Source organism: Castor canadensis, chromosome 1 (assembly GCF_047511655.1).
Source record: "Castor canadensis chromosome 1, mCasCan1.hap1v2, whole genome shotgun sequence".
In the NCBI taxonomy this organism is placed as follows: domain Eukaryota; kingdom Metazoa; phylum Chordata; class Mammalia; order Rodentia; family Castoridae; genus Castor; species Castor canadensis.
The window spans coordinates 74,709,991-74,842,500 of NC_133386.1; the positions used below are offsets into that span (position 1 = coordinate 74,709,991).

General features: G+C 37.5%; 1 protein-coding gene across 2 annotated transcripts; it reads right to left on the bottom strand.

Annotated features, from left to right (window-relative positions):
* Positions 1–27,614: 27,614 nt before the first annotated feature.
* On the bottom strand, positions 27,615–115,424 carry Htr1e (5-hydroxytryptamine receptor 1E). 2 transcript variants are annotated; one of them, XM_074065602.1, is made up of 3 exons: positions 114,895–115,424; positions 33,253–33,406; positions 27,615–30,024 (listed from the first exon to the last, which is right to left on the bottom strand). In XM_074065602.1, exon 3 carries the CDS (start codon positions 29,836–29,838, stop codon positions 28,741–28,743), a length of 1,098 nt encoding a protein of 365 aa, XP_073921703.1. In that variant the 5' UTR covers positions 29,839–30,024; positions 33,253–33,406; positions 114,895–115,424; the 3' UTR covers positions 27,615–28,740. The 2 variants fall into 2 exon arrangements, with proteins under 2 accessions (XP_073921703.1, XP_073921711.1); XM_074065610.1 differs by having other exon boundaries at positions 33,237–33,406.
* Between the last annotated feature and the right edge of the window lie 17,086 nt (positions 115,425–132,510).

The following is a 132,510-nucleotide window of genomic DNA, read 5'->3' on the forward strand; positions in this document are numbered from 1 at the left end:
ACAAAAAAAACAAAGAATCAATGAAACAAAAAACTGGTTCTTGAAAAAAAAAAAAAGATTGATAAGCCCCTGGCCAATCTGACTAAAATGAGGAGTGAAAGACCCAAATTAGTAAAATCAGTAATAAAAAGGGGGAGATTACACAAAACCACAAAGGAAATCCAGGGAATCATCAGAGACGACTTTGAGAACCTATATTTGAATAAACTTGAACATCGTGAAGAAATGGACAAATTTCTAGATACTTATGACCATCCAAACTTGAACCAAGAGGATATTAACCACCTGAACAGATGTATAACATGTAATGAAACTGAAGCAGCAATAAAGAGTCTCCCAAAAAAGAAAAGTCCAGGACCTGATGGATTCCCTGCTGAGTTCTATTAGACCTTTAAAGAAGAACTAATACCAACCCTCCTTAAACTTTTCCATGAAATAGAAAGGGAAAGCACACTGCCTAACTTATTCTATGAAGCCAATTGCACTCATCCCAAAACTGGAAGGCCAATCTTCTTCATGAACATTGATGCAAAAATCCTCAATAAAATAATGGTAAACCGAATCTAACAACATATCAGAAAGATCATTCACCATGACCAAGTTGGCTTCATCTCAGGGATGTAGGGATGGTTCAAAACACACAAATCAATTAAATGTAATACAGCACATTAATAGACACAAAGACAAAACACTTGATCATCTCAATAGATGAGGAAAAAGCCTTTGACAAGATTTAACACTATTTCATGATAAAAGCTCTAAGAAAACTAAGAATACAAGCAATGTGCCTCAACATTATAAATGCTACATATGACAAACTTATAGCCAACATCATACTTAATGGGGAAAATCTGAAACCATTTTCCCTATAGTCAGGAATGAAACAAGGATGCCCACTCTCCCCATTCCTATTCAATATAGTCCTGTAATTCCTAGACAGAGCAATAAGGCAGGAAGAAGAAATAAAAGGAATACAAATATGTAAAGAAATAGTCAAGGAACCCTATTTGCAGACAACATGATCCTGTCTCTCAAAGACCAAAAAAACTCCACCCCAAAACTCCTAGACACTATAACCAGCTTCAGCAATGTAGCAGGATATAAAAATCAACTTACAAAAGTCAGTAGCCTTTCTATATACCAACAATGAACAAATTGAGAAAAAAAAATGTGAAAACAATTCCATTCACAACAGCCTCAAAAAAAAAAATCAAATACCTGGTAATAAACTTAACAAAGGATGTGAATGACCTCTACAAGGAGAACTACAAACCACTGAAGAAAGTGACTGAGGAAGATTACAGAAGGTGGAAAGATCTCCCATGCTCATTTATTGGCAGAATCAATATAGTAAAAATGGCTATACTACCAAAAGTAATCTATATGTTCAACACAATTCCCATCAAAATCCCAATGACATTCATCACAGAGATTGAAAAATCTACCCTAAAGTTCATCTGGAAACAAAAGATCAAGAATAGCAAAGGCAATACTGAGCAAGAAGAGTAATGCTGGAGGTGTCATAATACCTGAGTTCAAACTGCACTACATAGCTGTAGCAATAAAAACAGCATGGTACTGGCACAAAAACAGATATGAAGACCAGTGGAATAGAATAGAGGACCCAGATATGAATCCATGCAGTTACACCCACCTTATTTTTGACAAAGGTGCCTATAATATGATGGAGAAAAGACAGGCTCTTTAAGAAATACTGCTGGGAAAAGTGTTTATCTGCCTGCAGAAAACTGAAACTATATCCATGCCTATCACCCTGTACTAGTATCAACTCAAAGTGGATTAAGGACCATAATATCAGACCTGAAACCTTGCGGTTAGTACAGGAAAGAGCAGGGAATACTCTGGAACCAATATGTATAGGCAAGGACTTCCTCAGTAGAACTGCAGCAGCCTGTGACTAAGATAATGGATGGACAAATGGGACTATGTGAAATTTAAAAAGCTTCTGCACAAAACAAATGGTCTCTAAACTGAAGAGACCACACACAGAGTGGGAGAAAATATTTGCTAGCTATACATTCGGCAAAGGACTGATAACAAGAATATACAGTGAGCTCAAAAAACTAAACTTCCCAAGAATCAATGAACCAATAAAGAAATGGGCAATTGAACTACACAGAACTTTTTCAAAGGAAGAAGTCCAAATGCCCAAAAAACACATGAAAAAATGCTCACCATCCCTGGCCACAAAGGAAATGCAAATCAAAACCATGCTTAGATTCCACCTCACTCCTCTTAGAATAGCTAGCATCAAGAACACCACCACCAACAAATGCTGGCAAGGATGCAGGGAAAAGGAACCCTCATACACTGCTGGTGGGATGTAAGCTCTTACAATCACTTTAGAAAACAGTATGGAGGCTTCTTAAAAAACTAAGCATAGATCTGCCATATGATCCAGCAATACCACTCCTAGGGATATACCTGAAGAAATGTGACTCAGGTTATTACAAAGGCACCTACCTGTGCACCCATGTTTACTGCAGCACTATTTATAATAGTCAAGCTATGGAAACAGCCAAGATGCCCCACACCAATGAATGGACTAAGAAAATGTCATATTTATACACAATAGAATTTTATTCAGCCACAAAGAAGAATGAAATTTTGATTCACAAGTAAATGGATGGAACAGGAGAACATCATCATAAGTGAAATTAGACAGGCTCAGAAGGCCATAAATTGCATGTCTCCCTCGTATGTGGATTACAGACCTAAAAAAATACAGTAATATATTGGACATGGGTCATACACTGAGGGGAGTATGTGCATGGGAGGAATAGGGAAAGGGAAGGAAACCTAAAACTTTAATGTGGTTGATGTGGCCACTGTTGGCGAACGAATAAAGTAACCTTAACTTGGCAGAGGCCACTATGGGAAGGGAACCAGGAAGTAGTAAAGAGGTCTGGTAGAGATGAACCAATGTGCGTTGTGATACATAAGTGCATGGAAGTAACTCTAGGAATCTCTCTGTATAGCTATCTTTATCTCAAACTAGCAAAAATGCTGTCTTTCTTATTTCTCTTATGTTTTCTCTTCAACAAAATTGGAGAACAAGAGGGTGGAACACATTGTGCCCAGAAGTGGGGTTGAGGGTGGTGAGGTGGCTCAAACAATATATACACATGTGAGTAAATGCAAAAATGACAGAATAAAAAAGTATCTAGATGACAGTTGGATATGATTGCTATAACTTCCCTGTTTTTAGGAGACTGGGACAAGGGTAGGAGTTGGAGGTAACAAGAGAAATAAAAATTGGATGGGTGATGTGAAAGACCTCTACAAGGAAAACTACACACTTCTGAAGAAAGAGATTGAGGAAGACTATAGAAAGTGGAGAGATCTCCCATGCTCATGGATTGGTAGAATCAACATAGTAAAAATGTCGATACTCCCCAAAGTAATCTACATGTTTAATGCAATTCCCATCAAAATTCCAATGACATTCATTAAAGAGATTGAAAAATCTACTGTGAAATTTATATGGAAACACAAGAGGCCACGAATAGCCAAGGCAATACTCAGTCAAAAGAACAATGCAGGAGGTATCACAATACCTGACTTCAAACTATATTACAAAGCAATAACAATAAAAGCAGCATGGTACTGGCACAAAAACAGACATGAAGACCAGTGGAACAGAATAGAGGATCCAGATATGAAGCCACACAACTATGAGCAACTTATCTTTGACAAAGGAGCTAAAAATATACAATGGAGAAATAGCAGCCTCTTCAACAAAAACTGCTGGGAAAACTGGTTAGCAGTCTGCAAAAAACTGAAACTAGATCCATGTATATCACCTTATACCAAGATTAACTCAAAATGGATCAAGGATCTTAATATCAGACCCCAAACTCTTAAGTTGATACAAGAAAGAGTAGGAAATACTCTGGAGTTAGTAGGTATAGGTAAGAACTTTCTCAATGAAACCCCAGCAGCACAGCAACTAAGAGATAGCATAGATAAATGGGATCTCATAAAACTAAAAAGCTTCTGTTCATCAAAAGAAATGGTCTCTAAACTGAAGAGAACACCCACAGAGTGGGAGAAAATATTTGCCAACTATACATCAGACAAAGGACTGATAACCAGAATATACAGGGAACTTAAAAAACTAAATTCTCCCAAAACTAATGAACCAATAAAGAAATGGGCAAGTGAACTAAACAGAACTTTCTCAAAAGAAGAAATTCAAATGGCCAGAAAACACATGAAAAAATGCTCACCATCCCTAGCAATAAAGGAAATGCAAATTAAAACCACGCTAAGATTCCACCTCACCCCTGTTAGAATAGCCATCATCAGCAACACCACCACCAACAGGTGTTGGCGAGGATGCGGGGAAAAAGGAACCCTCTTACACTGTTGGTGGGAATGTAGACTAGTACAACCACTCTGGAAAAAAATTTGGAGGCTACTTAAAAAGCTGGACATCAATCTACCATTTGATCCAGCAATACCACTCTTGGGGATATACCCAAAAGACTGTTACTCCAGAGACACCTGCACATCCATGTTTATTGCGGCACTATTCACAATAGCCAAGTTATGGAAACAGCCAAGATGCCCCAGCACTGACAAATGGATTAAGAAAATGTGGTATCTATACACAATGGAATTTTATGCAGCCATGAAGAAGAATGAAATGTTATCATTCGCTGGTAAATGGATGGAATTGGAGAACATCATTCTGAGTGAGGTTAGCCTGGCCCAAAAAACCAAAAATCGTATGTTCTCCCTCATATGTGGACATTAGATCAAGGGCAAACACAACAGTGGGATTGGTCTATGAGCACATGATAAAAGCGAGAGCACACAAGGGAGGGGTGAGGATAGGTAAGACACCTAAAAAACTAGCTAGCATTTGTTGCCCTTAACGCAGAGAAACTAAAGCAGATACCTTAAAGCAACTGAGGCCAATAAGAAAAGGGGAACAGGTACTAGAGAAAAGGTTAGATCAAAAAGAATTAACCTAGAAGGTAACACCCACGCACAGGAAATCAATGTGAGTCAATGCCCTGTATAGCTATCCTTATCTCAACCAGCAAAAACCCTTGTTCCTTCCTATTATTGCTTATACTCTCTCTACAACAAAATTAGAAATAAGGGCACAATAGTTTCTGCTAGGTATTGAGGGGGGGAGAGGGAGGGGGCGGAGTGGGTGGTAAGGGAGGGGGTGGGGGCAGGGGGGAGAAATGAAGCAAGCCTTGTATGCACATATGAATAATAAAAGAAAAATGAAAAAAAAATTGGATGGGTGATGTTCTGGTTAGCATTGCTGCATATGAAATTACATAAAAATTTACTGGTTCATGACAGTCATTGTTTTCCTTGCAAGTTTGTGGGCAAACATTTCAAGAAGAATTTTGGAAGGTAGATTTTGCCTGGATGTCTCACACACTTGCTTTCTCAAGTCATGTAGGCCTGCAGTCAGTCGAAGGCTCGATTTGACTGGACTCATGGCTGTTGATGCTGGCCGTCATCTTGGAGCTCATCTGGGGCTGTCCATCAGAGCACTTACATTTGTGCTCTCAGCATGGTAGTCAGGGTGGGAGGACCTCTTACATGGTAATGGCTTTATCCACAGCAAGCATTCTAAGAAACTCTTCCTAGGTAAAAAACTGGTGGTCTTTTCTGATTCAGCCTCAGAAGTCAGAGCATAGTTTTTTCCTATTCCGTCAGTCTAGGCACTCACAAACCTTTTTAGACTCAAAGAAAAAGGACATAGACCTCACCTCTATATGGGGTAATATCATGAAGTTTGGAGACTGAGTTTTTAAGACTGACAGCAATAAAGTGCTTAATATTCTTTAACTTCTTTTTTTTTTTGAAGACAGGGTCTTGCTAGGTAGTGCAGGCTATCCTCAAATTTGCAATCTTTGTGCCTTAGCCTACCAAGTGCTGGAATTATTGGTGAGCCTCACCATGACTGGCTAAAAATCATATATATATATATGTATCTTTTTATGTAAGCGTGTCTTCCTAGTAGTAGAATTTTGCTTTTAAATGTCATAGAACATTTTTCACTGTCCCATCTCTTTGAAGCATGAGTTAATGTTTAAGGTTGAGTCCTAAGAAAGACAAGGCAGCAGATGTCTTGGGGGTGTGCACAAAGCGTAGCAGTGCACAAAGCATGGCAGTGCACGGTGATGGCGAAGAGCACAGGTTTTGGTGTTAGAAGCTCTGAGTCCCCAATATGCTGCTTACTGGCTACATGTCCAAGAGACTGTTACTTAATTTTTATAAGTCTGCATCTTCTCATGTGTAAAATGAAGACAATAATAACACTCATTTGTTAATGTACTCATACAACTATTGAGCATCTATCACTAAATTTACAGAATTACAGTGAAAATTGTGCATGAGAAAAGTTTGCCACAGTTATCATTTACATAGTGGTAGTATTTTGTCAACATGCTGCAGGTGAAGAGGTGGAAGAACCTGTGATTCAAACTGAGCCTCACCCAGTGGAACAGAGGAATGGTTGGTATGAACTGTGGGCAAGTTCCTAAGGCTGATAAAATTCTGTGCTCAGGGAAGGAGAAATCTGGGGTACAGCCAAGCAATTAGCTTTTCTAGGAAGACAATAGTGGCTCCAAGCTATAGACAGAGCATGGGATCCTCAATCATCACATGGGAATGAGCTCATATGCCATGAGGCCTCTGTATTATGCATCTATTGGTGGTATGTATTGAATTGTATTTCTTCAAAATTCATATTTTGAAGCCATGACCCCCCCAGTACTGCATTTGGGGATAAAGCATTTAAAGTTAAAATGAGAAAGATAAATTGGGCTTTAATCCTAATTCAATCTGACTGGTGTCCTTTCTGAAAGAGGAAATTTGACATGGGAGTGTGTGTACATACAGAAAGATCGTGGGAGGATACAGTGAGAAGGCAGATATCTGCAAGCCAAGGAGGGAGATTTCAGGAGAAACCAAACCTGCTGACACTTTGATCTGGGACTTCTGGCCTCCAGGACTGTAAGTGAATAAATTTCTATTGTTTAAGTAAACCAGTCTGTGGTATTTTGTTATGGCAGCACTAGCAAGCTAATACAGATATTGCGCTGGTATAAAAGAAATAGGTAGAATGGGAGGGGGGGCAGGAATTAAAAGAGAAGTCTGGGACTAAGAGCTGGGATCCACAGGGACCAGAAGAGAAGTGATGCAGGGAGTATAAGTTCCCAGGTCTGACTGGTGGCAAGGCTGACCAAGAGAGTAGCACAGCTCCCTTCAGGGTATTGAATATGAACCTCAAAATTGTCACTTGGGTCAGGTGTGGTGGTGCCCATCTGTAATTTCTGCTACTCAGGAGTCAGGGGTAAGAAGATCATGGTCTGAGACTGGTTGGGTAAAAAGCACAAGACCCTGTATGAAAAATAAACTCAAGCAAAAAGGGCTGGAGGCATGGCTTAAGTGGTAGAATGCTTTGCTTATCAAGTGTAAGGCCCTGAGTTCAAATCTCAGTACAACCAAAAAAAAAAAAAGGTAATATATCAACAGGCTTACCTCTGAGGTTCTGTGAAAGCAGAAGTCCCAGAAATGGTGTGTTGGTGTTGGGAGTGGGCCATGGAGGATTATCAATGATTTAATTGGTTAAGGCTTTAGGGTAATCATAATTTGGTTTATTTTGGGGGTTTTGATTTTTCTTTGGGTCAAAAGTGTGATTTTAAGCTGTGGTGTGCATGTGTATTTATAAAATTTCCTGCAAGCTAGGAATATATTTTTGTTAAGTCTATTTTAGTCATAATGTTATTGAGTGGTAAATGCATCTAATCATGGTTTTATGTTGTCTGCCCTTTTCAAGAAAACATCCTTATGGAATCTGTGTAGTTGGACAATGTTAAATTAGAGAAAAAAATTACGGCATAGTTACTATATCTTCTAGGTCAAATATTAGGTGAAACTTGTTAATGTCACAATTGTTTAACATTAGAGAATTTAGCCAGTAATGATTTGTTTTGGATTTATTTCACTTTTAAAGGTTTTTGATGAGTTCTTGTATGTTCCTTTATTCTTTTATTTACTCACTTTATCCTCCAAGACGACCTTCTTAGTGTTTAGGTAGATTATAAAATAGATTCGAAGGATATGCAGAAATAATTCTTAATTCACATAGAATCATAACGTCATGGCCAGTAGAGGGCATCAAGGAATTGTCACAAGTACAGATTTTGATAAAACAAAAAATTGGTGTTTTAATTGCAGAACAATTTCAGCCAAAGCAGCTGTACTAAAGTAATCCTACAATGTGAATGTGTTTAACACGTCGTGTTTACATTGCTTACACATAATTTTGGGTCTCAATAAATATAGACATGAATTGACTATACATTTTAAATCAGAGATGAAATTATTTATATCAAAATGCTGATAGATTTTGACACTTTGGGAAAAATATACAGTGCTAATTTAAGAAGTAAATAGTATTATTTCTGAAATATTTATATACAACTTTTGATGCTGCATTTTCCTCATTTTTTCAATGTGATCTTTTCTAGTCATAACATGACAGTAATTCTTTACTCTTTTTTCTTCAGGGATACCACTAAAAATTCTCTATTGACTTCTGGGAAGCCCCCTCTATCAAATCAGAACTTGGATTAAAAATGCCAGGCAGTTTGTGGATAGATATTGCAAGTCTGATTTTTTGATAAACAGCATTTTACTTTGCTGTTTATAGAATAGAATACTTTGAATATCATTGCCTGATCTTAGACAGTTTTAGACATTTTCTAATTTTACTTCCCATCCCTCTCAATCTCTTCCTCCAGCTCTCTGTCTCTATTTCTCTCCTACATTTCCTCTATCTTTGAAGTTCACCAAAGCAAACAGTATTATTTTTAAATAATTTCCCAAAAATCTGCAAAGTCAATATTTTACCCTTATTTTTATAGATGAAGAAACTGAGGCTCTGAGGGGTTAAACAGGCTTCTCATTGTCACTCAGCTATTGTTGTTTTTCTGAGACAGGGACTCATAATATAGCTCAGGTTGGTCTTTAATTTGCAATCCTCCTGCCCTGCCACCTCAGTGTTGGTTTCATATGCATGTGCCACCTATGCCTGGCTCAGCTAATAATTTTGGAATGAAGATTTTTGTCTTAGTCTATGTTCAGTATTCTTTTTAGTCTGCCAGAGTAAGTTCCAACCTAATTACAAATATGTTACTTGAGAGAAGTAATTTACTAATCTATAGTAACTCACAGATATATTTTTGAGAATCCTAAAATTTTAGAGGTGGTAGGAATTAGCTGTTCTAAATCCTCATAAAAACTCTCATTTTGTCTTCTGCCTCTGTGTTGGTTTTAATTAGCTTAAGCACCTTCAAGTAGCACAGAGTGTGGCCATTGTTAATAAATTCCTGTTTACTGCGCTTAATCCCAGTGAAAGACTTTAACTGGCCAGGACTTGGCCACATGCCCACTCTTTGCTAGGGGTGAGAATCCATGGTTTAAAGCCTCTGGGAGCTACATGCTGCATGGAATGGGGACAGGGGAAATTTCTAAGCTTTGGAGGGAGCTCATTCCAGAGGAACACAGAAAGAGCATGGGCTGTTGGCTCAGACTGAGTGCTATAGGGAAGGTCTGTGGGCAGTTGGGAGGAACAGGAGGTGTCTGATGGTTATTAAAGGAGTGAAGAGAATCCCAAGATGGAGGCTAGAGGTAGGAAGCAGAAAGCGACCCTCCTATAGTGAAATCTTGGAGAGACGCTGGAGACACACTTTGCAGGCATAATCACCGAGAAAAGGCATAACTTTGACCCCTCCACATCTCCAGCCGGCGTAGAGAATCTCCACTTCACGTTAAACGGAGAAATGAGGAGGGCCCCCGGGGCCGCCAGTGGCCGGCGCCCATATGGCTTGGGAAGACGCAGACCAGGTGAGTTTCACGGTACCGCAGTACCTTCTCAGACAAGCCTGGGCCAGAGGAGCATAGCCCCCTGGACAGACTGACCCCCACCCGGGAAAAAAAGAGAAACTGAGTAATAAGCAATAAGAACAGTTAAGACACGCTGGAAAGAGGGTGGGGCGCCCTGAGTGCTGAAGATTGGGGGAAGGGAATCCTTCCCGGGACTGTAAATAAACAAGCCAGGCTGGCCGGAGAGGCTCTGGCGGGAGCGGGGCGCGCACCCAGCAACCAGGAACAGTAAAGCTGGTGAGAGTGGAGGAGGGAGGAAAACTCCACAGGAGAGGAGAACACCCACTTTCCACATGAACTGTAAATAAACACGCAGGCCTGACAACGTGGGGGCAGTGTCACCTTTCCCAGTGCTTGGAAAGGGGAAAGCTTGTAGCAGAGGCTCCCGCACAGGAGAACTCTGAGCAAACAAAGCCTGTGGGACCAGGTGAGTGCTAGCTCACCCCAGAGATCTGCATAAATAACGCCGCCAGCTACAGGCTGACAGCAGCAGGCAGGCAAGCCACAGTTGCAGATACCACTCTCAGAACTGTCTCCAGATGCTTTTTTTTCTTTTTCTCCCTACCTTTGATGAGAGAACAACCGAATTACACCTGCAAGCCGAAAAACTTACTGAAACTGTATTGCATTTGAACTGGGGACACTTGGTGGGGCTTTTTTTTTTTTTTGTGTGTGTGAGTGTGTAGTTTTGTTCTACTTTATGCAGATGAGATGAGACAACTCATCTTTGATGAGACAACTACAGAACAACATCTGAGGCACCAACTCCAGGACTAGAGATTGAGACGGACATCCAAATTATTAAGACTGAAACTGCATTGCATATAAACTTGGAAGTTTTTTGGTTTTTTTTTTAATTTTCTATTTTCCATTTTATTTTAATTCATTTTTATATATAGATATTACTTTCATATACTTATTTTTTATTTTTTTATCTTTGATTTTCAATCCTCTCTCTGTCTCTCTATTGTCTGTTCAGCTTACTGTCAATTAGTACACTAACACTCCCTGTTTATACCTTTGAAACTCTCTTGTCTGATACCTTGTTCTGCTTTCTCCCTCTTGTCTGTATATTTGTTTTCCCCTTTTCTTTAACTTCTTGCTTTCCATCTCAGCTCACTCTTCCATTCTCAATATTACTATTGTTATTATTACAAGCTAGAAAATACTTAATTACACACAGTACAGGGACAGTAACAACACCAAGGACAACGACGGGAAGACAGAAAAAACAGGGAAACCAGTTTCCCCACAGCAAAAAATTAGTACAGGAACCAGAGGGGAATGAAGAGAACAGAAACTCAGATCCAGACTCCAACAAAATGAAGATAAACTATGCCAAAGGACCCAATGAAGCCCACAAGAATAATTTAAAAGAAGACATACTACAAGTACTCAATGAGAATTTTATAGAGATGATACTGGATAGGGTCAACCAAAATGTACAGGAGACACTCAAGAAATTCCAAGACAATAAAAATAGAGAATTTGAAAAAGCAAAAGAAGAAATAAAGGAAACCATAGAAGCACTGTATAAACACCAAAGTGAAAGAGAGAACACAATGAATAAATGGATAAATGAACTCAGGACAAAAATAGACAACAATAAAGAAGAAAACTGCCAGGATACGGAAAACCTCAGAAAAAAGAACGAAACAGAACTGCAAAACAAAACGGAAGGCCAATCCAGCAGAATAGAACAAACAGAAGACAGAATCTCAGAACTTGAAGATGAAATGGTAATTAAAGGAAAAACCAAAGAACTATTAAACAACTCAAGACCTGTGAAAAGAAAATGCAAGAACTCACTGACTCCATCAAAAGACCAAACTTGAGAATCATGGGCATCGAAGAAGGAGAAGAGGTGCAAGCAAAGGGAATGCGTAATATATTCAACAAAATAATAACAGAAAATTTCCCAAATCTAGAGAAAGATATTACCATACAGATGCAAGAGGCCTCCAGGACACCAATCAGACCAGATCAAAATAGAACTACTCCACGACATATCATCATTAAAACAACAAGTTCAGAAACTAAGGAAAGAATATTGAAGACTGTAAGAGAGAAAAAACAAGTAACATACAAAGGTAAACCCATCAAAATCACAGCAGACTTCTCAACAGAAACATTAAAAGCAAGAAGAGCGTGGGGTGAGATCTTCTGGGCACTGAATGAAAATAACTTCAACCCCAGGATACTCTACCCAGCAAAGATATCATTCAAAATAGATGGAGCAATAAAAGTCTTCCATGATAAGCAGAAACTAAAACAATATGTGACCACAAAGCCACCATTACAAAAGATTCTGCAAGGGATCCTGCACACAGAAAGTGACACCCAACTTAACCATGAAAAGGCAGGCAGCACCAAACCACAGGATAAGAAAAAGCAAGACAGTAGAGAGTAACCTCAACTTAGGTACACACAATCAAACCTTCAAACAACTAAGACAAATAAATGGCAGGAATCACCACATACCTATCAGTACTAACGCTTAATGTTAATGGACTTAATTCACCCATCAAAAGACACCGTTTGACAAAATGGATTAAAAAAGAAGATCCAACAATTTGTTGCTTACAGGAGACTCATCTCACAGACAGAAATAAGCATATGCTTAGGATGAAAGGCTGGAAGAAGATTTACCAAGCCAATGGCCCCCGAAAACAAGCAAGAGTAGCAATACTTATCTCTGACAAAGTAGACTTCAAACCTGCATTGATCAAACGAGATAAAGAAGGACATTCCATACTAATAAAAGGGGAAATAGACCAAAAGGAAATAATAATCATCAATCTGTATGCACCCAATGTCAACGGACCCAATTTCATCAAACATACCCTGAAAGACCTAAAAGCATATATAAACGCCAACACAGAGGTTGTGGGAGACTTTAATAACCCATTATCATCAATAGACAGGTCATCCAAACAAAACTCAATAAAGAAATCCAAGATCTAAAATATGCAATAGATCAAGTGGACCTAGTAGATGTCTACAGAACATTTCATCCAACCTCTACACAATATACATTCTTCTCAGCAGCCCATGGAACCTTCTCCAAAATAGATCATATCCTAGGGCACAAAGCAAGCCTCAGCAAATATAAGAAAATAGAAATAATACCATGCATACTATCTGACCACAATGCAGTAAAAGTAGAACTCAACAACAAAAGTAAGGACAAAAAACATGCAAACAGCTGGAAACTAAATAACTCATTACTTAATGAAGAATGGATCATCAATGCAATAAAAGAGGAAATTAAAAAGTTCCTGGAAGTCAACGAAAATGAAAACACAACCTACCGGAACCTATGGGACACAGCTAAGGCAGTCTTGAGAGGAAAGTTTATAGCCATGAGTGCATATATTAAAACGATTGAAAGATCCCAAATCAATGACCTAATGATACATCTCAAACTCCTAGAAAAACAAGAACAAGCAAATCCCAAAACAAATAGAAGGAGAGAAATAATAAAAATAAGAGCTGAAATCAATGAAATAGAAACCAAAAAAACCATACAAAGAATTAATGAAACAAAAAGTTGGTTCTTTGAAAAAATAAACAAGAATGATAGACCCCTGGCAAACCTGACTAAAATGAGGAGAGAAAAAACCCAAATTAGTAGAATTAGGAATGCAAAAGGGGAGATAACAACAAACACCATGGAAGTCCAGGAAATCATCAGAGACTACTTTGAGAACCTATATTCAAATAAATTTGAAAATCTAAAAGAAATGGACAGATTTCTAGATACATATGATCATCCAAAACTGAACCAAGAGGAAATTAGTCACCTGAATAGACCTATAACACAAAATGAAATTGAAGCAGCAATCAAGAGTCTCCCCAAAAAGAAAAGTCCAGGACCTGATGGATTCTCTGCTGAATTCTATCAGACCTTTAAAGAAGAACTGATACCAACCCTCCTTAAACTGTTCCACGAAATAGAAAGGGAAGGAAAACTGCCAAACACATTTTATGAAGCCAGTATTACACTTATCCCAAAACCAGGCAAATACACCTCCAAAAAGGAGAACTATAGGCTAATCTCCTTAAATGAACATTGATGCAAAAATCCTCAACAAAATAATGGCAAACCGAATTCAGCAACACATCAAAAAGATTATTCACCACGACCAAGTAGGCTTCATCCCAGGGATGCAGGGGTGGTTCAACATACGAAAATCAATAAACGTAATAAACCACATTAACAGAAGCAAAGACAAAAACCACTTGATCATCTCAATAGATGCAGAAAAAGCCTTTGATAAGATCCAACATCATTTCATGATAAAAGCTCTAAGAAAACTAGGAATAGAAGGAAAGTTCCTCAACATTATAAAAGCTATATATGACAAACCTACAGCCAGCATTATACTTAATGGAGAAAAACTAAAACCATTCCCTCTAAAATCAGGAACCAGACAAGGATGCCCACTATCTCCACTCCTATTCAACATAGTACTGGAATTCCTAGCCAGAGCAATTAGGCAAGAAGAAGAAATAAAAGGAATACAAATAGGTAAAGAAACTGTCAAAATATCCCTATTTGCAGATGACATGATCCTATATCTTAAAGACCCAAAAACCTCTACTCAGAAGCTTCTAGACATCATCAATAGCTATAGCAAGGTAGCAGGATATAAAATCAACATAGAAAAATCATTAGCATTTCTATACACTAACAATGAGCAAACGGAAAAAGAATGTATGAAAACAATTCCATTTACAATAGCCTCAAAAAAAATCAAATACCTAGGTGTAAACCTAACAAAAGATGTGAAAGACCTCTACAAGGAAAACTATACACTTCTGAAGAAAGAGATTGAGGAAGACTATAGAAAGTGGAGAGATCTCCCATGCTCATGGATTGGTAGAATCAACATAGTAAAAATGTCAATACTCCCCAAAGTAATCTACATGTTTAATGCAATTCCCATCAAAATTCCAATGACATTCATTAAAGAGATTGAAAAATCTACTGTGAAATTTATATGGAAACACAAGAGGCCACGAATAGCCAAGGCAATACTCAGTCAAAAGAACAATGCAGGAGGTATCACAATACCTGACTTCAAACTATATTACAAAGCAATAACAATAAAAGCAGCATGGTACTGGCACAAAAACAGACATGAAGACCAGTGGAACAGAATAGAGGATCCAGATATGAAGCCACACAACTATGAGCAACTTATCTTTGACAAAGGAGCTAAAAATATACAATGGAGAAATAGCAGCCTCTTCAACAAAAACTGCTGGGAAAACTGGTTAGCAGTCTGCAAAAAACTGAAACTAGATCCATGTATATCACCTTATACCAAGATTAACTCAAAATGGATCAAGGATCTTAATATCAGACCCCAAACTCTTAAGTTGATACAAGAAAGAGTAGGAAATACTCTGGAGTTAGTAGGTATAGGTAAGAACTTTCTCAATGAAACCCCAGCAGCACAGCAACTAAGAGATAGCATAGATAAATGGGACCTCATAAAACTAAAAAGCTTCTGTTCATCAAAAGAAATGGTCTCTAAACTGAAGAGAACACCCACAGAGTGGGAGAAAATATTTGCCAACTATACATCAGACAAAGGACTGATAAGCAGAATATACAGGGAACTTAAAAAACTAAATTCTCCCAAAACTAATGAACCAATAAAGAAATGGGCATGTGAACTAAACAGAACTTTCTCAAAAGAAGAAATTCAAATGGCCAGAAAACACATGAAAAAATGCTCACCATCTCTAGCAATAAAGGAAATGCAAATTAAAACCACGCTAAGATTCCACCTCACCCCTGTTAGAATAGCCATCATCAGCAACACCACCAACAACAGGTGTTGGTGAGGATGCAGGGAAAAAGGAACCCTCTTACACTGTTGGTGGGAATGTAGACTAGTACAACCACTCTGGAAAAAAATTTGGAGGCTACTTAATAAGCTGGACATCGATCTACCATTTGACCCAGCAATACCACTCTTGGGGATATACCCAAAAGACTGTTACTCCAGAGGCACCTGCACATCCATGTTTATTGCGGCACTATTCACAATAGCCAAGTTATGGAAACAGCCAAGATGCCCCAGCACTGACGAATGGATTAAGAAAATGTGGTATCTATACAGAATGGAATTTTATGCAGCCATGAAGAAGAACGAAATGTTATCATTCACTGGTAAATGGATGGAATTGGAGAACATCATTCTGAGTGAGGTTAGCCTGGCCCAAAAGACCAAAAATCGTATGTTCTCCCTCATATGTGGACATTAGATCAAGGGCAAACACAACAGTGGGATTGGACTTTGAGCACATGATAAAAGTGAGAGCACACAAGGGAGGGGTGAGGATAGGTAAGACACCTAAAAAACTAGCTAGCATTTGTTGCCCTTAACGCAGAGAAACTAAAGCAGATACCTTAAAGCAACTGAGGCCAATAGGAAAAGGGGAACAGGTACTAGAGAAAAGGTTAGATCAAAAAGAATTAACCTAGAAGGTAACACCCACGCATAGGAAATCAATGTGAGTCAATGCCCTGTATAGCTATCCTTATCTCAACCAGCAAAACCCCTTGTTCCTTCCTATTATTGCTTATACTCTCTCTACAACAAAATTAGAGATAAGGGCAAAATAGTTTCTGCTGGGTATTGAGGGGGGGGGAGAGGGAGGGGGCGGAGTGGGTGGTAAGGGAGGGGGTGGGGGCAGGGGGGAGAAATGAACCAAGCCTTGTATGCACATATGAATAATGAAAAAAAATGATAAAAAAAAAAGGAGTGAAGAGCACAGAAAACTCTTTTCACTATCTAACTCCTTTCTTGAGTAAGCCCTGGCTTAATTAAATCAAGAACAAGTGTTGGAAAGTTCCAAAGGGTGACGTGGTGTTAAGGGTTGACTTTCAGAAATGCAGTGTAAGACACTTTTGTTACTACTATAACAAAAGTGAAGCAATACCACATGCCAAACTATGATTTGTGACTTTTCTTGATAGTGTGGGACCCATCTTCCAAATGAGGTGGTATGAAGCGTTTCCTCATCTGTATTGAGGCGTTTGCCAAGACACACAGGACTGAGAATTAGAGTGTTGGAGGCAATAAGCTGTAACGCGCACAGAGTCTGGGAACTCTAGCAGTCACTAAGCCATTTTTCAGATGTAGATTTACGTGCACATTTAAGCATCTTCTGGTCATGATAGAGGCAACAGCTTGGAACCTCAGCGCGTATTTTAGATTCTTAGAGCATTTCCTTGGGAAACGGTGTGTAACTGATGTTTCTGCATTGCCTGTTTTCTGTTTCTGTGACTTGCTATTGCATCTGGGTTTGCAGTGTCCAACACAGTCAGGTCTGAAAGAAAATAACTTACTAAACATGAGCAACTTCCTCTCTCTCTCATTCCTTCTACATTTCTCTTGGCCTTTTTATTTCCTATAAAAAAACAAATTTCATGGTCTCTCAAGATCCTAGTCAGTTAAGTTTTTCTAGCTTTTTATTCTTGCCTGAAGAAGATCTTGAAGTGCCAGGGATTTTTATTAGGACAATATTTTGAGAAGATATGAACCTGTGGGACAAGACACATTTATGTATAGAATAGCTAATATAAACTAAATAGACATAACAAATGATTTTTAAAGTACCAGTTTAATGTAATCTTGGGTTAGATATTAAACACTTACTGCTCTATATTGGGCTGTGGGCAAAATTACAGATGAGATGAGTGCTCTGTTCTGGACCTTGTTCCCTGCTTTCATGGTTTTTTGTTCCACATTTCTCCTTGAGGTCCCAAGGGGAGACACTCTCATTCACACTTTTCCCCCCTAAATTGCTCAAAGGTCACTACAGAATTTCTGTTTCAGTTCCATCAGAGTTATGCAAATGTACTTCATTGTACTTATTTTTTTTCTCCTTTCCTTCATTGTTATTGCTCAAAACATGAAATGTGAAAAATGCAGGGGATTTTATTTTCCAGTCAATTTTTTTCAAATTATTTTTGAAAGAGAGGCCCTGGACTGGGTTACATGAACATATGCTAGCATCACTAGGGAATTTCTTAGAAATGCACGGTCTTAGGTTGTATTCCAGACCTACAGAGTCAGAAATATGAGAGCATTTTCCTTTAGTGAACTTTAACACATTGTATTGAAAACACTACTTAAATGATCTTTCTTTCCATTGGACTGAAAGCTTAGGAAAAGAATCTGTATTGTCTAGTTCACCAATGGATACCTAGGATATAATTCCAAAAATTTTGTGCATAATTTCATGAACATAGTATGTGCTTAGGAAGCGTTTGTTGAATGATAAATGGACGGGTATCTGCTATAGTGAAGGTTGTTTGCTTAAGCAAGTTAAGTAAACAGTGCATTTAGAAGGACTCAATGAAAGAAATGCTAACAGTAGAGACAAATGAGGCGTGCAATTAGTACCTCTGATCTTATTGTTATTTCCTATAAGAGACTTTCTGCCTAATTAAACAAGGGAAGACAATCTTCAAAGTGGGACAAAGATTGGTTGATTTGGCAATGGTCACTTGTCCTATTCTATTGTATCTTCAAATTGTGAGATTTATGTTCTGCTGCTGAAATTACTACATGGTTTCTTTCACAGTCTAAAATTTTGTTCTCTTTTCATTAAAAAAGATCATCTTTAAGTTAAATCTACTTATATGTCTATCCTCCAATTTTATTTCTGAAATCTCTCTAGCATCTTCCCACTCCTTTCTTTCTCTCACTTTCCTCCTTTTTTAGTATAGTCTCCCCCTTACCTCTCTCTGAATTTTTTTAACACCAGTCTTCCTGGTCTTTATTCTTTCACCCTTTGTTCCATTCAAGGATGTTGTCAAAGCTACAAGACTGATCATGCTCTTCTTTACCTAAAAACCTTGGGTGATTTTCTGCTGCTTGTAGGATAAGATCCAATGCCTTAGCATTTGTGGCTCCTTACAGGCATGCGTGCTTGGCAAGCCTTTTTTTTTTTTTTTTTTGTGATATTGGGATTTTGAACTCAGGGCCTTATACTTGCCAGGCAGGTGCTCTACCACTTGAGCCACACCCTCAGTCCTATATTTTTATAATAGTTTTTTATTAGCATATATTAAATTGTACAGAGTGAGGAGTTTCATTGTGATCTTTTCATACATGCATATCATGTACTTTGATCATATCCACCCCTCTGTTACTTTTTCTTATTCCTCTCTCCCTTTCTCTTCTTCTTATATCTTCTTAGTAGTCTCCCTTTTAACTTTTATGATGTTTTTCCACTTATCTTCCACAAATGAGAGAAAACAGGCAATAAGTTTTTTTTTTTCAGGGCTGGCTTATTTCACTTAACATTATGATCTATAGTTTCATCCATTTTCCAGCAACTGACATAATTAATTTCATTCTTCTTTATGGCTGAGTAAAACTCCATTGTGTACATATGCTACATTTTCTTTCTTTTTTTTTTTTTTTGTTATACTGGGGATTGAACTCAGGGCCTTATGCTTTCTAGGCAGGCACTCTACTGCTTGATCCACTCTGCTAGCCTCTGTCACATTTTCTTTTTCTGTTCATCCGTTGATGAACACCTGGGCTGGTTCCATAATTTGGCTACTAGTACACCACTATGTAAGTCAGCATGGAGGGCTTCTCAAAAAACTAAAAACAGCACTTCCATGTGATCCAGTCATCCCACTTCTGGGACTATACACCAGAAGATTCAAAGTGAGCTTACTACAGAGTTACCTGTATATCCATATTTACCTGGACAGCCTCTTCTTCCTCCATTCCCCTCCCTACCTCATGCTCTGGACACTGCAGTTCACTTCTTATTCTCTGGAGACCATTTGTACCTGTTTTCATGCTGTTTGTCTGGATAGATTGTCAGCCTAGTGAACTTTTATATCATGTTCCAGTTCAAAATGTGAATACTTCTGGCTCTCTTCTCTATCTCCCACAGAACTGTTTATTTCTTCTGCCCTCATATGGCAAGCTGTGTGTATTTCTTTTATGAAATATATCACACTCTATTGGAATGACTTATTTATTTATTTGGCTTTCTTCTTCAATGGACCTTATTTTCCTTAAGGACTAGGGCTGTGTCCTTCTTGCACCACAATGTGCTGCATAACCTGGAAACAGATGTTGATAAATGTTTGCTGATTAAATGAACTTTATCTTCAAGTTACTTTTTAGTAGATTACATCTTCCTGTGCTCCACCTTACTAAACTTAAGTAATTTTTCTTGGTTATTTTTATTAGAAAAGAGCTTCTCTCACTAGAAATATGCCCATTTTAATGCTAGAGCATATTCAGAGCTATAATAATTTTTTAAATAAGATTGAGGGAAGTGATTCTCCCCTCTAGGATAGTTGTGACTGAACTAAGCCATTGTGAGCAGATGGTGGTTGTTAATGTTATGACCACCTCCCTGTCTCCAAACCCCTTGAAAAATCCAGCGAGGATGCAAATGGAACAGGGGAATCTGCCACAAACCCTTTACAGATGCCTGTTAGTACTTTCAACTCCCTGCCTTTGGCACCTCCCATCCTGCCCTTCACTAGTCTTCCCACTCCTAAGCCAATACTTAAGGAAAATCAAAATCAGTTGCTCCTGTGGTTCCTTAACCAAGGAGCCAAAACTACCACCACCAACAATAAATCCCATGACAAATATAATTGAAATACATGTAATAAAAGCTAAATGGAAAAATTTAGTTTCTCTGTGAACTGAAAGGTACCAGGCAGTAGCAGAAACCATACACATTTCCACAATGGAGAAGTCAATGGAAATGACCTCATACATTCTTGAACTTGGCTAATCTACACATATTGTTCAAATGGAGCCAGTGTACTTGCTCTAGTATGTCATGGCTCAAAGACCTCAAAGTTCTGTGTGTCAGAGCTGCTTTGATTGGAAAAATGAGAACAATTCAGATTATCCCAAATAGCTGTGGTTTATTGTAATGGTAACTGCTGAAATAAAAAAAAAAAAAGTCTCTGGAATATTCTTACAGCCAAACCTCAAGGACTTAGAGCACAGTTTGAGAACAGAAAGGCTGTTTGGCGTTGGAAGAAGCATCTCTAGTGAACAAGTGAAATTGTTGTTTTCTCAGCAGCAGAAATTGATTGGTCTTCCTTCTTGAGCTGTGCCTTAGATGTGAGTCAACTGCTTTGTTTTATTTCAGTATCTTCTTCCCTTTCTCCTTTGCTTCCAAGGATAAAGAAGTTTAAATTCTTGAGAGAGTAAGAGTGTAATCATTGCAATTAATCACTTTGTGTTCGTGGGGCGCTTCAATGCCAGACCACCTCATAGCATGTGACTAGCCTGTAGATCCTTGGGACAGGTACCTAGTTCCTTCCTGTGGGCAGGGTAGCTGGGCAGTCACATGGTGCCATATGGTGGCTTCTACTTAAGGTGCCACCTAGAGTCTCTTTTCATCAGAGATTGTGCCTCTTAACCCATTTGGAAGGAGTTTGTGGGCAGGACAGCATTCTAAGGCAAGATCTTTTCAATATAGGTATGTTTTGGAAACATAATGATTTCCTCTCAGCATTACCAAGGAGGCTGAGAACGTTATATTCTCCTATTCTAGTTTGTATAGTATCTACAATCATATGTGAAAAAACATGCACATGCATAGTATATCTGATGTTGTTCTATTTTCTAATTGGCCTCTCCTAACCATTTAGTCAATGACACCTGCCAATATCACACTTATCTTTGAGGATTGTGTGGATGCATATGTACGTTTGTGTGTATGTGTGTATTAGGTCTTAGTTTTTTATTAGTAAAAAAATGATAAATAAGAGGTAATCAGGGATGGGAATATAGCTCAGTAGTAGAATGTTTGCTTAATATGCACAAGGTTCTGAGTTTGCTTCTGGCACTGGAAAAAGAAAGTGACCAGGTAAAGTTGTTAGCTTAAAAAGCTGCAGGTTGCCTCAATGTTTTTATACTATTTGTTCATGCCATTTGCATTTTGGTTCTTATTGTTTCTACTAAATGCCTCCCGTATCTGCCAAAGTACAGAAAGAAAGGGTAGCAAGAAGTTTAACTTGCAGACCCAACTTTTCTTGTGACTACTTCTTACCTTAGAATGAAAACTTTATTAGCATCTTTCTTGCTAATATACATAAATATTTTTGCTATGTTACCAAGTTATTTTCCTTTATCATCCAAATTCTAACTCAGGCTTGATTGTTTAACAGAGTAGTTGATTTACTCATTTGCCAATCCCTTATTGAATACTTAACTATGAATCAGAAACACTTGGGGTTTCTGGTCTGCTTATTATTAGACTGGCAGTAGTATAAATTTTCCTTTCGAGGTCTGTTTCTAACATCTTTCCTTTGGGCATTTAATAAATTAACTTTTATCAAATCATCCCTTGAGATATGATTGTTGGATACTGTATAAACTGGAGAACATGATAGTCCATATGACCTTATTTCTTGTGTTCAACAATATAAAAATATGCATTCTTGTTTATACATTTTCTTCCATTCTCTAGAACTTTTGGTATCACCTTCATTTCTTTAAGATTCAGATGTGTACACTGCTCTCCTATGCATCCTTTCTTCCAACCCCAAAGTCAAGGAAATGTTTTTAATTCTGTATAAAATGCTGTTTTTAATCCAAATAAAAGAATTACAGTAGGCTTTCTAAAAATCTGTTCTTAAGATATGAGTCTCATAGGTTTAAATCTGGGTTATTTGCCATTGTTTCCCCATTTACAGAGATCCTAGTGCCTAGTATGATGTCAAACTCCTGGCAGATATTCAGGTAACGTTTGTGGACCACAAAGTAGATCCATGTTATTTTCCAACCTCTGCTCTTTCCATTGCCATGTTCTTGCTTTCCTCATATTGTTGCCTTTATATCCCTTTTTATTTTTTAATTAAAAATTTCATAATGTACTTAAGATTAAAACAGATGCTCAATATATGTTGATTACCTAAAATCTGCTGTTAAGATCTCCCAAACAGCCAAGATGCCCCACTACAGATGAATGGATTAAGAAAATGTGGTACTTATAACACAACGGAGTTTTACTTAGCCACAAAGAAGAATGAAATCTTATCATTTGTAAATAAATGGATGGAACTGGAGAACATCATCCCGAGTGAGATTAGCCAGGCTCAGAAGACCAAAAATTGTATGTTCTTCCTCATATGCAGACTTTAGATCTAGGGCAAATACAGCAATGTGGTTGGACCTGGGTCACATGACAAGGGGAGAGCACATACAGGAGGTATGGGAATAGCTAGGAAACCCAAAACATGAAAGTGTCTGAGGTCCCAACTGCAGAGGAGCTAATACAGAAACCTTAAAGTGACAGAGGTCAATATGGGAAGGGGATCAGGAACTAGTGAAAAGGTCTGTTAGAGATGAATCAACTTGGGATGTAACACATTTGTACATGGAAGCAATGCTAGGAATCTCTCTGTGCAGCTATTCTTATCTCAACTAGCAAAAACACTTTGTCTCTCTTATTATTGCCTATGTCTTCTCTTCAACAAAATTGGAGAAAAGGGCAGAAGATTCTGCCTGGAAGTGAAAAGGGGGTGGGGGGAGAGGGTGTGGTTGGGGGGCAGGGGGAAGAAATGGCCCAAACAATGTATGCACATGTGAATAATGAATAAAAACTTTTTAAAAACTCAATGTCAATTTGCTTACTGGTTAAAATTCTAAATCCATGACTTCATTTTGGAACATGCATGATTACTTTTGGAAAAATGCTCCTTGAACTAAGAAACTGTCTTTACTATTTTGCTATTTATCTTGTAAGCCCAACATATTTCTTTTATTAAACTTCTAAGGTACATATGTGTAAAAAAAAAAAAAGATCTCCCAACTCCTCCCATTGCTAATTTTTTTGGATCATTATTTTTTATCAGATGCCTCCCTTTCCTTTAAAAAATTAAATATTTGACAACTCTGCTTCTATATGAGAAGGTACCCTCCTTATCTATTGCATAGTTCTGTTTGTAAATTTCTTGTAGTCTATAGTCAATGTGTCCATTTCAATTAAATTTAACAAACATACATATTATATCAATTGAATGCCACTATGCAACATGCCTCCAGGGGGCAAATAGATTACTTTCCTAAATGATTTTCCTCTCAGAGTGATTCCCATTATTCTGAAGGAACTAATTTGAATCCACTTTTTCTTTTTGTGGTGGGACTGGGGTTTGAACTCAGGGCTTTGAGCTTACAAAGTAGGCCCTCTACCATTTGAGCCACACTTGTAGTCCAGAATCCACTTTTAAGTAAGGCTGAAACCTGTTGTGCATTCTACAGGATGTGGTTTTTGGGAAAAGAGGGGGCCTTCTGATAAATTTAAGGGCCACAGAAAACATCTCCTGTTTCTCTTCCTGTCATTTGAGATGTTTTCTCTTTTTGTTAGGCATCTGATTAAGATTACATCTTACAAATTCATTACTTGAGGACACATTGAAGTAGGTAAAATTCTTGCTTCTCTAATTTAGGAAAAGTTCTCCAATTTACCTACTAATAAAGATGTCCTTAATTCCTTTTAATTCTAAGTTTGAGGTGACTTAAGTGAGCACTGTGAGTTGCCCATATGCTTTCTAGACAAAATAGACATGATGGGTACTGTATTAAAAATTAAGCATATGCTTAATCTCAGCTAAATCACCTATAATTGAAATGTCAGCATCCCATACATAGATCATCACTAGTTGGGCTGCCACATGACTTGCTCAGTAATATTTGAGCTATTCATGTAGAAATCAATATCCCTCATGTAGGAGACTTCTCACTGTTCACTCATTTCCATTCTCTTTTTCCTCTTTTTATTCTAAGGTCCCATCCCTTATTAGTAGCAAGGCACATGACTGCCCAGATACAGAACTACTTTCCTTGCCTCTCTTATGACCAGGTATAATCACATGACCAAGTTGTCACCAATGGAATATAAGTAGAAATGATGTGCAAAATTTCCACATGACTTTCAGAAAAAGAAACTGTTCACTCTCCATGTCTTTCCTTTCCTTCCTATGGATGGAACATGGATGTGTTGGCCTGTCATCTTAACCATGGAGATAGGACCAACTCCATTGGGAAGACAGAAACACTACATGGAAAGAACCTGAGTCCCTAAAACCTTGTGAAGCTGAGTTTCCTGCTCACTCTGGGCTTCCCTTCTACCTCTTAACTGTCAAGTGTGAGAGGAAGACACTTCATTTTTTTAAGCCTTTATATTTGAGAATCTCTTTTTTGAGAGCAGCTTAGCTGTAAACCTAACTCATAAAGGATATTCATTTATATTCAGTGAGAAATCCATTTTATTTCCATGTAGAAGTTACCTTCAGTCTTTTTTTTTTTTTTTGAACAAAGCTGCAACAACAAAATTTTGGAATAAAAAGGAGGTTAGTGTTGTACCATGGGAATTTACAAGTTAAATTTCCTTCAGTGAAAGAATATAGTACATTTATATTTTCTCTTAAAGGGACTTGATTCCATTCACATTAGCAGACATTTATTGAACACCTATTGTGGGTCAAACACTGTAGGAATTGTTAGGGATACAGAGAGGAAGCATATGTAGTCCCTGCTCTCCAGGAACTCACAATCTATTGAGGAAGACAGTACATATACACAAACAGTGCATAGAAGACAGGAGGCATCTAATAATAAAAGCACAAGGTAGGCTCTATGGAGCATAGAACTGTGAGAGAGGACTTAATAGGGATGGGAGGAAGGAAGATCTCAGGAAGACTTTACAGAAGAGATTGCATTTGAGCTATTTGTTGATGGGTTGATGGAAGAAAGATGAGGAATTGTGGAGCTCAGTTTTCTAAAGCAGTGGGAACAAATGGTTAGGGAAGCTTAAGAAGCACAAGTAATATTCAGAATTTTCTGAAGTACAAGGTGGGTGGGAAGAAGTGGTGAGCTATTACTCTAGAAAGGTAGTTTGAGTATTGCAATATAAAATCACTTACAGTACACTCTAAGACAGTGACTCAAACTTTATTATATATCACAATCTCCTGGAGGGCTTGTTAAAACAGAGATGGATGATTCTACTCTCAGAATTTCTGATTCAGTAGATTTTGAGTTAGGCTCTTGCTCTTTTTGCATTGTTAACAAGTTTCCAGGTGATGCTAATGCTAAGGGTGTGGATATACCATTCTGAGAACCTTACATTTGTGCAGGAAGATATTTCCGGCAAGTGTATGGGGAAAGAATCGCAGGTGGATGAGTGTAGAGGCAGGTGGATTCAATAAGATGAAATTATTGGAGAAGAAGGTGGCATGTGCAAATATTTCTGTAGTGGTAAATGGAAAGACTTCAGGACTATGTGGATGTGGGAGACATGCATGTGACAAAGACAGAGACTCACATTTACCTAGTATGAATTACAAAAACCATAGTGATTCTGTTATCTGAGACTGAGAGGGTAGAAGGAGGAGAAAGCTTGTATGTGGGAAAATGATCACGAGTTAGTTTAGAATGGTTGTATTTGAGGTACTGGCGGAATATTCACAGAGAAGTACTTTCCAAACATAATTCATGGGTCTGGAGTTTGAGAGAGGTATCAGAATAAAAGTAACAAATTTAAGAGCCACAGGCATGGCTCTTAAATGGTAGCGGTCAGATTGGAATATGGAGATACAGGAAGTTATTGCTGAGGACAAAGCCCCAGGATAAAGAATGAGGAGGTAAGGAAATGGAAGATCAGGAAAGGAAAATGTCCTGGAAGGCATGGTCTTAAATAAGAAAGGGATGATCAGCTGTCTTAATTGATGAGACGATGATAAAGACCAAGAGAAGGTCATTGGATTTGACAATTGGCAAGTCACCAGTGACCTTTGGGAGATCATATTGGGAAGAAATGGGAGGGTATACTCATTTGTAAGGCAAAGGATAGAAAAGTCAGTGGAAGGTGAGAAGTAGGAGCAGAATAAGTGGATTCATGATTGAAGAAGCTCAGGCAGGAAGTTAGAAGAAAGATGAAGCAGTAGCTTGATGTTATAGGGACCAGAAAAAGTTGATATTAGTGTCCAAAACACTTGAACAAAGTAATGGGTGAGAGTAAAGAAGAATGGGGAGAAAAGTGGTGGGGTGGAGGGAAGGAAGAGAAAGAAAAAGAGGGTAAGAAAGAGAGAGGGAGGGGAGAAGGGAGTTATGGAAGGAGGGAAGGAGCAAGGTTATAGGGAAGTTGAGAGGGGAATTGATTTAAGAGATAAAACATGGAGGTGAAGAGGAGGCCAACCAATGTCCACTCAGTAAACAAGAGTGAGGAGATGGGGGAAAGTTCTGGATGAGAAGTCAGGAGCAGAGGCTTGGAACAGTCACTTATTTAGGAGTACACTAGAATTTATGCAATTTCAGTCCTTCTGCCATCACTCTTAGCTTAGTAGTAGTGAGCTCTTCCATTTGACTACAGCAATCACTCCAGGTCAGGGGAGGCTGAGTCAGGCCACTCTCTATGGCCTCTGGTTCTAGCTGCAGCCTCCTGGCCTCAGAGTGTGGTCTGGCATGGAAGTCACAGTGATTCCAGGAGGCACAATTTCATACTCATTTCTTGATGGGTGGCTTTTGCTGTAAACATAGAGTTTCAACATTTTATTTATTTCCCAGGACAAAACAATGAGTAATTCAATGAGTAACAAGTAATTACCCCAGGTAATTCAATGAGTAATCTCAGGTAATCTCCAACAAAATTCAGTTTGATCACTATATCCCACTAAACTTCTTAAAAGTTCCTCAAACTTGACAAGTACTTCCACCTGAATCCTGCTGGATGAAGTGTATATGACAGGCTTAGCTGGGAGACTTTTTCAGAACCTGAGGAAGTTCAAGGTGTCGTCAGCATCACATTCACCAAAGTGGATTTGGATGATTTATTTGCTATGTTTCATATCCATAGTAAAAGACTTAGGAATATGCCAGTACTTTCATTGCAAGTTCCTTTTTAGAGAATGAGGAAGTTTATTTAATCATAAACTACAAAGAACATGTCAGCTGTACTGTTTTGCCTGTAAAAAGTAGGGTGTGTGTGTGTGTGTGTGTGTGTGTGTGAGACTTGTGGGAGGGGGAAGGGTAAATGAAAGAGATTAAGATGAGGGCATATGGTTGATGAACTTCAGAACAAAGAAATCTCTTGCAAATGCTTTAAGTGGGGCAGGGAGAGTAAAGAGGGGGAGAGATGGTGGGGTTGATTTAACCAATGTACAGAATAAGTGTATTTGGAATTGTCACAATGAATTCCCCAGTACAACGAATATATACTAATTTTAAAAAGTAGGTTATATAGTCACAGTGCTACAGCAAATGACTTTAGCTCAGATGTGCAAGCAGAGATGACAGAGCACCACTTTCCTTTTGCTCTTTATGTAGTCCTGCAATTCCCACTGGAACATGGATGCACCTAGAGTCATAACTTCAGATTGAATGCCACATAAGTGCAAATGATCAGATACTTGATTTTAAATGATAAGAAATTCTGAAAATAAAAATTTTGGGGAGTATTCTTTAATTGCAGGATTAACTGAAATGGCAAGAAAGAACATGAATAGTATTTACTATTTCACTTTATTATTATTTCTATGTGATTTCCTTTTTTGTATAACCACGCTTATTTGAAATTATGTACCACAGATAAGACCAGAGGTAGAAAAAAAGCACATCAAATAACAAGCCTCAAACAAACAAAGAAAAGAACAAAATAAACAAACACACATACTTACAAACTTTCCTGAACCAAGTACGTTTAAGAATTAATAAGTTGCACCCCTTACTCATGAGGCTCTGGTAAAAGTCGTGCCTTTTGATTTTTCACAACCTAAGTATGCTCTCGGCACCTAATGAGCTTTTTAAAAGCCAGCTTAAAGTCTTCATTGAAACTTGTGTACAGCAGAGGGTTGATTAGAGAATTAACATAACCAAGCCATGTCAAAAAATCAGCCACTTCTGAGGACACAGTGTAAATGCTTAGACCTACGATCAACTCTTTAATGAAAAATGGCAGCCAAGACAAAATGAATGCACCCAGAATCAGTCCCAGAATGCGTGCTGCCTTGCGTTCCCTGGTACTGGAGATTTGCTGCCGTTCTCCAGGGTGATCTAGATCACCGTCGAAGGGAGGGATCCTGAGGGAGGTGTGGATCTTTTCAAACTCTGTGGTAGGGTCTGAGGTGGAGAAGTCAGACACACAGAAAGTCTGTGTAAGTTTACAACTTGCAAAAGAATTCTGGCTGTCTGTGCTTCTGTTGCTTAAATGCCGGCTCGATCCTCTCTTTTGGTAAAGACTCTTGGCTGCATGGTAAATGCGGTAATAGAGAATCAGGATCAAAGTCAAGGGGATATAAAATGCCCCGAGTGTGGAGTATATGGTGTAGATGACATGGTCATGTTGGATGGCGCACTGACTGAGAGGTGGGCTGAGTTGCCGGTGGCTCCTCCAGAACAGAGGGGGCATGGAGATGAAAATGGAGATGGTCCAGACGGTGAGGATCATCAGCCCCGCCCTCTTGGCCGTCCTCTTCCTGGCATACTCAATAGCATTGGTGATGGCCCAGTATCTGTCCAGGGCAATCACACAGAGGTGGAGGATGGAGCAAGTGCAACAGGTCATGTCCACGCTCAGCCACACCTCACAGATGAAGTATCCAAGCTTCCAGCGGTCCATGACAATGTACATGATGCTCAGGGGCATGACGAGTACAGCCACCAGGAGGTCTGTCACAGCCAGAGAGCAGATCAGGTAGTTTGCAGGCTGGTGGAGCTTCTTGGTGGTGCAGATGGCTATGATCACAGCTGAGTTCAGCAGCATGGTCAACGTGGTGATGATCACCAGAGTCATGCAAATGAGCATCTTCTCAGTGACAGTCTTGGGTCTCACAGCCATGCTGGCTTCTGTGGTACAGTTAGTGAGGTTCATGTTTCCCTGGTTTCAGTCTATACTGTGGAGAAGCTGTTGGTTATTTTTCTCCAGTTGGAAACTATGTGGCCTTGAATGTCTCTCATTTGTAAGGAAACTATAATTTTGTTAGCTGCACAGTCTCTTGTGTTCCATTTTTTGTCAGCAAAGAAAAGGGCCACAGAATTTCTTCTGAGTGGAGAATTCCTGTAAAATATTATGTTACTGGTTAATAAGTGAAAAAGCTACAGTTTTCCAGGAAAGCAAAATGTTTTGGTATTCATAAAATACCACACATTTAAGATATGCATTTTTTTTCTCTCTGCGATTTGAGTTAATCTTCACATTATTCCTTAAAGGATACTTCTTTTTGAGTTAAATTCCCAAACTATTTCTGATAAACACATTACCAAATTTTAAGACCATCTTACCATCTTCTTATTTATATTCTTTTATATATATTTGTATTTAAAGAGGCTCTTTACATTTGAAAAGACATATTTACATTATATAAGACTTTAAAAATTGTGGGATCATTAAATTACAGAAAAATGATGTTTATAGTGAGTCAGATTTTAAACTTTCACAGCAAATATTCAATTCCAAAGGCATATTAAGTGTCACATAGGGATTGTACAGTTTTGTCTAATTACTTCTGACATTTTACATATCCCACTGTGCATTTCTTTGGAGAAAAGAGAGAAAACATGTAAATTACTTGATGCTTGTGGTAAATTGTTCTCAGGGTAATACAATAAATCAACTGTTGAACAACACTACCACCAAACTCAGCTATTGGGGCTAGGGGTGTAGCTCAGTGGAAGACCACTTGCCTAGCATGCACAAGGCCCTGAGTTCAAACCTCAGCATCATACATACACACACATACACACATAACCTCCTCCCAAACCAAAAGCCCCAAACTAAACAAATCCTGAATTCATTATGGGGAAGGAGGATGGGTAAAGGGAGATCAAATAAGATCAATGCATGCTGTATGTATGTAGAGAAAAAGCACTAATACACACAATTAATGTGTTATTATTAAGATTAGTAATTGTAATAAATAAAACAAATGATGAAAAATTTGAAGATATGTTTAGTTTTATTTGATATGTGTGTTCTGCATATGTATGTCTATATCTATTTATCTCTCAGAGAGCTATGATTATGCTGGTCAGTTAATGATAAAGAGACCTTTTTTTTTTTTAGTATAGGAGATACATAAACCAGTAACATAGTCATTTATTATCATAATCAAGTAAGTCAATGACATTTTTAAAGAAAGATAAAGTCAAACAGATTCACAGGAACTGCGCAATCAAAAATCTGCATGGGAATAGTCACAGCTAATGGCTGCTGGATAGAAGGCTGATTCAATTCTCTGATTTGACTCCATGAGATTCAGTCCAAGAAGACTTCAAAGAAAAATGGGTATTTCAGCAGTTTTAAGAAGAAACATAGATTGCTGTGCTTCAGGTTTAGCAGACACAATGATTTTAACAAAGATGTGTGAAATAGGGAGTGAGTATGAGTGGGAGTTTTTGGGTAGATTTGGGACTAGAAGTCAAGAAGCAGGGGTAAAATTCTCCAGTCCTTGGGTGAGATTTAGTCCTGGATTTCTCCTGTTCACAGAGAAGAACACCAAGAAGAGAGGGAAGTAGGTACCAATTGTCCTTCAGATAGAGAAAAAAAAAGAAAATAATGATTTCACTAAAGACTACAAAAGTGACAATTGTTTTAAGGCCGTGTGGGTCATTCTGAAGTTGAATGACACTTTCTGCCTTCTTTTGCATTATCTTTCACAGTGCTTCTGTAGATTTCCTACTTTTTTGGATTTCTTCTGTGTTTTTCTGGTCGTTCCATAGGGCTTACTCTACCAATAATTCCCTCTTTCATGCAGACTGAATGGTTTCTTCAACACTGGTGTCTGTCCCTCCTTTTCTAATTGGTTTTGTATCTGAAACAATCTATAGAATTGGAAGAGGATGAGCTTTGGAATCAGACAGATCTGGCCGCAGATGCAGCTGGGTCAACCTTTCGGCATTTCCTTATGTGTTCCAAGTATTTATGCCTCCATTTTGACCTCTATCTGTTTCTTATAATTTTATTAGCATAAAATAGTTGTACAGGGGGATATATTGTGATATTTATTGTGTTTAAAATGTATCTTAGTTGGATTTACCCCCTCCATCATTCTCCCTCTTCTCCCCTCCCCACCTTCCTAGCAGAATTTCAATAGGTTTCACTTTTCTATCTGCGTATATGGATACAAAGCCCACCCACCATATACACCCTCATTACCCCTTTCCTTATGCTCACCCCACTCCCACTGCTACCCACCCTCCTGCCTTTCTTTTCTTTTTGATAAAGCATATATTGATGGTCAAAGGGGATTTTGCCTTGGTACAGACCTGAAGTACTTGGTACTTCAGGTCTGTATATATCATGCTTTAAGCAAATTAATCTCCTCCCCCCATTACTGACTCATTCTCTATCACCATGCTCCCCTAATATTTGACAGTTTACTGTACAGTGCATTATACTGTATTCATATAGAAGTGGGTTCTTTCAATATTTTTCATTCTTTCACATTTTCTTTGTCTCTCTCACCTCCCCATAGCTCCCTCAGACTCACTAATACAATTTTGTTCTCTCTCTCACTATATCTGTCTATATATCATCTATCTATCTATCTATGATCATATGTTTCTGTACATACATTTATGTGATCCCTATCTCTTTAAAAATGAATAAGTTGGTTTTAAACTCATGTATTAATGTTTGATTACATTTTTCTTGATTTTTGAGATTTGTTGGGTAGAGTGGTTCTCAACCAAAAGGTTTTTCTACTTCAACTGTAAAGCTGAGAATAAAGAGAAAAGCATAGACAAGGGACAGAAAACTTTAGAAATTTTGATTTGTAGTAGAGGCAACTAAGAAATGTAGTTGCTTTGAAAACATGCAGCAAAAACAATCAGAAATAATTCAGCTTGTAGAGCTTTCTAAAGCTGCTCTCTTTACTGAGTTTCCTTAACTACTATTTGTCACTTCTCTGGTGACATCATTTTCTTCCTTGTTTGTGACTTTTAATAAAAGTTATTCCATTATGCCATACATTTTTTTATGGGTGGAATGTATGTCTCATTTTAACTACTTCTAGTTAAATGATTAAAAACACTACAGGTTGAGGGCCTACATTCTGAGTTCTTTAATGTAACTTTCTAGTTTATTTTGTACACAAGCCTTTCAGAGTAGGGGTTAAATTTTGTTTTCAGAGACCTTAAACTCCTGCATATTTCCAGCTTTTCCTTTCAGCTTCTTTTCATTTAGCAATATATTTTGAAGTTTACTTTTTAACAGCACATTTAATGTGGTCTTTTGAGTGGCTAGGTAAGATTAGGTTCAGGAAGACCTACCTGGGGAGTTACTTACAGTTTGAAAAGGTCTGAGATCTGGAACTGGAACTCTTCACTATTGAAAGATCAGGGAGGTAATGAGGAACCAGGAAAGCAGATGGAGAAAACAGCTATTCAGGTGGAGGACAATGATGAGAGGTAATTTTATACCATGACCAAGTGAAGAAAGCCTGTGGATAAAGACATAGTCATCAGTTATATAAACTCTGCTGACAAGTCAAGGCTGATGGGGGTTTGAACGCTGGACAGGGCGACATGATGACATTAATGATCTTGACAAGAACAGTTTGGTGAAGTTGTGGAGATGAAAGTTTGAATGAATGTGGTCATTTCAAGAAAGAATGGGAGGAGAGAGAATAGGGAGAGTGAGCAAGAATATTTTAAGAGTTTTGCTGAAACAAGATGATTGTGGAAATAAATAGCTATGGATTGTGATGTGGGGCCAAAATGGTTGTTATTTATTTATTTATTTTCTGTGAGGCTGTTTACAATTTTCTTTGCTACAACACTCAGTATTGGGACAGAGAACATTTTTGGAACACGTGAAACTTGACAGAGGAAGATAAAAAGCAGTAAAGAAGGAGGCTAGTGAGAGTTAGTAGGGCTTCAGGGCACCAGGTAAGTAGAATTCTAGAAACAATTTAGGTCATTTTTGGAGCAGTAAAAAGATCAAAGATAACAGCCATACTCAGGAAATGATTCAACCTCAATCATCTTGGGTTCCTTTTACCTTCTTAAGAAAAAAACACATGGTTTTTATAAACCATTACCAAGATTTTAGTGGGTAGTATGGTTTCTAATTAGAACAGTGTTGGTTAAATAACACCTGGAAATCTTTTCCATTTCTATCTATTCACATAGTGGTGGAGGAAGGACTACAATAACACTTAACTTGAGCCATGTTCTGTAGAAATGATCCAAATGCTAATACAAGCACACCAAACTTTTATTAGTCCAGTGGAATATAAAATGAACTGCAATAATCTTAGAGAAAAACAAATATTTCCTACTAAGGAATTGATGCAGGAACTTCTTGGGGATTTGTAACTATCAGTTTCTGCTTTAATTACAACATGGAAAACAGCAGTGCAGTCCAAGTCCATATTCAATTTTTTCACTAAAATTACAAAGAGGAGAGAATCACTCTAAACCAAATTGGTCAGTGCACACTGATCTGTATTTATTAGAATAGTCCAGAGCCTCTGATTTATACCATTTTGGTGAAGGTCAGAGCACCAGCAGGAAGTCACAGGGACACTAATGCTAAGGCAGACTTTGGCTCACTGTTCTTCAGGGGCATTCATCTTTTGCAGGTAGAGGGAGAGGGATAAGAATGTTTTTCTTATTCAGTGGAACTTTCCAAAGCATCTAGTGTTACTTGGAAGGATGAGTTAGCTGATACCTGCTCATCTTAAAAATTCTTTCAGAGAAGGTTTTATATTTTGGACCAAGTTCTTCCATTAGAAAACTAAATTCATTTCATAAATTCTACTTTATTTCATTCTAAAAATATGCTTAAGTCAAAAGTTTTGAAGAGGAAGTTTAGAGTCCTGGCTACAGGCACAGACTCTGACGTGTGCTCTGCCACTCAGTAGCTGCAGTGTAATTGTAAACAAGGTCTTTAACCTTAGCCTTTTTCCTTAGCTATTTTCCTCCTCTTTAAATTGGGGATAATAATACATTCCTCACAGGATTAATGTAATTTGAGTATCAAATTGAACAGAGGGGCCCCTGGAAACCTCCATTATGACCTCCCTGTGACCTTAAAGGGTGGGAAAAAGGAAAAGCAGGATAGACATGAATAATCAGAACATTGCAGGCACAGCCAATCAAAGTGCTGCTTTCTGCACACCAAATTAGCATAGAGATTGAGCAATGCCCTGGAGAAAATGGATAAAAACATCAGATCACGTCACTTCTCTAACAACCCACTCAGGATTCCTCCCTTTCTGTGGGAGCTTTCATTTTTTCCTTTCATAAATTATCCTACCTTTATGCTCTGTGAAGTTCATTCTTTGGCTTTGTGAGACAAGAACCAGGAACACCAACCCTTCCTCTGGCTAAACAACTAAACCAGCAAGGTTAAGTAGAGGCTTTTGGTTTCAAAATGAGTTAATACTTGTAGATTGTTTAGAACAATGAGTAATATACAGAGTTTGCTATATAAGAGGGAGGGAAGATGGTGGGTTAGACAACCAGTATTTTTCTGTATCTATGAATCTAAAACAAAATATCAGGTGTGTGGCTGAAGGAGGAGTGGGTGGCATAAAAAAGCAAGGAAGAGCCACAGTTAAACAGGACAGAGTGAGTAGGTAAAATTCAGAAATACTGAATTTTAGATTTATAAAAGATACAGTAGGCCCTAACACAAAACACTAAGCAAAACAGTAGGGAAGGGAGGAGAATCCACTACCTCCACTACCTCCAGTGGGGCTGTAAACAAAAGAGTAAAAGATGAACATGTGCACTAGCTGGCCCTGTGTAAAAATAATGTTTTAAATGGGAGCTATGCATACTGTGCAGCAAGCAGACATTAGAGAAGGGCCCCCTGCACTTCCTAGCTTCATTACTGGTGCTGTAGCGGGGAATCATATTAGGTGAGCTCTTACAGTCAAATCTCTTGGCTAGGAAGAGCAGAGGACCTTGCATTTTTTCTTTTCTAACCCCAAAGTTCTCCCTCACCCCACTGGCTAAGTGAGTTACTACCCCAAGAATCAGCAAGGACTCAGGAAATTGGTTGTAACATGAATTCAGATTCACAGACAGAGCTCTCCTTAGGTGGGAATTGTGAACTGCAAGCTGTGCCACAGAGGAAGCCAATGGTGAATACATTAGTGGAGCTGCAGCCTAAACTCTGATAAGAGTAGAAAGACCAGCTGTGTGTGAATATGAAATAGGGGACTAGGACAGAGAACTGTGAGGCCAGGGAACACAGGATCAATCAGAGCTCTTTTCTTTGCCCAGAACCACAGATTGTCTTTGGTTCAACTGTTTTGCACAATCCCAGAGGGCTGAAGAGATTCAAGCCCAGCTGACTGGAGCAGTTTGAGGGTGGCTCCTACACAGGAATTCAATCCAGCAGGGAAGACAGAACTGGGTACAGCATGCAAACAGCCTTTTCTGGTCTAATTTGTTTGGACTTCAGAGAGAAAATCATGGGTTTTTCCTCCTCCTCCCCCACCCCACAGGAGATTACAAAAGACAAGTGGGGTGGGGGGTGTGAAATACATATCCTTTTCCTTGGCAAGTAAGAAATATTGACTGGTAGTGGTGGAGTTTGGTTATTTTAAACAAATGATTGCTTTGTCTTCCTCTGTACTTATTTTATTGTGCTCTCCCTCCCATTCTTTGTTTCTTTTTCGAGACAGGGTCTAACTCTGTAGCTTAGGCTGGCCTCAACTTGCTATGTAGCCCTGGCTGGCCTCAAATTTGGTTTCTCCTGTATGTGTCTCCCAAATGCTGGAATTTATAGGCATGTGCCATCATAGCCAGCTATTAGTATTTCATATACCGTTATCCCATAATTTGTTTTTCTCTTTCTTATCTTGCTTCCTTTCTCTTTTTCCCTTTCCTTCCACCCCTAGTTAATTATTAATATCCTTGATTTAATCACTAAAAAACTCCTAACCTATGGGTTGATCCCATAGTTATCCTAGTTTCTTTCTTTTTTAAAACCTTATTGGGAGTGTAGTTGATGTATTCAATATATATATATATTTTGCTACATTTTAATACCTGGTTTGTTTTCAAATTGTTTTTATTATTGCTTACTGCTTCCTCTCCTTTGACTGGTAGCAGGGACCATAACCCCCAAAAGAAGGCTGTCATTGGAATTTCAGAGAATAAAAAGATAGAGATAAAGAAAAAGACAACTGAAAGACATATCCATCTTAATGGATACACAAAATACAATGTTGAAACATAAGAAATATGAAAAAGCAAGGCAATATGACTCCTTCAAAAGTGCATATCTCCTCTAAACTGAGTTTCAAGCTACTAAAATGGTTGAAATGCTGAAAAAGAATTCAAAATTCTTGTTTTAAAAATGATCAATGACCTGGGCACTCACACCTGTAATCTTAGCTACTGAGGAGGCAGAGATCAGAAGGATCATGGTTCAAAGCTAGCCTAGGCAAAGAGTTTGTGAGACCTATCTTGAGGACACTCAACACAAAATAAGTATGGCAGTTGGCTCAAGTGGTAGCTAGCCAATGTGAGGCCCTGAGTTCAAACCCCCAAAACTGCTAAACAAACAAATAAACAAACACAAAACAATGACCTCAAAGAGAATTAAAAAAGATTTGAATGAGTAAAGAAGTCAATTCAGGACCTGGATGAGAAAGTCAGCAACATGAATAAGAAATTCAGCAAGGAAATTGAGATTCTGAAAAAAATGGAAGTGAACAATCAATAATTCAAATTAAAAACACAGTGGAAAGCATTACCTGTAGAAAAGCTCATGTAGAAGAAAGAATGTTAGGGATTGAAGACAAGGTTGAGGTAATATTACATTTTGACAGCAATAAAGAAAAAAATTAGCATGACCAAAACTTTCAAGGACTATGGTACATGATCAAGAGCCAAAACCTAAGAATCCATGGGGTAGAAGAAGGAGCTGAGATACACACTAAAGGCATAGAAAAACTATTCAATGAAATTATAGCAGAAGATTTCCCAAATTTAGGGAAATGTGTGGATAAACTGCAGGAGGTATTTAGAACTTCAAATCAGCATGACCAGGACAGAACCTTGCTATATCACATTATAGTTAAAATGCCAAGAATACAGAACAATGGAAGAACATTAAAAGCTTCGGGAGAGAAACTAACTTACTTACAAAGGCCAGCTTATCAGAATTATATCAGACCTTTCAGCAGAAACCCTAAAATCCAGGTAAATGTGAAATGATGTATTCCAAACTTTAAGAATAATGTCAACAGAGATTACTATTTCCAGAAAAGTTATTTTTCAAAATTGATGAATAAATAAAGACCTTCCAGGATAAGCACAAAATAAAGCAATTCGTCTCCACTAAGCCAGCATTGCAGAAGATAAAGGAATCCTATACGTAGAAGAGGAAGAAAGACAGTTACAAACAGGAGAGCTCAAGAAAGAATAAGAGTTGAGGAATAGATGAATGATTGGGAATTAGGGAAGAATCAAACATGTTCAACTCAGTAAACCAGAAGACTCTTAAGATGAGGAAGGGAGAAAGAGAAGAACAAAGAGTATTCAAATCAACCAGGAAAAGTCCCAACGAAATTGCAGGAATCTTAACAAATACTTCTTGATAATAATGCTAAATGAAAATGGACTTACTGTCCCAATCAAAAGATGTAGGCTGGCTGATTGGATCAAAAAACAAAACCCAACTGTTTGTTATCTGCAGGAAACATGCCTTACTGACAAAGACACAAACAGGCTGAAAGTGAAAGGATGGAAAATGATGTACTAAGCAAATAGAAGCCAAAAAACAGTAAGAATAGCTCTATTCGTATTTGACAAAGTAGATTTCAAGCCATAACTAATCAAAAGAGATGAAAGACCTTGCAATGTAAACATTAAAGCACTGAAGAAACAAAGTGAAGAAGACATTAGAAGAGGGAAAGACCTCCCATTGTTCATGGATCAACAGTGTGTATTGTGAAAATGTCTATATTGCTGAAACTGATTTACAGACTCAATGCATTTCATATCAAAATTTCAATAAAATTCTGCTCAGAAATAGAAAAACGTAATCCTAAATTCATATGGAAGCACAAAAGACCCCAAAGAGCCAAAACAATCCTGAAGCCAAAGAGCAATGCTAGAGGTATCACAATACCTCTAGTATAATCAGATTATACTACAGAGCCATGGTAACACAAACAGTTTGGTATTGGCACAAAGTAGACATGTAAACCAATGAAATAAAATAGAGAACTCAGAAATAAACCCACATAGCTACAACAACTTGAATCCCAATAAAGGTTTCAAAAATATATGTTGGAAAAAAGAGAGTGTCTTCAACAAATGGTTCTGGGAAAACTGGATAACCACATGTTCAAGACTGAAACTGTGCTCTCTCTCTCTCACCCTGTATAATACTCAACTCAAAGTGGATCAAAGATGTTAATATAAGACATAAAACTTTGAAAATACTGTAGGAAGACATTTGAAGATAAGGGCATGACAACGACTTTCTGACTAGGACTCTAATTGCTCAAGAAATAAAAGCAAGATTGACAAATGAGATTGCACCAAACTAAAAAGCTTCTGCACAGCAAAGCAAACAATTACAAGAATGAAGAGACAGCCTACAGAATGGGAGAAAGTCTTTGACAGCTTTTCACCTGAGAGGGATTAATATCCAAAGCATATAAAGAATTAAAAAAATTCAAACACCAAAAGAAAGAAATAATCCACTGAATAGATGGGCAAATGAATTAAATAGACAGTTTTCAAAAGAACAAGTACAAATGACCAAGAAATACTCAACATTTTTAGTCTTTAAGGAAATGCAAATCAGAACAACACTTGGATTCCTTCTCATTCCAGTCTGAATGGCTCTAATCAATAAAGCAAACAGCAATGCATGCTGGCAAGGATATAGGGAAAAATGAATCCTTATGCACTGTTGGTGAGAATGTAGATTATTCTGGCCACTACTGCAATCAGCATTGAAGTTTCTCAGAAAACTAAAAATGTAACTACCACATAATTCAGCTATTCCAATCCTGGTTATATACTTGAAAAAAATCAAAGTCAGCACACAATAGAGATACCTTCATATACATGTTTATTGTGGCACCATTCACCATTCTAGGTGCCCATCAACAGATGAATGGATAAAGAAAAGTCACACAACATAACACAACACACACACACACACACACACACACACACACACACACACACACATGGCATTATTCAGCCATAAAAAAGAATGGATGGAATTGGAAATTGTAATGTTAAATGAAATAATCCAGGTTTACAAAGACACATATTGTATGATTTCATATAGAATCCAGTTTTAAAAAAGACATGAAAGTAGAAGGGGTTTCTTTGGGGGAAGGAGTCCTGAGGTATGGGTAAGAGAGGGTGATGGGGTGAATATGATTGAAGTACATTGTACACATGTGTAAAAATGTCATAATGAAACCAGTATTTTGTGCAATTAATATCCACTTAAAAAGTTTTAACAAGTAATAGAAAAAAAGAAAGTTCTATATAAGTTTGTGTTATCATTTGTTAAATGAATGTTCCCAGGGATTTTTGCATTGGATATCAGAGAAAAATTCCATTCCCCAAACACTGATGTGTAAAGAGGTGTATATTTTTTGGAACCCAACCTAATTTCTACCTTTTATTCACTTCTCATGTTTGAGACTTTCACTGTCCTCCTCTAAGGGTCTGCAGGATTATTCAAGACCATGGTATTGGGGTTTAATAGGGAGAGTGTGGTCTTTGTGAGGATCTTGGTAAGACATTTTTTGCTCCCAAGCCTAATAGTTCTTAGGGTGCTGTGTCCTTAACCACATCATGCATTTATTCCCTCCTGAAATCTCATATTCTCTCCAGGGGTTGTAAAAGCATGTGTTCCAGGTTTTAAATACCCAGAATTTTTTCTGTTCTCTCATTTTGTGGTATTGGTATGTAGAATATGGGAGAAATCCCTTTTTTTTATTCTAATTTTTTTCCAAGTCACTTCCTGAAAACCATCTTTTCCTTCTTTGCTCATTTATGAATATTATAGATCGCCTATGGGTTTGGGTTTTGAAAACATAAGTAGAAATTATCTCACATATATGGTTTCTGAAAAATCTATGAAGGAAAGAAGCGTGGACCTGGCCTCCTGCTTGAATGAGGGAGAAAGAAAAACTATAAAATATCATCCAGCCATATATATAATGTTGCCTGTTGGCATATCCCCTTTTCCTAGCATTCATAGTTGCCTGAAATTTGAAGCAAGTATTCTTCCCACAAAGTTTTGCTAAGACATAGAATTATCAGAAAATGTAGTATAATATCTCTATTGTTAAAAGTGTAATATGCTGCTAGATATTGAGTTAAGATTTTTGATCAACTCATTTACTTTACACAAACCACCATCATGTAGAGGATACTTTCCTGAACTTGTTTGAAGGACCCAAGGGCATATTTATTCTTTGCTATTTAGTTCCTAGCATTTTCCTTGTAGGTCTTTGAAATCCCTGACTTCTGATCTCTCTGAGACACTCTTTAGATGTCACTTCCCACCCATAAGCCATTTACTCCTGCTCCAAGCTTTCTCTTTTGCACACAGCTCCTCCAGCTAGCCAGGAAAACTGTCCTCAGTTCTGCTAGCTTAGCCTCCATCACATCTAGCAACTGTTCTTAACTCTACATTGATGGGTTGTGTTTTGCTGCAACATGGCCCTGTATTCTTATATAGCCTTTATTATATTGAGGTACATTCCTTCTATCCCCATTTTCTTCAGAGACTTTATCATGAAGGGATGTTGATTTTGTCAAAGACTTTTTCCTGCATCAATTGAGATGATTTTTTTTCTGTTTATGTGCTGTATTACATTTATTGATTGGCACATGTTGGACCATCCTTGCATACTTGGAATGATAGTAAGTTGATCATGGTGTATGACCTTTTTAATGTGTTTTTGAATTGTTGTGAATATTTTGAGAAGTTTTGCATCTATGTTCATCAAGTAGATTGGTGTATAATTTTCTTATTCAGTTCTGGTATCAGAGTAATATTGTTTTCATAAAATGAGTTCCTTCCTTTTCTATTTTGTGGAATAGCTTGATGAACATTGGTGTTAGTTGTTTGTTAAGGGTCTGATAGAATTCAGCAGTAGATCTACCCAGTCCTGAGTCCTATTACTACTTCAATTTCATTTCTTGTTATAGATTTGTTGAAGTGATGTGTATTCTCTTGGGCCAATTTATGTAGGTTAAATGCATATAGAAATTTATCCATTTCTTCTAGATTTTCCAGTTCATTAGAATATAAGTTTTTGAAGTATTTCCCCAATGATTCACTAATTTCATTGGTATTTGTTGTGATAGCCCTCTTTTTTCAGCACTAATTTTTGTGAATTTGTATCTTTTCCCTCCTTATTTTGGCAAAGTGTTTGTCAATCTTGTTTTTCTTTCCAAAGAACCAATCTTTTGTTGTATTAATTCTTTGTATTCTTTTTTTAGTTTCCATTTCATTAATTTTCACCCTGATCTTTATTATTTATTTTTACCTACTAATTTGGGTTTTGCTTGCTCTTACTTTTCTAAAAGCTTGTGCTGCACTGTCAGGATTTTTTTTTTCAGTCTTTGTGATACATTTTTAGTGGTCCTGAGGTTTGAACTTAGGGCTTTGCACTTGCTAGACAGATGCTCTATTACTTGAGCCACACCCCTGACTTTTTAAAATGTGGGTAATCATCACTATAAACTTACCTACTGCCTTTGCTGTGTCTCAAAGCTTCTAGTAAATTGTGCTTTTATTTTCATTTGATTCTAGAATATTTTTTAGTCCTTCCTATTTCTTTGATGACTCTCTGATCATTCAACACTGTATTATTCTATGTGCTTGATTGCTTTCTGTGGTTTCTTTTGCTGCTGATTTGTAGTTTATTCCACTGTGGTCTGCTAAAATACAGGGGGTTATTTCTATTGTCTTATATTTGTTAAGACTTGCCTTATGTCCTAAAATATGACCTACTTTGGAGAAATTTTTATGGATTGCTGGGAAGAATGTGTATTCTGTAGTTGTTGGATGGAATATTCTGTAGATGTTTGTTAAGTCCATTTGAACTATGATGTTGCTTAATTCTGAAGTTTCTTTATTGACTTTTTGTGAGAATGGGATGTTGAAGTCACCCAGCATTATTGTCTTGTCGTCCAGTAGTGTTTCTTTTATGAAATTGAGAATATTGATGTTTGATGCATATATGCTTACGATTGTTACCTCCTCTTGATGAATTGTTGTCTTTATCAATATGAAGGAATCTTCTTTGTCACTTTTTATTTTTATTTTTAATTCTGTTTTGTCAGATATGAGTATAGCTACTTATCCTTGCTTTTAAGCTCTATTTTCCTGGAAAATCTTTCTCTGTCCTGTCACTATAAGCCTGTATTTGCCTTTGTTAGTGAGATGAATTTTCTGTAGGCAACAAATGGTTGGATCTTGTTTTTAATCCAATCTGCCAGTCTGTGTCTTTTGATTGGAGAATTAAGACCATTAATATTTTAAATTATTATTGAAAGGTATATAGTAATTCCTGTCATGTTTGGTTTTTTCCTAGTCCTCATATGCTTATTGGCTAATTTAGTGGGATTTATTCTTTCCCATATTTTCCTGATTACATTTATCTTGCTCTTCTCTGTGTAGGGTTCCTTTAAGTATTTTAGGCAGTACTGGCTTAGTGGTTATGAATTCCTTCAGATTTTGTTTACCACATAAGATTTTTCATTTCTCCTTCAATTATGAAGACTACTTTCCTGGGACAGTAATTTAGGTTGGCAGTTATTTTCTTTCAGGGCTTAAAATACATTGTTCCATGCCGTCCTTGCTTATAGAGTTTCTGTTGAGAAATCTGATGTTATTCTGATGGGTTTGCCTTTATACATGACTTGGGCCTTCTAGCTTGCAGATTTCAATATTCTTTCCTTGTTCTGTATGGTTAATGCTTTAACTATAATATGTATTGGAGAGGTCCTTTTTGGGTCTTTCCTGTTGGGTGTCCTAAAAATTTCCTGTATCTATATTGTTGTCTCTTTCTCCAGATTTCAGAAATTTTCTATCATTATTTTATTGAATGTTTTCTATCCCTTTGGCTTGCACCTAGTCTCCTTCTTCTATGCCCATGATTCATAGGTTTCTTCTTTTTTGTTTTGTTTTTTGGTGGTACTAGGGTTTGAACTCAGGGTCTCACATTTGCCAGGCAGGTGCCCTACTACTTGAGACACTTTGCTAGCCCTTAGTGTTGGTCTTTTAATGGTGTCCTAGAGGTGTTGCATGTTCCATTTGTACTTTTTATTTTTTCTTTATCTTACTGTTCTAATACATATACCTTGTCTTCAACCCTGGTATTTTGTCTTCAAATAGAGTCAACCTACTAGGGAGGCTTTCAACTGAGTTTTTAAATTTGACTTATTTAGTTTTTCATTTCCAGAATTTCAGTTAGATTTTTCATGATGTCTGTATGTATTTATTTAATTCCTCCTTCATAGCCTGCATTGTTTTCCTTATTTCCTTTAGTTGCTTATTTGTATTCTCTTTGAATTCATTTGGGCATTTATATATGTCATTTTTATGTCATTGATCATTTTATGATCATTCTTTTGAGTTTTTAAGTTCTTTGGGCTTTCATCTTCTTCACTATTCTTAGTGTCCATTATTGTGGGGTTGTTGAGTTTTGGAGGTATTGTATTGTGTTTTTCATTTTTATGAGCTAAGTCAATGGTCGGAAGTTTTTAATCACCTGTAATCTTTCAGTCGAGTGTCCTAAATGTTCAGGCATGGGTGTGCAGTGGCAAGGTTTTGGTGACACTGAATTGACCGGCAGCTTGGTAGCCAAGCTTTTGCCTACATGCTCAGGGCACAAGGCTTGAAACCAACTCAGATAAAGGAAAACTAGCTGCTGTCTCTTGTAACTCCTTGTGTATGGGTTGAAATTATATATGAGTTGAGGGTGGAGCCACTGAACGGTCAGTTGTCTTCTTCTGTGCTGCTTTAACCTTTGAAACTTCCATTCTTGTGTACTGGAAACCACGGCTGGCCACATACAGCTTTGAAGTTTGTGGGCCAGGTAAGTTCTCACTTGCTGCAGAGGCCCCCTGGGGCACCATGTGTGCAAACCTAGGGATGTTTCCTAAATGTGTCTGATAGTTGGGGAAACAAACTGAGCATTGAGTTCTACATTTGTGGTGCAAAACTCAGGGTCTCAGATGCTCTGCTTGCGGATTTTGTGCTTTTAGACCACAAGCAGCAGTTCATCACCTCATGGGAGTGGGGAGGCTGGGGGATATCACATGATCCACAGGTCTTATGCTCAGAGCTCTCAGCACCTGCCTGGAAGCAAGCACCCACAGCCAGAAGGTATCTCCTGGATGTTGAGCACTTTTCCAGTCATGCTATTTCTGCAGTGATTCTCAGGTGATGTGACTTGATCTTGTCAGAGAAGACAGGGCCACCAATCACCATGCCTTTTGGCGCCTAAGCTCCCAGCCTCATAAACTTACAGTGGGTCCATATCAGACCCTCTCCCTCTACACCACCTCTCATGGTAGTCTATTACCCAGAAACTGTGGCAAGGTGTCCCAAGACTCTCTGAGCCATGGTTGTTTCTTGATTTTCAGGTCCTTAGAGTACTTTAGAGCACCTTATTGGCAGCAAATGCCTCTGGTTGGCAGGTGACTATTGGAATGGAATCACTCAGCAAGCCATGGGCTTGGTGCTTGCTATGCTTTCACTGTGACAATCTGGCAATGGGGCTTGCTCTAATCAGGGAGAGAATGGCCACGAACCACCATGCATTTCATTGCCTAAGCTCTCAGCTGCTTAAATTCTCAGTGGGTCCATATCACATCCTTTCCCTCTGTATGACCACCTCTCATGCCATCTACTACCCAAACACCCCAAGACCCTCTTTCTGGGTTGGGGAGTATGGCTCAAGTGGTAAACACCTGCCTAGCAAGTGTGAGGTCCTGAGTTCAAACCCCAGGACCACAGAAAAAAAAAAAAAGAAAAAAATGAAGAAAGAAAGAAACCTGCTTTTTTTTGTTTGTTATTTTCAAGTTTCTAAAATTGCTCAGTCTCAAACCGCACGTGGAAGCAAATCCCTGCAGCCATTTTAGCAGCTTTTAGAGCCAGAGCACTCTGCCAGTCATGGGCTCAGTGCTATGTTTCTGCAGTGATTCTCAAGGCAATGGAACTTGCTTTTGCAAGAGAGGGTGGGGCCACCAACCACCAGGCCTTTTTCCCAAGCTCATGGCTGCTTAAACTTCTTCATGGATACATGACAACCCCTCTCCTGTTCCACAGCTGCTTCTCAGGGCTATCTCCCTCCCACATACTGTGGCCTGGTGGCCCAAGAATCCCTGAACTGCAAGTATTTATTGTTTTCAGGTCCCAAGGAAGGTGGTGTTGCTGCCCACTGCACCCTTCACTTCCCTCAATTCTTGGCTGATTAAACTTCTCAGCTCACCCATGCCTTCTCCCATTCCACAAATGCCTCTTGTGGCCATTTTCCTCACAGACACCGTAACTGGGGTCTCAAGACTTCCCCCAAGCTGTGAGTGCTCCTTCTTCAAGTCCTCTAAGTATCTCAGTCTCTGACAATAGGCTGTTTCTCAAGATGGCACCTTGCCACAGTTCTCCAAGATATGGGGAGCCAAAGAGTGCCTTTCTTGTCTTATACAAGCTTGTCATGCTAAAACTTTTTTGTTTGTTTTGTTTTTTGAGATGGCATCTCACTATGCAGGCCAGACTGGTCTTGAACTCTCCATTCTTTTGCTTCAGCCTTTTGAGTGCTGGGGTTAAAAGATTACAGGCATGTGCCACCATACCCAATTTAAAAGAAGGCTTTTCTTTTGCAATACTAGAGAGAGAACCCAGGACTTTGGGCATGCTAGGTAAGTGCTCTACCACTGAGCTGCATCCCTGGCCCTCACTGTGATGTTTTCAATTGTGGTGTTTGGATCATTTACACTTAGTGTAATTATTGATATGCTTCAGTTTAATTCTATATCTTTTAATTTATTTTCTACTTATTCAATTCTCTTTTTTCCTTAGTATTTTGCAATTTTCAGCATTCAAAGTCCTGCAAATGTTAGATTTGTACTTAAGTATTTTATTTTCTTTGCAGTATTTGTAAATGGTCATGTGTTTTCAATTTCAGTTTCCACCACACGTATATTTTTAATATTAGAAATACGATTTTTTTGTGTATTGCTCTCATGATATGCTATCTTACTGAACTCACCTATTCAGGAGTTTTTTTGGAGATTATTTGGCATTTTCTATATAAATGATCATGTTATTTGAAAACAGGGAAATATATAGTTCTTCATTCTTATGTGTATGCCTTTTCTTTTCTGCAGTGCTATGGTGAATATCAGTAATTAGACATTTTAATCTTATTCCTTATCTTTGAGAGAAAATATTCAGTCTTTCTCTATTAAGTATGATACTAGTTTTAGGTTTTGTATAAATGTTCTTTATCAAGTTAACAAAGCTCCCCTCTACAGCTACTTTTCTGAGGGTTTTTTTTAAATGTCATCAATGGATGTTGAAATTTGTCAAATATTTCTGCATCAGTTGATATGACCATCTGACCTCTTCCTATAGTTTATTATTTAATGTCACTCTCTGGTAATTTTCTTTGTCCTTAAGTCCACTTTATCTGATACTAATATGGGCACTTCTGCTGTCTTTAATTAATTTCTTCATGATACAACTTTTTCTACTCTTTTACTTTCAACCTACTTATACAATTATATTTGGAATTTCTTGTAGACCATATATAGTTGTTTTTATTATCCACTCTGCCAATTGCTATCTTTTTTGTTTTATTTAGATCTTTAAATGTTTAATGTTCTTCTTGATATGTTATCACTTAAATTTGCCATTTCAGTTTTGTTTTTAATTTGTTCTCTCTATTTGCATTTGCTTTATTTTCTTGTTTTCCTGTATATGTATATATATTCTTACATATATATTCTTTCAGTTTATTGGTATTGCCATTTTTGAGATCAAGTGAACTACAGAAAACTTACTTCCCTTTAAATCATTTTACCTTCTTCCATTATAATAAAATTAACATGTATTTCTTTCTCATCTATTCAGAAACATATAAAACTGCTATAACTTTGCTTTAATAATTAAGCACAATATTGAACACAAGAGAAAAATAACATTGCATTTTATTTACTCATATTTTTGCTCTTTCCATTTTTCTTTTTTCCTTTCTGATATCCCAGATTCTCTCTATTATCATTTTGTTTTTGTTTACAGAACTTTCTGTAACTATTCTTTTAGGGCAAATCTGATGATAATTCTTAGTTTCCTTTTAGGTAAGAATGACTCAATTCCCTCTTCATTCTTGAAGGATGTTCTCATTGTACATAGAATTCTAGGCTGACAGTCCTTTTCCTTCAACACTTGAAAAATGTGCCATTTCTTTCTAGTCTGTGGGTATCTGATGAGAAATCCATAGTCATTCAAATTTTCTTCCTTTACAAGTATGGCATTACTTCTCTTTTGCTGTTGGGAAATTTTTTTCTTTACCTTTAATTTTCAGATGTTTGCCTTTGATGTGTCTTGGTGTGGATTTCTTTTATTCTATTGGTGCTTTATTCAGCTCATCAAATCTATTTTTTATATCTTTTGCCATCATTTCTCTAAATTTTTTTTAAAAGTTCTTCTTTCTTTCCTCTCTTCTTATGGCACTCCAATGACATAAAGTAAAGACTGTGCACATTTTGTCTATTTTATCTATAATCTTTTATGTTAGATTATGTAAATCATATTTTATATTATTAGATTGGGCATTGCTGTTTGTATTCTATCTTTAGGTTCATGGATCCTTTTCTGTGTCTTCTATTCTGTTACTGAGTATGTACACTGAGTTCTTTATTTTCAACAATTGCCTTTTCCATTCTAAAACATTTACCTGATTCTTCTTTATATCTTTTCATTTGTGAAAACTTTCTATTACTTCATTCATTTCAGGGGTGCTCATAATTGCTCATTGAAGTATTTTTACTATGCTTTAAAAAATTCTTGTCGTATATGTATTGTTTTTCTCATTCAAATTGATATTTTTCTTGATTTTTTAATATTTTTTACCCAGTACCTGGACAATTTGGACAATTGTGTTACGAGACCCTGGACCTTCTTTGAATCCAATGCTACACAAGTCCTAAGCTAACATTGCTTTAGGAGGAATGAGGTGTATTGCCTTATCACTGCCTAGTTATTAATAAATCAACTATTCTTGGGTAAATTACTTATTATTTGGATGCTTGGTTTCACAATTTGAAAAATAAAGATTATTCTGTCTATTTTATAGACAGAATTAAATGATGCAGCATTTTGCCAAAGCACTTTTGCCAAAGTGCTTACACATTTTCTGACACTCAAGAGGTACTTAATGAAGAAAATTCTATTTCTTATTTGATGAAATGAATGTCTGTTGATATATTAATTCGTTATTTCTATATTTCCCTGTTTTGTATCTTTGAATGTTTAGTCTCTCTCTTTAAAATTTATTCTTCAACTGTCAAAGTGATGAAACAAAATGTAATCTTAATATGTATTGACTGAAATATTGTGCATTTGTCAGTCCATTTCATATAGTTCTTTAGTAAACATTCACAATTGGCTTGCAAACTTCAATTTGAGAACTGTTTTTAGTAAACTCCACATCACATACTTTTCCCAGTCCTTCCTTGGAGTTTGGGAAATACAATGTATGCTTCTACGGAAAGATGAGGAGAAGAAGGACAAATTATATAGGTAGTTTCTCCAATTAACATAAAGTTTTTCTGGAAAGCAGAGATATGTCTCCTTACCTATTCAATCAGTTCCATTTATTCACAGTCATTTTGAAGGATTATTGTCTAGAAGACAAATCTCCTCAAAAGTGTTAAAGGCAGGGAGGTGGTTAAGATTTCTTTAATGAGGTCAGCAAATGTAGGAGGACTGGGTAAATGGGAATAGTTTGGGTAAGAATCAAAACTCTCAGGGTTGAAAGCAGAACATGGTTTCTGAGGGTAAAGGAGGTAATTTAGAGAATTGGGGTGTAAGGAAGGGGATATAATTTATTGGCAAAATGATTTCATCACTTTGAGATGATTGTGCAAAAGTCAGACATTATATTATCCTAGATAACTTACACAGAGACTTTAGAAAAATTTCCCAAATTTGAAGAGTTCATCTAAGACTTTTGTTGGTAATTGGAGTCCTTTGAACTATTAAACATTCTCAGCTGGGTGCAATGGCTCATGCTTATAATTCCATCACTTGGGAGGTGGAGAAGGGGAGGATTGTGGTTGGAGATCATTTGGGTAAAAACTTAGTGAGACCCCCATCTCAACAAACAAGCCTGGCATATTAGTCTGAATCTGTAATCCCAGCTATGCAGGAGGTTCAGGTAAGAGGATTGCAAGATTGCTCTGGAAAAAATGTGCAAGATCCTATCTGAAATATATCTAAAGGGATGGAGGCATAACTCAAGTGATAGTGCACTTGCCTAGTAAGTGCAAGGCCCTGAGTTCAAACCCCAGTATTGCCAAAATAGAATAAAATGAAACAAAGCAAAATAAAATAAAACTATACTCATTATTGAATGGCCAGTACAATTTTATGCATCTGTTTAAATCTAATTAGCTTTTTGGTTTCCACTTTTACCTCACTCAAGTTTTTGTTATGCTCAGAACAAATTTTGTTTCTCAGATGACTATACAAATAACAGTTTTTTTCAGTGAGGAGCAAACATTGCTTTTTCCTTTTATTCTGTAGCTTGTTGTCACCACTCTGCCCTCGGCTGTTGGACTCAAGTCTTCTTTAACTGTTCTCCTTGGATTTGGAAATTTACTAGCTACTAAACTCTGCCATATTGTGTAGGAGTTTTCAGAGCATTTCACTGTGTCTTGTTCCTACCCAGATTGTGTTTTATTTTATTTATTTATTTTTTTAATTAAAAATTTTTTATTGTTGTGTTGGGTGAGAGTACATTGACAATGTGTTTCAGTGTTCACCTTCTATCTTTTTCCTTTCCCTCCTCATGTAGTCTTTTCTAACCATCCCACTATACAGAAGAGTAATAGAGGGAGTTAGATTGATTAAAGTACAATACATTAAAGGCAAAATACCAAGGCAAAATGGCACTGAACAATGAACGGACACTTAAACAATGATGAACAGGTATGTGAAACAGGGCATGTTAAGGGGAATACATTAGTGGGAGGGGGAGGGTAAATGAAGAGGATAAAGGAGGGTGAATATGGTTGATGTATTTTGGTACACATGTACGAATGTGAAACATTGAAATCTGTCAAAGTCATTTTACAAAGGGGGAGGGGGAAGAGGGAAAATAATGAAGGTGATGAACCAAACTAGGGTACATTGTATGTATATTGGAACTGTCACAATGAAACTCCCTGTACAACTATTATGTAGTAATAAAAATTTTTTTTAAAAAAAGCTCTGCCATGCTCCACACAGGAGCATGCAACCACATAAGCTTGTACCACCTATTTTTAAAATAAACCTTTTATTTTGGTACAATTTTATATTTATAGGAAACTTGTAAAAATAGTACTGAGAGTTTCTGTATACCCTCACCCAATTTTATCCTTAGTTACCATCTTACATTATGATAGTACATTTATCAAAACTAAGAAAGTGACATTTGTTCATTACTGTTCACTGAACTACAGACATTATTTGGGTTTAGTCAGTTCTTTTTCATTCATGTTCTCTTTCTGTTCCAATCCAGGATACCATATATATTTAGTTGTTATATCTTCCCGGTCTCCTCTGCTCTGTGACAATTTCTAATATTTGCTTGTTTTTCATGAGCTTGACAGTATTGAGGAGTACTGGCCATTTATCCTAGAGAGTTGAAGATCATCTGATCTTGCTTTATCTGCTGTTTTTCTGATGATTAGACCAAGGCTGTGGATTTTTATAGAAAAATACCTTGGAGGTAAAGTGACCTTCTCATTCTGTTGTACGAGAATATGATATTCACACAACATCTCTGGTGATTTCAACCTTCACCACTGGGTCAAGGTAGAGCTTGCCAGGATTCTCCAGGGCAAAGTGCTATTTTTTTCTTTCCTTGCTCTATTTTTCAGAAGTGAGTTGCAAAGTTTAGTTCACTTTTAAGGGTGAGGAACTATGCTGCCTCCTGGAGAGAGGGAATATATACATATGCTATTTGGAATTCTGTAAGGAAGATTTGTTACTTCTCCCCTACTTTATTTGTTTATCTACATTGGTGTTTGTTATGTCTATATTTATGAGTCAGTTCCAGAGTCAGTGGCTTCTAATTTTGGGAAAATTACTTTTCTGTATGTACCATTAACCCCTATTTACACTTATTTATATAAGTATGAACTCATGGGTCTTTATTTTTTTCTGTGGGTTGTAATCCAATCTAATCTAATCCAATAAATAGGTTATTTATTCCACTGTTCACAGTTCTCCAGCTTTGGTTATTGAGAGCTCTTTCATTTAGCTTCCCTAGTGCTACCTCTTTTATTAGAATTTTCTCTGTCCTTTCAATCAGTGACAACATCTCTTTGAAAGCTAATGGAGAAACAAGATTTGTCTTGTGAAATATAGATAAGTTTTTGTCAATAAGGAGTCTCTATTGCAGGCAAATAAAGCCTTTGAATATGAAGGACACCTGTAGGAGTGTTATTTACTTTTCATCTGAGAATAATAAAAATGAACTTCATGAAGTGACTGTCATTTAAGTGATGCTTGATGTTGTATTAACATATTTTTTAAAAAAGAGATGACATTTTTACTGACCCTGCTGAAGTACTGAATTCCTCACAGAAGGTCTGGGCTCCTTCCTGTGCTGTGCCACATTTTCCTTTTGAGTGTTTTCCAGTGGAGTGTACCTTTGTGGCAGATCTAAGGGAATGAACACTTAAACTTACTTCAGACCTGAGTTTTCCTACTGGGCTTTCAACTGAGGAAGCACTGCTGTCTTGGACTACTTAGGTCTGTTCTAACTACCTCTAAGGTCATGTTCTACAAGGTGGGACTTTGTATGCATTTTTTTTTTTTTTTGCTTAATCTGGTTCAGGTTGAAGAGTAGGAGACAATCTGGTGTATAGAAATGGAGTCCTGCAAATGTATCTGGGCTCTGTTGATGGTTGATTATATGACCCAGAATAATACAGTCCATACTTTCAGGTCTCAGCTTCCCTATCTGTAAAATTAGGTCTTCATTATTTCTGAGCATCTTTCAGATCTAACATCCTAGAGTGTTACATGATGATTTGTTCTAATGGCTTATAATTTCCACAAAGTTATAGTCAATAGGTTAAGAAGGAAATAGTTAAAACTCATTGCTTCTTCAAGAAGGATCTATTGATATTAAGTTATAATTAGGTAGGATTAAGAAGTTCTAGTGTGCTATTGCTCAGTATGATGACTATTGTAATGATAGTGGACTGTAGATTTAAGAAAGCTAGAAGAGGAAGCTGGAGGCCTGGCTCAAGTGGTAGAGTGCCTCCCTTGCAGGTGTAAAGCCCTGAGTCATACCCTAGTATGGCCAAAAAAAATGCTAGAATAAAGGAGTTTGAATGTTCACCATAAAGAACTAATAAATGTTTGAGGAGACAAAAATGTGTAACCAAATTTAGACATCATATAATGTATACATGCATTGAAGTATCACATAGTACTCCATAAAATATATAATTTTACGTGTCAATTAAAAATAAGTTTTTATTAATGTATATTGATTGTAAAAAGGGATTTCATTGTGATATTTCCACACATGTGTATTATGTACTTTGATTATATTCATCCCTCTATTATCTTTTCTTATTTCCCCTTTTCCTTCTTTTACTTTTTAAAAATAATTTTTAATGGGTTTCATTATTCTATTTTAATACCTGCATATAATATACTTCAATTATATTGACCCCCTATTACCATCCCTCCTCCCACTGACTCCCCCATCAAATAGTTCCCCTCCTATATTCATGTAATTTTTGTAGGTCTAGAGTCTGCATATGAAAGAAAACATGTATATTTGAGTTTAACTTACTTCACTTATTATGATGATCATTCTCCTCCTCTTTCTTCTTCTCTTCCATACTGGGGTATGAACTCAGGGCCTTGCACTTGCTTGGCAGGCATTTTACCACTTTATCCCTTTTTGCTTTAAGTTTGTGTGTATGTGTGTGTGTTAGAGAGAGAGAGAGACTGGGGTTTGAACTCAGGGCTTCATGCTTGCAAAGCAGGTGCACTACTGCTTGAGCCACATATCCAACATGCTTTAGATATTTTTTGAATAAGGTTTCATGTTTATGCCTGGGTCAACCTAGACAGTCATCCTCCGATTTACCTTTCCACATAGCAGGGATGACAGGCACATGCTACCACACCTCTCTTTTCATTGGTTAAGTTGGGGTTTTGAAAACTTTATGTCTGGGCTGGCCTTACACTGCAATCTTCCTGATCTCAGCCTCCTTAGAGGCTAGGACTACAGGTATGAGCCATTGTGCCCAGCTTATTTGTCAATTCTTGGTCTTGTTTCCTGAGCTATCTTCAAGTGTTTTCCTGTAGTAGTTTCGAGCCTTTCATTAAGTTGTTTGATCCTTAAAAATAATTTTTTTTTTGTGATACTGGGGTTTGAACTCAGGGCCTATGCCTTGAGCCACTCCACCAGTCCTTTTTTGTGGTGGGTTTTTTTGAGATAGGGTCTTATGGACTATTTACCCAGCTGGCTTCAAACCTCAATCCTCCTGATCTCTGCCTCCTGAGTAGCTAGATTTCAGGTGTGAACCACCAGCACCAGGCCTGATCCATAAAAATAACTTCAAATGAAAAAAAGGATTGATAAGTTATCTCCAGATAACAATGCTCTCTACTGTTTTCCTTCATATTATTTGATTGGATCTTACCAAGTCACAAGAATCCTCAAATGCCAGTTATTTAATTCCTGAGCTGGCCTCCTCTTATGAAAACCAACTATTTCTGTCAGTTATAAACAGCTCATCATTTTTCTCATGGTATGGTGATGACTGCTCAAGATGATACAGGAAACATCAGTGAAAATCGTTTTTCATCGGGGCATAAGGCACTGCACGTTTTTACTCAATATGTTCAAGACAGAGTGTAGTGATTTTAGGGCTGATATGTGGAAGATAGGCAAAGCAGACAGCTGCTTAGGGAGAGCAGATCTGGGGCTGGTTACCAGAAGAAGGACATCTGGGAGGCAGTGTGGTGTTGGAGCAGGGACAGAAACCTGGAGCATCCTCAGAACAGAGGCTGCCTTGAACAGTGGCTGGAAGAGTGGAGGCATTTATGATTCAGATCCAAGGGAGAAGCAGTCTCTAATTTGGATGAAATTACTTCTTAAAATGTGCTGCCCAATAAAAATGTCAAGGATTCCTCACACTTAAATAACACTACTATTTTTTAGATTTACGTTTACTTTGATTTTCTGATTTTAATTTTGAACACATACTTATTCTATCAAAAACATACATATTTGTTCTGAAACCTTGACTTTCATGTTTATATTTAGCAATCCTCATTTCTAGCTTACTTTCTCCTGGTTTGTCACTTACAGATAGTTTGGGAGTCATTCACATTTATGCATGTCTTAGAACTGCCTTTATTCCAGATTGTCATTTTAAGGATGCTTATATACAGAACATCCTTAGAAAACAGAAATAGATAAAGGGACATATGCTCGCTGTCTAGTATGGTAAAGACAATGCCTCTCTTTGGAGTAAGGAGAAGGTATGCTTATTGCCTATTATAAGAGATTTGGCAAGACTAGGAATAGTGGCTCATGCCTATGATCCCAGCTACTCAGGAGGTGGAGATAGGAAGATTCCCTGGGAGAAAATGTTAGTAGACCCCTTCTCAACCATTAAGAAGCTGGACTTGGCAGTGCTTACCTGGGATCCAAGTTATTGGGAGGCATAAATAGGAGGATTGTAGTTCAGTCCAGTTTGGGCAAAAATGTGAGACCCTATTGAAAAGATAACCAAAAGCAAAAAGGCCTAGCACCATGAAGTCCTCAGTTTAAAACCTCAGTACTGCCCAAAAACAAATAAAAAGAATTGTCAAGAGTCATCTGGCCCTCTTTGTCTCTTTCTTTTTTTTTTTATTGTTTTATTATTCATATGTGCATACAAGGCTTGGTTCATTTCTCCCCCCTGCCCCCACCCCCTCCCTTACCACCCACTCCGCCCCCTCCCTCTCCCCCCACCCTCAATACCCAGCAGAAACTATTTTACCCTTATTTCTAATTTTGTTGTAGAGAGAGTATAAGCCATAATAGGAAGGAACAAGGGTTTTTGCTGGTTGAGATAAAAATACCTTATCTTTGTCTCTTTCTGTGGGAATTTGGGCTTGGGACCTTGTGGCAACAAAATGCTGATACTCTGGCTACTGTGATTGCTGTGAGTAATGAAGTCCTTATTCTCTTATAGGGATTCTTGTGTTCTGCTGGTTTTCATGAAACTACCACGTTAATTTGTTAGCTAACGATTAGGGTAAAATCTCAGAGCTTCTCAGTTAATTCTTTATAGTACATTGTCAGTGGGAAATCCTAGTGGGATGGTCTTATTTTGACTAATATTTGCTCTAAACTTGATGTGGTACCATGAAAAAAGCTGAGAGCTTACATTCCAAAAGATCTGACTTCAAGTATACATTTAGTCACTTTCCAGTTTTGTAATGTTAGCAAGTTAATATCTCTATGCCTCTTTTCTTTCATTCTTTTTTCTTTTTAATTAAAAAAATTTTTTGCAGTGCTAGGGATTGAACTGAGGGTCTTGTTCTTGCTAGGCATGTATGCTCTATCACTAAGCTATATCGCCATTCCTCAGTTTTTTGAGACAGGATCCCATTATGTAGCTCAGGCTGGTCTTGTACTTGCTATGTAACCCAGGCTGGGTTTGAACTCATGATCCTCTTGTCTGCCTCCCAAGTGCTGGGACTACAGACATGTATCATCATACCTTCTTTTTTTTTGAAATGCAGATCTCCTACTAGACAACATTATTGTGAAGCTCAAATGAGATAACAAATAACTGTGCCATCCAACATGGCAGCCATACATGGTGTTATGGTTTGAATTTATCAACAATTTGAGTGCTGTCAATGTAATAGTATGAAAACGGGGCATTTAAGAAGTGATAGGATTATGAGGGACATTTTCTTATGAATAGAATTAAGGCCTCAGTGAGCTAAGATTTTTTATTTCCCTAGAATTAAAAAAATTATCCTTTCAAATGGCAGCCAAGGTCTTGAGTGTCATTATTTTGATCAAATCTAGTTTAATACCAACTCTGCCTAGAGAAAAAAAAATCTTCTAATTACCATGCTTATGAATTCAGTCTCTTGTGAGAAAACTGGTAGAACTGTGACTCTTCATGATCCTTTTGTACCAAGTATACATGAAATACACCAAAGTAGTGATATGAGTTTTTCCCTTTTCAAAATCACTTAAGTTGTAAATAACATCATCACGCCAGACACTGGAACTAATAAACATTACCAGAAATTGTTTTACAAAATGTGAAGAACATCACCATGAATCTTTATCTAAGAGTTTTACTAATTCATCAGCTGTTTAGGACTGATAGAATAGATAGTGGCAGTTTGGGGAGGTAAGGATTATGGGGATAAAAAGATCGTGTTTATCACACAAAGTCAGAGGGGACTACAGAAAGAGAAATGTATGGAGAAGAAGAGATTTGAGTAAATTTAACTTGGAGAAATGTCAGAAATATTCCAACACTCCATAGATAAGGTCATTATGTGCCTTCCATCCTGACCACACATGGACTTTAGGAAAAGATATGCTTTAAAAAGTTTCTCTTTGTACAGAATAGAGGACCCAGATATGAAGCCACAGAACTATAACCAACTTGTCTTTGACAAAGGAGCTAAAAATATACGATGCAGAAATAGCAGCCTCTTCAACAAAAACTGCTGGGAAAACTGGTTAGCAGTCTGCAAAAAACTGAAACTAGATCCATGTATATCACCCTATACCAAGATTAATTCAAAATGGATCAAGGATCTTAATATCAGACCCCAAACTCTAAAGTTGATACAGGAAAGAGTAGGAAATACTCTGGAGTTAGAGGTATAGGTAAGAACTTTCTCAACGAAACCCCAGCAGCACAGCAACTAAGAGATAGCATAGATAAATGGGACCTCATAAAGCTAAAAAGCTTCTGTTCATCAAAAGAAATGGTCTCTAAACCGAAGAGAACACCCACAGAGTGGGAGAAAATATTTGCCAACTATACATCAGACAAAGGACTGATAACCACAATATATAGGGAACTTAAAAAACTAAATTCTCCCAAAACTAATGAGCCAATAAAGAAATGGGCAAGTGAACTAAACAGAACTTTCTCAAAAGAAGCAATTCAAATGGCCAAAAAATACATGAAAAAATGCTCACCATCCCTAGCAATAAAGGAAATGCAAATTAAAACCATGTTAAGATTCCACCTCACCCCTGTTAGAATAGCCATCATCAGCAACACCACCACCACCAGGTGTTGGTGAGGATGCGGGGGAAAAAGGAACCCTCATACACTGTTGGTGGGAATGTAAACTAGTACAACCACTCTGTAAAAAAATTTGGAGGCTACTTAAAAAGCTAGACATTGATCTACCATTTGATCCAGCAATACCACTCTTGGGGATATACCCAACAGACTGTGACACAGGTTACTCCAGAGGCACCTGCACACTCATGTTTATTGCGGCACTATTCACAATAGCCAAGTTATGGAAACAGCCAAGATGCCCCACCACTGACGAATGGATTAAGAAAATGTGCTATCTAGACACAATGGAATTTTATGCAGCCATGAAGAAGAATGAAATGTTATCATTTGCTGGTAAATGGATGGAATTGGAGAACATCATTCTGAGTGAGGTTAGCCTGGCCCAAAAGACCAAAAATCATATGTTCTCCCTCATATGTGGACATTAGATCAAGGGCAAACACAACAAGGGGACTGGACTTTGAGCACATGATAAAAGCGAGAGCACACAAGGGAGGGGGTGAGGATAGGTAAGACACCTAAAAAATTAGCTAGCATTTGTTGCTCTTAACGCAGAGAAACTAAAGCAGATACCTTAAAGCAACTGAGGCCAATAGGAAAAGGGGACCAGGAACTAGAGAAAAGGTTAGATCAAAAAGAATTAACCTAGAAGGTAACACACATGCACAGGAAATTAATGTGAGTCAACTCCCTGTATAGATATCCTTATCTCAACTAGCAAAAACCCTTCGTCCTTCCTATTATTGCTTATACTCTCTCTTCAACAAAATTAGAGATAAGGGCAAAATAGTTTCTGCTGGGTATTGAGGGGGTGGGGGGGAGAGGGAGGGGGCAGAGTGGGTGGTAAGGGAGGGGGTGGGGGCAGGGGGGAGAAATGACCCAAGCCTTGTATGCACATATGAATAATAAAAGAAAAAAAATAAAAAGTTTCCCTTTGTTGCAATGTATAGAGCTCATAAGAAGCAAGTGAATGTACATTCAACTTTATTCAATTCTCCAAAACTGTATAGACAGCTGTAATTGGACAGGCACTCCTGGGGCTAAATGACCATGATCTTTGCCTTAAGATGCTCACAGTTCAATAGAGAAGGTACATTTGAGTGTCCTCTTAGGTGCCAGATTAGGTGGTAAGAGGACCCCTCACCTTACATTGCTTGACCATTCCTAGCCATAACTGTAGTCCTGACGCTCTTCTACTCATCAGTACTATTCAACTTCCTTTGATTTAGAAAACCTTCCCCTCATTTCTTCTGCTCATTTGAACTGTACTTTTTTTCTGAGGCATCTAAATCCCTTCCCATTTGTGGGTTCTTTTGGGGCACTCCTTATAGTTATTTGTTTAAATGTTCAGGACCAAGTTGAGACTTTAAAAAGCTAGGCATTTAAAAATGTTTTGTGCTTTCTCTATATGTAATTAAAAAACATTAATTTTAAGCATAAGGAAATTCCACAATACTTTCATTTTGATGATCATGTTACTGTCTTTTAAGGACAGATCAAGGATCAAATTGTTTTATGATCTTTATTTTTTTCTTTGTGCTTATTTTTGCTGCAGCTTCATGAAATCTTAAAAATGTACTTGATCTGCTTCAATGTAATTTATTTATTTGGTAGCAGGGTTTGCTAGGCAGGTGCTCTACCACTTGAGTCCTGCCTCCAGCCCTTTTTTGCTCTACTTATTTTTGAGATAGGGTCTTGCTTTTTGGTAGACCCTTTTGTTCCTGTATAGCTGGGATGACTGGCACACACCACCATGCTCAGTTTTTTCTGTTGAGATGAGGTCTTGTGACCATTTTGTCTAGGCTGGCCTGGAACCAGGATCTTTCTGATCTTAGCTTCCCATATAGCTGGGATGACAAGCCTGAACTACCAGCATCTGACTTGTTTTGGGGTAATTTAGCCCTGTTCAAACCTGTCTCCTACATTGAATTGAGAGTGCCATGTTTGTTTCAGTTCACAGCTCGACAAATGGCAGACAGTTGTTCTATGAGAATTTGTTGAATGACTTAGTGAATAAATTATAATTCTTTGTTTGCACTTGGCATATACTTTCTTTGATTATTTTATTTTATTTTTTGGTGGGACTAGGGTTTGAATTCAGGGCTTCATACTTGCAAAGCAGGCATTTTACTGCTTGAGCCACACCTCCAGCCCATTTGGCTCTCATTATTTTGGAGATGGAGTTTTGTGAACTATTTACCCAGGTCAACCTCAACCACCATCACCCAATCTTAGCCTCCCAAGTAGCTAGGGTTGCAGATATGAGCTAACAAAGCCCCGTTATGTGTTTTTGGTTATTAATACAGCATTCAGGACAAATAGGTATTGATAAATTCTTGTTGGTGATCTTTGTGGTTGTGATGGTTAGCTGTACATTAAAACCTGGCCCCTCACTCCAAACTCTAAGTCTAATTGTATTTTATAGCCTCGTCCTCCCACTTTGTATTTATGTTTGGTTTTGTGATTATTTCATATCAATGAAATGTGAGCAAAAGTGATTTGTGCTACTTCTCGGCCATAGTTTCTAGAAGCAAGGATATTTTTCTATGCCTTTTTTTGCCCACTGACTGAATGGAGAAGATTATGAAGCCCTGATTAGGGGGACCATAAGTGGAAGGAATTTATGTCCCAAATCACCACATAGAGAAAAGCCACCTCCCAGTCATGAGTTCCCAAATTAGGCCATTATCTCAGCAAGAAATAAGCTCTGCTGTGTGAAGGCAGTGTCATTTCAGGGTTTGTTTGTTGTGGTACTTGGGGTTATTGTAATCAATAAAAAAATAAAGGTTTTGTGTGTGTGTTGTATAGTACTGAGGATTAAACTCAGCACCTTGAGATTGCTAGTTAAGTGCTTTACTACTTCAGTCACACCCTCAATCCTTAAAATTTTAAAATTAGTATTTTCTTTTGTTGGTAGCTTAGTTCTACTTTGGACTTTGGTTAGGGTACAGTTTGAGAACCAAAGCATGGATGGTATTCCTTGTATAGGTCAGAGAAGTTCGCTAAACACTGAACTCAACATGGCTGTGGTTTGGTTTTAAGGGAAAATGATTGAGAGAATGTGAATTGATCAGTTCAAATCCCTTAGCTCAATTGAAAGCTAATTGCTTAGTGAGATGGATAGGTTTATTCAGTCAGTTAGAAATAGAGAAAAAAATTGATTTAAAACATTAAAAAATAATTGAAATACATTGCTTTGATGATTACAAAGATGTTGTTATTTGGTGAAAACAACCTAGTGAGAGTAGAATCATATGACCTTCCTCTGTGGAAAAGAATGCAATATTTTATATCCATGTATTCTGAAACCACAGCTTCTTTTTGTTTCTCAAGTCTGAAGATGTGGCCTTTTCAGGTTAGAAACACGTGCCTACTCACACCATGTACCAGGGAAGAGAGGGTTCATCTTTAAAATAAAAGCCATTGAAACAAAGGCCACAACAACTCAGATTCAATTATCTCCTGGAATTGGGTCATATTGGAATTTCTTACAGCAAATAAGAAGAATGAACTGTGTTAAAAAGCCAGAATTGAAAACTTTGCTATAGTGCCTCCAAAAACAATTGTGAGTAGAGGTTAATACAATTTTGTATTTAATCAGGGGGATTGATCAGAAAAAGTATTAGTTAAGTGAAAGTCAAATAACTCTAGAAGTACACGTATTTTGAAATAACTACTATTGCTGCAATCTTTGCCCTTTCTTGAGTTTTATATATTGGTTATTTTTGAAAGCTAATTGCTTAGTGAGATGATAGGTTTATTCAGTCAGTTAGAAACAGAAAAAAATTTATTTGAAACATTTAAAAATAATTGAAATGCATTTCTTTGATGCTTATGAAGATGTTACTATGTTCTGGTTACATTTCCATGGGCAACAAAATCACTCTGAAACTGTAAAAGTCCAATAATGGATACAACTGCAAAATTAACCCAATATATTGAAAAATAAAATTAAGGTAGGTGAGCTGGAAATATGCTCTGGGTGTAGGAGAGTTTGTGAGGAAAGCGCTCATTGATTTTTAAAAAGAAAAAGTACATATTTAAATCTAGCTACTGAATAAATGGTCAAATACAAAACACAAGAAACATTTTAAGGGATACCCATGAAAGCTGTCCATAGGAAGTAGAAAACGTAACGAGATAAATGTCATTATCTCAAATAATTACCAGCTAATATAAAATTAAAATGATTTTCTCCCATGGTTTTTATAGGGTCTTGAAGTTGCTTAACATTTAAACATTTTAAATTTCACTAAGAAGCATCACAGTAATACAACAAAAGTTCTCTATTCCCACTGATGTAATAGCAACGTCCAGTGTTGGCAGGACTATGGGATCTTCTTAATTTCCATTTCACCCCACACCTCAAATTCTACTGTAATCAGTTATCCATCCTCTTACTATAATTACAATTGGTGATTTATTGCTAGGAGAATAGTTCAAGAGACCAGAGGCCACAGAACAAGCCTACCAAATTCTTAACTCCCACAGTGGGATGCCATGAGTCATTTACAGCTGTCTCCCCCAAATAAGTTAGAAGAAAGACCTCCCCTAATTGCATTAGACTGATAAGACTCTTCTTGGTCATAATGTGCAGTCAAGTTCATTCATTCTGTACAACTAGAGCCTGTTAAACAATAAGATAAATACTACATGAACTGACACGTACTGTGTGTACGTATTTAGTGAAAAGTCAACTAGCAAGCAGTTTTATATTAGGTTATCTGTTGAGTGAAGTCTAGTGAAAACACAAATAAGAGAATAATGTAGCATCTGCTCCTGAGTCTGCTTGTCACCAAAGAAAATATTAGTGCTTTTGGACAATTGGCTACTCTGAACCAAAGATGCATTAATGCAAAGATGCATTAACTTGTTATTCAGTATAATGAGTAGTTACTGAGCAACAGAAAAATACCAGCATTGAACTAAATCAAAATTTAAATATCCTGATGTAAGAGGAGGTAAAATTCTTTAGAAAAAAAAAAAACTTAGAAAAAAGTTTGCTTACTTCATCATTTAGCTTGGCTTAAAAAGAAATAGCTTACATGATATGTTTTCAGAGCATGTGATAAGAAATTACGGTGAAAAGAGAATATGGTAAGGGCATGAAAAACATTTCTGGAAGAAGAGAGTGTTCAGGAGTTTTGACTCTTAGAATGTCTGCCTTTCAGCTTTCACAGAACTTGTTGGAGTCAAATGTTTCCAGCGCAGTGGAGTGGGTGCAGTATGGACTCTGCCATCATAGCACAGAGGTCAAGGTCTGTCTTTGCTGCTTACTAGTACTTTCACTTGAAGGAAAATAGTGAGCCTGCCTGGTCCTCAGTGTCTCTCACTGCCTGTTGGAGCTGTTGGGGTAGAATTTTCTTCCCTGCAATTTCCCACAGAGGCATGGGGACATCTGCTTTCCTTCCGAAGAGACAGCAGCAACATTTTTAGAACAATTTTCCACCCATAGCTAAAGCCTGTGAGAGATTGGTGAGCTTGGAAACAGCCTCATACTCATTCTCCCCACCTTCTTCCCAGCTCACAGACCCCATGTGAGACTGGGGTCTACACGTTCTGGCTCCTTTGGTAACAGATCACTAGCTCCTCAAGCCTGGCCCAGTCAGGCCTCAATTCTCTCTGTTCCTGCTTTACTGCAAGACATTCAGTGGAAAAGTCAGGTGTTCAGTTGAGAAGAGACTGCAAAAAGTGCAATTTTTGCCTCAGTTGTAGTCGAATTTGCTAACCAACTTTGCTAATGCAGATGGCATGATTCCTGTTTGGAAATTTGTGATTGTTGTGAGCAGTAAATGAATTAACAGACGCAACACATGTAAATAGTACTTGGCACATAGTATGTACTATTTAGGTGTGAGTTATGATTATTATGATTGTGATTTTTATTTATGGTTTTTTAGTTGATTAGATTTCAAAAGGTGTGCTCCCAAATGATCAACATGACTCAGTACTGTTACCTGCTTCATAAGGTTGTTGTGAGGATCGAATCAGATAATATTATACATATCAATGAGCTTCGTAATCTGTAAAGCCCATCATATAATAATGATAATGATAGAGTATTTAGGATCTTTGTGGGAAGATTTTTGACTCTATGACTGCTATTTCATGCCAAATTCTCTTGTCTGTCCTGTTTTCCAAGACCAATTCAATTTCTTGGTCATATAATGCATTTTAGCTGAATTAGTAAGTATCGTGCTGATTTCCTAGCATGAATAATTCATGGGAAAGAAACTCTATAAGCTATCTATCTCTTAGTTCTCTATTGAGAAAAAACTTTCATGGTTCTGGGCTTATGGCTGTGCTGCCATTCTAAAATATTTCAGAACATTTAGTAGGAACCCAGGACTGTGACTAGAATTTGGGCTGATGTCAACGGGCTATTTGAATGTTAACCCAAATTTGGATTGAACCTCTGCTTTACATACCTACTCGTTCTCTTTCTCAGGCAAGGTGCATTCATGGAATGGCCATGATAATTTCTTGTTCTGACTATTGCCTTGTAACCTCACTAATTTTGTCTTTATTTATTGATCCAACAGGTATTTAGGAGCACCTACATTGTACCAATTAGTGTTCCACTTGTTGGAAATATGGTATAAATAAAACAGATTATAATTTTTTGGCTCTATTCTTTATTAGGATATTATAGTCATATAGGGGGGATTTCATTGTTGAAAGCAGATTATAAATCCCACCTTTCACAAGATTATAGCTTTTCACAGCGTAATTTGTTAAATATGAAATATTAATTGTGGCTTCTTTAGAGACAGATTCAAAAGTGCATTTTGTATAATTTCTAGGGCACTATAAAAATGAGAAATGTTTTCAATAATATTTCTTCATTCAATGGAAACACTCCCCAAATTGTAGTGCTCATTGAGTTATTTGACCAGATTAATCTAACAGCATTTTATTTTATTTTTTTTAATTTTTATTTTATTCATATGTGCATACAATGTTTGGATCATTTCTGCCCCCTTCTCCCCCCCCTTACTACCCTGCCCCCTCCCTCTCCCCTCTACCCCCTCGCTACCAGGCAGAAACTATTTTGCCCTTATCTCTAATTTTGTTGAAAAGAGAATATAAGCAATAATAGGAAGGACCAAGGGTTTTTGTCAGTTGAGATAAGGATAGCTAAACAGGAAGTTGACTAGCATTGATTTCCTGTGCATGTGTGTTACCTTCTAAGTTAATTCTTCTTGAACTAATCTTTTCTCTAGTTCCTGGTTCCCCTCTCCTACTGGCCTCAGTTGCCCCAAAGTATCTGCTTTAGTTTCTCTGCGTTAAGGGCAACAAATGCTGTCTAGTTTCTTAGGTGTCTTACCTATCCTCATACCTCCCTTGTGTGCTCTTGCCTCATCATGTGATCAAAGTTCAATCCCCTTGTTGTGTTTGCCCTTGATCTAATGTCCGCATGTGAGGGAGAACATATGATTTTTGGTCTTTTGGGCCAGACTAACCTCACTCAGAATGATGTTCTCCAATTCCATCCATTTTCCAGCGAATGATAACATTTTGTTCTTCTTCATGGCTGCATAAAATTCCATTGTGTATACATACCACATTTTCTTGATCCATTCTTCAGTAGTGGGGGGCATCTTGGCTGTTTCCATAACTTGGCTATTGTGAATAGTGCTGCAATAAACATGGTGTGCAGGTGCCTCTGGAGTAACCTGTGTCACAGTCTTTTGGGTATATCCCCAAGAGTGGTATTGCTGGATCATATGGTAGATCAATGTTTAGATTTTTAAGTAGCCTCCAAATTTTTTTCCAGAGTGGTTGTACTAGTTTACATTTCCACCAGCAGTGTAAGAGGGTTCCTTTTTCCCCCCCCCCCCCCCCCCGCATCCTCGCCAACACCTGTTGTTAATGGTGTTGCTAATAATGGCTATTCTAATAAGAGTGAGGTGGAATCTTAGTGTGGTTTTAATTTGCATTTCCTTTATTGCTAGAAATGGTGAGCATTTTTTCATGTGTTTTTTTTTGCCATTCGAATTTCTTCTTTAGAGAAAGTCCTTCTAACAGCATTTTAAATATATTTGTTATGTAATCTAGAAGGACAAAAGTAGATAATTGCTTTTAGCACAGATAATATCACTGATGAATTTGACTTGACACTTTTAACCAAGAGCTTTACATTTTCCTTAACATCTTTTAGTCACTGACACCTCCTTATTCTAGGACTAGAATTATTTTTTTCTTGAAAGAATCTTTAAATTTTGGCCAGAAGGTTCTGGTGATAGTGATTTGTATGTTTTTAATTTAGCCTTAAATTACTATTATTTTCTAGAAATTATTATTTTTTTTAGGAAAGAGTTTTGTTTTGGGGATTTATTAAATTCAACTGACATAATGAAGATTAGTTATATGTTAAGTTAGATCTGAAAATAGTTCTCATTGTTATAAACTGTAAATGTTCAAGTTCATAAAATGAAAGTGAAGGATATTTCTTATAATAGTTTAAGACAATCAAACTTGGCTTACTTATAGAAAACAAAAGACAAATTTACGTAATTTCCTTTACATGTTAAAAATGTTTCTAATTTGCAATGTATTCTCCCATCCTTTAAATGTCTCATCCTTTAAATACCTCTTCTGTATGGGTTGAGGAATGGTTTTTCTCTCTCTCTTTCTCTTTGTTTTTTCTCTTTTTCTAATAAGATAACAGACTTCACATTGGATGGTTAGGATGTGAAAATACATGATAATAGAAAATAATTAAATTATGTGATTATTGGTAGTGAATTTGCAAGATGTTATATTACTGCATAGATTTGCCTGGCTTTCACTCAAATTACCCAGTTTCATTCTATTATTTTTGGAACTTTCTTATTTTATCATCTTTCTTCATTCCATTTAGTTTCCCTGGAGGGCTCAGGATTTTAAAAATTTTGCATTGTGAGGTTCCAGATTGGTCTTTAGAAATTTAGAAATCTTTTGTCTGGAAGAGGAACAAGTAAGGAAACAGAACAAGGTGGACTCAAGTCCACAGTCTGAAATGGTACAGTATACACTGTAGTGTTTGCCCCATACCTGGCTTCAGGGCTGACGCATCCCAGGTATGTCCCCCATCTTTCCTCACTTCCTTGCAAGTGTTTTTCCTGAGAACACTCCCCAATCAACCTCTGCACGCAATTCTCTATCTCAGTCTATTTCCAAGATAATCAATTTAAGACAGAAAGGGAGTGGAGAAGGGAAGTGCTAACTGTGCTATTTTTCTTCATTTCTCAAAGACCAGTAAAGATGTAGTTTTTTTTTAAGCACATTTATTGTGTCTGTTCTCTAGAGAAAATTGAAGTAAGGAGTAGGTTATTTGAACAATTGGTAATTAGGATAGAAGGAGACAAGAGGTAGATATAGGAAAATGTGACTTATAATTAAGAAGAGACAAGAGATAGGGTTCTTAATGCCTAAAGACAAGCCACATTGATGTATCACTTTCTTCAATGGAACTGAATTACAAAGTACAGATGTACTTTAGGGCATAAATTGTCCTCTTCATTTCTCATAGCTTTGTAGAGTCATTACTTAGACATGTAAATATTTACCTATAAAATGGTAGGTGTATTTTATGCAATTCAGGGAGACGCCAAGGTTCATATGAGGCTATACCTATATTATGGATTAAAAAATCACTGAGTCAGGTGCTGGTGGCTCATGACTGTAATCCTAGCTACTCAGGAAGCAGAGATCAGAAGGATTGCATTTTGAAGCCAGCCCGGGCAAATACTCTGTGAGACCCTATCCTGAAAAACCCTATCACAAAAAAAATTGGGCTGGTGGAGTGACTCAAGGTGAAGGCCCTGAGTTCAAGCCCCAGTACAGCAATAAGTAAATAAATGAATAAATGAATAAATAAAAAGTCACTGAGAATTTGCTGTATTTTAATATCGTCTGCTGGTTTCTTTGCCAAAATTTAACTTAAAGTGGAATATTTGGTATTCTCTATATCAGTTTTTAAAAAGTTCTTTTCAAATTACAGCAGCCAGTTGTAATAAGCCATGGTTCCTAAAAGGTACAGAACTTAAAAGCTGGGAATGACACCAACACCTCTCTTGCCTTAACCCCTTATTCCATAGAAGAGCAGCTTAAAGGGTGAGGGAACTTATCTTACTTAGCTTGTTAGGTAAAAGACAGGTTATAACTAGTATATCCAGAAAAAAAGAATTCTTTCCACTGTACCATACAACATAGACACAATGAGTTGTTGGTGGTGGCATTTCAGATTGCCTGTATGCTTGGATTCTTACTTGATCAGTCAGTTATATCACACACTCACATACATGCCCAGATATAATTTGTGTTCATAATAATTGCTATAGTTTGGATCTGAAATATTCCCTGTAGGCTTATGTGTTGAAGGTATGGTCCCTAGCTGGTAGCACTATCTGGAGGTGGTGAAAACTTTAGGATGTGGGACTTAGTCCTTTTTGCTTCACCACAAGATGAGAAGTTCTTCTTCATTACACCTTCCTGACATGTGTACTTACTGCCTTGCCACAGCCCAAAGCGATGGGACTAAGCAACTATGAATGGAAACCTCTGAAACCTTCCTTCTTAAAAGTTGATTGTCTCACATTCTTTGTCAAACTGATGTAAAGCTAATCAACACAACACAACCCAAATGAGAAATGTGAATTTTATATGAAGTAGAACAGTTTGAAGTCAGTGAATCAAAGCAATTGTCTCAAGGTTATGTGACCATGTCACTCTTTAACAGTAATAAAATACTGTCAAAGTTATGGAAATGGAAAAGTATTTTTGCCTGAGGGAAAAAAGGACTGTCTTTATTGTCAGAAAGCTAATGATTTATAAGATATATATTTTTCTATATTTATAAAGTCATCAGTATGAGGTATGATGACTAAAAACAAGCATTAACAAAATGGAAGGGATTCTAAAATATACATGTTTACCAAAAATGTGTACTAGAACTGTTGGGGAATCAAATAGCTCCATTCTTAATGGAAGTCCTTTCTGTACTGGTATTTGGGCAGTGCCTGTGTTGGATGGTGTTTGTTTGTCCTGTCAGGTTCATCTTCACCCTTGATCTTATTCTAGTCCTTAAGGATTGAACTTGACAAATAGGATAACCTAGGTCCCCTTCCTTCAGCTTTTATTTAGTTTTGATCAAGAGAGTTCCTGGCCAGAAGTCAGAGGGGGGAAAGAGAGTGAGGCTGGGTGTTTATTTCCCTGCCTCCTTTCTTGTTGAGCTATAAGTTGGCAGTTTCTATTTCTCTCTACCAAAGGCCCTTCTCCTGTATCTGTGACTCTTACTAGGCTTGCTTCTGAGAAAACTCCTCCTCTTACCTCTTTGGGCACAGAGTGGCAATGGCTCCTACCATTGTCAATCCTATGCTCCTTCCCCATGTTGGTGGCTTCCCCTTTCATCTTGCCCACTCTCTTGCAAATAGTCCTTTCATTAAAATCTTATTATTTACCCTTTTTGTGGTATATTAAGTTAGCTTCCTGCTAGGAAACTTTGGACTTTGATATGGGCATGCACCTAACTTGTCTACATATAACAATATTTTATCATTAAATATTTTGAAGTCTCCAGTGGCCTCTTAAATTCTTACTGTCTTTCCCAACCAAATTATACAAACCAAATTATATCGAATACACATACCACTATTTTACCTCTCCAGGAGGTACTTACCTTATATCTGTTCTCTTAACCTTGTCAAAACTTTAAAAATACATCTTACTTTATTCTTTCTCTCTTCCTTCTTTCATGGCAATTTCTCTGAACAGCAGTAATTATTATGCAATCTCCATCAATAGTTTTAATTCATTTGAGTCTTTGGACTCCTTTGTGAATCAGATGAAAATATAACTCTCCCCAGAAAAGTACATAAGACATTTATAAGAAACTTACAAATGGCTGACATTATTAAACTGGAAATTGATTTGGCACAGAATATTTTACTCATGGAAAAATCATGTAAATTTTATGGTGATTCTTGGAAATAATTGAGACAAATCTAACCTGTGCAAAAAGAGAAAACATTAACCCCAGTCTTCTGATGTCATACTTGTGGCAGCATGAAAATTGTCTTGGACATTTAACTGATTTTGAAATTTTTATTTTGATGGCAGCTGGTGCTAAAAACTGTCTCAAAGGTAGATTTCATCGAAGAATTCTTTAAGATTTTTTTTAGGTTGATTTAATAAAGCACCATTTCTTTGTCCTTTAGTCAGCAAAGTTACATTTGCAAAGCTGGCATAACTGATTCTCTCTGTGCAAGAAAAGAAAGGCTATGAGTGCATGCTTAAGTTTTAAAGTTGTCTGAACAGAAGGAAACTGCAAGGGAGGTTCTCAATGTTTCTAGTTATTTTCAGATTTTTTTCTTCAGGAAAGCTGATAAAGCTGTGTAACTCTTCACTTCAGTCAAGCATTTCTCCCAGTACCACAAGGTGTTATGGATGTCTACCTGTAATTTTAGACTTTAGCTTGCCATGGATTGATCAATTAGGATGCTCTTGGATGCAAAACAAAATCTTGATTTAAAGAAGAATTATATAGTAAAGTTTATTATCTTACATAACCAAGAGTCCAGAAGTGGTGTCAGCTTTGGTCAGGATGGAGAATCTGTGATTCAATGATATCATCAGGGACCTACATTCTTCCCATATTTCTACTCTGTTATCCTCAGTTAGACAACTTGGAATTCAGATGGGTTCTCTTATGGTTGAAAGATATCATCCAGGAGTATCAGATGCAACTCATATTCTTGTTCATATTCTAAAAAAGAATTCTTCTCTCAACTATGATTAGATCAGTAGGTCATGTGAGTTTTCTATCTGCAACAGTAGCCAGAACAATGTCATGTGCTATCTGACCTCAAATAAGCTAGGGCAATTTGACAAGAGATCTGCTTTCTCTCAGTTGTTTGGGGTTAAGGAGAGAAAATCTAAATAAAATCAGGGTTCTATTAGGAAGGAAGAAAGAGAAATAGATGTTGGGTAAGTAACTAATATTTCTTACTGATAAGTAACATATAAATAGTACCCATTGGGAGCATATATAAAGATTTACCTCAGATAAAAATGTTTGGTAACTAACCCAAAATATGAAATAAATCTTCATCAGATTTCAAAGAACGTATATTCTTTTTCTTTAAATGAAATAAAACTTTTGCTTTAATTGTAGCATATTTAAAGCATTACTTTTTGGAAGTTCAGAAAACTTAGGTGTAGTGCAGAATAACGTCATGTTTTTTATACATTTTTGAAACAAAACTATTAAAAAGGTAATGGCTTAATACCTGGCTTTTCCAAGCTCTCAGCACCAGACAAGACATTTTTCTAGATGGGTGGTAGAGTCTTAAATAAGACACACTGACATCATGAGTTGTAGGACAAGACAGACATGTTGAATTATTTAAGCATGAACATGTAGTTTTCAGTGTATGTAGATAGATGTCTTAATTAAATGTGTGTAGATGAAAATATATGTGGACACACACACATATACACATATGCATATACATGTATTCCAAAGATTCCTTAGCTCTTTCAACTAAGAAAGTGAAAGAGTGATCTTGGGAACATGCCACCCTAAATGGTGTAAGAACTCCTAAGACTCAGGTCTTAACTTCTAAATACCATTCTGAAGGGAACATGGATTTCTTATAGGATGGATGATTCAGGTCTAGGGAAAGGAAAGTACAAATTAACTTGGGACATCTTATAACACAAAGCAAGGAAAGGCTCAAAGAATGATGAGGTACCAAAGGATACAGGAGCCACTTTGAAGGGCTCCAATTAGCTAAACCTTGGCAATTTGAGCTTCAAAATAGTGATAGTAATGATTTATAGTTTATAGAAGAAAATAGATGGTGGGTCCACACTGATGAAGAATAAATGAATGCATAAATTAAAAATTTCAAAGTACATCCTCACAAAATATTATTAATTACATAGGAAAAAATGTCATAGTTGAAAAGACAGGCAGATCTTAATTGTTTTATTTATTAATTTTTGGCAGTACTGGGGCTTGAACTTAGGCCTTGGGCTTGCTAGTCAGGTGCTCTCCTCTAAGGCCACACCTCTGGACCTTAACTGTTTGATCTTAATCAAACAATCAAAGTGAACATAATCTATAACAGAAGAAATCACAATCATACACCCTTTAATAGGAACACAGCATCACTTCTGTTATGTTTATGCTAAAGATGTATAACATGGATCCAGTCATGAGGAAACACTGACAAACAGAAATTGATGGAATTCTACTAGCTCGTAATGTTCTAAAGTGTCAAGTTCATGAATGTTAAGACTGAAACACCACTCCAAATTAAATAAAATGAAAGAGACATGATAATTAAAAGCATCACTTGATTCTGAACAGGGTCCTCTAGTTTTAAAGAACATTAATGGGCTGAGGAAGAGATGACATTGTTATTTCAACATTAATTTTCTGACATTGTTGTACTGTGGTTATGTAAAAAAATCTCTTCTTTTGTAGGAAATACAAGGTTGATGGAACATTAGGATGGAAACTTACTCTCAAATGGTTTAAGAGAAAAGTTCTTTGTAGTATATCTGCCTCTGTTCTGTAAGTTTGATTGTTTTACAATGAAAGTATATATGTATAAAAAGGTAATTTACACATAGAAAGGAAATTATTTATAGCTATGGGTGTGCTTATTTGGAGAAGGAGTATTTTAATGGATTGACGGATAGGAGGATCTGGTCAAGCAGAAATGAAGGGAAATTACTCTACACATAGCTGTATGGATTCATTGAATTGCCTACTCAGCTCCCCCACTCCTCCTATCTGTCCCCCCACCCCCAGTACTGCTGTGATCCTGGTTTATTATTTATTTATTTAATTTTTTTTGAGACAGAATCTTACTATGTAACCCAGGCTGGCCTCAAACTTGTGATCCTCCTCCCTCCACCTCTCAAGTGTGCACCATCATGCCTGACTCTGATTTATTATTTCTTGTCAGTATTGTTGCAGACAACAGTCTCCTAATAGGCTTTTCTGCCTCCAGACAAGGAATATATAACCTACTGTGAATTTAAAGCAGAAGATTTAAAGTAAGAAGCTGGAAGATAGACTGGAAACTAACTTTCTCCTCTAGGAAAGTAAATCCTACTGAGGAGCAAGGAGGTACCTAACTTTGCCAGAGAATTTTTTTTTTTTTATCACAGACCAAGCTCTGAAGTACAACAATAATAAAGAACTAGTTAATTAGAAACACAGCTGTAAACAAGCTCCTGACTTCAAGGCTGTTTTAAGAAACCATCTTATAAAGAGAGCTGTTTACCTAATCTATGTGCTCTGGGACTTATTTAAATGTAACCTATTCTTATAAAATTTATTCAGATTTACTATAGAAATTCATGGTGGTAAAGCAAGTTGAAAAAGAGAAATAAAAACTATCTGTTCCCCATTAATCCAATAATCACTGACAAATTTTCTTCCATAGGTAACCCTTATATACATACTCATATAGATATCTGGTGTAATTCTTTGCCTTTTTGTGGGAAGGGGAGGTGCTGGCAGGGCCTCATACATGCTGGGCAGTCACTCTACCATTGAGCTATCATTTTGTCTGGTTATGAAATAACCTTTGAAAACTTGATTTTTAAAAATACAGATAGATATACCATTATATTTAGAAATGTATACATTTCTTATAATAGGAATGAAATATTTTTTGTGTAAAGACATATGTATATATATTATCTGATATGTGGAAATATGCATCCTTTTTGTGACATGTATCTATTCTCTCCAAGTATAATCAAGCCCAATGTCAAATGCTTTAGGGCTTTTTAAAACAATTGGATAACTGCCCTCCAGTGTACACAAGCACCAATTATAATGAAAAGGATACCAAAGCCTTGTAAAGTTGGTTACTTCACCCAGTTTAGGTAACTTTATTTTTCTGAAAATACCCACATCTTCAAATATTTGGAGTGGCTTTTAATCTTCACAGTACTAAGAATATAGAGGTTAAAAAATGAGTAAGAAATTTGTAACAGAGTCTTTACCTGAACGGGGAGTTGGAAGTGTTTCTGTCTTCCTCTTTCCTACTTCTCCCCACTTTTATCCTGTTATACTAAATTATTTCTTTCCTAATAAACTTTACTATTGCTTTCACACTGTTTTCACATCTTGCCTGAATTCTTCTCTCACCAAACACAAGAATTGAGGTATAAACCAGCACTAGACTTTTTGGTAACATTTTGGTGCCTTGACTTGGATCTCAAATTTAATATATCATCACTTAGATATCAGATTTAATACATCTTGACTCAGGTTTTAGATATAATTTATCTAGTTCTGCAAGAGTCCTATATCTTCCTTACCCACGTTTATCTGAGTGGCTTAGGTATCTTCCAGGTGCTGCCTCTGCCATTCCTTCCAGATTACTAGGTACTACCTGATTCCTTTTCCTACTGGGTGTTCACTCAGGTCTCTAGCCTGCATTTTCTGCATTTAGGCTCATTTTCCCTTTATGGATCCCATCCTTTCTCTGTCCCTGTTGGATAGGTTTCTCCCTTTTAGTCTACCACTTTAGAGAAAAGTTTATTCCAAGTTTGGTTCTCCCCATTATTTAGGCATTTCCTTTATTGCTGGCCTACTACCCAAACTGTTCAAGGGCTCCTCTTTGTGTTTTCTTGGATTCAATTAGATGAAATTTTCCATGCCATAAGAGAACCCTTTTAGAAACTGAGATGGATCATAGGAAAACATAGATGCTGTAGGAAAAAGAGACACCAGAAGGAGGAAATTAGAAAGAGTGCACTATATTAATTTCCTGGTCACTAGAAGGATGCTTTGAAGGTGATCCCAAAGGTTCACTAGCTTTTGGGTCAAAAGGATGCCCCTACCACAACCTAGACTCTCTTAGCCATGGTGAAGATTTCCTTCACCCTTCTGTTCAAAGCCTGCTCTTTCTCCTCTCCCAGACTGACTACAGAGGCAAAGATGGACAAGGAGAAAAGGGAAGGGAGAAAAGTCCAATAGCATCAACCAGTTTTTTCAGCCTCCTTAGTGACTCACATGATCTCAGGACTGAAAACTCTAAATAGCATGTGATTGAGGATTAGAGCTGCTTTCCTGTCCCAACCTCCTGGATTTTTTTCACCCAATACTAAAAGGCTTTAGACTGTCACTCCAGGAAGGAACCCCCCTTACCCCCAGCCTAGATGATGACAATTGACTCTCTTCCTTTCTTCTAGATGAGGACACATGTCATCTATTCCTGCAGACTCACCCCTGGGTTGCACTCTCTGTAATGTGGCATGGCTGACTTCCAGATTGCCAGCTCAAGAAGTCTGGCCTCAAGATGGCATTACTTGATCTTTTCTGCCACAATTCCTCTAAATGGTCTAAGGCTCCCTCTGTCTAGGCCTTCAGGTTCCTCTTGCAGGATCAGACCTGCAGGAAGGATGCCTAATGTGTCTGGCCTCTCCAGGACATTCTAGATGATCCCTAGCTCTCTTCTGTTCTGCTATGTTGCTCTATACAGTCCCCTGGTCTCTCTTCTTTCTAGCACTGTCCACCTTATAGGACTACTTCATCTGTCACTAGTTAGGAAGTGACTCATGATCCATTTCTGTGGAGACTTTCTCCACCTTTAAAACTCTTCTTTGACTCTCTGATACGCTTCCTAAGGAGTTAAAACCTTTTCTTTGACTTTGCTGTTTTGCCCTCTGCCTTGAGAGAAGCCATTTCCTTTCCTCAGATTTTTTTTTTTTTCTTCCTATTTTGTGGTACTGGTTAAGGTTCAGGCCAATTTATCTTATCATATTCCCTAAGCTATCCTCTAGTCGGGGGAGCGTCTTAAATTGGTTCCACCCTTTTCAATCTCTGCAAACCCAAACAAACAAACAAACAAAAAGAATTTTCCCATTTGTTCTTTGCTTGGTGTTTGTTTTGTGCTTCTATGTTGTGTTTAATGTGCTTCATGCTTCATCTGAAAGCCCTTTGGATAAACCTTGTGGTCCCTGAAATGCCAGTGCCCTGAGGGGGCTGCTGTGCCTTCTTCATTGGCCCAACTGCACAATGGACATCTCTACTATGATGATGCTAGGGGACAATTGTAATTAACCTATGACTAAAAGGTCTGGGAGTGCTCTAAATTAATACAATTGTGTATAGGTGCATATTAGCCTATCAAATAGTAAAGTTTTCTTTTTTTTTTTTGCCCCTGGAATTCCAGAAAACAACTAACTACTGTGGTTGATTTTAGGGTTTTTTTTTTTTATTTTTATGCAGTCTGTGACTGCTCACAGACCTCGGGTCCAGAACCTAGAGCGAGATCCGTGTCGCCCGGGGCTTCCATTGCTTGGCCCTGAGGTCCCGGCGGCTCGCGGGTCAGTAACGACTGTACAAGGTGTGGAGTCATGAAGAGCTCTGCTCGGCGACGACCGCCACAATGCCTGATGCACTGAATTTAATACAAGTAAAACTAGCACCCTGTTCTCTATGTCTATAACAATGAGGCTATCTTAAGAATATTCTGCTCTTAGTAACATTTACTAAAAACTGGCTTAAAGGAGAGTTTTTTGTGTTGTCCAGATAATTATTTTCTCTGTTGATTATTGTCAGGGTTTTGACTACTGAGGAGACTGAATCTCAACTAAATAAAAGTTTATTTTAGGGTCTGTTTATGTCAAGTTTTCCAAATGACTACCTCATAATTGTGGTTAAACAACTATTATTTTAAATGATTCTATACATTTGGCACCCTACGTGTCTGTGACTAAAAATATGTGGAGTTGTGATTCTAAGCTTTATCCAAATTTTGTGCAAATGTTTCCAAAGTTAAAAATATGTAAGTTTAGTACAGATAAAATGACCAGCTGATGCTCTTTTTTTTCCCAAGATATACTGCACCTAAACCTCTTAGCACATTGAAAATAGTTGGTAGAGCTATTCACATGTTTGCGATTTATGGTCAATGCCTGTCATTTGGGCACCCTTGATTATTTGGAACCTGGACTATATCTATTTGTCTTGGCTGGGTTAATATTGTTGTATATATGAGATATATTTGTACATTAAAAAGTGGGGCTACTTGAGGACACTGATACTACTCCCCTAACTTGTAGGAGACTAGGGTTTTGGTTTTGTCAGTGATGTACACCTGTTATCTTACCTATCAAAAGATTCAAGGCTTTACTACAAGAGTAAAAATTAATTTAATATATGTGTATGATGTATGTAAAACCGTGATGCTAGCTGTTGCTGGCTCTTTTGTATGTTAAATGTGTTCTCCAAGAATATAAACCTTTTGAACTGCAACATTTGGGAAAATTCTGTATAAAGCCAATGTCCTCCAAATTAAAACCATTAATGATGGTAGCCTTTTACAGGTTGTGTGCATGTGTTCCTAGTTGTAATAAGGAACACTTAATGGTGCTGGTGCAATGCTGTCAATGATAATTATTATCTTAAAATGCTGTATGTAATGGAAATAACTAAACTGTTGTCAATTGTTAAACATTAAAAAATTCTAACAATGACTAAATGTCACTGGCAATTTGGATCCTTCTCTAAGGCATTTGCAATCAAACTCATGGAGAACATCTCTAGCAGTGACTTATTTTCCAAACATTTCTTTCTTTAAATATGTCCTCTCTTTGGTTTTGTTTTATATTTTCCTTGTAAAACTTTGTAACTTTTGTCTGTTGACATTCTTCAGAGGTACAACTTCTATTTAACTAAAAAGGAGAATATTTTAAAGATGTCAAGACATAACCTACAAAGCAGGCGAAATTAAACTTAATAGTGTTATGTGCCAGTTTGAAGTGTTGTGCACTGGTGTTGAGGTTCTTGCCTTCACAGGCAAGAGAACTGGCTAATGAGGCAGCTGATTGATTTGTGAGCTGGTATATGAAGTAGGATTTATTAGAGAGAAAGGAAAGAGTACAGCTAGAGCATGCAGCAGAGCCCGGAAACAGGTAGCTCACTGCTCAGGTGAAGGGTGGGGTTTTTATGGACATTTTAACTCTTTTCATTGGCCGTGGATTCATGGGCTTTCTTAGATGAACTGGTCTGTTTGCCCTTTATGGGGGGTGGGGGAAACAATCATGAGAGCATTTTGCCCATCAGCCCTGTGGCAGATCTATGTGACCCTATATCTCCTCATCAGGGTGCAGGAATGCAGATTTACAACTCCTTCTCAGGATACAAGAATCATAGTGCTCTCCATGGGGGGATGGATACTCACTCATCTGCCTTAGGTCTCCAGACCCAAGAATAGACTTCAGGTAAGCCCAGTCTAGGAGCCACTCCTTCTAAACCTCTTTGTTTCTGATATTTGGCCAAAAGGATCTTATTGGTACTGATTCCCACCTGACCTTCCTGTTATTCCCCTCCAACATGTCAGACCCACTGGGACATCTTATACCAGCAATGAGGAAAGACTTACTGGGACATGGGATACCATTCAAAACCAAAAAGTTTAAGAGAAAACCTTTTAGACAAGGGGTAAACTGTCAGATTCCAAACGAAGGCGCTTATGCCCTGCCCATCCCCAAACAATTAAAACTGAGAGGTTGGACAGAAGTGGTTCATAAGCATGATTACCCGATACTAATGCCTGTCAACCTTTCAACTGGACAGGTGCTTGTCCCTTTATCACCCACTCTTTCTATAGTTCCAGGAGAAATCTGGATGCTCCTTATGAAACCTTGTGTTAATCTTTAACCGAGATTATTTTTTTATTTATTTTTCCTCTTGTCAGGGTATAAAACTACAAATGATACAACGCAAGGGCTAACTCCACTAAACTCTGACCATGGTTCCTCCACCTTAAACACAACTACTGCTGGTTATGATCTCCAAAGGAGATACTGCCTTTTATCATCCATGACCTGGGATCTCAGTTCTCTCTATTCATAGAGAGCAAGGACAAAAAACTACTGATCTAGGCCTATGCCCCATACCAGTAGGAAATAGTCAAAGACTGACTACAACTTCCCATTCTCCACAATATTTCAGGGTCTCTAGTTCTTTAGTCTGGAATGTTGCATAGTACTAGCCATGAGTGATAGGTGAGGCAGAATAGGTAGATGAAGAGACAGGGAAATTACATTATTTTTAATAAATATTAAAAGGGCCAAACTCAGACATTAAAACAAGACAGTGAAAACTAAAAACCAGAGCATCTAATGTCTTCATTTCCTTTTAGATGCTAAGTTACAAGAACTGGAAGACTTAAAGGGGAATCTGCATCTGCCTTCCTCTTTGAGATGCTAACAAGTTACTAGGCACCTTGAATGGGTAGAGTAAAAGGCAAGGGAAGTTCTAAAACACACCCATTGTCCCTGTGTTTTGGGTGGGCCTAGCATGCATCTGAGACACCTAGATCCATTATCTAATGATTAGAGATTGCCAGATGTGACCACAGGTGTTCCCCTAGCCCAGAAAGTATAAGACTAGAGATGAGGACACCATTTTGAGTCTTTACTCCCATTTCCTCCATGGGGAAGAGGAAATGTTTCTCTCTTTTCCCTTCTTTTCTGCCCACTTTTAACCTGTTATACTAAATTCCTCTCCTAATAAACTTTACTATCATTTTCACTATATAAAAAAAAGAATTTGGCCAGGCACCCATGACTCATGCTACTCAGGAAGCAGAGATCAGGAGGATCGCAGTTCAAAGCCAGCTAGGACAAATAGTTTGCGAGACCCTGTCTTGAAAAACCCAACACAAAAAAGGGCTGGTGGAGTGGCTCAAGGTGTAGGCCCTGAGTTCAAACCCCAATACCATAAAAACAAAACAAAAACAGAATTTGTAGTACTTTTCTGTAACAGAATTTAAACAGCCTTAATTTACAAATAGGGATGAATAATGCTTCAGCCATTATTTGTGCTATTTTAAGATGGTAATTGAAATATGAGAATATTCAAGTGGTATAAAAATTTATAGTTAGTTCCATTAATTTTAGAAGCTAAGCTTACTTTTAATTATTATGCAAAAATATAATGCTATGTTAAAAATCATGATGATGTGATAGAACAAAATATTTCTTGTACTATGTTGACACTTGCCACTCAGTTATCTGCTTTATGGGTTATCTGTTTTGTGGATTACATGAAGAAAGATTTAAAAAACATTTAAAAATGGTTTCTGTTCCTATCCAGTAAAATGATTATCATTCTTATCATCCAGTCAGCATATGCTTAGACAGTCCAAACTCATTTTGGTACCACTGTAGGCAAAATGCAATTAGGGAGGAAAATGTGCTGCTGAATTCATCATAGAGCATGGTCCACAAACACATATTAATGACTTTTTATTATCTTCTATTTGCATTCTGTCATTAGAAGAGATAATTGAAAGCTGAATATAAACTTCATTTGGAGTGGGTAAATATGGTTTATTATACTTTCTATACAAGAATGAATATGGATTTTTTTCAATCTGTTGAAATCACCATAAGAAGGGGACTAAGGTAGAAAAAAGAAAAATAGAGGGGATGAACCAATTCACGCTATAATACATATGTACATGGAAATGTCACAATGAAACATTCTATATAGCTATCTTAAACAACAATATCATTTTTTTTTTCAAAAACAGAGAATAGGAAGGCAAAACAGGTCCTGTCTGGGGGGTTGGTACCAGTGGGAGAGGGGAGGATATAAGGAAAGACCGTAGGAGGGTGAATATGGTAGAAAAATTATGTACACAAACATTTAAGTGAAAAAAATGAAACCTGTTGAAACTATTCCAGGAATGGGGAGGGGGTTAAAGGAGAATGCTTGATGGGGTGAATTCAACTATGATATATTGTAAGAACTTTTGTAAATGTCACAATGTACCCCCAGTACAAGAATAAAAGAGCTATACAATAGTAAATTAAATTATGTTATATATTTAAAAAAGAAAGAGTAATATAGATATAGTAAATTTGATTAAAGTTTTTGCATGTTGTAAATATCACGTGAAACTCCTTTGTATAATTAATTTTTAAAAAAGAAATATTTGCAAAAAATTGTGTCTGTTTTGAACATGTCATTATTCCCTACACAATACTGCATAACAACTATTTACAGGGTATTTATATTGTGTGAGGTATTATGAGCAGTGGAGAGATGATTTAAACCATGCAGGAGGATGGGTATAGGTTATATGGAAACACTATGCCATTTTGCACAAGGAACTTGAGCAGTGGCAGATTTTAGTATCTTGGTGTATGTGGGTATCCTAAAACCAATTCTTCTTGAATACTGGACAAGTGTATATGGTAGAGGTGAAATATCAAATTTATGGGGAAAAGTGAACTATTCGTGAATAGATTTGGACCACTTAGCAGCTATCAATAAAAAGATAAAAGTAGATTTTTATCTCACACTCAATAAATACCAAAAAGATTAATAATTTATATAAAAATCATTGCCCTAGATGAAAACTTGAGCATTTAAACAGTAACCTTATATTGATAAAGACCCTTATAAATATCAATCAAAACCTAGAAGCTACAGCAAAAGATTAATATGCTAATTTATTAAAGCCAAATAAATTAAAGCTAGATAAAGGTAAAAGTATTATTAACAAAGTCAAAAGATAAATACTATATTAGAAAAATATTTCAATTTAGTTTATTTTCTCAGGATTAATTTCACTAATATTAACATAGTTTCCAAAAACTGATTGGGAAAAGAACAACTACTCCATAAGAAAAACTGTTGTAGGATATATGCATCATTCACAGAAAAGGAAATGCTAATTTTTAAACTATGAACAAATGCTCAAACAATCTCATAATTAGAAAGAATGCAAATGATCCTATCACAAGATCCTAGTTTGTCATTTATCTGATTATCAAAGATCCAAATTTTTGATAATATATTGGTGACAGTGTGGGAAAACAGATACTCATCCATTGCTGATGGGAATTTCAATTAATATGTCTTTTCTGGAGAGAAGTTGGCAAAGTCTATCAAGAGTACCAATTCCTGTATCAAATTATTATTTGTAATAGTAGAAGTTATAGAAACAAATAAAAACTCTGAATATTCTTTAATAAAAGCAGACTAGTTAAATAAATTATAGTATACCTATATCTGGAATATGATACAACCATTAAACATAATAATACAGTATGAAATAACTCCTAAAATGTAAGAGAAAGAAGTGGAGAGAAGAAAGAGCACATAGTCTGATATCACACACACAAACCATGTATGAATATTCTTATTTAACATCTCTGGAATGAAGCATAAGAGAAATTGGCTAGTAATTGCTTCCAGGAACAGAAATTGGTGACTCCAAGACACAGGTGGAGAGGGCCAAGATTTTGTGCATATATTGCCTACACCAAAAATCTTTCTTCTTCCTAAAGTACAACAGGCCAGCTGACTCTTCTCTTAAAAAGAAACTACTTCTCTTATGTTCCCATCACACTATATGCCAAGTTATCTAATGAGATGAGTATATAAAACCCTTTGTGAAGTATAAAACACTGAACACAAGTAAGGAATAATTATTATTAGTGCTAGTCTAATATCTTGAATTATGCTACATTGACATGTGGAGCAAGGGAAGGTTGGAGTAGAAAAATAAATTTCCATGATCCTAAGTAGACTTAAGCTTTCCTTTCTTCTTAATCTTCCCTTGTCAGAATAAGAACCACATCTTTCTAAACTTTAGTACAGTGCTTAGCTCACTGTGGGTGTTTAGTGAATGTGAATAATAATAATAGCTATTTATGGATCATTGCACTTCTTGATGATACTTTCTCTCCATTGAATCACACCTTTTAGCAAACGATTTTAAAAATGCATTCCTAACTAAATTAAGGTGCAGTGAGAATTGATATTTATATAAAAAAGAGAACTGGCACAAAACCAATGATTTAAGCTGCAACTTTCCAATTCCTTCTTGGTGGCATTAATAATGGTGCCCTTTTGAAATGTCTTTTCTTCTTTCAAATACCATATTTTAATTGTGATAGGCTGGTTAGTGGGTATAGTCTTCCCATTTGCTGTTTTCTCCCCCTTGCTTTTGCTTTTATATTTTGTGATATCCCCTAGGGGAAGGACATCAAAAGGAACAATAACCTAATTTTAACCTTTAGTTATTCTTGCTCTGTAGTGATGTCTGTGCTCATTATACCTTCTTATTTCTCAGCCACGGTGCATGGGTTCATGGGAGTTGAAATAAATGGTCTCTGAGGTCTCCTCTAACTCAGGAGCTTTATATTTTTTCTAGAAAAGACGTACATTTATGTGCCTTGCATTGTCTTTAGTTGTGAAGAATTATGCCTGTTTAATAAACTTGAATAAAATATTATCCTTTAAAAGAAAGAAAATTCTCTAGGTTCTTAAAATCATATCAAGTATCAGAAATCCCAGTGTAATGAAAATGCATGCTTGGAATTCTAAGCTTCACACATGTTGGTTACCCTTACCTGGAATGCTCTTTCTCTGTCTGGCAAACTCTGTTTCAGCATCCCAAGCTCACCTCCTTTCTGAATCCTTCCCTACTGAAGCACTTGCTGTTTTCTTTCCTGCTCCCACCCATCTCACAGAGCTGCAGGGCTTTTCTAGAGCTCTGTACATCACTGCTTCTGTGACTGTATCTCCTATCAGAATGTGAGCTCTTTTTCAGCAAGCATGCTTTGTATGTCTTTATCTTTGAATCCCCAGTGGCTGGAATATAATTGGTGTTCAACAAATATTTCCTGAAGGAATGTGTGAACAAATGATTGAAAGGGGTCATGAGTTCTAGTCTCAACTCTGCTGCTAATAATAGTGATTCTGAGAAACTGGACTAGCTTTTCCAGATTTCAGTTTTCTTAAGTACAAAATGAACGGAGATGTTAGAAGCCCTCTTAGGACTGTTTGATGATTTTGATTTTCTTAACTTGTTTATCAACTTCTCTCAGCAGGGATTCTATGTTCTGTGTCATTGTGTATGGGACACTGTTTCATAAATGCTTATTAAATTGATTATAAGAACACAAGTCTAACAAAGGCTAGTCTTTATGTATGGTCATCTGTAAACAGCATCAGCCGTACAGTGCTTTTTGTTCACATTCTTGTGCACCTTCAGCTACGAAGAACAAATATAGAGGTGTGGCAGAGGTCAGGTCTCAAAAAGATAATAGGTAATGGAAATGTGTAACTACCATCACCTAGCAATATAATTTATTGAACACTTATTTTATACCAGATAAATGACACACATTATTTCTAATTTTCAACACAACTTTATAAGGAATTAACCTTAGAAAAGTTATGTAGCTTCATGTTCCAATGATTTATTTCTGTAACAAAATACCTTAAATATATAGTATGGAATAGCAATCACTTTCTCCCTGAATTGTGGTCAGGAATTGAGAAACAACATAGTCAAGTACTTTGTTTCTGCTCCATGATGTCTAGGGCTTTCCCTGTGATGATCTGAATGCTAGTAATGCCTGGGGCTGGAATCCTTCAAAAGCTTACTCTGGAGGTGAATGTTAATGGTCAGCTGGAACCTCAGCTGAAGGAGTCAGCCTCTCTGGGTCCGCATGTCATGACGACTGGGAACCAAAACGGCATACCAAGAGGCCCACAAAAAGTTGTATTGCTTCTCATGATGTAGTTTCAGATGTCCTATAGTGTTAGGTACACTGAAACCACAGGCCCTCCCAGATTTAAGGGATGGGGACCACAGATTCTACCTCTTAGTGGGAGGAGATTCAATCTCACATTGTAAGAAAAGTATGCATGATAAAAGACCTTGCTTTTCAAGACCTTGAAAGAGGAAGAGATGATATTCACCCTGTCCATTTCAGCTCAGACTTTGTACACTTTTCATTATACAGCTGGACCTCAGTAATATGATGATGCTAATGATTGGATGGAGAGTTCCTTTATTTCTAAGACTGTTGATTTAAGTAAGATTAAATTTCTTAAAACCTCAATTATTTCTTTCTTACTTTTCTCTTTCTCCCTGATTACATATCCTTCTTTCCCTTTGAACTCATTATTTCACTCTGCTTTTGTTTTCAGTTGTTTTTCCTCTTTCCTGTTCTTGGTAATATCAGTTCCATTCTAAATTCCATATGGTAAGGATTTTCCTTTCTCAAGTTTTTTTCAGAGTCTGAAAAATTACAAAACCATCCCCTCTTTTGAATCTTTGTTACCCTCTGAGAAAGACTGTGTGTGTGTGTTAGAACTATAGTAGACCCTTGGTATCTACAGGTCTGTGGTTCCAAGGAAATTGCTGTTGAGGAAAAACTGTATGAGCTCAGGGTATATAGGGTTTAGTGCTGTACTGCAGATGCTTGATTCATTTTTCCCCAAATACTGCCCAACTTCTGCTAAAGACATGCTGTGGCCTTTCAAGTCTAAAGTTTTCAATTCAATTAAGAACATTATGTGCCCCTTTTGAGAGGATTATCACAAGGTTTTGAGCACCATTGTTTTTTGGGAGGCATTTTTTTCACAAAATTAAGGGCAGGGAATCACCTAGCAGATCACATCACAATTTAAGCACAATAACCTGAGTCTGATTGAGAGCTTCTCTGCATTGACTGAACTGCATAATAAGCATGTGGGAATTAAAAATTTTTGGTTTTGAGATTTATTTTATTATTGTTAACCATGCTTGGTTAAAACTGTGTATAATAAATCTGCAAATAAGGTGGGCTTACAGTGCTTAGTTATAAGGGAAGAACACTTACTTGGTGTGCGTGCATGGTGTGTGTGTATTGGGGATCCCTGGATGGACTGCCTGGCTCTGGGGAGAGAAGGCTGGTATTATCCGTAAAGCCTAGTAGAGTAGTGGTTCTCGATCTTGGGTGCATATTAGAACTACTTGGGATACTTCTATAAAATGCTGATGACTCAAATTCACTCCATAATTGTTAAATCAGACTGTATTCTTTCAAATGAATGAAATGTATAACCAAATTTGAGAACCACTGCACAAAAGAAGTGTGGTGTTTCAGTTGAGAGTCATTGAGAACCCCTGAACTGGGTTTCATGGAAGGCACAGTCAGTGGGGTAGAGTTCGTGCCAGGAATGGGAGCTCATTGTCAGACAGGAAGTACTGCTGCGGGAGAGAAGTGAGACACAGAGGACTGCCTCAAGGCAGGAGTTAGCTTCAGTTACAGGAACAGTGAGCATGACCTGAGATTGACTAAGGAGCCCTTTAGGCAGCTCCATCAGAAGGGGTGGAAAGTCCCAGATGCTGACTCTCAAGTCAGAATTGGTCTTAAAGATTGCACATGGGGCATAGAGTGGTGTGGTGATGGAAGTTGGCTTATGGAGGCAAGGGAAATGGAGCAAAAGGTTTATTAAATGAGCAGATTTGGTTCTGCAGCCCAAACAACACAATCTAGGGGTGGATGAAGCATAGAAAATTTGGAGACTATTTTTCTGATGCTACTTCTTTTTATTTCTTATAATGGTACTATATTGTTTTGTTCATTAATTTTAAATTATCAACTGTAATTTTCTGTGAAAATTATTATTCCTTCAAATAAAACAGCTTTAAATATATAAGGATCCTAAAAGACCAGTAAACACTAGTTATTTGTAAGAGATTTATTTTATTATTCTTTCATTTAGTTCTTTGTTACTGTGAATTACTATTTTAAGCAAATTTTCTAAGAAATTTCAAGGCTTAATAAATACATGAAGAACTGTTCAATATCCTTAGCCTTAGAGGAAATGCAAATCAAAATGACACCGAGATTCCATCTCACTCCAGTCAGAATGGCAATCAATAAGAAAAAAAACAATGAGAAATGCTGGCAAGGATGCAAAGGAAAACGACCCTTATACATTGTTGGTGGGAATGTAAATTAGTGTAGCCACTATGGAAATCAGTATGGAGGTTCCTAAAAAACTCCCCTAAAAATAGAACTACGATATGGCCCTGCTATACCACTGTTGTGGAATGAGTTCATATAAGGAGACCTACAAAGACAATGATGATTAAAATAATAATGATAATGGTCAGAGGACATGATTATAACAGGAGGACTGTCAGATGGGGGGAAAGGAGACTGTTAGTGAGAGGGGAAAGGAGAGGGAGCTGGGGGTGAACTAACTGAAGTATTTTACATATGTATGAAAATAGCAGGATGAAACACACTAAGTATGGTTCAAACAAGGGGGAGGAAGAATGGGATTAAAGTATAATAAAAGGCTGAATTTGATCAAAGCACATTATATGAATGTATGGAAATATTATAATTTCCATATTATATTATATGTAATTAATATTACAATATTAATTGTACAATTAATTTATGCCAACTAAAAAACTTTCCAAAGACCTTTGTTCAAACTATAGTCTATTACTATTGTAAAGAGAAATTTACAATTAACACAAGCTTACCAGTTTTCTGTTGTGAAGAGAAGTTTAAATTAGACAAATCTAACCACCTTTGCTTGAAAATTAAAATAATGACAGAAGGGGCTGGCAGAGTGGCTCAAGCAGTAAGAGCACCTGCCTAGCAAGTATAAGGCTCTGCATTCAAACCCCATATCACCAAAAAGAAAACAACAAACAAAACTAATGACAGAAGATAGGAGAAAGAATTTAACCACTGAAAACAATTCTGCTATGTCACTAAATGAACTTAGTACCCTCCATTGCATCTTCCTCATGTCTCTCACACTGAGGTCATCTTGCCATGCTGTATGCAATTCTTGTGTTTATTGCTTGGACCACATATTTAGGCATATTTACTACTAGCCATATTTATAACATACACTATGCACATATTTGTGTGCAAAGTACTTTATGGTCAAAACAAAAGATTTTAAAGGATAATTGTACAGATATTTGATTTGTTTTGTGTTAATAGTGCAACCTGCCCCATACATCAAGGTATGGAACTAATGCATATTATTCTATTCTTATAGATGGTAACATGAACTTTCTTCATTCTTATATGATGATTTAGATTTTTGGCTCCAGGGAGCTGAATATTGGTAGGAAGTTTTCCTTAGCACTTGAAAGTCCCAAGAAAGGTGCCTCTTTTTTACTCTATATCAAGGGTAGAGTAATTTTTACTTGCCTGTTTGTCCAGCCTCTAAGACTATGAGGGTCTTGAAAAGAGAATCTGTTCATTTTGTCTTTTGTGCCAAACAGGATGTTTGGCCCATAACAGGTGCTTGATAAATATTTATAAGTAAATAATTGCACTAATCTCTTTATCTCATGACTGACCAGTTTCATATAGTTGGTTAAGATGATTTGCACTCAATCTCCACCATTTCTGACTTGACAACTTCAGCCAAATGCTTTCTGACTTTCTTCTTTATGTGCTCCAGAGTTGGAGGATCCTACTGCCACATTTTGCAAACTGTTTTACTGTTTCTAAACAAGAAATTTCCTTATTGTGCAAGCTGAAATGCCACTTGCTTTATGTCCCCTGCTTCCTTGACCACTCTCTGTGAACAAGAAAAAGGTACATGGAAAAGATACTCTCAGTAAGGCAGTTAGTTGTTGCCTAGAAAATGAGCATTGCGAATTAGAGAGTAAATAGGCATGGACTGTCAACTTAGTCTTTGTGTGACTGACTAGCTCAGTGCAGTTGTTGGTGGGGACAGAACCCATCATCATGGATGTAGTCATGTTCATAGATCTGTTCTCTCACACATTTTTCAGAACCAGTGGACACTCTCAGTGTATGACTAAGTCAGGTATAAAGACTTAGGGAAGGAGGAAGTAAACACATTGAAAGGCAGTAGTTTTCCACATCTTTGATAGCTGCATATATACCATTTGGGATTTAATTTGTCTCTACTCTTAATTCCAGGTACCAACATCATGCTGTTAATTTCTTTAAGCAGGCTAACATTTTCCTCAATGCCAGTCAGGTGCATGCATTCCCAGAGCCTTATGGCATGCTACAAGTTCATGCATTTGTTACGTATCTTCCCTGCTATGGATGTCAGGCTGTAATTTTGCTATGACAGAAGAGGCATGTAAGTAACAATGCATTAAGGAATCTGGAGTAATTGGAGGGCATGGATTTAAAACAGGTTACTCAGATCAAGTTCTGCAAAGTAGTTAAATTTAGCCTGGTTAAAAATGTGGAATCTTCTCTGATCTCCACTTGGCACTCACTTATGATATAAGAATAATACAGCTATGCATACATTTGTATGTGTGTGCATTACAAAACCCAAAAGCAAAATGAAGGTCAGAGTCACAGTTTAGAGGCATGACCTCATCCCTCTTCTGCTCAGCACACTGCTTCTGTTTCTTTATCCAGAGCCAGAGCTTCTTAATAGCCATGGAGACACCTCTGGCCAACAATGCCATGCTGACGCACTTGGCAAAAGAAGGGTGTGGAAGTGAATCATTAAATCCACTGATAAGGAGGAGAAAATTAATTAGAATAACCAGATGCTCAGGAAAGGAGTAATAAAATTTTACCTCAAGCTTGGGCAAATTAAACTCTTATAATTGATTTTAGTCACACATTAGACTTATTCAAATGGAATGTGAAAGAATGGGAAAGGGTTAAAGTCTGGTCAAATAATAAACTTAGAAAAAAATTCTCTTATTTAATATATGAGCTCAGATTCAGTAGTTTAGCATTACAATTAGGTATGACTTTAATTGTAAAGGCATGAAGAGATGATTTAAAAACAGATGACTTCCATAGCAACAAGAGATTTTTTAAATCAGCTGAGCAGCAAGATATTAAAAAAGAAAAACTGACTCCCCAAATATTGGAAGCTGATTTGGAACCAAAATAGTAAAGAATATAATGGTATTTTGAAATAGAACTAAGCTCTTTTGATAGTTCCTAGCTTCATTTCTATCACTGGCATAGTATTATTTTCTATTTATAATTAGATAAACATACAGTGTGTGTGAAAAGCATTTCTGAACCTGTATTCTTACTTAGGAAATGTGTGCTTTTAGATATGAGCTTTCTATTCCTTAAGGAATACAAATAAAGTCCACAATAGAGTATCAGATTAGAAATCTCATGAAATGATAGGGTTTGGTAGAATCAGGAAGCTTAAAGTTAAGAGACTTGCTCCAAATTGTAAGAGACATGTTAAATCTCTGACACCTAGCCCAGCCTTTCTTCCATTACCTCTCATTGTCCTGGAGTAGTTGTCCATGATCTATTCCCCCTACATGATCTACCAACAACTGTGATAACAGAATATCTGCTTGCATTGAGTGCCTAAGAGAATCTAAGTGGTAAAGATTGTCAGCTGGAATAATGTGAACCCCAAATATAAGCATTTTCAAACTTACCTACTGTTGTGGCTAGAATGTGTTCCCCTAAATTAATCGGTTGGAAACTTTATCTGTAATTCAACAGTGTTGGAAGGGGGAGCCTAATGGCAGAGCCTACGTGAATAGATTAATACCTCTATAAAAAGGGCTGGCAGGGTTGGTTTTTTTCTCTTTTGGGCCAAGTGAGGATGTGGCAAGAAGGCCCTTATCAGTTGCCAGAAGCTAGCACTTTGATCTTGGACTTTCCAGACTCCAGAATTGGGACTAGCGAATTTCTATCACTTATAAATTATACAGTCTATAGCATTCTGTTATAGCAGCACAAAATGGACCAAGACAAAAATTGGTACCAGACAAGAGGGGTGTCGCTATAATCCCTGAAGATGCAGAAGCAGTTTTGGAGCTGGGTAATGGATGGAATCTGAAATAAGGTTGAAGTGAATGCTGGAAAAAGCCTGAACTGTCATGAGGGAAGCATTAAGGATGATGCTGGTGAGAGCGCAGAAGAGGAGAGTTGTAGAAAGACAACCTGTTCTTCTTAGGAATTATTTCAGTGTTGTGACAATAAAGAGTGATGAGGTCTCAGATGGAAGTGAGGAATTGGTAGCTCAGGTTCCAGAACTATGAGAAATAAACTTCTTTTCTCAACCAATTACTCATTCTGTTGTATTCAGTTATAGCAGCACAAACAGACATCTGCCCACTATATCCTGAGTTGTCTGGGAAACTTTTCTAATGTGCCACTGAAGTTTGCTCATTTAGACACATTTGTGTTTCAATGTAGTTATTTGTAAATTGGGTGGAATTGGTTGGCTTCCTTACTTGTGTCAGGAACATACTGGCAGGAAGAAATAGTGTCACTATAGAGAAAGCTGGTGATTCAGAGCTACCTCACCTCTGCTAACAGTTTTATCTTTTGGCTGAGACAAAATTGCAAAACAAGGGGCCTATTGCTGAACTTGGCCCTATCTTCTGACTCTCTTTCCATCCTTGCATAAAATAGGGTTAACAGAAATTCAAAATTTGTTGGGAGATTACATAAAGCTTTCCCCTCATTTTTCATCATGCATTATTCTAAACCTTTTCATTACAAGATCCTCTTTGTCCTACCTACAACAGCTCCACCATCCTGCCTCTGATGGTTAATCTTATGTGACAGCTTGGCTAGGCCATGGGACTAGATATTTGGTCAAACACTAGTCTAGATGTTATGGGGGAAGACTTTTAATTTTAGATGAAATTAACATTTAAGCCAGTAGACTATGAGAAAAGCAGTACCCTTCAAGTTGTGGTGGGTCTCATCCAAGTCAGTTGAAGGTCTTAAAAAGTGAAGAAAGACTGCGGTTCCCAAAAAAGAAGGAATTCTGTTTCCAGACCCAGTCTGCAATATTAACTTTTGCCTGGATCTACAGCCTGCTGGCCTTCCCTCCAGATTTTAGACCTGCTAGTCTTTGTAATTATATGAGCCACTTCCTTAAAATCTCTCTGACACACACACACACACACACACACACACACACATACGTGCGCGCGCACGCGCACGCACACACACATGCACGCGCACACACACACACAGATTAATACACTGCCTTATACTGTTTGGGAGCCAGGCCAACATATGGTTGATAGACATTTCCTTTTCAGAGTCTATGTCTGCTAAAATCTGCCAACTAGGCAAATTTTTCTCTGAAGCTCTTGCGACAAAGAAGACACAGGTATTTTGAAAGTAGATGGAAAACATGAACAAGGTGCTATATTTTTCTTGCAACTTCTACCATTTTGGAGGTACATAGCTTAGAATAATAGCACAAGGGCATTTGTCTCATTCATTCAAATATTTATTGACCATCTACTCTTTGCTAGGTTCTCTTCTAGACAGTGGGAAATCAAAACTGAACAACACATTTATCAATGTGGAAGAACATATTTATCTAAAGGTGCCAAACTCCCTTCCTTCTTCACACTGTACTCTCGTCCGTGGATCACCAGTGCTAAACATTGTCTGCTTTGCAGTCCTTTGCCCCTGCATTTCTGCGCACATGAGATCTTGCTTTGCACAGTACTCTCCATTCTACTTTGTATTCTTTTGTCCATTTGCCAGTATGTCTGAAATAGTCCCATGCAAATACATTTAAAGTTTTATTTTTTCCACTAGGAAAAAATTATTTAGTAAGCATTTGTAAAACAAATGGAAGTAGTAAAACATTCAGATAAATTAACTCAGGAAATAGGCCCCACTGTGTTTTTTCTTCAATGTCAAATGACTGAGTTGGCAGGAGTCAGGTAGAGAGTCCCAAATGATAACTGTTGAAACTCTTCCAGGAATGGTGGGGAAGGGGGGAAATAAAGGAGAAGGGTGGAGGGGATGAATTCAAGTATGATATATTTGATACATTGTAAGAACTTTTGTAAATGCCACAATGTACCCCTACCTAGCGTGCGCGCACACACACACACACACACACACAAAGTTAAGAAGTAAATGAAAAATGACCTTGTAAAGGAAAGCTCATTCAAAATTCCAGGATTTAATTCTAACAACCTTTTACAAAACCATGATCTTGGTTATAATAAGAAGAAACCTCTAAATGTCCCAACAAATAGAGGTTGTTATACATAATCACTAAGGCAAAAATGCTTTCCTTTGTTACCTTTTACAAAAGGTAAAATGAAACATTCTTCTCAGATTCTGATTATTTGATACATGTTGCTCAAGTATTTACCTCAGAAGCCAGTAAATAATTAACCTGGATAATGTTGACTGCCTATTGTTTTTAGAAAGTCCCTATATGCCTGCTCTATTTCAGAAAAACTCCCCCCTGAGCTGGTGGCTAAAGTTGTTTAAGAATTCTTCAAATTGTCTGCTTCCAAGGCTTCTAAGGGTTTGTCTTTGTACCATATAGGCCTGTTGAGTTTCTGGAGACTGGCTGTTTCAATTCCCAGGTTTCTTAATATATGGACTGACAAGGTTGGCATGTACTAGAACTCAATCAGTGAACTTAGTGACAATCAACAAAGCATTACACACATAAAAAAAGCAGCTTTCAACTTTATAGTCTGCTATCTAGTATGGCCAAAATAATGTTCAAATAAGTTACCATTTTATTCTCATAAGACTCTTAAGATGGAGTTGTTCTTATTTTAGAAAAAGAAAATGAAACAATAACAACAGCAATAAAAAAACCCTATAAATAACATGTGTAAAGTCACTGGCAAGCAAGTAGCATTCTAGTTCTTTCTGACTTAAAAAATACGCTTTAAAATGTATTTCATTTTTAACATGTTTCATTTTTAACGCTCACATTCTGTTACATTCTCTCACTTAAGCTGACAAATATTCATATACACCCAGGATTCTAATATTTAAACTGATATTTTAGATTTAAGATTGAGCACTGTACTGGTTGTCTATTGTTGTGTGATGAACTATCACAAATTGAGCTGATAACAGCACACATTTATGATCACACAGTTTCTGTGAATGATGAGTTCAAGTGTGACTTGGCTGAGTAAATTACATGTGGTCACCTATGTTTCTGCGGTGGGATTTTCCATGTGCACTAGGACACTGGGCATAAATTGACCTGTGATAAAGTATCTCACTGCCAGGTATGTGTAAAAGAAGTTCCACCTCAAGTACAAAATGATCAAGGTGTTACCACTTGTGGATATGGTCTCATTTGATCTTGATCACAAACACATGGACTAGCAGTGAGACTAGCATGCTTGAAATGTGAATTTTGCAGGAGATCATCTGACAGAGAGGCTTGAGGACCCATGGTTGGTGGGTCGGTGGTACAGATGGGAAAGTCATCCGCATGAGATCTACGTTCCTTCTCACTTGCTCTATGGAGAATGAATAGTAGTGCCTGCAAGAGACCGTGTTTTAACCTGAGTACACTGGCAGGGAAACTGCATCTATTTTTTTTTTGGTGGTACTGTGGTTGAACTCAGAGTCTGTGCTTGCTAGGCAGGCACTCTACTGCTTGAGCCACTCCACCAGCCAAAACTGCATCTTTATTGGACCCTAGGAAATTTAAGAAAGTGCAGTGAAGTCACAGGAAGATGAAGGATCAGGGAGACTGCTGAAAATGGAGCTGACTGTCAAGGAGCACGTAGTCTATTTGTTCTTCATGCCCTTTTGATTTCCCAAATGCATCCTGTGAAGTACTCTGGAGTATTTGTCTCATTAGGGGATGTGTTCCAAAGGTAAAGGGGGAAAATCAAATGAAAAATAAGTCTACGGCAAATCAAATTTGATTTCCATTAAACATCTACTTGCAAATCTTCTAAAAGAACAAACAATATTTACATTCACTTTGCTCTCAGGAGGAATAAAAGAAAATGATAAGCTTGTCTTCAATTTTCATTGCATTTGCCTGGTTCTGACTTGATAGTAGGATGCTCATTTCATATGGAAAGTTGAGATTTTAATGGCATGCCATCTTTGTTTCTACCCTATGGTAGAAACCATTTTCTGAGTCCTTCATCCTCTAAAAGGATCCAATACTATCCTCTTCCACAGGGAGGACTCCAAGCAATCACTTGTCTATTTTATGGCCCTCCAACCAGACATAATGGAAGGACTGGGGTGGGTCATTGCCCCAAAGCTGAGAGGATCAGATCCTTTGTCTTGGGAATCTGGAGTTGGTGCTGGTGGGTTACTTGAACTGAAGACATGCCAATGGGGGAAGAGCGGGACAGTCTTCTCTGGTCTTATACACATGCACACCAAAGAAAGGAGAGGAAGTCATAGAATAAAGTTAGTTACTTTAGAGAACCAGAACGTGAGGCCATATGAAAGGTAGACAGACAGCCTGAATAAAAAGTGACATCTAGACTGTGCCAGCTTTACACTTTCCAAATCCAGCTCCTTATGTTGTCTGGATATACATATTGGCTTTTTAAAAATATCCCTTGTGGGATTGGACTTTGAGCACATGATAAAAGCGAGAGCACACAAGGGAGGGGTGAGGATAGGTAAGACACCTAAAAAATTAGCTAGCATTTGTTGCCCTTAATGCAGAGAAGCTAAAGCAGATACCTTAAAAGTAACTGAGGCCAATAGGAAAAGGGGACCAGGAACTAGAGAAAAGGTTAGATCAAAAAGAATTAACCTAGAAGGTAACACACATGCACAGGAAATTAATGTGAGTCAACTCCCTGTATAGCTATCCTTATCTCAACCAGCAAAAACCCTTGTTCCTTCCTATTATTGCTTATACTCTCTCTACAACAAAATTAGAAATAAGGGCAAAATAGTTTCTGCTGGGTATTGATGTGGTGGGGGGGAGAGGGAGGGGGCAGAGTCGGGGGTAAAGGGGGGTGGAGGCAGGGGGGAGAAATGACCCAAGCCTTGTATGCACATATGAATAATAAAACAATAAAAAAAGGAAAAAAAATCCCTTGTTGCAAATTATAATATTGTCCATGATTTGCAGCCATCAATAGGAGGATCTGCTTTTCATTCCTCGAACCAGGCTGACTTTATGAACTATTTTGATCAACAGAATGTGGCAGGAATGGAATTGTGTGAGTTTTAGGTTTGGGTCTTAAGATCTAGACTTTTTTAGGAGCCTTGTGACTATCATGTGAAGATGCCTACTCTAGCATCCTGGATGTGGCTTAGAGCTCCATATTCCAGTCCCTCCCTACCACTGGCTTCCTCTACAGTCTATGACAGCCTGCTAACCTCCAGAAGTGTAAGCAAGAACATACTAGATTATCTGGCTTGTATCTGGCCTGCCAGCTTTGTGAGATGCATGAGCAATCTCAGCAGAGACCAGACCAGAAAAATCTACCCAGCCAGTCTCCAAAATTGAGTTACATAAAGGGTGCTGTTTTATGCCATTAAGTTTTGGAGTAATTTGTTATGAAGTAAAAGCCAATTGATATACCCTGTACCCTTCCAATAAACTCCTTCCAACATGTTTTTCCTGTAAGTTAATTTGAAGCATATGGTTTTGTATATGTGAATAGTTTTACTTGTAACCAAAAGAATCTTTTTCTTTTCTTCTTTTTTCCCCGGTGGTACTGGTGTTTGAATTCAGGGCTTGCACTTGATAGGCAGGTACTCTACCACTTGAGCAACACCCACAGCATATAACCAAAAGAATTTTGATTCAGAGAGGAATTGTATCAATAGAGAAGACAATTAACTGAGCTATAGAGAGAATACAGAACTGTTTGGCTGAGTCAGTCACAGCAGCATGCAGAAGGTTAGTGTGATTTGCATTATGTTGTAGTGAAGCACTAGGTTAAGCAAATAACCCACCCCAACATCAACAGGTGCCACAAAGCATACTTTTCCTACCCTTGACCTTGCAATGTTTGTCTTGTGGGTGTAATATATTCTCTGGGCTGGTAACCAATGTGTAGTGTTGCAGTGAAGAGTTTTGTTCTTGTATCTTTTTCTGAGAGGGACTGCTTGTGGTTCTACTGATAATTTTCTAATTTTGTAATTAAATTATTCAATTGCAGGATAGAAAGGAATGTTGTCTGTAGAAAATGGAGCCTAATCTAGAGGAACTCTGGACTAGTCTGGGAATCATTCACCTTGAGAAGAGGGGCCCATTGATGACATTTTCAGGTTCAGTTGGTAGGTGTGATTGGTTGGATTATCTCACTTTAGGAAGAGGGTGAATGAAAGTGTGGTTCAATGTAAAGTGTTAAATCACGCCTGGCAGAGAAACATTTTAGTAAATGTGAAGAAGTGCAGGAACATGTGTGTGAATGCATGTGTGTGTGAATGTGCACCAAAAGGAAAAACTGACATCTAGGGAGGGAGGTAGATGTCTATGCAACTTAGTTTTGAACAATAATTTTCTGCATAATATATCCCTTTTGTGAGAGCTACATTCCCAGCCATCAGGTTTGCACAAATAAGCTCACCTCCTGGACCTTGCTGACGGGCCAGTTGGTCTGTTGTTTAGAAATTTGGAACTATGAGTTGGTTTTCTCTATGTCTGAATCTAGACATATTAACTGAGAAACTATTAATTTGAAGTGGGAATCTATTACTTCAACTAAAAAAATATTTCAATGAGGAGGGCGTTACTAGGAATTTCTTAATAATAGTATGAAAGGATCTATGTCCATGTCTGGTTGTGTTTAATTTCTGGTTTATTTTTTGGTACTGATGCCAGTAATCAATCTGGGGGTCCAAAATATTGTGTGTCACCTAAAATTCAGATGACATTCTTATTTTCATTATTTCATTTATATGATAAAACAAAAATATTTTTCAGTTTCTCAGGGCAAAGATATATCTATTATTTTTTTCCTACAGTGAACTAAGTTTTAAATATATCCTTCTTTAACCTACAAGTCATTTTTCAAAACAGAGTATAAATATCAATTAACACAAATATGTAAATAAGAACATTATCATTACTTTAAAATGTTATATCTGCTTAATAACCCAGGCTCCTCTGTCTTATTTTTTTCCCCTAGTGTTGTTTCCTTTTGGAGTTTGTAAATCAATACAGCCACAGTTATTCATATAGGAGCTGGAAAAGTTGCATATTTTAAAGAGAAAATTAACAATTTAGATTTAACAATATATGAAGGCTTCCAAAACTTTTAATTTGAAAGTAATGCTATTTAAATTAATTTCTTACTTTGGAATCTAGGCAAAAACTTTAAAAAACGCTTTATGAAAAGAGAAATATAAATATTTCAAAGACTATGTTGGTAATGTATAGCTAAAGGCTGAAAAGAAGATTTTCAGGTTATCTTGATCAGTAGAGACAACTAGGTAATGCAGTCAACCAAATAATTCACTTTACCAAAACAATTGGGAAGAAATAATTTATAGTGATGATCCTCACTAACTAAAGTAATCCTCAAATTGGTCACTTTTGTCTGTTATCAACATCAGGAGCTCCTTGATTATGATTCTGAAAGAATGACAATAATATTATTAAAATTGTCATGGCAAGGAAGGTTTTACGATGAGTCATTGAGTGCTCCTCCCCAAAGAGGTGAAAAACCTGAGCACTTGATGGATGAAAAGTCATGAATAGATGGACTTGCTGTATTCCCTGAGGAGATGATCACTCTTGGAGAGTGAATGCAGCTCAATTGCAATGTGGAAAAAAAAAGTTTGGAAAATTCTCCCAAGTTCGACCCCTCTGCCTATGGGCATTGTATAGCATTTTATTTTATTTGGTGATACTGGGATTTGAACTCAGGGCCTCTCACTTGTAAGGCAGGTGCTCTACCACTTGAGCCACTCTACCAGCCCTTATCATAGCACTTTAAACGTGAAAAGCACTTTGTATAGTAGCTGGTTCAATTTACTCATGTAAAAAGAGGGCAAAATTGGCAACTTGCCCAGGGTTATGAAGTTAATTTGAAAAAACTTTAGAACCAATAATATAGCAGGTCTCATTATTTTGAGTGCTTACTATGCACTAGGTACTAAGAGCCTGTACACATTTTCTCATTTGTATTCTGACAGTTTTATGAGATCTGTATTATCATCACACAATATTATTATTATTCTTATCATTTTATAGATAAGGAAGCTAAAGCAGGCAGTAGTTAAGAACCTTGTTCAATGTCTTGCAACCTACAAGTGGCAGGGTTGTGCTTGCATTCCACTCTGTTTCAAAGCTCAGTTTCCCACACAAAACCCCAGGTCATGGACAACCCCACCTCATTCCTCCACACCCTCCCTTTCTATCCAAACTCTATAAGGTCCTAGAGAAGAGTTCTCTAGTCAAAGAACAGCTTGGTAACTTGGTAATTTAATAATAGGCAATATAACTGAAAATATTCTTTAATAATAGGAGGTAAAAGGCAGCCTGGACTTGAGCAGTATGGCTGTAAATAGTAGGTAAAATTTTCAATTAGAATATTGTTATAATTCAAGGGAATGGACTAACTTTTAATATTTAACAATGATAATGAATTTGAACATAATATTCCTATTTAGAGAATGTTTTACTCACTGTGCACTTAGGTATTAGATGAATTCTCAATGGAAAAATTCAACAGGCGGCTGTGTATTCATTTGCCATATGCCATGTTCTCTTCCAGCCAGACATGATGAAATCTGGTTTACATTTTGGGAGCCCAGCTGCCTCCTCCTGCAAACATGTTCCCTCAACACTTGTATAGGTAATGGGAACTTACTAACCAAGTGCTGAATGATTCAAGCATTTTACGAAGAGCGAATAGTTTACTAGGAAGGTATATTTTATTGAAAGAGTAAATTAAAAATAACAAGCATTTCCTCTTCAATTATTTAACAGAAATTGTGATAGAATGTATTTATATTTGATTAAAGTTAAATTAGTTAAAATACATTTAATGAAATTTATTATGATAAAAATATCTTTTTTCAGCCACAAGTTATAATAACCTATAGTCCTAACAATAGGGTTTGGTCATTGCTAGTGATGTAGGGTGAGCTCCAGACCTTCCTTAAACAACTTTGATAGAAATATTCACATGTGTGGACAGCAACCTTTTGAAAACTTAATGTTTTTACCACTGTCATGAAGATGATAATAGGTTTAACTCTTGAGAAGGAATACTGAGCAGGAAGAGAGAGCACCTGTTTGAATTTTAGCTTGGCCAATAAAACTCTGCCTAAATGAAGTAGGTCATTTGCCCTCCCGTGTTTCACTTCCCACCTTCAAAATAATAACAGTAGTAGTAGGGTAACATATGTAGCACTATAATATACAAGGAACAGTTTTAAGCACTTTCACTTAACTTATTATTTAACTCTTCAAAAACCATCTGAGGTAACTATTAACACTAACCTTCATTTTATAGGTAAGGAAGCAGACTCAAATGTTCATGTAACTTTCCTTTAGTTACACTGTGAGTGATAGAACTAGGATTCAGTTCTAAAATACAGGTCACAAAGTTATACAAACGTTTATTTTTTTCTGTGTATGTTTAAACTGTTTTAACCACAGCTCGTCTGCATCAGTTGAGGATGTAGAATCTCTGCATTAGTAAAGACCCTTTCAAAGATAAATGACAGAAATCCCTTTTAATTGGCTTAAGTAAGAAATAGAATTTATTTGCCAATGAACTAATGAAATTTTAGTGTCCATGGTAGATCAGTAGTCCACAGGTAGATCCAGAAACTTGGTGTAATCAGGAATCTTTTCTTATCTCTGGGCTCTTCTGTCTTTCCTGCTAAAGGCTGTCGTTAGGAAGTTTCCTCCCTTTATGCTAAGGTCCAGCAATGTCAGGCAACTAACCTCAAATCTCCAAAGTCAGTAAGCACGATGGTACCTGTAAACCTCTAAACTGAGTCTCATGGATTCTGATTGGTCTAGCCTGAATCCTGGGCCATTCTGCAACCAATCACAGTGGTCAGAAGAATAAGATGTTCTGATTGGCTAGGTCACATGTAACTCTTGGAGCCAAGTGTGCATTCAAGTTTATCTGAACTATATGAGTGAAGTGATGAGGTTCTTCAAGGAAAATCAGAGCGCTATTAGCAGAGAAGGCAGAAGCAGCACAGGCAAAAAACAACAGATGGCCACCCCAATTAGATTGTTACTTCAGTGATTTCCAGAACTAAAAGCCTATCAATTTTTGCCAATAGGGGGTGGGAGGACATGGTCGGGAAGAGGAAGAGAAGGCTATGGTGTGTCTGTAAATCCCACTCACACTTGAATTACCAAACCTCATTTCCTTCTAGGGACTTCAAGAATTCCTTTGCTACAGAATTTTTAGTAAGAAGACTAGAGTAAGGAAAGACAAAGTTCATGGAAAAAATTCTTTTTGTGCTGTAATTTTTACAATATTGAAAAACTGACAGCAACCTAAAAGCCTAATATTAGTAATTGGTCAAGTAAGAATATTCATACTAGTTAGAAATGATGGTTTCAATGTGTATTCAACTATATATATATATATGTATATATATATATATATGTATATATATATATATATTTTTTTTTTTTTCATGATTGCAGGCACTCTTAACACTTGAGTCACTCTGCCCTTTTTTTGTGACTTTTTGTTCCCCCCTGAGGTAGGCTCTTGAGAACTATTTTCCTGGGGCTGGCTTCCAACAGTGATCCTCCCAATCTCTCTCCTGAATAGCTAAGATTGCAGGCGTGAGCCACCAGCTCCCAGTTCAACTATATGTTAAATAAAGTACTGAAGATATAATGTTAATTGGAAGAAGATATGACAGAAATATATTATGCTTTGGATTTTATTGTGAAGGAAGTATCTGTTTTCTAGCTATGTAGAGGAAAAGCACTGGGGCAGAAATACACCAAAATTATCAATAGTAGTTATCCACTGGTGGTAACAATCTGAGTAACTTTAGTCCTATTCTTTATAGTTTTCTGCATTTCCAGATTATCTATAAAGACTATATAACATATCTATAAGCAGGAAAAAAAAATCCCCTTAAAGTAGTTAAATGAAGGAGTTTAAGCTTTACCTGTTTTATATCTGCTAAATTTGTGTCAATTTACAGTGAGAGAAGGAATGTAGATTATGTAAGAATCAAACAAAAAGCACTGTTTAAGATAACCAAGAGTTGGCTATATTTGCCTACTTCAAAAGGCTGTTTCGTAGGTCCCGTCTTTTATAACCATAAGGCTTTATTGTGTACTAAGAGAATATTTACACAGGTGGGCCCAATTTAAGAACAAGTGATATAATGTCAGAAAATCCAAGCTATTAAGATAAGGGTAATTATTTATATTACCAAAATAGCAATTATATTTCAGTATCACATGTGCATTGTAAAATTCTACTAGATATATGGAAACTCTGTGCATTTTAAATATGGCTCAGTTTCCTAAAATGTAATAGCATGCCACTTTCAGGGGAACATATCTAAGGTATCAAAAAAAAAATTAAACCACTTAAAATTATTGTAAAAGCTGGGAGTATCTGGGTTTGATAATACATTTAAAACATAACCAATAAAGGGCACATCTGTTTAGTCCAATTGTCAACAGAAGACCAAGGAGCAGTAGCTGAAATATGTAATCATGTTCATCATTGTCATTTCCATGTCATCCTTGTCATTGTCATGTCATCCTTGTCATTGTCACTTCAGTTCTTTAGATTTCAGCATAATTACATATACACAAATTCTCATTCTATCCTGGTAAGGCTGCTATTATCATCATTCTTATGAGAAGTTAGGAATGAAATAAGAAATGTTTTTTCCAAGGTTATACACAGAGTAAATTGTAGAGTAAGGTATTTGTTTTCTGTTCTTGTATCATCTGTTCTTTGACCTGCAATATGGAGCTAGGTTCTCAACGTTATTACAACTAATAAAGTCTTGAATTTGTACAGAGCTTTATATCTTACAAATTCTTATAGATAGATTGCCTAATTTCAGCATAAGAACATTATTGTGAGATTATAAGGCCACCTGCTGACAGTGAATTAAGTCCTTATCAAACAGCTTTTCATATATGATCTTACTGTGGCAGAGAGCCTCTCAGATGCCCTCAGTGTTTTGGGCTCTTTGATATTAATGCCCTTGTGTAATCTCTACCCCTCAAATAGGAGGTGGAAACAGAGCCTTATCTCCAATGATTGAAAGATGGCAGAAGCGATGGGATATCACTTCTGAGATTAGTTTCCAAAAAGACTCCTGCTTCCATTGTCAGATCTTTTCTTTTCAGCCCTCGCTCTGGAAGGGCAAGCAAGCTGTGGTGTTAGTGGTGCTAGTGAGGACCACCTGGTAATGATCAGGTGTCTTCAGCCAACAGCCAGCTAGGACTTGAAGTTTGTTAACAACTGCATGAGTGAGCTTAGAAGCTTATCTCTCTCCAGTGGACTCTTGAGACGATTGCAGTTGCAGCTGACAACTTAATGGCAGCCTGTAAGAGGACTTGGGTAAGCCATGCCCAGATTCCCAACTCATAGGAGTGGTGACAATGAAAAGTCATTGTCTTAGGTCTTGGGATAATTTATTATGTAACAACAGATAACTTATCTACATATTTAATCCTCACAATAGCCCTTTTAATTGATAGATCATGCTAGTCCTATCTGAGAAATAAGGAAGTTGAGATTTAGAGAAGTAAAAAGTAATTTTCCCTAAAACAAGCAGTTAACAAGTGGCAAAGATGATAAATCTCTGGCTCACTGGACTCCACATCTTGGGCTTGAGCCCTGTGTTGTGTTGGCCCCTGGAAGTAAGACACAAGATGCCATTTGACTTAACACAGGTGATAATGAATTCTAACAGGTCACTTTGACTTGAGAAACTTTCCCTAAAGATGACCAAGGTAGGTAGGGCAGGTATTATTGTCTCTATCCTAATGATAGACCATGCAGCTCACATAGCCAGGAGGGCAGGGCATTAACCCAGGCCCACTGACCTAAGCCTCTTTTCCATGCCTCCTCACCCTTAGGTTCATATTCATTTTATGAAACAGGTAAAAAATATGCCATGAATGCCATATATGTTAATATAACAGTATGCCTAGCAATCATAATAGCAATAACATATAATCATCAATTATTAATTAAATGCATGTTGTTAGTTATATATGTCTGAGAAAGAGACCCTTGGCACAGTCAACGTAAGGTGAGAGATTATCCAAATGCCTGTGGGAATCCTTTTTAGAATAAAGGTATAAATTGTCATGAATGTGCTGGAAAAAATTACTCCATCTGCAATACAGGAGCGTTGCTTCTACCATCAAGCTGAAAATGAATAAGGTCTTGTGAGCTTTGAGACTTTAGCTTCCTCTAAAATCATGTTTACTCTCTTCTTGGTAAGATGCTTCATTTATGTTAGTCACCAAACCACCTTAGGGTCAGTACATTTTGGTCATCTGGCCTCTTGGACATAAAGTAAGGTCTTTGGTGGCCCTATGTTGCAGAAAGGGCGAGAAGAGGACATTACTTTACCAGTTTATAATAAATTAAATAAAATATGCTTGCCAATAGAAATGTATCTTGGAAATGATTTATTTGCTAATGACTAATTAAATGACATATTTGATATTTGATTTTTAAAGAGCATCTGTGTAAGGAGCTGAATTAGTCTTAGAAGGACAGAAGAAAGGACAGAATGATCAGAAAGTTAAAATAGTTCCAATGGAAGCATGAAACAGGAAACCCTGCTTCATTCTCTCAATGTCTTCTTAGTTATGCAAAACTATATGGTAGGGAAGTATTAATGGATAATTCTACATCAAATTCTCCTGCCAGATGAGAAAAATTTCCTTGACTCATGCAGAGTTCTACATTAGAATCTGCATTATGTAGTAAAGTTTAAGATGGAAGCTACTTAAGTAAATAATTCTTGTTCTATAGTAGTACAGGAAAGACTTAATCACAATGACACACTATGTTGTCAGAAATCATGCAGGGATAAATATTATTGAGTTAAAAAGATAAGTTTTGGGATGTGGAGTTCCGCCTTGCAAAGTTTTCCTCCCCCATCTTCCTCAGATGTTGTGGGCTTTCATTTCCCATTCTTTGACAGCATTGTTTTTGCCTCTCAGGCACGTTTTCTGCCCTGTGTTGTGCAAGCTTAATATAAATTTCTACAATAACCAGGCAAGTTATTAGATTTTGTACATTTTAAAGCTAGCCATTTTACTGAATTTGTATATTCTCTCTAAATTTAATCACTTCAGAGTTGCCAGTAATCCTGTCATTTGTTCGTAGTAATATACCTTCTTCCTGACCAATATTTATAAGTTTCTTCCCCCTCCCACTTCCTCCCTCCCTTCCTCCCTCCCTCTCTTCCATTGTGCTAGTTAGAACATTCAAATGAATGTCAAATAATGAAGGTAATAGCAGGCATCTTTCATGTATTCCTACAGTGTTTTACTAATAACATGATTCTGGCTGTTGTTTCAGAAGGGGTGTCCTTATTTTGAAAAACTGCTCCTTTCTGTTTTTAGTTTAATATGAAGTTTGAAAAGAAGTTACAAATAAATGTTGAATTTCATAACCTTTAAATTTTGAGATGATCATTGGCTCATTGATGTGATATTCTTGCTCATTTAGAAAGATAATTTGATTCTCTATAAAGAAAATTATGGTAATAAAATATTTGTAACATGACAGTAACATGTTTTCTTGCTTAAGGATTTCATATCTATAATCAGGGCTAGTTCTTTGAGTATAAATTCTATTATATATTATTCTTATTCTTCAGTTGTAACAACAACAAAACACATTTAATTTTGTATGTCGCACTGAGCCCTGAGAATCTGAACTACCAAAAGTGCAGTCTGCAGAGCAGCAACGGAAGTAAGTACTATCAGAGAGCTTGTTAGAAATGCAAATTCTTGACCTCATTCTACCTTACTGATTAGAAACTTTGCAGGTGGGACCAGGAATGTGAGGTTTGACATGCCTTTTCAGGTGATTCTTCTGTACATTAGGGGTTTTTGTTGTTGTTTCTTGCAGTTTGGGGTATCCAAACCAGGAAGTCATACATGTTAGACAAATGATCTACCTTTGAGCCACGTCCCCAGTGCCTGAACATCAAAGTTTGAGAGATATCACTATAGAACATGCAAAAATCATGTGACTCTCTGGGTGCACATGGAACTCCAGTCACCTGGTAGGACTGATCTCTTCTCTTGCATGTGTAAGGGAAAGTTTTGTCAGTTGATTCAAAGTGGTGTTCTCTAGAACTTGAAGCCATACCAGATCTGAGGCAAGTTGAGGAAGTAGGAGAACAAATTCTTATAAACAGGGTTCAGGGTAGTGGAACTCAGCCTAGCCTGTGTCCCTTCATATTGTACAAGGCCAGCACCACACAATTCACCTACATTTAGACCAGGATTATTTCTTAACTCCACTCACAGAAATAATAAGGAAGATAATAGCGTAATACTATCTTCCATTTCTTCACAACCTGTGCATCATTCTTCCTTTACTCCCAATAGGTGTATAAGGCAGGAATTGTTATTCCCATGTTTCAGATGGGACAACTGAGGCGCAGAGTGGTCAAAGAACTTATTTTGGGTCATGAAAAGAACAAAATGAGGGTTCACATCAAATCACAATCAAGAGAAACAAACTGGTGAATTGGAATGAGAATTTTATAGGAAATTAACAAAATAAAGGTCACAGAGCCAATGATGTTTTCTTAAAAGTACTTGTTTCTTTTATAAATATGCTTTTGCAGACACCAAAACTATTTCTGAGGGCTGGGGTGTGGCTTAAGTGGTAGAGTGCCTGCCTAGCAAGTACAAGGCCCCGAGTTCAAGCCCCAGCACTGCCCCAAACAAACAAGCAAACAAACAAAAAACTATTTCTGAAATAATGTCAAAGTGAAGGAGAAAGCAAATTGTACCCAGGTGGAGCTGGGATGGATACACAATGGAGTGTAAATTCACCCTTTCTAGAACATTAAATCCTTGTGGAATGGCTCTTGGTAGGAATCACTAAATAAAATTGGTAGAAAGCCAGGACCACCAATGCTGGTGCTGAAAGCAAAGACAGAGTGAAACATGAGGTAAGAGGCACCGTCTCCAGTTAAGGGACTGCATGCAGTGTCTGATGTGAAGACAGGGTTTCCTCAGACTCTGCTCCGAGAGAGCAAACTGCTCATCTCATGAGTCAGGAAGCAAAAAGAAAAGAGAATGAGGGTGGGGTCCTCACTGCCCATCAAAGGCATGCCCTCAATGAACTAACAACTTCTCATTAGGCCCCACCTCCTAAGGGTTGCATCACCTCTCAATAACACCACCCTGGAGACCTGCTTCTTTTCAAAACTGTACAGCATAAAATCTCTACACAAAACTGTGGTACTGAGTTGCCCAGGCTGAGTTAGTACAGGGAGGTTTTTCATTAGCAGTTTTTCAGTTATATTTCAGTTGTCATACAAGTCTAGCCATATAAAAGCAGTTATAGTAAATGCTATTTCAGGTGTTAAAGACAGGATTCATCATAACACGCATGCATGCATGCACTCACTCACATGTGCGTGTATATACACATACATACTGACATACACAGTCTATTTATGATCTTCTAAAAAGTTCCAGCTTGGGTGTGGCTCAAGTGGTAGAGCAAGCATGCTTGTTAGGCAAGCATGAGGCCCTGAGTTCAAGCTTCACTGCTGCCAAAAATGTTCCTACTATAAAAAGTTGGCAGTGCACAGCATACCCTTCTCTTCTTTCCAAAGAGATGCTCATCATCCAGGGGTCATGTAAACTTACAGGGAGTTCTGCCTCCCATCCGCCAAGTAGTTCAAATGATATACTTATTGGCTAAAATGAGAGGAGGGCAGATTAAGGGTGAAATGGCATATTAAAAATAATTTACAAATTCTTCAGTGGCTTAGAAACATGGGTATAATGAAATAAGTAAATGCAGATCTGAGTTGGATGTGGCCTAAAGTTATTTTGTTTACTCCTCCATGGTTGAAATTCATGTTTAAAAAAAAAAATCTCGAGGACTGGGAAGGTAGCTTTATGATAGAAGATATGCTTAACATACACAGGGACAGGCATAGACATACATCCACGTCCCAGTTTAGGAAAAGGCCTGAAGCCCCAGCTGCTGGGCTAACTGTCAGAGTAGTCTTTGGCTCTCAGTCCTTTCTGGGCTATCTTTGGTCACAGAGAATGCCTCACCCTAGGTAATACCCTTCTGGGGGCAGAATACATTCAATGACTGATGAGGGACAGTTTGGAAAGCGTTTTTTTTGGCCCAGTTTGGGACAATCTGATGGATCATTTTAGCTTAGAGCTCACCATAAGGTTGACCAAGACTGCTGTTGGGCCTATTTTGCAGCTCAACTTCTCCCTCTGCCCAATATTTTTTCCTTCTCCTCCTACACACTAAACCCTATCTTACATTCTGCTCCTGGGAGAACCCAATCTGTCACATGCTCCCAAAGACATTGCCTAATGACGTCCCAATGATACATAGTACACACCTCATAGGAAGTCTCATCGCATTTTCAAATAGCGTTAGAAAGTTCTCCCATGAAACGTAAGAATCTGACTCCCTGCACATTTTGTTGCCTGGGTCTGGCCACTTGAACCATGCAGATCATGACCAGGCCCTCCTCATTCTACTTCTTTTATCTCCGTTCACATACCCTGAGTCATGTAGCTTCAAAGGCAAAACGGAGTTTTATCTGATTCATCACCATCTTCTTTTTTGGTCATCATGCTGCTCAAAGGAGACGTAGTTGAAGGGAAAAGCACATGACTTATGGGTAACAGTTCAGCAAGTATGGGATAGTTCATGTTCCTTTTTAGGTTACTACCAATTACTATTTGAGGAAGAAGGGGCATGGTGGGAGCCAGGAAGAAAAAAGCAGTGGTTTGTTGGAGAATCACAGATTTGGAATCACCTTGGCAATGCTTTTAAACTTTCTGAGAGATGATGAATCTGTTCCTGTTCACTCTCCTGTGCTCTCGACTTCAGTGAAAGGAAACACCATCCACGTGGTTTAGAAACCTGGGTGCTTTCCTGCGTTCTATACTTTCCATCACTTGTCACATTCATTTAATTTCTACATGTTTTGGTCTCCTTCTCCTACTGCCTAAATACATTTGCTTTCTGTTTTCATTCTCTATGTCTACTGCTACTGCCTTGGTCCAGGCTTTCATTGTAACTCTCTGCTGCACCCATTTCTGCCAACTCCATATTGCAGACAGAGTGAAATCTCTAGAACACAAAACTAATGATCTTGGTAAAAAGCATAAAATAATGTAATGAAGCATTATGTATTATGGCAAAAACCTGGAAGCAACCCAAATGCCCATCAATATTAGAGTGGATAATCAAATTGTGGCGTATTCATACAACATAATGGTTTACAACAACAAAAATTAAATAAGCTTCTGGTGTAACGATCCACACAAATGAATCTCACGAATAGCATTAAGTCAAATCACAAATGAGATAATTCTATATTATATACATGTATATGAAGCTTAAATTAAATTATGTTGAAAGGCAGGTAGTGATACATTTAGGCAGGTAGGAGAAGAAATAACTAGGTAAGGACGGCAGGAAATTTATATAATGGTGATATTCCACTTCTTATCTTGGAGAGGGTTAATTATATGGATATGTTCACTTTGAGAAAAATTACCAAGCTTAACACCTATTATTTGTTTTCTTTTCTGTATGTATATTATTCTTCATAAAAATCTTAAAGAATTCCATAATGATCCCCATAGGCCTATGGGGTAAAGTCCAAATGACCTGGACACTTTCCAAACCTTCTCTGTAGTTGTTCCCACTACCTGTATTTATTTAACACACTCTGAATTCTGTGCACTTCCCAGAAAAGGAGATGAAGCAAGTGGTTTTATGATGAATGCAGTTTTCTTCTTTTCTTTATTTTTCCTTCTTTTTCTTTTTTCAGTGCTGGGGATCAAGTCCAAAGCTTGTGCTCTGCAAGTAGTATACCACTGAGCTACATTTTCAGTTCATAAATTGGTTTTAAATGAATGACTGGTGAGGTTGATTTCCTCATAGTGCTTTTGTGAGCATTTAAAGAATATATGTTCAGCTCTTAGTGTAGTTCCTGAGTCAGAGTAGACACTCAGCATATATTAACTTTCTCCTTTTTATCTCCTTATCAGTGTAGATAAATAAAAGTGTAACTCTGAAATCATTAAGATATTGTAGCTGAAGTCACTTTTGGGGGGCATTTCCAGTATCCCTTTGGTGAAACTTACTCCTAAGAGAAACTCTGTCTTGTCTTCAATTCCCAAGAATGCTATTCTTGACACAAATTAGACTTTCTTGGATAAGCTGCCCTAACAAAACCCATACTTCAGTGTTCAAATCAGATCCTTCCCCAATCTTTTGGAAATATCACCACATGCCCTTTATCTGATAAAGGGATTAAAAAAAAGCAGCATTTAAAGAAACACATTTCATGGGGTCTGGTTTTATCTTATTTGGGCCCTTGAAGTAGATGGGGTCATTTAAAGGATCTGAGTTTTAGAACTGCAAGCTGCTGCTGCTGGTTGTTATTTCTCTAAAATATTATCTTCTTCTTACAAACATTCTTTCCTTCTCATGACAGATTTCACAAAGACTGTCCATCTGGTCTGTAGTGATAACTAGAATCTCAAGCTGTCCATTCCTCTTATAAGTTGTAGTTTAAAATCATCCAGGTGTAGAAGGATTGGGTTTTACAGCTTCTTCCAAAGGACTTTGTCTTCTTAATCCTATAATTGCACATGTTGAGAGCTGATCAACAAGAGAAAGCCCTAACAATGAACCTTCTAAAGTTTAATTGGCTGTGTGTATTCTTCATTTGATATATTTTAAAGGAACATAATAAGGAAATAAGAGCAATGAAATCTATTCAGATATGTACCACAGTGAACCAGATAATCCACAGTGGAGGAGACAAAATAAGAGAACTAAAAATGAAAAATAAAATTACAGGCCCCCCCATCCAGTTTTGCTTTCCATGATATCAGTTGTGGTTAACTGCAGTCAAAAATATTAAATGGAAAATGTCTGAAATAAACAATTCATGAGTTTTAAATTGTGTGTTGTTTTGAGTAGTGTGATGAAATCCTGTGGCATCCTGCTCTACCTTACCTGGGACATGAATCACATTTCTTTGTTCAGCATATCCATGGTGTATATGCTATCTACCCATTAGTTATTAATAACCTCTTAATCATCAGAGTAACTGTTGTGGTATCACAGTACTAATGCTTAAGTAATCCTTATTTTATTTAATAATGGTGCCAAAATGCAAGTGTAATGATGCAAAGGAGGCACCAGAGCATAAAACATGGGAGGACAGATCACTTTGGTACTAAGTGGCAATGTTGTAGGGTGTATAGGAGAAAACATAGTATATATAAGGTTTGGTCACATTTACAGTTTCAGGCATCCACCAATGGTCTTCAAACATCAGGGAGGATTACTGTAGAGTTAAGCAATATTAAGAGTTCTCAGTCAGGTGCCAGTGGCTCGTGCCTGTAATCATCACTAGTCAAGAGGCAGAGAATCTCAGTTCGAAGCCTGCCAGGGCAAATAGTTCAAGAGACAGTATCTCAAAAAAAAAAAAAAAAAAAAAACAAACAACTCTCCCCCCAAAAAACAAACCATCACAGAAAAGGGCTGGCAGAGTGGCTTAAGGTGTAGGTCCCGTGTTCAAACCCTAGTACTGAAAAAAAAAAAAAAAAAAGAGTACTCAAGGATTTCAAATTTTTCTTATAATCCAGGAATATGCCAATCTCTATAAATTCTGGTTTTTAGTTTTTCAGTCCGCAAAATGTAGGAAGGAATACAAAATTATGAAAAGTAGATGGGATATTGTTGACTTTTTTTTTATTCCCCTGAAGATAGACATTGGTTAAACTGACTGAGCTGGGCTCCAAGTTTTAGGAGCACAGTATTGGTTCAAGAAAATGAATTAGAGAGGAGAAAAAGGGGAAAACCAGTCACTTTAAAGACCTGCTGCCCCATACCAAGCCAAGTGACCCTCCTTTTCTCTCTCCTGTGCATTCATTTGTCCCCTTCTCACCCATACAACAGACTCTTTGTTTCCCTGAAGTTAATTTTCATATAATTTCACATGTATAAAAATGTGGCAGATGCAGAAAAAAAGGAGCATAAGCATGAGATACCAGACTTGTCTCTGCTCTGAGATGGCCTTAATAACTTATGATGTGAACAATATGCTCCTATTTGGCTGAAATTCTGCTCTTGAGCAGCTCAAGCTTATTTTATCATGTAAATAAGCCTGCTGAAATAAAAGGAAGGGCTCCTTATATTAAAACATTAGATTTATAACTTTATTTTTAAAGAATAGTATAGAGATAAAACTCCAAAATGGGTAATACAAACATGAAAAAAATGACTTGTGTGTAAAGGTAAGGGACAGGGAATTGGATGTTGGAGTGATAAGATGAGCCAAAAGCTCAGGGCTGAGGATTTTTGCAAAGGAAACCACTTTCATTTGGGGGTAGTTAGATCATCAGGTCCCCACCTGAGTCAGGTGGGGACAAGGTGCTGCTAGCAATGTATCTTACTTCTCTTTCCAATAATAATTTTATCGAACGTCAAACAGTAAGGAATGGAAATGAATTGCAGTGACACATGCTAGATATGGCTTGGATTTTACCTCTTCCTATGTACCACCTCTGAGAATCTCTGACTTGGATATTTTTCTCAAATGAATAGAAATTTATTTACATGATTACTGCTGAGGTAATGAGGAGCAAATGTTTTGAATAGATATCAGTATGGTTAACAGAGGTGACATCAGGATGAGAAGCAAAGGAGGCTGTGTCTCATGTCTCAAGGGAATGGAATGACATGGAAGTGCCTGCTCTGGGAATATGTCCTGAGAGAAGCCATTGTGGGAAGGTACAGAGAAAAGAATGGAAAGTAGAGTTTACTATTGATGGTGAGATAAACTGTTAATTTGAATAGTTTCTATTATAAAAATGATCTATGAAGTGTACATCTCTGGAAATCTTCATGAAAAGAAAAACCATCTAAAGGAACATTTTGACATACATATACCTGAGAACCAGAATTGTGGCTACATTTTTAACAACTCCTTTCCAGCCACAATCTCAATTTTTACAGAGATCTGTAGCAGTCCTTGGGGCTTCTGCACTCCATATCAGGTGATGATGACATAATAATTAAGTTCTATCAACTATGAGTCAGGATTTGAATGAGTTTCTCTTTATAGTTCTCTCAGTGGTGAAATACCTGAACAGAAGTACTTTTCTCACCTATATGTAGTGAAATGGTTAATTGTGATATGCGATTTTAGAAATAAACAACACATTTTGTTTTAAACATGTTACTGAAGCTGCACTGAATCCTACTTTGGACCTCTGCTTTGTCATCACAGCAGTGGGCTGGAGGCCAAAGTTCTGAAGGGGAAAAAAGGCGGGCAAGCATATTTTGTGCATTTGCTGAGTGGGCCTCAAACACCTCCAATCATTTATTTGTTGAAGATAGGGTTATCTTACTTAATTCAGCAAGAAAACAAGTATACCAGCTAGAGAAGAAAGCCTGGCTCATGGCTTCGCTTTGTATTTCCAAGGCATTTCAAATATCCTCACCATGGAAGAGGCTGACAGGGTGTTAGACACAGGTGCCTGCTTCATTCTTTATGTACAAGTCAGAGAAACCCCGATTTACAAGTCCACCCTGGGTGTTTAAGGTGATACATATTGTGTCTGCATGTGTAACTATGGTAAACCAAATATATACTGAAGCAATGTTAAGTTCAGATCAGAAGCTTGGCATTTTTGAAGAAAGATAAAGGAAAAATGGTAAAAGAAGCTTGAATTTTTTTGTCAAAAAAACCCTCTCCCCTAACCCATTTGATTTTCTATTATTCCTTCCTAGTCCGGCTCACTCTTGGAGAGGTTTGATGCAAGAGACAAGGAAGGACGACAAGGAAGGTTAGAAAGGAGCACCCTGGGATGCTGCCTCCTTGTGCCTCGTCTTTCTAACTCAAGGACAAGCAATGTTGGAACGGATACAAGATCCTTTTCGAAACTGGACGCAGGCAGGCAGAAACATACCAAAGTACATACATTTTAACAATGCCAAAACCATGTATGAGCCTGCGAGAGGAGTGGGAACCACTTCGCTTTAGCCTCAAGTCCCTTTCATTTCACTATGCAGGGGGGGGGGACAGCCTCTCACCTTACAGTACTGCTGGAAATAGCTTAAGACCAAACTTTCCATCCTAACTCGCACTTCCAAGCCTGATTTTGTCAAACATCACACCTGGGCATTTTGTTTATCAGGACTGAACACATCCTTTCTCTGAGGACTGGAGCAACCGCTCAGTCCTTTCTAATCAAAGGTTTTTCCGTCAGCGTTGGCTTTGAAATCACCTCGTCCTCCCGCCTTCACGAGGGCACACCATCTCCTTGTGGTTTCTACTCAAGTTTTTTTCTTCTAGCATCCCTTTCAGATTCATTTAATCTTTAAGCTGTCTCGAATCCTTTTGCAAGGAAGCAGGATAAAATTCCTAAACCACAGTTACTCACAATGCCTTTAGTCAGGTTCACGCCTTTGGGGGATTGTTTAAAGGAGAAACGCATTCCATGCAAAGAAGTCTCGGGGCATGCACTGTGCTCAAGCAATTCCCATAGTCTCCATCCCCACACCCCGCACCCCAACCCCAGCCATCTTTGCATCTCAGAGGTGGTAACCCCCCATTCCAAGTCTGAGCTTGAGCCCTTGTGTTGAAGGAGGGGTGAGAAGGAAGCCCCCAGAAGGTGTGCGCCCCTCACCTTGTGGACGATGCGTGCAGCCGTGTCGCACTGGGCAAATTGGGGCGTCTCACTGGCTCCAGAAGGCGCACTTGGAACACGCTCCTATCAAAGCACTGCTTTTCCAAACATCCAGCTCTGGGGTCAGCGTCCCCGGCTCCAGCGTCCGTGCCGGTGCAGCGTCCCCTGGGCTGCGGCTAGACGGAGCCTGGGAGCGCGGAGCGCGGGGCAGCCCGGTGGCGCTGCGGGTGGCAGCGCTGAGCTTGGCGAGTCTGGTCGCCAGGACTGGGGATGCTGGCGAGGGGGAGAACGAGGAAGAGGAGGAGGGAGAAGGAGGAGCAGAGGGCAGCCTGCGAAATCAGCGTGCAGGTTGCAGCCACCTAGGACATCACAGCACGGAGAAGGGGGTGGGAGGGACTGAAGGGGAACCGAGGTGCAAAGTGGGAGGTTGCGATGGAGAACTGGGCTCAGAGCTACCAGGTGCTCCAGGGCTTGCTTAGGCTGGAAAGGAAAAATTCTGGAGCCCATGGTGCCCTCTGGGTTCCCGGTTGCAAGCACTAGGGGGCAGCACTGTCATGCTATAAACCTCCGCGGGGTTGGAGACATGGACAACAGACGCACCTTTGCTGGCCACAGCTCACACTAAGGGACCAATTGGTGCAACAAGAGGCAGAGTGTTTTCGGCTCTCCTAGGGCCAGCCTAGATAGGGGAGCGAGAGGAAAAAGGGAGTAGACAGGTTTGGACGCTGCCTTTCTGTAGCTCCTCCAAGTAAGCCTCGTGGAAGTGAATTAGCTTTCCTCAGGGGGGAAATTATAGTCAACATGCACAGGACACATTAAGGAGAAGGTTGAGAAGAAGGAGGGGAAGAAGTGGAAAGGTTGCAAGTGGAGGTGGGCAGAGAGGTGAGAAATGCAGAAAAAGGGAGATAGGGTAGGGGTGAGGTGAGGGCGGGGTTGCTGAAAGACCTGCTGAGGAGTCCACGCCATTTTGCCATTTTTCTGGCAGTAACTGTTCCAGAAGTCAGTCGCCTAAGAGCTGTCGTTTGAGGTTGGCAGAGGGTTCTGACCTGGTCTTAGCGTTCTAAGAACCCTTTGTTCTGCCGCAAGGCCAGGGAAGTTACCTTGTTAGGGACTTTACAGAATCCTGGCAGTAGAGAGAAGCTTCCTTAGGTAGGAAGGGTTAATTGTTTTCTGTTGGGAACTTGGCTGACTCTAACCTTTGAAGCTTTGCATAGATTGATTCCCTGACATTGTGGGAGAAAAAAAATCGGATTATTTGAACTAAAACTAGAAAAACTTATGTAGCCAATGTGACCTGTAAGCAGCTGGATGCATCCTTGGAGTTGAAAGGACTTGGGGACCCATGTAGACAACTCATATAGCTTCCCAAAGCACCTGCCTCACATCTGCTTTCTTGTGTATGGCCTTATGTCTGAATTGACAGTGGGTTTTTAATTTTAATTTTAATTCATTAATTTATTTGCACCTTCACAATTCTAAACAAATGAAATCTTTCTTCAGTTAAAAAGCAAGCCTGTGTGCCCTTCTTCCTGCCTTCTGGAGTGCCTCTCAAGTGCATTAGGGGCTGAGTGATGGGTGAAAGAGGAAATTGACTGAACAGAGCAAGGGAAATTGGTAAACTATAGACTTAGTTTCTGTTAATCCTACTAAAGCAAGAGAACAAGCTTACATAGACTAAAGCTGCACAGGAAGACAGATGGAAGGATGTTTTCCTACCAAAGAAAAATGGTGCACCTTGAATTTATTTGGTGACAAAGATATTATGTAATAATAAACAGAACAAGCACCATTCCTTACTTAAAAAAAGAATCTCAAAGGACTGAAGATTTTGAATAACTCAAGAGTATTAATGAATACTCTTGAGTATTCATTGCCTATGCTGGCAACTTTGGAGTCCTTCCAAAGATGAAGGAAATTTGAGTTCATTCTGTTTTATTTTTAGGAAATTAGCTTACTTCTTCTTTGGCTATTACAGGGTAAGCAACTATGGAAATGCATATTAGACACTTGGAAACTATTTTGAGGGTAATTCAGAGTACTCATTTTGGCCGATTTAAGCTTTATGAAGTTATGGACACCTTCAAATGTTAATTAACTTTTTTTTTTACTAGTTTTAATAAAAGCTAACACTTAATCAGAAGCTGATGCTTCAATTTGCAGATTACCTACTCAATTATTTCCAGTGGACTCTATGAGTGCTTTAAGATTTCAGGTATGTGTAAATCACATCCCCAGTTCATAATGAAGAATTCCTGTCTGTTAAAAACCTATCTATAAGGATTGAGTGGAGCCCTAGGCATCTGGTTTAACAAATTCATCAGCTTCTGGTAGAAATTCAAAAGGCACTATGAAGAATTAATCTATCACATTCATTGATTCAAAACTGTTGGTAAATACCTACCATATTTCAGGCATGAACCCACTTCTAGGAATACAATAAAGAAGATATAGTTTCTTATCTTTCAGACCCTAAAGTTCAGTGGAAAGACAAATTTACAAACTATTAAATCTGATCCAGAGTAATATTTGGGAGAAGATGGGAACTACAGGGTGGACAAAGAAGGGTAATGTAATCCAACCATTAGGATCAGGGAGTAACAGCAAGAGGTGGCTTGTGTGTAGGAGGAGAAGGGGTTGTTAAGAGTGGTGGGGGGTGGGAAACTGATGAACAATGGACCACCTATGCCCCAGGATTAGTTTTAACCCCATTTGTTAACTTTGTACTTGGATGCTGGAATCTCAGTGACTGATGAGGAAGCAAGTTTGCACATGCTCTGTATTCTTGCTAGAAGATGGATGGTGAGGCTAGGACTGTGTGTAACTGGTTTATTACACCAGGAATAAACAAGGAAATAATGTAAGGAAAACAGTCAAGGTCCCAGTTAACATTGTCTGTAGTTTTCCACCTACCCTGTGGAAGTGAGAATAAATAGGTAAGTGAAGGAATTAAGATGGGGCAGGAGCTCTCATTATGGAGCTCACCTTATCCTAGGTACTCTCCATACACCATCCCACCAAACAATCTCAACAGCCCTATGACATTCTATTCTCATGTTACTGTTGATTTCGGAGTCTGAACTTCAAATTGCATTCTTTGTCTGTGCTGTGAATTTTTATTCAGTTCAGGTAAGTTTCCTCCAGTAAAAGGGATTCTAGAGAGGGACTTGATAGAGATGGACCTGGGAATGACAAAAGACTGACAACAGTCTTTAGTTATTTGACTGTATTGGCTAACCATTCACCAAACTTCAATACACAGGGAGGAAAATAATAACTCTAGGTTGATTAGCTTAATTGCTTAGAATCTGTCATCTAGGTCCAACTTGTACAGGCAGCAATTCTGACCACATTCTCTGATCACAAACTGACTCTTCCTGCAGGTTGGCACATGTTGATATTTGCTCCCATGAGGAAATAAATAAGGCAGAGTAGATGAAACAAAACTTCATACACTGGTGACATTGACTATGGCTCATGATCAATACAATTTTTTTAAATCAAAAGTAATCATAAGGAGATCATTCACTGATGAGTAGAAATAGTTCATATATTTTCTATAAATATTTGTTGAACACCTCAAATTGAAAGCTTGAAAGAGAGATGCAGGACCTTCACTTGGTTCTTGATCTCAGGGAGTCCAAGGTTCAAGTAGTGAAAGCACTTACATGAAAGAGCTGAAGGAGCAGAAAGACCACCATGGAGGAATTGGGGCTTAGTTAGAATTTAAAAAGCTTATACATAGACCCTCTCACTGCAGTGCTAAGCTTTCTGTCTTCCTGCCCTGGGTAGTGGTGGCAGGGGAGAGCTGCTTCTCTTTGTTTAAGAGAGTTATCAGTAGGTGGCATGCATGTGCATTTGGGAACTCACTAGCCTGTTCCTCTCTAGATGGACAGACCATGTGTTCTAAACAATTATGCTCTTTTGCCTCTGCATTATTAAGTAAATAACTTATAAGAGGAAACTATGAAGGCACAACCCCCCAAATATGCAAATTGAGTTTTTAAAACTGGTATGAGAGAGAGGGTGGCTATCTGTAAAAGTGATTCACATATTCATGCATAGGTAATTCCTGCTGGGCATTCTTATAATGGAGAATTTATTTGTGTTTGCCACTTCTGAATCTCAGGCAAATCTGACAGTCCTTGCTCTGTGTTCACAGGAGGGCTTTGGTGATTTGGGAGATGATTCATCCCGTGTTATAGCAGCTTAAACTTTTTACCACCCTACTTGATGGTATTCAGGCTGATTGTCAAGCGTTCTGATTGTTCACTTTAGGATTCATATTCTGATCCCACAACTTAGAGCAGAGTGACGTTTTTCACATTTCTTTCAGTTTGCACATTTCTAGAATGGGGATGATAACAGGCTTATAAGACTTGTGTGAAATCTTCTCACATGGGATAATGCATTAAAGTTCATGGGTCAATGCCTAACACATGGTAAGTGGTTGGTTAGCTATTAGGATTGTTTATTTTTCTTTAATAAGGGGGATTTATTGATTAGATTAATTTCAATGTCTGTGTCTCTGGTTTCTGGCTCCTTTCTTTCAACCTGCTTGTAGATATTCTCTGTCCCAAATACTCCTTGTTGCTATACCTCTTCTTTCTCTTTTTCCTTGAAATCTCTCTTTCTCTCTCATCTACCTTACCCTTACTTATGTTAATATGTTAATATTGTGGAAAGAAAAATAATCCATGTTTAGCATTTCTTATTTCTCAACACCCATTCATTCTTCACATAACTGAATCTGGCTTCTGACTTCGTTATTGTACCAAAATTTCCCTTTGAAAAATCATCAATGTCTTTGTAACTACCAAATTACAAAGAGGCTGCTTACACTACCACCAACAGGTGTTGGCGAGGATTCGGGGAAAAAGGAACCCTCTTATACTGTTGGTGGGAATGTATACTAGTACAACCACTCTGGAAAAAAATTTGGAGGTTACTTAAAAAGTAAAACATTGATCTACCATTTGATCCAGCAATACCACTCTTGGGGATATACCCAAAAGACTGTGACACAGGTTACTCCAGAGGCACCTGCACACCCATGTTTATTGCAGCACTATTCACAATAGCCAAGTTATGGAATCAGCCAAGATGCCCGACCACTGATGAATGGATTAAGAAAATGTGCTATCTATACACAATGGAATTTTATGCAGCCACGAAGAAGAACAAAATGTTATCATTTGCTGGCAAATGGATGGAATTGGAGAACATCATTCTGAGTGACGTTAGCCTGGCCCAAAAGACCAAAAATCATATGTTCTCCCTCATATGTGGACATTAGATCAAGGGCAAACACAACAATGGGATTGGACTTTGAGCACATGATAAAAGCGAGAGCACACAAGGGAGGGGTGAGGATAGGTAAAACACCTAAAAAAATTAGCTAGCATTTGTTGCCCTTAACACAGAGAAACTAAAGCAGATACCTTAAAAGCAACTGAGGCCAATAGGAAAAGGGGACCAGGAACTAGAGAAAAGGTTAGATCAAAAAGAATTAACCTAGAAGGTAGCACACACGCACAGGAAATTAATGTGAGTCAACTCCCTGTATAGCTATCCTTATCTCAACCAGCAAAAACCCTTGTTCCTTCCTATTATTGCTTATACTCTCTCTTCAACAAAATTAGAGATAAGGGCAAAATAGTTTCTGCCCGTTACTTAGAGGGTGGGAGAGAGAGGGAGGGGGCAGAGTGGGTGGTAAGGGAGAGGGTGGGGGCATGGGGAAGAAATGACCCAAGCCTTGTATGCACATATGAATAATAAAACAATAATAAAAAAAACCAAAGAGGCTGCTTTGTCAGTTTTAACACAGTTGACCTCAAGTCTTCCCTAAACGTTCTCTACCCTTGGCCTTCAGAGCACATTTCCATTTCTCGTGTCATCATGTCTAAATTGCTTTCCCTGACTTTCCTTTCTTTGAGTATCCTTTAGGTACTGCTGTTTTAATACTTAGGACCTTTAATTCCCAAAATTGTGCAGGCCCAACCAATGCTACTAATGAATAGAAAGTAATTGTGCCTAAATGAATATGTATTTATGTACTTGAGAAAAAGATCAAAGTATTCTTTTAACAATTATTTATTTATTTTCTATTTATTATTCATTTACCTATTTATTTATTTATTTATTGTGGGGTTTCAACTCAGGGCCTTGTGCTTGTAGGCAAGTGCTCTTCCACTTGAGCAATGCCACCAATCTTTTTTGATTTAGTTATTTTTCAGCTATGGTCTCATGCTTTTGCCCAGACTGACCTTAGACTATGATCCTCATACCTTCTCCTCCAAAGTAGCGGGGATTACAGGCATGTACCACCACACTGAGCTTGCTTTTTGTTATAGAATCTTGTTAACTTCTTTTTTTTTTTTGATTTTGGCTGGTCTTGAACTCTTATCCTCTCATTTCTTATCCTCTCCTGCACAGCTGTGGTTACAGGCATGTACCACCATGCCTGCAGGCCTGGCTTTCTTTTTTCAAATGAGAAGAATCTAACAGATTACAATATTTATCCAAAATCATAAACTTAGTAGAATACAAAAAAAACTTTGAAAAAAAAGTTAGTTGGAGGATAATTGTCTTAAGTGAAGTAGTATAACCAATTATAAGGCTAAATAACTTTTAAAAGAGAGAACTACTACAACAGTTAAAAGGAATAGGCAAGACAGCATAAATAGGGACCTTGAATATATATGAACTTAACATAATGTAGAAAACTATTACATATAAGTAAAGAAGAATAATTAATAAATAAAAAAATGATAAGAACTTTGACAATTAGTGGGATGAAAAAAGTAATTTAAAATTCTCTCATCACATTATAAGATAAAAAGAATTCCAAAGAGATGAAATAGTTCAATGCAAATAATTCAAGGCAACAAAAGAGAAACATTTAGGTATGTATTATCTGCTATCTGGATAACAAAGGAATTTTGAGCACTGGACTTAATGTTTAAAGGCATTGGAATTGATTGTTCTCTATCTTCCATTGGTACCCCGAATTATAGAGTTTTAATCATATTCCCACTGATCTCACCCAAAACACTCCAGAATCTTCTGCTCCTTTATGCAAGTCTCAAGCTCCAGTGTGGTTGTGTTGGCTCTCTTTTAGGAGAGTGGGGTGGGAAAAGCTCTTCCTCTAAAGCTACTCATATCAGCCGTCCTTTTTGGATCCTCATCCTGGAGTTTCTTCTCTGATTACTCCAGCCTCAACCTATCTGTTCTTATCACCTCTAACTTCACTCTACAGTCACACATGCCAGTATACTTCATTATACTATATTCTTTACTACACAGCAGAGTGCTTGGTATACAGTAGGTGCTCAATAAACATTGAATGGGGAAATTTAATATTTTAGTATTGTTCTTTAGTTCATTATTCTATTAATGAAATGATTGAAGGCTGCATTAAAATAGTGATATCAGATATCATGAAAAGAGTGATGCATAATTTCTGACTTAGACAATAGATAGAAGTAGAGTTAAATTTTGGACTTGTTAAATTTGAGGGTGCTGTAGACCATTAGCATAGCTTCTGGTCAGTAGCTGGACATGGAGATAACATTTTGGGGGCACTAGGGATTGACATTTATATGAATTTTATGGGCTAGTTACTCAAACTGCATTTATATATCAATATATTTATCCTAGGATATCTTTTAACATCTCCTGGAGCCTTATTTTTCCTCTAAGATATTTAAATTTTTCTTCTTGGTCCTTGCTTGCCCTCAAATATTTTCTCTTTATTACTCACCCAAGGCTATTCATAACTTAGAGAAAGGAAAATGTCCTTTTGATCTTTAATTCCTGGCAGCTTTCTGTAACTGACCTTCATGAGGAAGAAACATGCCCCAGTCTTTCTTGGTTTTGGAAGGTTTTCCTTTTGTATGAAAAAGGAGACTTTGACACTGACAAAACCCTGCTCTGTGTGCCTGCCTGTTCAGCTTCCAGAGTTTAGAAAACCATGTGTTAGTGCACCTTCTCGCCAAAGCCAAGGAAAACACCTGCTATCCACTAAACTTGGCTTTTTCTGGATGATTATAAAAATTCTTTCTTTTAAGCTTCCTCAACACATTAGAGTACAAAATTAACATTAAAATATTAAGAAAAAGTAGTAGAATGTTTTTCATAACAGAAAAGCCATATTGAGCTTATACGAGATGTTTTATACACACTACGTTGAGTCATCGTTAATAAAGTAAGTTTAGGAGGTAGATAGCATTATCCCCAACTTATGGACAAGGAAAAGAAGGGGGCACAGGTCACATGGGTGGTATGTGGCTGAGCTGAAGATCGAACTTATGACCTGTTTTTTTCCAATTCGTGGTGGGAAAAAATGGGTGTACAGAATTCCAAAAAAAGCATGGTTATGGGAATGAGTGGGTTGTGTGTGGGGAAGGAAGAACTCAGAACCACTAAGACTGGAGATTTCTGATCTAAGAGTATGTGGTATGGTAGATATATATGGAGACAAACCAATCACAGAATTCCTTAACATCATTTAGTAGGTACAGAAATTTATATTTTTCAAAGCAATTCCACTGTCTTCACAAGATCCAACAGTTTCAAGTATTGTTTCAAAAAGAAGCAGAGCTGACAAAATAATATATTATTAGGAGATGATAATGCCTTAACTAGTGTTGTTTAACTATTTTATTTTAATTTGAGGTATAACTTATACAACACGAAATTCACCCATTGTGAAGGTATAGTTCAATGATTTTGGTGAATTTCTAGAGTTGCACAGCCATTGCTGCAATGCAATTATAGAATATCTCTTTCACTCTGATAAGTTCCCTTATGGACGTTTGCTCCCACCGCCAGTCCTAGTCAACCACTGGTCCTCTGTATATCCCTATAAATTTGCCTTTTCTAGACATTTATATATGCAGTCTTTGGGTCAGGCTTCTTTTACTTAACAAATATCTTTGGATTAATCCCTATGTATTATGTACTAATAGTTCTATTTTTTTTTCAATTGCTGAATTGTTTTCTACTTTAAGGCCACGATGAATTTCTTATCCATTCAAAATTATTCCTTAACTTTAAATAATATTTGTGATTTCCTTATTATTTTGACATACATTATCTTAACTGATCATCAGTGGGAAGGAGTTAAAGCATGTGTCTTATGAGGACAATAAGAATGATAATAAAAGGCGATATTTATTGAGCTCTTACTATGTGCTGTACTGTTTTAAATATATTGCGTGTATTAACTCATTTGATTCTTGCAACAGACTTATGAGGAAAAGTTATTATCATCATCTTTTAGTTTGAAAGATTGGCTTAAAGAAATTAAGTAACAGTCCCAAACTTTTGCAGCCAGTAAGTTGCAAAACTGGGTTTTGAAACCAGACAATCTGGGATCAGTATTGACCTAGAGAAGATGTGATGACTTGACTTGTTAAAAGTGATTCTCTCTCTTTCTTCTCTTCTCCATACATATTATAAATTTGATATAAATTTATTTGTCAGATCCCAGAGGATTTTAAAGAAATTAGACATTTTAGACATCAATATGTAGTATACTTCTTTATGTATAGATGAGGTTATGGGCTAAGAAAAGGAACACGTATATGAACTTTTCCAAATTCACATATCTGGTCACTGGAGGAGGGCCTAAATTAGATCCAGTTTTCCTGTCTCCAAAGGTGGTACTTTTGTCATTAGCTTCCTCCATAAAGATTTATATAAAGCCTGAAGTGATAAGGACATTTAGGGTTCTGAGAGACAGAAAAAGGGAGAGCTTGTTTTGAAGAGAAGACATTGAAATGAGAAATGAAAGCATGAAGGAGACATAACTGTTTTTCATTGAGTTTGAGGTGCAAAGCATGTATGTCTTACAGGGAGCCCAAACTTTCTTCAGTTGCAGCAAATCCTTGAATTCACCAGTGATTATCAGCATGAGAATTCCGTATGTATTGTATGTCACTATGGAAGAAATTGGCTATGTTTTTATTCAGGAAAGGTTGCTGTTAGAAAAAAAGGTTTTGGGGCTGGGTGTGGTGTCTCACACCTGCAATCTCAGCTACTCAGGAGGTGAAGATTGGGAGTATTTCAGCTCAAGACCATTCTAGGCAAATTTAGCTAGACCCCCATCTTAATCTGTAAGCTGGACCTGGTAGCGAATGCCTGTCATCCCAGCCACATGGAAGTTCATAGGCTGGAGGAACATAGTCTGAGGCCACCCAGGAAAAAAATCATGAGCCCTTACCTGAAAAATAACTAAACCATGAAAGGGCTGAGGGTGTAGTTCAAGTGGTAGAAAAAAGAGTTTTAAATTTAGCTACATTGGGTTCTAGAAATTGTTATCAACACATACTTTCCAAAGTGAGTCTTTGGAAGGAAAAAATAGATCAAGTAAGTATACTATGTCAGTTTCTCTCAAAATTTTAGCTCTAGAAACTTCAAATATCATAGTTGTAGTGCTGTCTGTAGAATACTACAATATTTTTCCTTTCGGTGAATTTACAACTCCTTCCTCCCACCTCACCTTGTGAGGAAGTGTCCCTGATGTTACAGATTAAATGGTTGTCTATGGCCATACCACCCTGAATGCGTCCGATCTCATCTAAATGGTGCCTCCCTTGAGAGTTGGTCCCAGCCTTCCCCTCATGGCTCATTGCATGGCAGAGGAGACTGCATCCCCTAGCACTGCTGGGAGATGAAGGCTACACAACTGCATCTCTTTAAGGTACCAGATTCTGCCTTCATCACAGCTTTATCATGCTAATTTGCCATAGATCCCAGGTTCCTCAGGCACAAATTCAAGGCTTGATTTTAACTTTTCCATATTATTTTCTTACCAGGGACTGACCTATTCAGAGGTTTGAATCACGGTGATTTCCAAATGCAAAGGCTAAAAAAAAAAGTAAACAGATCAACCCAGGACACTTTAGTTCCTAGAGATCTGTAACAAACCTGTTTGAGCAGACAGAACTGAATGATGCAATGGTGTCCTAGGCTTTGGATTTTTTTTGTTGTTGTTGTTGTCACTGGGGTTTGAACTCAGGGCCTCACACTTGCCTAGGTTTTTGGCTTGCTTTTGTGCCTACCATCTGATTGTTGGACCAGAGGATGGCAGTGTCTTGTTCTTCATCAAAAAGTTTGCACATACTGATTCCAATTCAACAGCCTGGTGTTTAAACTCACTTTACTGGTATGAAAAGGAATAGATGAGAGGAGAAGAAAACATAGGAGGAGTGGATTTTACTTGCTCCCCCTCTGTTATTTCTGGATACTGTGGAGTACTGATTTCTAAACCTGACCAGGCATCAAAATTATTTGAATAATGCAAAGCAAAATAAAACAAAACCAGATCTTTCTAATCAAAATTGGTCTGTGGCTAAGGCTCAGGAATTTGTATTTTTTTAACTTACCCACAAGATTCCTTAATGTGTTAAAAGAAAAACAAACTATGCTGGAAGTGATATTTGTCTTAGAACAGGTTTTCTCAAACTGTTCATATTGTACAATTTTGTTGCTATTCTCTTAGATATTCAATGTTTATTTTTATCAGTTGGGTTGCATAATACCATAGACCTAATGGTTTAAACAAAAGAAATTTATCTTCTCATAATTCAGGGTCAAGGTTTCAGCAGGCTGTGGGTCCTGGTGATGGCTCTCTTGGATTTCGACAGCCACTTTCTGGTTGTGTCTACACATGGCAGAGAGATATCTTTGGTGTCTCTCTAACTTCTATAAGAACATCAGTTCTATTGGAACAGAGCTACATCCTTGTGGTCCCATTTAACCTTAATCACCTCCTTAAAGGCCCTATCTCCTGTTTAGTCACATGGGAATCAAGGGTTCAACATAAATTGTAGGGGAACACAATTCTGTCTGTAGCAGTGGTCTAACAGTGCTAATCTCATGGTTAACAAGTGAGATTATCAACAACAACACCACACACACACACACACACACACACAGACAGACAAAGAATGTTTTCTAGTTTCTCTTCACTAGTTATTAACAAGTTATCTCCTTCCTTAGTGCTGTTTGTAAAGGGGAGATAAAATCAGAGACATCAAGAAACAAAGGCCTTGAACAGGAGGGTAGAAGAGGTCCTGGCTAGTGGGGGGCTTTGTATCACTGGAATGGGGGAGGAGGAAGGGAAAGAGAGTGGGAGGGTGAACATAGTGTGAATACTGTGTACACATGATTGTAAATGGAAAATGACAACTGTTGAAACTATTCCAGGAATGGGGGGAGAGGGGAATGAAGGAGAATGGTGGAGGGGGTTAATTCAAGTATGATACATTTGACATATTTTAAGAACTTTCATAAATGCCACAATGTACCCCCATTCATGACAATAACAAAAATAAAAAAAAGAAGCAAAGGTTTTGGAGAAATATAGAAGGATTCAGCTATCCCGTGAGGGTACTAACAATTCTTAGATTCTAATAATGTTTTACATTTATATAGAACTTTAAAATGACAATTTCACTATATGACATGGTTTAAGTGCAGAGAAGAGTTTGAATACAGGACTTGTGATGCTAACATTGGGAGTAGCCTTGTCACATCCTGATTACACCTCATCAGCAAAAACTACATTCAATGTGAATACCTTATGACAACGTTTTTTGAGTCATGAACCAGTTTCAGAATCATAAATTACTTTTATAAATTGTTTAAGAATTAATCATTTTGTAAATTAAGTAAAATGTTTTATTTTATTTATTTATTTTTAAGCTGAAATTTATGTTTAGTAAATTTATATGTTTCATCATAGGTATAAATTATGTTCATTAGCATGATTCTTTTTTAAAAATTTTTTATTATTCATTTATTCACATGTACATACATTGTTTGGGTCATTTCTTCCCCTCTCCCCCCTCAATTAGCATATAATTAAAGGTTATCTTTAAATAATGAGCATAATACACATGTAACAGGATTGCCCTCTCCCTGTTCTGCTTACTCCCATTTCTGCAATTTGAAATATTCTAAGGTATGAGTAATTAAGGAGTAATTTTTGAGGTGCTGGGATGGAATGCAGGCAAGTACAAGGCAAGTGCTCTACCACAGAGCTATTCCCCTACCAAAGAAGGACTTTTGAGGGCAACTTAAAATCTAGTAATCAATATACACTTAAAAAATGAAGGACAGGAGGGTAAAACCAGTTCTGTCCAGGTATGAGTTCTGGTGACAGGGGGAGGGGATAAAGACAGGGGGAAATAAGGTAGATGAATTTTGTATTTATGTATGAAAATAGACCAATGAAGCCTGTTGAAATTGTTCTAAGAAGAGTGGTGGGAGGATACTCTACCCAGCAAAGCTATCATTCAAAATAGATGGAGCAATAAAAGTCTTCCATGATAAGCAGAAACTAAAACAATATGTGACCACAAAGCCACCATTACAAAAGATTCTGCAAGGGATCCTGCACACAGAAAGTGACACCCAACTTAACCATGAAAAGGCAGGCAGCACCAAACCACAGGATAAGAAAAAGCAAGACAGTAGAGAGTAACCTCAACTTAGGTACACACAATCAAGCCTTCAAACAACTAAGACAAATAAATGGCAGGAATCACCACATACCTATCAGTACTAACACTTAATGTTAATGGACTTAATTCCCCCATTAAAAGACACCGTTTGGCAAAATGGATTAAAAAAGAAGATCCAACAATTTGTTGCTTACAGGAGACTCATCTCACCGACAGAAATAAGCATAGGCTTAGGATGAAAGGCTGGAAGAAGATTTACCAAGCCAATGGCCCCCCAAAACAGGCAGGAGTAACAATACTTATCTCTGACAAAGTAGACTTCAAACCTACATTGATCAAATGAGATAAATAAGGACATTCCATACTAATAAAAGGAGAAATAGACCAAAAGGAAATAATAATTATCAACTTGTATGCACACAATGTCAACGCACCCAATTTCATCAAACATACCCTGAAAGACCTAAAAGCATATATAAACACCAACACAGTGGTTGTGGGAGACTTTAACACCCCATTATCATCAATAGATAGGTCATCCAAACAAAAACTCAATAAAGAAATCCAAGATCTAAAATATGCAATAGATCAAGTGGACCTAGTAGATGTCTACAGAACATTTCATCCAACCTCTACACAATATACATTCTTCTCAGCAGCCCATGGAACCTTCTCCAAAATAGATCATATCCTAGGGCACAAAGCAAGCCTCAGCAAATATAAGAAAATAGAAATAATACCGGGCATACTATCTGACCACAATGCAGTAAAAGTAGAACTCAACAACAAAAGTAAAGACAAAAAACATGCAAACAGCTGGAAACTAAATAACTCATTACTTAATGAAGAATGGATCATCGATGCAATAAAAGAGGAAATTAAAAAGTTCCTGGAAGTCAATGAAAATGAAAACACAACCTACCAGAACCTATGGGACACAGCTAAGGCAGTCTTGAGAGGAAAGTTTATAGCCATGAGTGCACATATTAAAAAGATTGAAAAATCCCAAATCATTGACCTAATGATACATCTCAAACTCCTAGAAAAACAAGAACAAGCAAATCCCAAAACAAATAAAAGGAGAGAAATAATAAAAATAAGAGCTGAAATCAACGAAATAGAAACCAAAAAAACCATACCAAGAATTAATGAAACAAAAAGTTGGTTCTTTGAAAAAATAAACAAGATCAATAGACCCCTGGCAAACCTGACTAAAATGAGGAGAGAAAAAACCCAAATTAGTAGAATTAGGAATGCAAAAGGGGAGATAACAACAAACACCATGGAAGTCCAGGAAATCATCAGAGACTACTTTGAGAACCTATATTCAAATAAATTTGAAAATCTAAAAGAAATGGACAGATTTCTAGATACATATGACCATCCAAAACTGAACCAAGAGGAAATTAGTCACCTGAATAGACCTATAACACAAAATGACATTGAAGCAGCAATCAAGAGTCTCCCCAAAAAGAAAAGTCCAGGACCTGATGGATTCTCTGCTGAATTCTATCAGACCTTTAAAGAAGAACTGATACCAACCCTCCTTAAACTGTTCCATGAAATAGAAAGGGAAGGAAAACTGCCAAACACATTTTATGAAGCCAGTATTATACTTATCCCAAAACCAGGCAAAGACACCTCCAAAAAGGAGAACTATAGGCCAATCTCCTTAATGAACATTGATGCAAAAATCCTCAACATAATAATGGCAAACCGAATTCAGCAACACATCAAAAAGATTATTCACCACGACCAAGTAGCCTTCATCCCAGGGATGCAGGGGTGGTTCAACATACGAAAATCAATAAACATAATAAACCACATTAACAGAAGCAAAGACAAAAACCACTTGATCATCTCAATAGATGCAGAAAAAGCCTTTGATAAGATCCAACATCATTTCATGATAAAAGCTCTAAGAAAACTAGGAATAGAAGGAAAGTTCCTCAACATTATAAAAGCTATATATGACAAACCTACAGCCAGCATTATACTTAACGGAGAAAAACTAAAACCATTCCTTCTAAAATCAGGAACCAGACAAGGATGCCCACTATCTCCACTCCTATTCAACATAGTACTGGAATTCCTAGCCAGAGCAATTAGGCAAGAAGAAGGAATAAAAGGAATACAAATAGGTAAAGAAACTGTCAAAATATCCCTATTTGCAGATGACATGATCCTATACCTTAAAGACCCAAAAAACTCTACTCAGAAGCTTCTAGACATCATCAATAGCTATAGCAAGGTAGCAGGATATAAAATCAACATAGAAAAATCATTAGCATTTCTATACACTAACAATGAGCAAACGGAAAAAGAATGTATGAAAACAATTCCATTTACAATAGCCTCAAAAAAAATCAAATACCTAGGTGTAAACCTAACAAAAGATGTGAAAGACCTCTACAAGGAAAACTATACACTTCTGAAGAAAGAGATTGAGGAAGACTATAGAAAGTGGAGAGATCTCCCATGCTCATGGATTGGTAGAATCAACATAGTAAAAATGTCAATACTCCCAAAAGTAATCTACATGTTTAATGCAATTCCCATCAAAATTCCAATGACATTCATTAAAGAGATTGAAAAATCTACTGTGAAATTTATATGAAAACACAAGAGGCCACAAATAGCCAAGGCAATACTCAGTCAAAAAAACAATGCTGGAGGTATCACAATACCTGACTTCAAACTATATTACAAAGCAATAACAATAAAAACAGCATGGTACTGGCACAAAAACAGACATGAAGACCAGTGGAACAGAATAGAGGACCCAGATATGAAGCCACACAACTATAAGCAACTTATCTTTGACAAAGGAGCTAAAAATATACGATGGAGAAATAGCAGCCTCTTCAACAAAAACTGCTGGGAAAACTGGTTAGCAGTCTGCAAAAAACTGAAACTAGATCCATGTATATCACCCTATACCAAGATTAACTCAAAATGGATCAAGGATCTTAATATCAGACCCCAAACTCTTAAGTTGATACAAGAAAGAGTAGGAAATACTCTGGAGTTAGTAGGTATAGGTAAGAACTTTCTCAATGAAACCCCAGCAGCACAGCAACTAAGAGATAGCATAGATAAATGGGACCTCATAAAACTAAAAAGCTTCTGTTCATCAAGAGAAATGGTCTCTAAACTGAAGAGAACACCCACAGAGTGGGAGAAAATATTTGCCAACTATACATCAGACAAAGGACTGATAACCAGAATATACAGGGAACTTAAAAAACTAAATTCTCCCAAAACTAATGAACCAATAAAGAAATGGGCACGTGAACTAAACAGAACTTTCTCAAAAGAAGAAATTCAAGTGGCCAGAAAACACATGAAAAAATGCTCACCATCTCTAGCAATAAAGGAAATGCAAATTAAAACCACGCTAAGATTCCACCTCACCCCTGTTAGAATAGCCATCATCAGCAACACCAACAACAACAGGTGTTGGCAAGGATGCGGGGAAAAAGGAACCCTCTTACACTGTTGGTGGGAATGTAAACTAGTACAACCACTCTGGAAAAAAATTTGGAGGCTACTTAAAAATCGATCTACCATTTGATCCAGCAATACCACTCTTGGGGATATACCCAAAAGACTGTTACTCCAGAGGCACCTGCACATCCATGTTTATTGCAGCACTATTCACAATAGCCAAGTTATGGAAACAGCCAAGATGCCCCACCACTGACGAGTGGATTAAGAAAATGTGGTATCTATACACAATGGAATTTTATGCAGCCATGAAGAAGAATGAAATGTTATCATTCGCTGGTAAATGGATGGAATTGGAGAACATCATTCTGAGTGAGGTTAGCCTGGCCCAAAAGACCAAAAATCATATGTTCTCCCTCATATGTGGACATTAGATCAAGGGCAAACACAACAAGGGGATTGGACTATGAGCACATGATAAAAGTGAGAGCACACAAGGGAGGGGTGAGGATAGGTAAGACACCTAAAAAACTAGCTAGCATTTGTTACCCTTAACGCAGAGAAACTAAAGCAGATAACTTAAAGCAACCGAGGCCAATAGGAAAAGGGGACCAGGTACTAGAGAAAAGGTTAGATCAAAAAGAATTAACCTAGAAGGTAACACCCACGCACAGGAAATCAATGTGAGTCAATGCCCTGT

What these genes read in the sequence shown, in the direction of transcription:
- Htr1e (XM_074065602.1), bottom strand. Translation starts at nt 29,838, where the DNA reads ATGAACCTCACTAACTGTACCACAGAAGCCAGCATGGCTGTGAGACCC.